At 39.2% G+C, this 144179-nt stretch overlaps 2 protein-coding genes across 6 annotated transcripts in view; one reads left to right on the forward strand and one right to left on the reverse strand.

The window, feature by feature from the left end:
* Nucleotides 1-16474: 16474 nt before the first annotated feature.
* On the forward strand, nt 16475-75734 carry LOC130905239 (phosphatidylinositol 3-kinase regulatory subunit alpha). Of its 3 annotated transcripts, XM_057818418.1 has the most exons (15): nt 16475-16687; nt 19013-19586; nt 45067-45159; nt 45233-45307; nt 47768-47899; nt 48517-48718; nt 49351-49433; nt 61437-61638; nt 61701-61881; nt 64718-64843; nt 64926-65068; nt 66675-66851; nt 67053-67127; nt 67196-67366; nt 69892-75734. In XM_057818418.1, the coding sequence occupies exons 2-15, from the start codon at nt 19241-19243 to the stop codon at nt 70079-70081; spliced, it is 2196 nt and encodes a 731-aa protein (XP_057674401.1). In that variant the 5' UTR covers nt 16475-16687; nt 19013-19240; the 3' UTR covers nt 70082-75734. The 3 variants fall into 3 exon arrangements, with proteins under 3 accessions (XP_057674401.1, XP_057674402.1, XP_057674403.1); XM_057818419.1 differs by lacking the exons at nt 16475-16687; nt 19013-19586; nt 45067-45159; ... (2 more) ...; nt 48517-48718; nt 49351-49433 and adding an exon at nt 49514-52094; XM_057818420.1 differs by lacking the exons at nt 16475-16687; nt 19013-19586; nt 45067-45159; ... (2 more) ...; nt 48517-48718; nt 49351-49433 and adding an exon at nt 53064-56338.
* Nucleotides 75735-80207: 4473 nt separating this feature from the next.
* The window catches only part of LOC130905738 (tenascin-like), a 93835-nt gene continuing 29863 nt past the window's right edge, over nt 80208-144179 (reverse strand). Inside the window, exons 3-23 of one of the 3 annotated variants that reach the window (XM_057819375.1) lie at nt 133853-135506; nt 130731-130994; nt 128112-128227; nt 123598-123751; nt 121300-121569; nt 115127-115312; nt 112379-112468; nt 112049-112312; nt 108519-108794; nt 94619-94891; nt 93746-93868; nt 89186-89329; nt 89001-89120; nt 88797-88934; nt 88580-88710; nt 85215-85347; nt 84925-85076; nt 84646-84742; nt 84411-84572; nt 81210-81373; nt 80208-80694 (exon numbers count right to left, since the gene is read on the reverse strand). In XM_057819375.1, the coding sequence (XP_057675358.1) occupies nt 80584-80694; nt 81210-81373; nt 84411-84572; nt 84646-84742; nt 84925-85076; nt 85215-85347; nt 88580-88710; nt 88797-88934; nt 89001-89120; nt 89186-89329; nt 93746-93868; nt 94619-94891; nt 108519-108794; nt 112049-112312; nt 112379-112468; nt 115127-115312; nt 121300-121569; nt 123598-123751; nt 128112-128227; nt 130731-130994; nt 133853-135470 (4986 nt within the window). In that variant the 5' untranslated portion in view covers nt 135471-135506 and the 3' untranslated portion in view covers nt 80208-80583. The remainder of the gene's footprint in view (nt 80695-81209; nt 81374-84410; nt 84573-84645; nt 84743-84924; nt 85077-85214; nt 85348-88579; nt 88711-88796; nt 88935-89000; nt 89121-89185; nt 89330-93745; nt 93869-94618; nt 94892-108518; nt 108795-112048; nt 112313-112378; nt 112469-115126; nt 115313-121299; nt 121570-123597; nt 123752-128111; nt 128228-130730; nt 130995-133852; nt 135507-144179) is intronic. The other 2 variants (XM_057819373.1, XM_057819374.1) reach the window with 2 other exon arrangements.

Raw genomic sequence — 144179 nt, forward strand, 5'->3', positions numbered from 1 at the left:
TCTTAGCTGCCTCTTACATTCCTAACCATAAAAAGGGAAAAATTCTGCAGCTCCATCGCATACTTCAATCTCTACCTCAAAGTTCCTCAAGGCAAAGAAGATCAAGATCCTCCAGGACTGGCCAGCTCAGTCACCAGACATGAACATCATTGAGCATGTCGGGGGTAGGATGGAAGAGGAAGCATGGAAGACGAAACCCAAGAATGTTGATGAACTCTGGGATGCATGAAGACTGTTTTCTTTGATGTTCCTGATGACTTCATCAATAAATTGATTAATTTTGGATCTCACAGCACCACTACTTAATTCGCTTATGTTATGCAACATATTTTTGTATTTGAAGTACATTTTTTGTTCAATTTTCACACTACTTTCCCTAGGCGACAAAACTTTTGTCTTGCCAAAATTGGACCTTTCTGTCTTTATTAAATGATAAATCGTTTTTTCAGTGAAACAAATACACTCACTGGCCACTTTATTAGGTACACCATGCTAGTAACGGGTTGGACCCCCTTTTGCCTTCACAACTGCCTCAATTCTTTGTGGCATAGATTCAACAAGGTGCTGGAAGCATTCCTCAGAGAGTTTGGTCCATATTGACATGTTGGCGTCACACAGTTGGTGCAGATTTGTCGGCTGCACATCCATGATGCGAATCTCCCGTTCCACCACATCCCAAAGATGCTCTATTGGATTGAGATCTGATGACTGTGGAGGCCATTTGAGTACAGTGAACTCATTGTCATGTTCAAGAAACCAGTCTGAGATGATTCCAGCTTTATGACATGGCGCATTATCCTGCTGAAAGTAGCCATCAGAAGTTGGGTACATTGTGGTCATAAAGGGATGGACATGGTCAGCAACAATACTCAGGTAGGCTGTGGCGTTCCAACGATGCTCAATTGGTACCAAGGGGCCCAAAGAGTGCCAAGAAAATATTCCCCACACCATTACACCACCACCACCAGCCTGAACCGTTGATGCAAGGCAGGATGGATCCATGCTTTCATGTTGTTGACACCAAATTCTGACCCTACCATCCGAATGTCGCAGCAGAAATCGAGACTCATCAGACCAGGCAACGTTTTTCCAATCTTCTATTGTCCAATTTCGATGAGCTTGTGCAAATTGTAGCCTCAGTTTCCTGTTCTTAGCTGAAAGGAGTGGCACCCGGCGTGGTCTACTGCTACTGTAGCCCATCTGCCTCAAAGTTCGACGTACTGTGCGTTCAGAGATGCTCTTCTGCCTACCTTGGTTGTAACAGGTGGTTATTTGAGTCACTGTTGCCTTTCTATCAGCTCGAACCAGTCTGGCCATTCTCCTCTGACCTCTGGCATCAACAAGGCATTTCCGCCCACAGAACTGCCGCTCACTGGATATTTTTTCTTTTTCGGACCATTCTCTGTCAACTCTAGAGATGGTTGTGCGTGAAAATCCCAGTAGATCAGCAGTTTCTGAAATACTCAGACCAGCCCTACTGGCACCAACAACCATGCCACGTTCAAAGTCACCCAAATCACCTTTCTTCCCCATACTGATGCTACGTTTGAACTGCAGGAGATTGTCTTGAACCATTTCTACATGCCTAAATGCACTGAGTTGCCGCCATGTGATTGGCTGATTAGAAATTGTTTACGAGCAGTTGGACAGGTGTACCTAATAAAGTGGCGGGTGAGTGTATTTTTCTTGTACATTCAACATCATATGGGAGGGTCTTAGCTTTCATATGAGCCATTTCTGAGACTAATTGAATAGTTAAAAGTCAGGTTTTTAGCAATTATTTCTACAAAATGGATAAGACACAAGACTTTTGTCAGGGACTGTACTTATTGCCATTTTATCGGGGGGGTCCTAGCTGCACTTGTGCCTAGAGCACCTAGTCTCTCTGCTCTGCGTCATGAGGGGTCCTGTCATGTAACAAGAAATGGGGGCCCCTTTAAAGCATTCGTTCAGCTTCAATCAAGGTGGACGTCTCTCGCTTGCCATTCAGCCGTTCACTCGATTCAAGCTCCTCAAAGCTGACAAACGAGAGGCCCCTTCGCCATCAACAGCCCCTTTCGCACTTCCTCGTGCTGGTCACTGTACATTGTTTTGTTGTGGGGGGGCTTCAAAGGGAAGACGGAGGCCGGCCGGGGGGCACCGGGACGAGGCCCAATCACGTGAAGTAGGTCACGCCGAGTAAGAGCGCACCTCCTTCATTTGACCCATTTCCCTCCTTTTGTCTGCAATGCCAGCAACACAACCGATTCCATCATCAGTACTTCCAATCGTTGTTTTCGTCGATGAACGTTTTTTTTCATGAGCAAAAAAATTGTCCTGGAAGACTAAAGCACAATGAGATGAATACCAATTTTCGTCTAACAGGACGGAAATTTCGACACGGTTTCTGTCGCGTGTTCACAATGCGTTACATTTTCATATTGTATGTGTAGCGTGTCAGCCTGCATCATAGCCAAGAGTGTAGGTTTGCATAGGGTCTTTTACGCACACTCATACAACCCCGACAGATTCATGTCGACAACATGCCGCCTCTTCGCCCTCCTTCAAAGAGGAGGGATATTAGAAGTTTTTTTTTCGGCCAGCAGCAGCCACTGTCAGTAATGTAAAAAGATGGCAATGTAGGTGGAGGAAACACCACTAATTTTGCTGCTGAATGGCCGACCAGCATCAGTGTTAGCATAACATTAAACTATGTGAAATTGCTGACCTGCAAACAGTGTTGGGAGCAGGGGTCGCGTTAACCGAATATTTTCCATCGTTGACCGTTTTTTTAAAACGGTGACGGAAAAAACTGAAGTCCATCCGTCATTTTGACAGGTTGCAATTCACACCCCAGACCACAGGGTGGCGAGTGAGCATATTAATTAGCTATTGTCTCTCTTGATGCATAACGTCGTTGGCCTTACTCGGAAAAATGTCAAGGCAACTGAGTGTTTGCCTGGCACGGCCAGACTGTTCTCCCTGTATTTTTCAAACACTGAGAGAAAAGTCTGGGACACAGCCTCTCGAGTAGGTACAAAATCAGTCGACAAATCAGATTTGTTTATTTGCGTGACGTGTTCTTCACGAGCAACGTCACTCTTGCGCGCCGAAAGTCGTCTCTACATCAACACGGATGGCGACGGGAGAGCCGAGAATATGTTCCAATCCACGGTAAATTCAGTTTTAAATGAGCTAAAACACATCGACACGAGTCATTGACAACAGTCTGTCTCGTGCTAGCCATGTTGAATAAACTCAGTTCTCCTTGTATGTTTACTTCCGCGCGCAAGTCCCTCGTCCTGCCCCGTCCCTTTGCTAACGGCACGTCTGCCCGTCGCTGATTGGCGCACTCCGCTGTCTGTTTGCCTCTTGTTAAGCTTGTTCGGACGGAATATTAAGTAAAAATGAATGAAAACAAAATACTATTGAATATGTCATTATTATCATTTTAAAAATGTAATTGACGGGTAAAAATAGATTATGACCGGATTTTTATGACACTGTCAGTCAAAATGACAGACAACGAAAAAGTCTAGCGCAACCTCTGGTTGGGAGTAACGGCGTTACGTAACGGCGTTATTTTTTCAGTAACGGGGTAATCTAACTAATTACTTTTTCCGCCGTTACAACGCCGTCACCGTTCCTGACGGTCAAAAGCGGTGCGTTACTTACTCTGAATAAATTGAAGAAACAACCAGCCGTGTCGAGGCAACTCTCTGCTCTGTTGATTTGTCATCCAAGACTTGGGGTGCGTTCAGGTTCGAGAATAGCGCACGTACTTCTGACTCCAAGCTGTTTGTCCCTGCTCATTCAATTAGACAATGCTTTCCAAAGTTTGGTAACGTTTCTGTGTTTGCTACACCTCATGCTAGCCTCGTTCCCATCTCCCACTGTCAGCCAGCAATAATTCTGCTTCCATCTTGAGGACAGCAGACGCTTTGAAGGTGACGTGAATTGTCGGGAAACGAACTACCTGAATGCAGCCCCTCGAGAGATGCGATGGAAGTGATTGTGATTGGCTGAGGGTTAGAGTCATGTGTCGTGGAAAGCCAATCAGAGCCGGTGATTTCATAAGCAAACCGGAACAGCGCGTGCGGCAAACACACAAGCAAAACAGATGCACAGGGTCGGGATGGCAGAGCATTCAGAAGAAAAATTGTCCTTTAAGAGGTGGAGATATAGACACTATTTCAATTTTGTCGAAATTAAAGGAAATAACCTGCATGTAATGTGTAATTTATGTCCCGGGGCAAAGCTTTTGTCGACATCTGCGGTAAGCAATTCAAATCTGCTGAAGCACCTAACAAGTTAACTACCTGTCTTTTCTTCTCTATTTCACTGACTCGAATACTGCTCAGAAAATTTCAAATTCTTTGACATACAACAAGTTCTTTTTAAAGTCACGGAATTAGTTACTTTCCCTGGTAACTAGTTACTTTTACTATAGAGTAATTCAGTTACCTACTCAGTTACTTTTTGGAAGTAGTGAGTAATGTAACTAATTACTTTTTTTTAAAGTAACGTGCCCAACACTGCCTGCAAAACTGCTGCGGTCAGGCTAGCCGTCCCTCATTTGGATCATTGTTTGCATTACAGTAATGCAACGCGGTGGCTTCAGAGTGCCAGTCCCTGTATTTTTTTTTTTTTAAAAAGGGAGGAGCTATCCAAGAATGGGTCCACTTCAGGGGAACACTGACATGAACATGAACTGACGTGAAAAAAAAAATCTGTGAAATGAAATCGCACATCAGAATTTCATGTGAGTACTAAGGCAAGGCAAATTTATATATATATTGTCGCACAATTCAACACAAGTCAATTCAAAGTGCTTTACATCACATGAAGATCATAAAAATCACATTAAATCAGTGGAACGTAAAAACAAAGACAATCGAAACAGGAAATAAAATTATACTTAAAAATCGCATTTAATCACGAATAGAATAAGAAAAAAAAATTTAAGAATACTACTACTACTAATAATAATTGAAATCAGCAATGGAGATAAAGCACAAGAGGAATAGAAAGCAAATAGATTGAAATATATAGATAGTTATGGATATGCTGTGCTAAACAAGAACGTTTTTAGCCCTGATTTAAAGGAGCTAACAGTTTGAGCATACTTCAGACCTTCAGGTAACCTGTTCCAGAGGTGAGGAGCATAATAACTAAATGCTACCTCACCCTGCTTGGTTCTTATTCTTGGAACATACAGGAGACCGGTTCCAGATGACCTTAGGGGTCTAGGTATTTCATAGGAATCTAACAAATCAAGCATGTATTTTGGTCCAAGGCCATTAAGTGTTTTGTAGACAAGCAGTAGTATTTTATAGTCTATCCTTTGACTCACTGGAAGCCACTGTAACCAGTGGCGGATTTGGCAATGCTGGGACCTAAGGCGAACATATCCAGGGGCCCTCTTCATGGGTCAGGGGTTAAAAAGGTGAGAAGGGTGTGGAGGAAATATGTTCCGGTACACTAGGGCTGTCCTAAACGACAAATTTTCTCCTGATTAATCAGCCAACTAGTTTTTAGTCGATTAGTCGTCTAATCTAATAATTTTCTTTCTTTCTTTCTTTATTTTTTTTACTAATTTAGCAATGAAATTTTTGTTGACGCTTATTAATTCACAAAACCATTTTGGAACACTTAAATTCTTTATTAAATGTAAATAACAATAATTAATCACAAATAAACAATGAGGTTAATTGCTGATAGCATTTCCTAGTGCAAAAGAATGGAAAGTCAACGGATTCAGAACACTGACTTTGCCTTTCCAACATTGTTCAAAACAATTCTTAAAAAAAAATTCTAGCATTATTATTATAGTATACTACTATATATAATAGTAGTATAATTATTCATTGCCAATCATATTTGTCATAAAGAGTGTCATTTGAAAGCTATTCTTAGTGTAGAATCTCTATTCTGTAGTATTTACTCAACATATTATAATATTAATTCTGAAGTATGTGGGATTAACTCCAGAAATTGTTATTTATATGACGAACATGACGTGCTTTTATTTTGAAATGTTCACCGGAAGTACGTTCGCTAAACCGCCTACTGAAAGCTTTACACTCTGTAAAAAAACATTCGTCGTCATTGCTTGTGGTGTCACTAATAGATTTAATTTATTTATTTTTGTTAGCAAATGCTGTTAACCAGCTGTTGAGTGTTATTGTATGACTGTTTGGAACTGTACTGCATTGTTTTGCCACAGGGTGTGCTGTCGTGTATTTTATGTTCGGTGTGAAGAAGAAGAAAGTTAGGCCTGTTCTCAACTTCTCCCTCACTGCACTTAGGGCTCTCATGGAGACTACGTTTGCTCAAATTGCGAGTTTAGTGGCGTGAAAAACGCAGGCTAAGTGAAGCTGACGAACAGCTAAGCGATGCTAAACGGAGCTAAGTAAAGCTAAATGGCGCTAAATGAAGCTAACTCAGTCCGTCGTCGTGGAACAGTCCATTGTAGTGCGTGTGTGTGGCTGAGTGATAATATAAATGCAGCATTCAAATGGCTTTCTTTTTTGTTTTGTTAGGTATGCTGACATAATTATACATGACGAATAGTTGGGGGTGCTGCTGGCTCCGATGGCCCAAGCCCTTGCTCGTTGGGGCAAGGGCAGCTGGTTGGGGGCCCCCCACTGGTTGGAGGCCTAAGGCAATCGCCTACTTCACCTGAATAGTAGATCCGCCTACGACTGTAACGATTTCAAAACCGGTGTAATGTCGTCCAGTTTCCTTCTATTTGTGAGGACTCTGGCTGCAGCATTCTGTACTAGCTGCAGCTTCCTGTTTTTTTAATTTTTTTTTATCAAGACCTGTAAATATACCGTTGCAATAGTCCAATCAGCTGAAAATGAATGCATGCATAAGTTTTTCCATGTCTTGTTGAGTCAGAAGCCCCATAATTCTGGCTATATTTTTTAGGTGGTAATAAGCAGATTTGGTGACGAACTTTAGATAGCTATCAAATTTTAGGTCTGAGTCAATGATTACGCCAAGATTTCTGACTTGATTTGTAGCTGTAAGTGACATTGTGCTAAGGTGCCTGCTTATCTTTGACCTTTCCTTTTTTGGCCCGAAAATGATCACTTCTGTCTTCTCCACATTTAACTGGAGAAAGTTCTGGCACATCCATTCATTGATTTGATGAATGCATTTACTCAAACCCGAAATGCCCCAAATCAACAGGAAGTGACACCAACCCCCATTCCCCCATATCAACGGCAAGGGACCCAATATGTCCAGGAAGTGAACCCGAAATGCCTCCAAATCAACAGGAAGTGACTGCAAAATCCCCCCATATCAACAGGAAATTTGCCAAAAACATACCCATTCATTTCTAATGGGCAAAATTTCCCATTCATTTTCAATGGCCCGATTTGCCATTCACTTTAAAAGCAAAAAATCCTCCCTTCACTCCTATTTATTTTCAACCCATGTCACCCAATATCAACAGGAAGTGACCCCGAAATGCCCCCGAATGAACAGGAAGTGACCCAATATGTCTAGGAAGTGAACCCAAAATGCTCCAAAATCCTCAGGAAGTGACCCGATATCTACAGGAAGCCCAAGATGCCTCAAAATTAACAGGAAGGGGCCTGGCACACCAACCATCATGGCAATTTTTCCAGAAATAGCATTTTCTAGTTGAAAAAAAAAGGTGCTGATTTCCTGCTGAGTGTGTGTTCTCATCACTAAATTGGCATTGTCCTTGCTACAATAGGTGCTTGTCAATTTTCAAAAAGAACACTGCTTCCTTTTAAGGAATATTTCATATTTTGAGTTGTCTTTTTTAGCGAGCAAAGCGAAACGCGTCCGCCTCGTTAGGTGGCCTCCGCTTGAGCCGCATTAGCATAGAAAAAGGACGGAGGCGCCCCACGGCACCTGGAGTGAACCTCGCGACGGACGAAGCGCCGTCGCCATGAATTATTCACGCCGCCTCTTCAAACTGCCACATTCCACTTCATGATAGGACAAAGAGCAGAGGAGAAATGCTGGTAAACACCTTTATGAGCGATGAAACAAAAACATTACTGCAGTACTTCTCAAATACTGGGGCGGGCCCCCCCAGGGGGGCGCAGAGCGATGCTGGGGGTGGCGCGTATGACCTTGGGGAACATACTTTTTTGCCGTACAAGAATAAAGTGTCATTGCGCATCCACTCAGTGGGTGGCAGTGCCGCTTTTCATTTTCAGTGTGTGCGCAGTATTTTTGAACCAAACAAGAGCACACAGCAAAGAGCACCAGTGATATGAAAAGCTAATACAAGGAAATACGATGAAGCGTATGCAGCATTTGGCTTTGACTTTTAGTACAGTGGGAGATGAGGAAAGACCAGTCTGTTTACTTTGTCTAAAAATGTTTGCAGCGGACAGCTGGAATTTTTTTTTCTTTTTTTTTTTTTTCTATGAAAACGTGCCAAATATTGCCACCAATCCTCCCGCTTAGTCAGTGTTACCTAAGTAAACCAGCAAGCACTGTTAGCATTACATAAGGTGGCATACCTAGTTGCTCAGTGCAAAATAACCCAACACCATAGCAAAGGAGCTCATACTGCTTGCAGCAAAAATAAAAACTGTCCCTCCGTCCAATGACAATGTCCTTTTTGTTCTATTAATTTTTCGTTTTTCGGTCTAATTGTTTGGCATATTATCCTGATGAGTTAATGTTGCTAATCAATTTGAATTTATTATTATTTATTGATTTTGATAAATTTTAATTTTTAGTATCAAACGGTCAAACTATGTAACTTGACTGTATTTTTACCTTATGGATGTGTTTTTATTGAAAGTTGATCTTTATTACTTTTTTCTTTTAGTATTAAAAAGAACACAATGTTATGCAGAGTTGTACTTATAATAATAAGAACTTTATATTAGGGCTGTCAAACGATTAAAATTTTTAATCGAGTTAATTACAGCTTAAAAATTAATTAATCGTAATTAATCGCAATTAATCGCAATTCAAACCATCTATAAAATATGCCTTATTTTTCTGTAAATTATATATATATTCTGTAAAATAATTTGTTGGAATGGAAAGATAAGACACAAGATGGATATATACATTCAACATACGGTACATAAGGACTGTAGTGGGCATTTCACTCTACTGTCATTTAAATCTGTCTATGCTGTCCTCACTCCGAAGCGTCTACTTTTTCCAAAGCTAGACAGCTAGTGAACGACGCCTTAATAATCAGACTTCTTCCTTTTTCATCTGATTTATTAATAAAATGGCCTCAAACCACTGTCCTCTTTAGACCGTAGTGAAACTACAAAAAAAAGTACACAAGCATTGCATTAGCAACAACGTAAGCTTAGCACGCTATACAGGTTCGCTAAACATAAACAAAAAGCGTCTCTTACAAAAAATATAACATTTCGCTTACTAACATATTATGTACATTCTTTACAACAACCATACTTACGGACAAATCTTGTCCAAGGATCATATAAGCACAACATTACAACGTAGGCGTCAGCCCGAGACGTCGTGCAGCCATACTGAACTGGCAAGAAAGCAATAAACCATGTCGCAAAGCGACCACAAGAGTTCGCTGTTAGACAGCACAAAAAACCTTGCTGTAAAACTTAACCAAAAGGCAGAATACTGTCTGAGCGGGACATGTGCGTTAATTGCGTCAAATATTTTAACGTGATTAATTTTAAAAATTAATTACCGCGCGTTAACGGGATAATTTTGACAGCCATACTTTATATACAAATGATACAACAGTATATTTATAGTGGCGGCAGAGAGTTGGGGGGCGTGGAACGTTTACGTCTTCACGTGGGGGGCATAACAGAAAATAAATGAGAAGCACTGCATTACTGTATTATTAATGAAATTAAAATGAATAAAAACAGAAATACACACTAGTGGTGTCCTACTAGTATTTAACTCATTGCATGACATTGATGGTAATAGACATCCAATTTATTCAAACCAGGAAGACTGGCTGTGAATGCTCATTTTTCAGTGCCATTGACTGAAATGGATTTTTTTGATTTTTTAAAAATTTTTATACGGATTACATTTGGGGTTCGGAGTCTAATCCACATGACAGTTTTTTTTTCAATAAATTGGTACCTTTTTAGGTTTATATGGTTTATTTATTTTTGGTTTTATCATTTGAGTTGAGATTAGTTTGGGTTTGAGTTGAGATTCGTTTAATTTTGGTTGGGATTAATTTGAGTTCGGGTTTGAGTTGAGATTAGATTAAATTGAGATTAGTTTGAGTTGAGATTAGATTGAATTGAGGTTAGGTTAGTTGGAATTTTAATTGACATTAATTTGAGTTTGGATTTGGATTTGAGATGAGATTAGATTCAGTTGAGATTAGTTTGGGTTTGAGTTGAGATTAGTTTTATTTGAGATTAGATTGAATTTAGTTGAGGTTAGTTTTAGTTTTAACTGAGATTTGAGTTTGGGTTTGATCTGGGATTGGATTGAGTTAATATTAGTTTGAATTGAGATTAATTTGAGTTCAGGTTTGAGTTAAAATTAGATAGGGTTGAGATTAGTTTGAGTGGGTTTGATCTGAGATTAGATTGAGTTGAGATTAGTTTGAGTTGAGATTCGTTTGACTCTGGGTTGAGATTATCTTGAGTTTGGGTTTGAGTTGAGATTAGATTGAGTTGAGGTTAGTTGGAGTTTAAATTGAGACAAATTTGAGTTTGGGTTTGAGTTGAGATTAGATTGAGTTGAGATTCGTTTTAATTGAGATTAGATTGAATTTAGTTGAGGTTAGTTGAAGTTTAAACTGAGATTAGTTTGAGTTTGATCTGGGATTAGATTGAGTTAATATTAGTTTGAATGAGATTAATTTGAGTTTGGGTTTGAGTTGAGATTAGATTGAGTTGAGGTTAGTTGGAGTTTAAATTGAGATAAATTTGAGTTTGGATTTAAATTGAGATTAGATTGAGTTGAGATTTGTTTTAATTGAGATTAGATTGAATTTAGTTGAGGTTAGTTGAAGTTTAAACTGAGATTAATTTGAGTTTGGGTCTGATCTGGGATTAGATTGAGTTAATATTAGTATGAATTAAGATTAATTTGAGTTTGGGGTTTGAGTTAAGATTAGATAGGGTTGAGATTAGTTTGAATTGAGATTAGTTTGAGTTAAAATTAGATAGGGTTTAGATTAGTTTGAGTGGGTTTGATCTGAGATTAGATTGAGTTGAGATTAGTTTGAGTTGAGATTCGTTTGACTCTGGGTTGAGATTATCTTGAGTTTGGGTTTGAGTTGAGATTAGATTGAGTTGAGGTTAGTTGGCGTTTAAATTGAGATGAAATTGAGTTTGGGTTTGAGTTGAGATTAGATTGAGTTGAGATTCGTTTTAATTGAGATTAGATTGAATTTAGTTGAGGTTAGTTGAAGTTTAAACTGAGATTAGTTTGAGTTTGATCTGGGATTAGATTGAGTTAATATTAGTTTGAATGAGATTAATTTGAGTTTGGGTTTGAGTTAAGATTAGATAGGGTTGAGATTGAGTTTGGGTTTGAGTTGAGATTAGATTGAATTGAGTTGAGGTTAGTTGGAGTTTAAATTGAGATTAATTTGAGTTTGAGTTTATATTAGTTTGAATTGAGATTGGATTGAATTTAGTTGAGGTTATCTTGAGTTTGGGTTTAAATTGAGTTTAGATTGAGTTGAGATTAGTTTGAGTAGAGATTAGAGTACATTTGAGTTGAGATACATTTGAATTTGGGTTTGAGTTAGGACTAGATTGAGTTGAGATGAGATTGAATTGAGTTGAGATTAGTTGGAGTTTGGGTTTGAGTTGAGATTATATTAGTTCATATTAGATCAAATTGAGTTGAGATTAGTTTGTGTTTGAGTTGAGATTAGATTAAATTGAGTTGAGATTAATTTGAGTTTGAGTTGAGATTAGTTTGAGTTTGGGTTTAGGCGTCCAGTCCATTCTCCAGTCCTAACCTAGTCAAAATGAATTGGACACCTAGTGCTGTCAATGACAGACAAAGGGTATAATAAGTGCTGTATTTCACTGGTTGGACACCTGTTTTAGTAAATTAACAAAGCGATCAATTGAGAAGGTTCAAAGGTGATTTGAAAGCATGGCGTGCACAGTCGGTACGTCTCCGACAATTTGATGCTTATTTTCGTTGCGAAGGAAGAAAAGCCGGGCATGAATCATGCATGGAGATGCACACTCAGAAAGTCGGTCAGACTGTCGGGTTGGCGCCCAAATGGAGAATCGTTGCTCGTGAATCATTGAGTGGGGAAGCGTGCGAACAAGGCACAAATGCAAAAAAAAACCTTCCACCTACCGCACGCATAAGGACACTTTGGAAACAACCACTTTTTGTGGGTTTATGAGTTTATCCCTAGCAGACGTTCAATCCATTTGAAGTGGGAGGATGGATGCTCCCACCTCAAATGGATTGGACGTCTATGGCCGTCAGTGGCAGACAATGGGTTAAGACGCTCAGAAAGAAAAACTTTTGAGAAAAGATTTTGAGTTTAACAATGTCTTTAAACCAGTGGTTCTTAACCTGGGTTCAATCGAACCCCAGGGTGGGTGAGTCTCAGGAGTTCAACAAAGGTTAAGACGCACAGGGCCCAATTTTCATACGCTGACTAAAGCTAAAATGTCATTTAAGACTGTTTTGGATTGGTTTGCCCTCAATTTAGAGGCTTTATTCCATTTGTTTCAACTGCTAGTCCTCTATTAGATGCGAGGAGAAACCGGTTTGCTCAACAGATTCACTGGCGGCGTGAACTGCATTCGCATACCATTTTAAGCCATGAAAATAGTATGTGATGCAAGGATGCGACAATCGAATAAAGACATGAAAACAAAAACAGGAACAGTATGAAATGAATTGTGTTTCAGTGGGGGGTGTCAAAAAAAAATTTTTTTTTCTTCCGATGTTCATAGTTGATAATGTTGTGCGAGCAACAATTAAGGTTATGTTGTGTGACCTAAGCTAACATAAGCTCATATGGTGCTCACACAACATATATGTGTAATTAATAATTAACATATGAGGTTATGTCGCTCACACAACATAATTAACTGTGTACATTTTTAACAAAAACAATTTTTTTTTTTTTTTTAATGGCTTGAGCTACCCAAAATAGCATTGCAATTGACGTAATGGATGACATCACCATCTGCGTGATTATAATACACACTCAGCAGGAAAACCGTACACTATTTTCAATTCAACTCACCTGGACGTGACGAACTTTATGTAAATAGTTTTCCAAGAGTTTAAAACTACACTCACCACGCTAAATGCTAACGCGAACGCTATGCTAACGCTACAGGTTACATTTAGTGTGTGATGAAAGATCACTCAGCACAGACCTATGTTGTGCTTTCACGGTAGCACTGTTTGGTCCTTTTTAAAAAGACCAGAGTTTCTTTTCAGATAGTACACTTCATTTTGTAAATGTGAACGCGCATCCGAAATCTAGTTCGGACTAAACAAACAAACTTTAGTTCCCTCAAAAATCGTGGGTCTCGGACCGCTTTAAGCGCACCCTGCTTCGCTTGTCAATGCAAGCAGAGCAGGGTGCGCTTATGCTACATTACTATGGAGGACCATAAGTGCAAAAATTGATAAATACAGAATGAAATAAATTAGTAAATGTGTCATTAAAATTCCTCTATTTCAATATTTATTTTATTTCATTAATTATTTATTTAAATGTTTATTTGTGTATTTAAATATGTATTTCTAGTTTATTTATTTCAATATTTATGTATTTATCTCAAATTTTATTGAGTTATTTCAATATTTCTTTCTTTATTCCAATATATATTTCTTTATTTAAACATTTTATTTATTTATTTCAATATTTATTCGTTTATTCAAAGCAACACTTCTTAACTTTTCAGTTTTGGTCGATTTTAGGGACGCCGGTGGACAAAAGCGGTATTTTTTTGCATTAAGGAAGAGTGCGTTTCCCATGAGGACCAGCACACACCCGCACAGTGTTGTAAAATCATCAGTCGCTCAATCAATCAATCAATCAAAAATCAATATCCCGGTCTCCTGCAGATGGATTTAACAACATTTCTTTTTCCAGCGGCTGTGTGAAGGATGAATAGTATTAAGGTATGGATCCAGTTTGGGCTAAACAATAGCAATGATGGTTAGCCACCATGTAGCTTAGTATGGCTAACCCCCCTATCCCCACCCGAACTCGACAGAGTTGACGAGGCATCACGCCAGCGAGTGAAAGCTGGGCCAATGTTTATTCTTGAGTATCTTGGTAGTGTTGGAGGCAGTCTTTCAGGTCCTCCGCGTGTTCGTTTTCAATACAGGTGAGACGGCTAGACGAGATTGCTAAATAAAAGACTGGAGGCAAGAGATCATTACTGCGCAGTTTTAATTTCAGATATTTTTGGGTGCATTCAGTGACAGAACAAAAGCTGTGTAGAGAAATGCACACTGAATAGAGAGCTCGGCGTTGCTTATATGCTGTACGGATAAGGAGGTGTGTCTGTTTGGTGATTAACTCATCTTGCAAAATAGGTCAGGAGCCTTCCTGGTTGGCAGTTAAAGTCCATGATTATCTGAGGCAAAACTAACTGTCAGCGGTTTTCTGTGAAAAACATCTCCATTTATGGATATGATTGCATTAGGAGAGATGCATACTGACTTCAGTAGCCTCCCTTTTTTCCGTCCTCGCACAAAACTTTTTTGTCCCTTTTGTTGCTCTGCCATCTTTGCAGAATTTGTGCGAAAGCGTTCGCATAGACTTCCATCTTTATAATGAATGGGGAAAGGCGGAAGTGACGTATGCCGTAAAGCAGTCAGCACATTTGTAGTTTTTTTTTTTGTCTGGCAGGGTTCCCGCCACCCTCCTCAAAGTTAATTAGTGCCAGTGAAAGCGATACAGACCCCCTCAAGATATAAAAGAGTTGTCATTCAACTAGTTGTCAGTCGACAAATCATCTCAAATGTTATGAAAATATTTTATAAAGGTTGAGAAGTTACCTGTTTTTGCTTTAATTATTATGTAAACAAAATGTTCTTAATCCCAAGGGATTATTCTGTATACACTGAGAATTAAATTCACTGGCAGTTCTAATATAGTAAAAATATATTAAATAGGGTTAAGGTTAGGTAAAAATATTACATAGAAGAGATTCCAAATACTTTATTTGTTGTTATTTTTATTTTGTCAAGCAATCGTAATCGATATTGGAAAATTGGGTTTGAGAGATACTAATTGGGGTTTTTGTTTTAGGTCAAATCAAACAGCCCTAAAGTAAACCACCAAAATATTTGCTAATTAATTTGATAACCGACAATTTGTAGATTGGTTGATTAATCGTGGCAGCCCTGTTCATGTTTAACTTGTTTTTTTATTATAACTTTGAATAGAAAAGTCTTTTTGTAAATATTGTGCTGTGTCGCACTCCCAGGCTATGCTTTGGCCTTGCCATGTGGGCCCCGCCTTGTGCAAAGCTGCTTATACGACCTCCTTTAGCAGCACACTGAGCTTTCTTTTTGATAGGACTCGGGGATTTCTGCCATAATTAGGCCACCCGCATGAAACCGCACGACTATCACCCTTGTCCTCTCAAAAGAACTGTTTTGAACACGACTACTTCACTGTACTACCTAGTGTCTTTGTACTTGATTTTGCCACTTAAGCAGAATATACACGTTGTGATTACGCAACAAATTTTTACGTTACGTTACGATGAATATGTGAAGACGATGAAATGGCACGCAAGTGAGAAACACGTCGTAAAGCTTTTGCAGGACTTTGACTTGGTTACGTAACTTCCACGAGCTGCTCGGGTTGCAGGCACCATAGATATCATACAATATAGAAGTAGATGCGGAAAGTCGGAGTTGGTTGTGTTACTCACCGACGGCCATCTTAATGCAGGAAAATTCTCTGCAGGCTTGTTGCAGTGAACATAATGTGACTGGTTTTCGCCACCGAAATACGCACAAATCTTGTTTTTAACGAACCGGATTAACGTAGCTATGATTCTGGCTGATGTATTATATCATTAATTTTAAATTATGCAGACATTTATGAAAAACCAAACTGTTGAAAATTGGGGAATGTGTAGCTATTTCAAATTATACGCTCTATTGACAAAAAGGTTATTAGTATGTTATATCATTATTTTCAAATTATGCAGACGTTTATGAAAAAGCAAGCTGTTGAAAATTGAGCAATATGTAGCAATTTCAAAGTATACGCTCTGTTGAAGATAAGCTTATGTATAGCAAAGGGCACTGACACAAAATGGCCGAGAAGTGTAATCGGCTGTATCGATTTCCTCGTTGCGCATTATGCATCTACCGCTTTATATATGTTATATCTATGGCACGCACTCAGGACTATATCGTGAGGCTCAGGACTGGGAGAACAAAAGGGCGGGGCCGCGACGTCCATTGGTCGAGAGCGTGATCGACGAAACAATTCAACCAATAGTAAGCCTCTTTTCTGTCTCGCCCCTACTCCCGTACCCTCCTTGTCAGTTTGGCCGCACAGGGCGACGTTAGTCCCGGACTCCGAAGCGAGCAGCACCGTTACGTGGAGTGCATTTGCTGATCCTATTACTCGCGAAAGCAGTACATTGGAGGGTTAGAGACGGTTGAAGTACTTCTTGGAGAAGGACTCAAAGAGGAAACGAGTGGGAGAAAGAAAAAAAAAAAGGACTTGGAACGAGGAGGATTCATGCGGGCTCGTTAGGTACGTGGTAGACGCTACTGCGCATGCGCTTATTGCTTCACGTATTTAAAGTCAAACATAACTGTGCATTCAGTAATTCGCATTTAAAAAGTGTAGAGACTTTGAATTTGAATTCTCTCCTTAGTTTAATACTTTTAAAAGACATTTTAGTAAGTCCATTCGTCATTCTATACAAGTGAACGACCCCATCAACACACCCTAACTCACTGGCTAACATATTCATCGGCCACCTCCCTATTTATTTTCACTTGTAACTCCAAAAATTACGACGGAAAACGTCCAAAAGTGTCTCATCATGACTTTGACGACCGACGTTATCATATTGGGCTCTTGTTAGTTGCATAACGTGGACGGCGCTGTCACGCGCACGCCTCATTGGCTGCCATTGACGGCGCTAGACGTCCAATCTATTTGAAGTGGGAAGGTGGCAGCGACTGAGCGTTCATTTTGCCCGTCTATAAGCGTTAAACTCATTGGTGGAAGGGTGCATCTTGACCAGAGGAAGAACAAATTTGCTTTTTTTTAACTCATTGGCTGCCATTGACAGCGATAGACGTCCAATTCATTTGAACTGGGAGTAAACTAATATACATTCACAGCAGCAAATAAGCGGTATAATATCGTATCACCATGAAATTGTTGATTTTAAGCTGTATTGCCATACAGTTATTTTAACTTGAATCAAACAAAAACATGCATTGTATCTATCAATTTCCTGAAAATTGGACATGATTTCAAATTAACTATGGAAAAAAATGCACCATCATCAATTATTTCTGATTCAGGCTCCTGTTTTGATTTGAAAAATGTCCAAAAACTAAAATGTTGGCCTATTTCCAAAATATAAGCAGACATTTACAAATGTCCTATTTTGATTCAACGCAAAAAAAAAATGGCACTTAGAAATCTAGCAATATTTACTGCTAGGGTGCTGAAATTATGAGGATTTAGAGACCGTTTCAAACTGAAACAATAAATTCATTGATAAATATATTAAGTTGGTTCCCCTAACACAGTGGTTCTTAACCTTGCTAAAGGTATTGAACCCCACAAATTTCACATTTGCATTCATCGAACCCTTCGGAATTGAATAATAAAGCCATTTTCCCCCCCAAATTGAAAACCAATAAAGCTAAGCAAGCAAGCTAAGTGAATTCCTATTCAAATTTCTTCAGATTTACTACCCAAAAATTGCCCTTTGCTTTTAATTTTTACGTTGGAAAATGAAATTAAACTCCTTTCATCATATTTTCATGGCGTCAAATAGAATTTAATTATTTTTTATTATTACTACTTGTGAAGTCCATGGTGCCTGTGGGTGTAATACACTTCCTCATATGGAGAGTCAACATTCAACTGAGCAAACCAGTTTCGACTCGCATTAGATAGAGGGCTAGCAGTTGAAAGAACAAAATTTAATCTTAAACGACACCTCGCCTTTAATCAGCGTATGAAAATATGGCTGTTTGGAAAGGGCTGCAGCTATCGATTATTTTTAGTAAACGATTCATCTATCAACTAATTAGTTCGAATAATCGAGTAATCGGATTAGGAACCTTTAATGCGTCATGTAAAACAAAGGCTTGCTCAAGATTGCATTTTCAAAAGAGCATTAGATGGAAATATGAAATAAAATTCCCGAGTGTTTTTTTAAACTATGCAGAATTGCACTTTTAGAAAAAAAAATACATTAAAATACCTGAGCTTAGCCTGAAATGGCATTAAAAAAAAAACAAATAAAAGAGGATCTAGGTACAACGAAAGAAAAATTGGCTAACTTGTGTTGCAAAAGTCCGCTAGCCTAAATGCTATTAAATTGTAATTAATTTTGCAATGCTCTTAACATATTGTTCAAACACATATTCCCACAAAAAATGTCTAAATATACCTATAAAACAAATTACGAACGAAAAAAAAAAAACATTAGCTCAAACCAAAATACCTTATGTTGGTCTTAACAGGGAGCAGCAGGATTCAGCCATGTTAAATGAGCTATGTCGAATTCCCTGTTGCCGATAGAGGGCATTATATCCAAGCAAATCAATAAAACGAAATGCAAACACTTTCAAAACAAATCATTACAGCGCTACTGTAATTAAACGAATCCCTGAAGCAGCAAAATTTGATTTGAAGCTTTGTTCTTATCGAATTACTCGAGTTAATCAATTAATCGTTCCAGCACTAATCCGTACTTTAGTCCGAAAGACGAAAATGGAAATGACTGCCAAAAACAACACTGAACTCAGTTTAGGAACCACTGCCCTAACATAATGTTTATTGCTTCTTCTGCTGCATCTCTATTAAACTCATCGTGTCATTCCGCAGCTCTGCATAGCTTCCCTGCAGCATCCCCGCAAGGCCTTCACCTTCCCCGATGGGTGCGCACTGCCAGGAGGCGACACACAGCCACAAATCACCCGACCGAGACGACAAGTGCGAAAGAATGAAGACCAGCTAGACGTGTCCAATCTCCACCCAAAGTAATTGCAGTTTGAGGGGGGGTTTATTTTATTTTATTTTATTTTTGGAAAGACGTGGCAACTTTTGGACAACATGAGCACGGAAGGCTTCCAGTACCGAGCGCTGTACGACTACAAGAAGGAGCGCGAGGAGGACATTGACCTTCACGTTGGGGATATGCTGCTGGTGAGCAAAGGGGCGCTGGCGGGGATGGCGGCCCTGGGTTACACGGACGGCCTGGAACAGAGGCCCGACGAGATGGGCTGGCTGCCCGGCTTTAACGAAACCACACAGGAGAAGGGCGACTTCCCCGGCACGTACGTGGAGTACGTCGGCAAAAAACGCATCTCGCCGCCTACACCTAAACCGCGCCCGCTGCGCCCGCTGCCGGTCACCCCGGCGACATCCAGGGCTGAGGCCGGTTCCGACTCGGAGCAAGGTGAGTCAATGCTGAAAAATTTGAAATTCTCTTGAGTTATAAGTAAAGTTGCACCGATACCAGTATCGGCAGAGGGTGCCGATCCGGCCCGAATTGGTGGTATCGGTATCGACGAGTACCAACATTTAGGGTGCCGATACCATCAACTGGCGTCACTTGAGCGCAAATGAACTGTCCTCCCCACGTGAACTAATTTCCCAAATCCCGATGCATGATATCTGTATGTTTTTGACTCGAAATTACCACACGAAAATATTTTCGTCTTCAATATTCAGGATGTTCACTACAACGCATATCCGCGATGTTGCGCTGCTTTTCTAACATGGCATTCACAAACGATTAGCATGCGTAAGCTAACGCCCGCTGTTGGAGCGCCGATGGGATCAGAAAGGTTAAGACCGTGAGAGACTAAGCAAACTCATGGTTTCATGATGAACAATGAGTGGCAAATTAAGAGCGCCGTACTTCAAACTCGTCTTGTTTATGAAAGTCGATTCTCATATGCTGGTGTTATGCAGTAATGAGCAGAAGTGACTTCTGTGGCCACAAAACACTCAAGCGGTGCAGCGCGAACACTAGATATCATCAGATAGCAACCTAGATGTCCTATGTTAGATCCCATGCTAACTCTCGCGCGCACACACTAGATATCATCAAAGAGCAACCTAGATCTGCTACATTAGATCCCATGCCGTTAGCTGCGTGAGCCCAGAGCGATGCCATATTGTCCATTGATGAATTACAAACCGCCATGACTGAATGGAAGTAAAGCAGGCCAAATCAATCCATACCAGTGACTATAGATAATGCTGCAAATACTGTTAATTCAGCACATGTTACAGATGGACTCGGACCACAAATAGGATGTTTTGCTTATATGGTAAATATAGCTGCTAAGAGAGCTGCAGCAATCAACAGTGTGCCCCACTTTACAAACAGTTAAGATTGTTCTCAGCACTTATATACAAAATTTCTTCAGATCAGTAAGAAGTGGGCACATAAATATTATGCACTAAAATGCTTGTTTAAATGATGGCACTGTTATTTTTGCTTGTTAGCAAAAAAAAAAAAAAAAACAGTTGTATTTTCTGTTTCAGAGCATTAAGTGTATTGAATTGTATCGAAAATCGTACCGAACCGTGACTTAACTGTATCGTTGCATCCCTTATACATATACATTTATATATATATATATATATATATATATATATATATATATGTATATATATATATATATATATATATATATTTTTTGCAAACAGTGGTATCGGAATGGTATCGGTATCGGCCGATACTGCACAGCCAGGTATCTGTATCGGTATCGGGCCCAAAAAATGGTATCGGCGCAACACTAGTTACAAGTGCGATATGGAGTTTGTCACTTTTTTTACTCGCGACCAAAAGGTGGGTAGAGTGGCCAAAAATTGAACTCAAGCAAGAGTAGCATTATTTCAAAATACCGTATTGGCCCGAATATAAGACGGTGTTTTTTGCATTGAAATAAGACTGAAAAAGAGGGGGTAGTCTTATATTCGCGGTCTACACATTATACCCATTCACGATGCTAGATGGCGCCAGATATCATTGAAGCGATGTTCTGTCATGACAGATCTCAGCTACTCTCCCCATTCACGACGCTAGATGGCGCCAGATAGGGGTGTCACAAAATATCGAAATGGTGATACATCATGATACTTTGTATCCCAAAAGGTTATCGATATGCTCCTGTCAAGAATCGAGATATCGTTTTAAAAAGGTGTCAATTAAAAAAAAAAAAAAAAAGCCCAATCCATTTAGACTGGGAACGTTCGTTCATTCAAAACCAGAGCATTCACAGTCATTCGGTCCGATTTTCGGGGCATTTACAGGTCACTTGCTTTTCATTTTAGGGCATTTACAGGTCATTTCTTGTTGAGTTTGAGTCACTGCCTATTCATTTGGGTGATTCCTAGGTCACTTCCTGTTCTGTAATGCAAAATAAACAGCAAGTGACCCATAAAATACACCAAAATCAAGAAGTAACTGAAAATCAACAGGTAAATGACCTTAAATGGCCCAAAATTACTCATTGCCTGGCACTGGCTGCCACTGACGGCCATAGATGTTCAATCCGTTTGAAGTGGGAGGGATGGCAGCGAATGAACGAATGTTCAGTTTAAATGGATTGGACGTCTACTAGTGATAAACTCATTCCAATTCGCAGCAGAAGCTTGTCTTTCTGTTTATTAGTTTTTTTGTAGAATATCCTAGAATGATTTCCTAACCAATGTATCGAAAATCGTTGATCATCGTCAGATCATCGTTATCGTGAGCTTTGTATCGCAAATCGTATCGTATCGTGAGGTACCAAGGTTCCCACTCGTAGTGCCAGATATCACTGAAGCAATGTTCTGTCATGAAAGATCTCAGCTACTCTCATTGTTTTATTGCAATGTTTTTCCTTATTCAGATTTGTTTCAAGCCTACAGTTACAGTTAGACTTCACTTTGATGGTTAATGCAGTTATTGCAATTTTTGTTGTTTTCTTACATTAGATTGGTTTATTTACATTTCAAAAACCAGAAGCCATTCATTTACGAATGTGATTGCACTTTAGTTTACATATTTAAATGTTGAGATATTAAGATTTGAATGAGGAAAAATAACATGCTTTTTCTTTCAAATATATTGATATAATCATTTGTTTCAGATGTTCTGTAATTATTGTCTGTATAAAAATTAATTTGGTGTTCAAAAAGTCTTTTTTCAAACTTAAAAAAGAGGTGGTCGTCTTATAATTAGGGCCGTCTTATATTGGGGCCAATATAATCAAATAAAAAGTCATCCAAAAAAATGTACTCAAGTACAAGTGATGAAAATACTCCAGTAATGAGTAACATTGCGAGTAACTGCTTACAATGTTTGATTGTTTTTAAAACAATGTTTTTTTTTTGTTTTTTTTTTGTTTTTTTCTCAGCACAAAGTTGTATACAGGTAGTCCCCGTGTTAACACGGACCCGACTTACGTGATTTCAACTTTACGACACCTGCGTCTCGTTTTTTTTTTTTTTTTTTTAAATGTTAACTATTGTTTCGTGATGCATGCTTTTATTTTGGCGCAGGAAGTGTAGAGCAGGTTGTACTTAGGCACGCGAGAACATTTACACACCCGCCCACCCCACACACGGCAGTCATGGCACACACACACATGAAGCAGCCGAGTGAAGAGGTGACAGCCTGCGCGCACATTTGTTGCTTGTGAAGCATCCAGAGGCGACGGCTGTATATAATCCCTTTTGTACTGTTTATTGTGCGTTTTCAATCGTGGTCGAATACTTGGGGCGAATTTACGTGATGGTTTTTGATGATGTGCCAATGCTAACTGATACATGCTAATCGTTTGTTATTGCTGAATCAGCAGCTGCTTGTAAACACAAATTTGAATCGCTGTTGTTGAACACATGAGACTGATTTAATTTCATTTTTAGTTAAATTCTGCAAGAGCAGATGTCATGAGCAGCTGAATAAAGTCACAAACCACACGGATGTGTGACATCGTCATTTCGGAGCTTAGCTCACTGTCTAGGTGGGACTTAGCTCCAACGTCTTGGCAACTGGCGAGGACCGTATAGTGGCGTATAATACATGTTTTTAGATAGTTTTTTATTTTTATTTTGAGGTATTTAAAAGATTAATTCAGACTTACGCAGAAAACCGGGTTACAGAGCCAGCGTAGGAACCAGGTTCGTAAACCAGGGACTACCTGTATATGAACTTTTATTACTATACTGTATTATAACCTATTACATACCCACATTAAGCCAAAGAAATACAAAAAAAAAAAAAATATCGGTGAGAGGAAAAAAAAATCAACAGAACTGAAGCATCACTTGTCCAAAAGGCATGAGTGCCCTCTAGTGGAGAAAATAGTTCCTAGTTTGAATAGTGAATAGTTCCTTCATAGTTCCTATTATGAAATTAAAAGGACAATATCTCTGGTTTTCAGTGGTTATTCGGTGCCAAATAAAAACTGGGAGAGAGGTTAAAATCCGCCGTTTCGAGTTGAATTTTTTACGGTGCTTTAAAGACGGCACGTGATTGAAAAGGCTGGCATGATCATAAAACGGCAAACTTGAGTCTGATTGGTATAACGGAGTCATGTGCTTATTTCGCTGGCAAAAAAAAAGAGAAAAATCATATATGTTGAATAAAGCGGAAAAATGTCACGACCAGTGTAGTGGAGTAAGAGTAGCGTTTTTTTCTTTACAAATCTACTCAAGTAAAGGTAAAAAGTATGGCTTAGTAAAACTACTCTTAGAAGTACGGTACATTTTTCTCAAAAAGTTTCTAAAGTAGGGCTGTCCCAAACGACTAATTTTCTCCCGATTAGTCAGCCGACTGTTTTTACAATTAGTCGACTAATCTAATAATTTTAAAAAAAAACAAAATTTTTTTGGTTTTGTTTACTAATTTAGCAATGACATTTTTGTTGACGCTTATCAATTCACAAAAAACATATTGGAACACTTAAATTATTTATTAAAGTACAAATAAACACGTAAATAACAATAATAAATCACAAATAAACAATGAGTTCAAATGCTGATAGAATTAACTAGTGTAGCATCCCGATTGAAAAGGTGGTCTCTTAAACTGATGGTTTACAACTTTTATTCCATCCTTGATGTAATCACACCGTAAGAGCTACGGTGCACACAAATAAAACAACACAATTAGAAATTAACAAAAACTTTTCACCTTTTTCCTTTTAAACCTTATTTATATATCAATGAATTGCCTTTACCTTAATTTATTACCTTATCATTGACAATCTCTCCCTTGAGTGCAATCACAAAAACTTTTCACCTTTTTCCTTTTAAACCTTATTTATATATCAATGAATTGCCTTTACCTTAATTTATTACCTTATCATTGACAATCTCTCCCTTGAGTGCAATCACTGTATATACTGTATATATTTATGACCTTTTAACCTTATATAATTTTCTATACCATAAAATAAACCATAACATGAAATAAACCTTTCAGTTAGCATTAAGGACAATACTAATAGCACTTATAGGCCCATTGTCGATGAAACATTATTATTCAGTAAGGCGACAGCACCCTCTGGTGTACAAAAAATGAAAGAAAAAAAAATTACAAACTGGGTGACGGCGCATGAGGTGTTTATTCACGGCCGACGTGCAGCCAAGCTTGACATTGAAGAGACAGGACAGAAGAGTGTACCCTCCGTTGTTTCTTTGAAGTAAGTCAATGTTTTGGACACTCTGGTGCGCTTTTTTTGGCTTTGTGCCGCTTTCCCCACTTTCATACAGAGCATCCGACATTCTGAACTTTCCACGCATATATTTTTTTTAACCCTTCATTAACCGTCGACGGGATGTTGTGCTCGTCGACGGATTTACGTCATCGATGACGTCGACTAGTCGGGACAGCTCTATACTAAAGTAAATGTATTGGAATAAATGTAACGCGTGACTACCCGCCTCTGCACGAACAGAAAGCAACGAGCGTTCAGCCCATCAAATCGGCACCAGAAACGTTAAAACAGCAAACGTGATTATTTACTGTTTGTAGTACAGTAAGTCTTAAGTGGGTGAGAAAAGTGTTTTTGCCAAGCGAAGACTCCTTGAAAAAGGGCTTTTTGGGGCAGTCTCAGTTCAAATCCCAACGCTCTGTGTACTCATCGGTAGAGGGAGCCTGCATGGAGTGGTAAAGTATTTTAAATTAACACTAAAAATTACCTATAGACCCTACCCACGTGACGTCACAACTCCGCTCTCCTGACTGGTGCCGCCCACTTGTCCATCAACACATCGTGTTGACCTGTTACGGCTACGTACATTCCTCCTATTTACGGCGTGTTTTTCTGCTCGTTAACATTAATAATCAAAATGGTGAAGGCGTGTGTGGCGGTCGGTTGCAATAACAGAGAAGATAGACGGAGAGACTTGAAGTTCTACCGGATTCCGAGAGACACGGAGAGGAGAGAGCGAGATGGGCTGCTGCAATTCGACGAGAAAACTGGGCTCCAAACGATTACCACAGATTATGTAGTAGTCATTTTATATCTGGTAAGATGCATTTAATATATATTTAGAGGGTTTTGGGCTGACAACCACAATTAAGATCATTGCTAGGCTAATCGCCGACAACATACACGTATGTATGTCGTGAGAGTGCTATCGCTAAACCATATAAACATTAAAAGCCCTAGCTCCATTGACAAATGACATGAAATACATTAGACTTGACAGTGGATGTTAGCAACAAAAGATGTTGAATTGAAAATTTCGTAACTCACCTTCCGAGCACAAGATTCCTGCCGAATTTTCGTGTACGAGGACCTGTTTCACCCAACCAGCAAAGTAGCATTTATAAGCCTCCAAGCTCTTAAAGTTTTTCAAACTTTCGTGAGAATAGGCTGATTTTGTGTGGACAAGATAGTTGTAAATATCAGGGTCAGGCAGAGACGGCGAAGGCAGCCGGTCAAAAATCATCGATTTAGGCATCAAATATGGATCTGGCGACTGTATAGAACGAAGCTTTTCCACATAAGGCCTTTTATGCAACACATCCAGTGAGTTTACGGCATCAGAAAGCACCGGGTCTTCCATGAAATGAATTTTAAATTCCTCGATCAATTGAAACCAATGCTAATACAGAGACAAAATGACGGACAAGTGGGCGGAACCATACAGCGAGCACGTGGTTTTGTGACGTCGGTGGGTAGGGTCTATAGTACCTTGAAATGCTGATGCTAATATAAACTAAAACAGCATGCTGATTCCAAAATTGCCGTTTTTTTTTCCCTATCGTGTCAGGTTTGTTTCTCCACAGCTGACCAACCTTATAAACATACTATAATTGCGGACATACGCGCGTACTTCTTTAATGGAAATCGGGATTTTATAGTTAAAATAGACATGATGAATAAAAAATCTGATCAGTGTTGGATTCCGCACTCAATGCTAACTCATCAAAAATGGTGTTCCCCGCGGTTGCTGCTATTGTGAAAGGAAGTTCCGTAGTTGAGTAACATTTTTGTCCACCAATTTGATCATTTCATTCCACAGTAAACTATGCTGCACTTTTAACACTAATAAGCCCAACTAGAAGCATCCTTTTCCATACATTTGAAAAAAAAAAAAATCTAGGCTTTGTGGCCCGTTAACCTAAATTAGTTTGACACCCCTGCTGTACTGTATATTGTCACATCGCCAGCACTGTGTCCCAGGCGGGTCGGCGTTTAATACCCCCACCGCGCATGAGTTATGTTGCAAGCCAACGTAGCCGGAGAAGAAAAATCTCTGTGTCTATTGCTGTGAGGGGCTATTCTGCTAGATGGCTAATGTGTGTGCGGAGGCTAAGCACTGAAAGGGAGTTTGGGCCCCGGGTGAGGGTCTTGCGATGATCCTTTTTTTTTGTGTGTGTGAAGGGTGTTTGTGATTTATTGCGCCCCCCTGTTTCTACTGTTTGGACAACTCCTCCAGTTGGGGTGCTGGTGGGGTAGTGGCGGAGGCTGCATGGGAAAAAGGGGCCATGAGGGCTTACAGGAGTGTAGCAGATGTGAAGGGGCCAGGGGAAACTATTCAGCTTCATTTTTCAGCTCCGAAGAACATGAAAGTCTGATTCCTTTTTCGTTTTGTCAAAGAAGGAGGCCCAATCGTATCTCCTCAGCCAACATTGATGCATACTTCCTTTAAGCTTGTAATTGTCGAAAAAAACTGCAGTTGGCATTCATTGGCTTGTGTTGGTTGAAACGTGTGTTTAAATCGAATAGATACACACTATTATACACACTATTTAAAGCATTGCCATAACGTGCACAACATCAAACAGATTGAGAATAAAGTGAATAAATGACTAGCAGCAAATAGTGATGTAGTGGTAGTATCATTGCGTATATGACAATTTGCTAGTGTTCCAATATCCAATATTATCAGGTAGCCGATATATGCTTTTTTAAATGAAATCAGACAACATCGGTATCAGTTTTTCATTATCGGGTTTGGGCTAATATGTATATTGCCTTCAAAGTGAATGTAGAAGCCTTCTGTATTTGTACAAGGGCTGCTCACCGTTTAGCACTGCGGTTATGCTAATTGTCCATAAGATGTCTTCAAACTAAGATGCTTAGGATTTGTTATGTGAGCAGACTATTTGCATTCATGGTACAAAAATTAACTGAACAATAAATAATTGAAAAATAATGTATTATAAAATTATTACATATAACTACTGCGTTTCCGGAAAGAAATAGTCACTAAGAAAACTAGAAAAGTAATAAAATACAAAAATCTGTGGAAAAGCCCAGCAAAATACTCAAAAAAAATACTTGTCATTGCATTTGCATGTCCGATTGCCTGCTTGTATTTGTAATGCATTGATCACCCCCTAGTGGCTCTTTGGGGTAACTACTGTAAATGTGATTTCATTGTGAATGATTCCTTTTATATAATGAAGGACATTTTGGCTCATTTCAATTTATATTTTTCGTGTGGGACATTTATTTTCTATAATTTTAATTGAAGTTGGTCTCTAAATTTTCACAGATTTTTTATTTTATTCGGAAAACCTTGAAGTTGTTACATTTATCATTATTAAAGCATCGCGTGGGGCATCACAATACAATTAACAGTAACGTGTTAAGTGCACGACTGCATATATCGATCGGTTTTAAAGTGGTATCGGATTTTCGGAGTTGGTCAATATGGGTTTTTGGTCAAAAAGTCAGTATCGGACAAATTTACAATTTATTTACTCATTCAAGGAGGAAGATTGCTGACCTGATATAATAGTGCAAATATGCTATCATGTAATTGTGCAAATATTGCATATACAGTACCCTGATTGTGCTGTACCCAGATTCAGACAAATGTTTGAGAATTTATATATTAGTGAGATGCATGTGACAATGTTGTGGCATTAGCAGTGCAATGACAGTGACATTTTAGTGCAAACAGTGCAAAGAAATGGTCTCTCAATGTTTAAACTTTATTAGGAAAAAACCAAGTACATACTGTAAACTAAGGCTCGTACAATAATGGATTATCACATTAATCAACATCTCTTTTGATAGTCGATTAATTGTTTAGAGATTTTTTTTTTCGCTAGATCCTTTTTGTAGCGTCTTGGCAGCAAATACTTTGATTTGTGTCGTCGTCAACGAGAGTAGACTCGAATAATTACTGATTATTTTTGTGAAGTTAACTAATCAGTTCGTGAATAAATGGGCTGTTATATAACGCTGTGGTGAAAATTTTATGTGGAAATGTGCTTTGGAAAAGATGATTAATAATAAATAAAGTTGTAGAATGTTATATAAAAATATGTACTGAAAAATGTTGGACTATGATTAACGGTATCATTGTTTTCCAAAGTAAAATACAGATACGTGCATATATCTCACTTCAATTTATTACTAAAATAGTCTGCTTTCACAGAACACTACGGGAATCAGAAAATCTTCAGGTTTTTCTTTTCCTTTTTTGTTTTTCTAAATTTAATTAAATATTGTTTTAAAAAAATATTAAATCCAAAAATTTGAGTAAAAAAAAAAGGAACGAATTTTGAAATCTTTTTTCATCATAAAAATTGTTTTTTCTTATAATTTTGTATTTCATCACTAAAAAAAATATACCGGTATATATTTTTATTAATAAAAGGGCTAAAAAATGGAGGATTCGCACAATATGTAGATCAACATTTAAGAGGGTCAACAATGTAGCTAAACCATCAATTGACTGTCAGAATAGTTGATTAATCACGGCAGCCATATTGTGGCTCAAAAGCTGACATACGTTTAAAAAAAGTGTTGACTTGCCCTTAGAATCTTTTCAAGTTTACCCGAAGGCGAAATTCTGGATGTCCAATTCCCATGATTGCATTTCTCCTTTGTATCAGCCCGCGGAATGCTGTCGGAGTGTCATTTATCTCTACGAAACACGTCAAAGCACGTTTGAGATAAAGCGCTGCGGGCTGAGTTTCAATGAGGGAGACTATGGATGCAAAAAAAAAATAGGAGTTGAGGTTTCGCCAACTAGTGAGAGGGAGTCCAAATCAAGACCGTGGCGGACATCCGCCGCTCGGCACCGAACGCTCTGGCGTTTCTGGGTTGAGTCTGAAAGCTTCTAACTAGCGGGAGAAGGATTTAGCCCAGATTACTAAATCCACTGGATTGGCCGTGTTGAGAGTTTGCGTAATGTGGTGCTCCTTGTGATGTGGCCAACCTCCGGAATGTTCTTTGGCGGCGAAGCGCACGCTTGGAGAGACTGATGCATTGTTGCTGTAATTTAGCTGGAACCATAAACAATGGCGCGCTAACTGAAAATGTTTCAGTGGCATTGACAGCGATAGATGACCAACCCATTGACCAGTTGAAACTGATTGGACGTCTGTTTCTGACAATGACAGCAAATGTTTATGAAATAACATTAAAGCTGTTAGAACAGTAGGAAGGTTTTTAGTGTTTACTTAGTTTGAGTCTTTTAAGTGGTAAAATGCTTAAGTTATTACATGGTCAATGAAAATCAGCTAAATTTAGAGCTATTCTGGTTCATCTATCACCGTCAATGCTAGCTTAATTTTATTTATCATTTAATTAGCATATCAGCCCAAAGCATGGGTGGAATTAGCAAAGCCGCTATGTGTTTTAAGTTGTGAAATGCTAAACTTTTTGTGTGTTCAATGAAAATCAGATAATTTTAAAGCCACTCTATCTAGTCTATCCAGTGGTAGCAACGGTTATTTATTTATTTTATTTGCATGTTAGCCCAAAGCATCAAATGTAAATGTGCCGGAGCCAGCAAAGCTGCTCAGTGTTTTAAGTGGTAAAATGCTAAAGTTATTGTGCGGTCAATGAAAACAAGCTAATTTTAGAACCACTCTGATTCATTGATCACCGCCAGTGATGGCCAATTTTATTCATTTGTATCGATGTAAATATGCTGGAGTCCGCATAGCTGCTCAGTGTTTTAAGTTGTAAAATGCTAAAGTTAATGTGCGGTCAATGAAAACAAGTTAATTTTAGAACCACTCTGATTAGTCTATCACCGTCAGTGATGGCTAATTTTATTCATTTGTTTATTTGCATCCATGTAAATATGCCGGAGTTAGCATAACTGCTAAGTGTTTTAAAGTGTAAAATGCTAAAGTTATTGTGCCGTCAATGAAAACGAGCTAATTTTCGAACCGCTCTGGTTCGTCTATCACTGTCAGTGATGGCTAATTTTATTTATTTGTTTATTTGCATTAATGTAAATATGCCGGCGTTAGCATAGCTGCTAAGTGTTTTAAGTGGTAAAATGCTAAAGTTATTGTGCGGAATAATGAAAACAAACCAATTGTAGAACCACTCTGGTTCCTCTATCACAGTCAGTTATGGCTAATTTTTTAAATTTGTTTATTTGCATCAATGTATATATGCCGGAGTTAGCATAGCTGCTAATTGTTTTAAGTGGTAAAATGCTAGTTATTGTGCGGTCAATGAAAACAAGCTAATTTTAGAGCTACTCTGATTTGTTTATCACAGTCAGTGATGGTTAATTTTATTTATTTGTTTATTTGCATCAATGTAAATATGCTGGAGTTAGCATAACAGCCAAGTGTTTTAAGTGGTAAAATGCTAAAGTTATTGTGCTATCACTGAAAACAAGCTAATTTTAGAGCCACTCTGGTTCGTCTATCATTGTCAGTGGTAGCTAATATTATTTTTTTATTTGTTTGTTTGATTAGCATGTCGCCCAAAGCATCAATGTAAATATGCCAGGGTTGGCAAAGCTGCTAAGTGTTTGAAGTCATATAATGCTAAAGGTATTGTGTGGTCATTGAAAACAAGCTAATTTTAGAGCTACTCTGGTTCGTCAATGGTAGCTAATGACTTAATAGGTGCTTTTAGGGTAAAACAAGGACACTGCAAAGTACAAGAAAGCTTGTGGTCAAGTAACTTTGTTCAGAATTCCAACTATCCACCATGACGACTGATCAACAGCTAATCCATTATCAAAAATTATTTGACAACTATTTTGATAATTAATCCTTTAGATATTTACCTAAAAATTGTCTTAATCAGCAACTTAACTAGTGCTGGATCGATAACATTTTTAGCTCCCGATTCCGCCAGTAGACTTCGTAGTATCTGCCGATGCCGTTACTGTACCGATACCACTTTTTTTAAAGACTGTATTACTGCATAACTGCTATCATGGCATGGCTCTGCTGGTGCTTGGGTGTGACTGATTTTATGGGCTTCAGCACCCATGAGCATTGTGTAATTATTGACATCAACAATGGCGGGCTACTAGTTTATTTTTTGATTGAAAAATTTTACAAATTGTATCAAAATGAAAACATTAAGGGTTTTGAGGGGTTTTAATGTAAAAATTTCTACAACTTGTACTAACATTTATCTTTTAAGAACTACAAGTCTTTCTATCCATGGATCGCTTTAACAGAGTGTTAATAATGTTAATGCCATCTTGTTGATTTATTGTTATAATAAACAAATACAGTACTTAACACCATTTACCATTTATGTACCGTATGTTGAATGTATATATCCGTCTTGTGTCTTATCTTTCCATTCCAACAATAATTTACAGAAAAATATGGCATATTTTATAGATGGTTTGAATTGCGATTAATTACGATTAATTAATTTTTAAGCTGTAATTAATTCGATTAAACATTTTAATTGTTTGACAGCCCTAATTTTGTTTAAATGTCATATTATTCAACAAAACTTATTGTTACAATGGTAGCAAGAAGACATTAGTGTTTTTCCCCAAAACAAACCCTGCATGCTGTCCTCCAGAAAATACACTCAAGTTACTCATCTGAGAGTTACTGATTCATTTTCTAACTGCGCTTTGGACGCAACCTGATATTCTTGAGCGTAAAAGCAAACCAGGGTAGACAAACAGTACTCAAACTGTTCCCCCCGTGTACAGACTCGCGGCCAAAGTACGTCGAACGGTCGCCGAAGAGCCTCGGAAACAAAAATGTCCGAGTGGGCCGCGCCTCATTAGCGACTGGACGAGCAAAGCTTCTTTGACGGCGTCTGCGGGCGGGATTAGAGCGCCGCGCAGACGGCGAGAGGTGCGAACGTAGCCTGAGCGGCTTTTTTAGAGTGCGGGACACGTGCATAAGGGTGGGGGTACTTACATAACTACTCTGGCAGCATCCATCATTGGCTGTCAGGTTAGCTGGAGTGCCATAGTTTTTATCTACAGAGGGCTGGCGGTGATTAATTATGTTTCACTTGTGACTGATAGCTTCCAGCCCCTCCCATTTCAAATGGATCGGACGTCTGTGTCAATGACAGCCAGTAAGTTAAAGACAGACCTTCATGTAAAAAACGGTCGCGCAATGTTTTTAACCCTTTCATGGATGAGAGCAACTATACAGTCCCTGACAAAAATCTCGTCGCCTATCCATTTTGTAGAAACAATTGCTAATAACCTGACTTTTAATTATTCAATTGGTTTCAGAAATGGCTCATATGAAAGCTAAGACCCTCCCAAATGACGTTGAATGTACAAAAATATATTGTTTCACTGAAAAAAGATGAAGACATAAAGGTCAAATTTTGGCAAGACAAAAGTTTTGTCGCTTACAGAAAGTAGTGTGAAAATTGAACAAAAAATGTACTTCAAGTACAAAAATATGTTACATAACATAAGCGAATTAAGTAGTGGTGCTGTGAGATCCAAATTTAATATTTTGTATGACTTCCATTGGCTACGGCAAGGATTCATACAATTTATTGATGAAGTCATCAGGAACACAAAAGAAAGCACACTTGCATGCCTCCCAGAGTTCATCAACGTTCTTTGGTGTCGTCTTCCATGCTTCCTCTTTCATCCTACCCCAGACATGCTCAATGATTTTCATGTCTGGTGACTGGGCTGGCCAGTCCTGTAGGATCTTGATCTTCTTTGCAGAATTTGTCCCTTTTTATGGTTAGGAATGTAAGGGGCAGCTAAGATTTGTTGAAGTACACTTTCATTTTACAAAAGGAATAAATTTATTTAAAACCAAATAAAAATAGTCACACGGTATAAAAATAAATAAATGAGGATCTAAGTAAAATGAGAACAATTGGCTAACTTGCATAGCAAAAGGCGCTAGCTTAAATGCTATAAAATGCTAACTTTTTCAAAGCTATTAACAAATCGTTCAAACACATATTTCCACGGAGGAAAAAATAAGGTAAATATTAGAGATGTCCTGATCGATCGGGTCCAATCACGTCATTTTCAAATTATCGGAATCGGCAAAAAAATGTCGGACATACCTTTTTTAAATATATATATATTAATTAGATCGTTTTCTAATTGTATTTAACGTTACAGAAAAAAAAAAAAAACATGATCGGAACAACCCTAGTAAATATACCTCTAAACTAAATTACAAATGCATTAACAAACATATTAGCTCAAACAAAAACTTATGCTGGTCTTAACAGAGAGCAGCTGGTTTCAGCCATGTTAGATGAGTTATGTCATATTCACTGTTGCCACTAGAGGGAAGTGTGTACACACAAATCAATAAAACTAAATGCAACACTTTCAAAACAAACCATTACAATGCAGTCTAAAATTTGATTCGAAGCTTTTTTCTAATCGAATTACTCAATTTAATTGTTTAATGGTTGCAGCACCAATTTAACTCATAGGTTTCCATTGATAACAAAACGTCAATAAATAAACTGGGAGGAGTGGCAGTGAATGCTCATCTTTCAATATAATTGACGGTGCTAGATGTCCAATCCATTTTGACTGAAATGTGTCGAGACATTAGCCAAAGTTAGCTAGCGACAGTTACTTGATTAAAAGCTAATTCCAAAGTGACACCAGGTGGAAGGAAAATATATCCAACCCAGTCATTTCTTTCTCAAAACCTGCTGGATAAAAGTAGGTTCAACTGTTATTCATAAAGATTGAGAAGGTTGTATTATGTGTACTTTTTTTGTGGAATAGCTAGCACATCTGGTAACGTTCAAAAGTCAGGCAACTCCCGAAAAGCCTCGCGGAGCCCATAAGCGGCACCGTGCCTGACTCCGTCAGCTCAACGTGGCTTTTATGCGTGGCTTCAAATGGGTTAAATCGAGTCAAGGCCCTGGAGAAGACATGAAAATGGTTTGTTTGTTCAAGCCGGCGCATGACACGCCGTTTGCGAGAGCTGGAGGGTATCGGTAGGTGGGGGGACTTTTCTCCACGTTTTGTTTGCGAACACTTTGAATAAAATGAACCGCAGTGCACATTTTGGAAGCACTCCAGCCACTTTGACAGAAATGTGAAATACTGAAGCCACTCTTTAAATGTTTGTGCGTGACCTGAGGAGACCCGGAAGGTAGAGAAGCCCACCTTGTTTTTGAAATGTATAAATAAATACAAATTTTAAGTTGACAGGAATTTGGAATTTATGTTTGTGCCAGTTCTGCGTGACCTGAGCAGACCTGGGTGGTAGAGACCAACATGCTTTTGAAATGAATTAATAAATACAGTGTACCCTACGGGAACCTCACTTTACGAGTTTTTCACGATACGAGCATTGAATCTAATTATGCGAGCAAATTTTCACCATAAAAGCGAAATCCATAAAGGCCTCTCTCTGGCTTAACGTTTCCGAGTGCCTCAGCATCCTTCCAAGTGGCATGACAGCTCTCTACAGTGATACCTAAAGATATGAAATTAGTTTTTTCCCGAGTAGCTTTTATATCATGATTTTTTTCATATAATGAATGGTGTTTTACATGCTAATCGTTGCAAGCTCTACTAAAACACATTCAAATTGCTGTCATGTCCTCTAATTGCCTATCTTTTAGTGCTTCAACGGTTAATCGATTAACTCAAATTAACTATGGCGGAAAACACAGACAAGACTGAAAAAGCAGTTTCTGCTCTTGCACTGCTCTTTAAAAGAAACTGCTGTATTTTAAGCTAAAACAACTGTTGTGTTTGATAGAACAATATGTCTATATGCTGCCATAGTAGATTCATGGCACATTAAGCCCCCGAACTATTTTCAATTAATCAATTTTTTCACTGAAAACACCTGTTTACAGACATCGCGCAACCGCTTTTGTTTCAACCCAGCCATAAAACGAAGGTAATTAATTATAATTATTATTCAAAATGTCTGTTGTTTTTAGCTTAGAATCATTCATTGATGTCTCATATTTCGTTTAAAAAGAAAAACGACTTTAAAAGTTAATTCACTCACATATTTTAAACTTTTAAACAAATTATGTCACAATGAAAAAAATGGCGTCTATAAAAAGTCACGGATGTCTACCTCATAACTATAGCTTAATTGTTTTTTTTTTTTTTTTTTTTTTGCTGTCGCATTTTCTCCGACATGTTAGATGATAAATAATTGATCCAAACAAACAAACAAAGTTGAAAAAAAAACATTTAAAAGGGTTAATATATGAAAAAGAACATCTCGACCACTCCTTGATGTCTGCGATTTCTGCATCGAGACCCTTGTTATAATACCATGTTTCACCCATAAAATCCCCAAAAAATCCAGCTGTGGCCATTCACAGCTGTGTCTTGACACTCAGTGATACATGCTACATGGAGTTTTTAGATCGAAACAAAGTAAGTACGCGATAATATCTCGTTAAAGTCATGGCGTCTGTAATTCTGTTCTCGCGTGCTCTCACCTCCAAGTAGGGTTTTGCTGTTTAAAAAAACATTAATAAAAAAAAAAAATGCCCTCCTCAAAATTTCTCTTCCCCCAGAAAATTGAGATTTTAAGCTTTCCAATGATGTATCACACATGCATATCGGACAATTTTGAAAGTTGGCTAAATTGGGGGTCTCAGAGCGGAACTTCAAGTCACCTGAGTGTTTTCCGCCATATATCGAGTAATTCTATTAGAAAAAAGCTTCGAATCAAATTTTGCTGCTTCGAGTATTCGTTTAATTAGAGTGGAGTTGGAATGGTTTGTTTCGTAAGTGTTTGCATTTAGTTTTATTAATATACGTGGCTACACGGCCCTCTAGTGGCAACAGTGAATATGACATAACTCATTTAACATAGCTGAATCCAGCTGCTCCTGTTAAGACCAACATATGGTAAGTTTTTGTTTGAGCTAATGTTTTTTTATGCATTCGTAATTCAGTTCATAGCTATCTTTAGCAGTTTTTTGTGGGAATATGTGTTTGAACGATTTGTTGAGAGCATTGTTTTAAAAAAAAAAAAAAAAAAAAAAAGGGGATTTTATAGCATTTAAGCTAGCAGACTTTTGCTATGCAAGTTAGCCAATTGTTCTCTTGTTGCACTTAGATCCTCATTTATTTATTTTTTTATATACCATTTAAGGCTTAGCTCAGGTATTTTAATTTCTTGAAAAAATGAGTGTGCAATTCTGCATAGTTTGAAGAAACACTTTTAAAACAATCTTATTTGGTATTTCCATTTAATGCTCCTTTGAAAGTGCAATCATAGCAAGCCTTTGTTTTATTCCCTTTCATCTCCTAAAATTTATTCTGCATCTGATTACTCAATTTTTCGAACTAACTAGTTGATTAATAAACTACTAAAATAATCATTAGCTGCAGCCCTACTGTCTTTTTTCAGTGGTGGATGTTGGTCTTCCAATGAGGTGAAGCTCAATGTGTGTCTGCCTGTGAGTGCTTTGTGACAATAGATGGGCTGCTCGGTATGGAAAGACACTAGAGTACCAGAAGTCAAGTTTCCAAACACAAGCAGCTACACTAGAAAAAAAACACCAGAAATAAAAGAACAATTTTTGTCTAGTCATTTTTAACAAACCAAGTGTGGCTAGGACGAAAATGAAAGTCTCCGGTTCAACTCGGAACAATGAAATGATACTTTAAAAAACCCTTTCGCGGACGTTAATACAACAAAAACACTGATTCGTTAATTTCGCTGTCAACCAAAAAGGGATTCAGCCTCAGGCAAATCATCCAATCATCATGCAGGAGAGCTTCCGGGCCAGCTGAGCCCAACCCACTGAACGTAGTCCCCCAGAGACGTACGGCGTCCGATTGGCGGAATAAACCCATTCTTTAGTCAATGACTCATCTCGTTTCGCTGAAGTGAAACAATGCACTCTCAACTCTGGAGAAGCTCAGCTTCCACTCTGTTTGAAGGACTGTGAAGCTCCGAGACTGAATGAAAAGCAAGCTGCATCGTTACCCGTGAGAAGCTAATTCTGAGCAAAGATTGAATGTGTTGTGGCGCATATTTGGTCAATGATATTTGGGGGGAATCTGAGTTTCCCTTCCAGTCTTAGAGCAATCCCCTCTGCTTTATTTGTAATTATTTACAATTATATAATTACGCGCCTTAGTGGCGTTTAAGCGTATTTTTTAAAGGCTCATTCTACAGATGTTATCACATGACTTCTCGAGCTCTAAGCAAGGAGTGCTCTAAGATGAGCTAACTTCGGTACCCGTTGCTTGCTAGCTGTCTCTCGTTATTTGTGTCTTGAAAGTTATTCTTCTTTTGTTTCATAAACATGGGCATTGTGTGGCAAGTTGTGGTGTGTATATTTTGTTTGTTTGCATTTGTAGTCAAGCGTAGTTACATTATTGCATAGCTGGGAGCGAGAATGATCTGGTACAGTAAGTATTATCTTTTGTATGATGAATAATTTGTCGTAATGTGTCGCGAAAAAACATCAAAAAACTTTTCATGTGATTAATTGCGGACCGTGTACCGAAACTTTCATATCTCAAGATAACGCTGTAGTTCGCGTTTGTCTCCCCAAGTGGCTCGACGGCCCGCTAAGAGCATCTCATGTCAACTTATGCCGCTCATCTTTTGTTGCCTAATTTTCTATTGAAGTGCAGCCAAATCCTTTGTGCTTACAAGTGAACATTAACCATGTCTCCCAGAAAAATGGCGACCAAAGACCGTGCCGAGAAAAATAAAAGAATCTTCGGAATTGAAACAAAGCAAAAAATTGGGTGTTTTCGTCATCTTTGCAAAGATTATAAGCGTTCAGGTTCTACTATGTGGTAAATGCTTGTTTTGTACTTTTAAGTCCTTTTCCAGATTATTTAGCCTTAAAAATGCCTTGAATGATTATTTAGGGGTAACACGGGAAATTTTGCACGCATTACCTGGAATTCTGTTATTTCCTATGGCAGAAATAAATGATACGAGCACGTTCATGGTACACATTGTGCTCGTATCATCCACTTTACCATGCATACTGGTTAAATTATTTTTCCATTTAATTTTTAAAAATAGATACTAAAAATAACAAGGAGAAATCCTGAGTATTATGTCAGTTAATGGAAACTGTAAATTATGTAAAGTCAAATGTCTTATTATTTGCAATTGAAATTTTTTTTTCAATATTCCCTGATTTTTCTAATATAAACAGAATATAAATTACTTTTGCATGTGAACTAATTATTCCACTATAAAAATAATCGTTTGTTGCAAGCCCTAATTTGAAAGTATTAGCACTATTTGCATCGTAGAGTCGTCCGGCAACAGTTCTCTATTTGGCCGATGCTCTCTTGGCATGTCACCATGGTGCGGAATGCTTTTAGGGGCGTTCCATACCAATGTTCGGCTCGCCTTCCTCTCGGGTGTTCCACAAAATCCGCACTTCTCTGGCCGCCACGTGAGCTTTGCCGTCCATATGTTGTCACCGCCTCACCTCCCCAGACGAGAAGAAACATTATAACTTGAAAATTGCGGTCATTTGAGCGTCTCCTCTATATTTATCCCAAGCATGCGCTAAATTTAGCATCCGGCCCAGTCTTGCCCACACAGTCTGAAGTTCGCCCGGTTCAGACGTGCCGTCTCGCGCCGGCCTGCGCTTTGTCCGCGCGTGTTTAGACGCATTTCTTCGAAGGCTTGAATTATCCACAGACGTGTTGACATGGCCATCTGTCCGTCAAAAGCCACTTTTTCACCAGTGTCGTTGACGTATGATTTCTATACAGAAGTGAGTGGCCGTCGAAGTCAACCTGTGGTCAGCGGCATCTCTTTAAACCTGATGGGGTCTAAGTCAGTGGTGTCTGAACTCTTTTCTCTTTTCTGATTTTTCAGTAATTTAGTTGTACTTTACTGGGGTTCATAAGTATTTGTACCCCTGAGAAAATCAGTGCTAATATTTAGTGCTAAAGCCTTTGTTTTCAATTACAAAGGTCAGACGCTTTCTGTAGTTCTTCACCAGGTTTTCACATATAGAAACAGGAATTTTGGCCCATTCCTCCACACAAATCTTCTTGCATTTTCTATCTTCCCATGGCCTTCTCCAGCTTTGTGGAGCGCCACAATTTTTTTCTCTGGTGTCTTTTGAAAGCTCTCTGGTCTTGCCCATGGTAGAATTTGGATTATGACTGACTGAGGGGTGCATAGGTGACAATATTGAGCTCAAATGGGTGGTGGGTGGGTGGTTACTCATGCGATAAAGGTGGATATTTTTTAGTTTTTAAAAGTAGACTGACAACTCTTTGAGGGTCATAATTATTGCTGATTCCCAGGTGTACAAATACTTATGAAACCCAATAAATTACAAATAAATTATTTTAAAAAATCATACAATGTGATTTCTAGATTTTTTTTAGTTGATGTCTTTATGAGTGGAAATGCATCTATGATTGAAATTTCAGACCTCTACCTATTTTCTAAGTGGGTGAACTTGCAAAATCACAAGGAGTTGCTCATAAGGTTAAACATTGTTCACATCCTTAAGTTTGATCACATATCCGTTCATCGGCTTAGTCACGAGTTTGTCTCTTTATCGAACTGGCAAGTTAAAGTTTAATGTCCCGCGAGCCAGACCTGCTTCCAATATGGCTGCGTTGTTGTCAGATCTCACATGATCCCCCATTCTGTGACGTAAACGCTCGAGCAGCGCACGTACTTCAGAGTCGGTTGTTTATATGTGAATTGTCTCGCCCTATGTTTGTATACGTGTATTTGTTGTTAATAAAGTTTGTTTAAAAAAACAACAAAAAAGCCGGTGTTTTCACACAAAACCGGAACAGCGCGTGCGGCAAACACACACACGCAAAACAGATGCAGAGGGATATGATGGCAGAGCATTCAGAGGAAAATTTGTCCTTTACGAGGTGGAGATATAAACACTATTTCAAGTTGGTCGAAATTAAAGGAAAGAATGTGCATGTAAAGTGTAATTTATGTCCCGGGGCAAAGCTTTTGTCGACATCTGTGGGAAGCAATTCAAATCTGTTTATTTTTGTTGCACTTCAAGTCTAGGATAAATCTGTTGCTGGTGAGGTGCAATAAATATTACAAGGTTCTATAACACAACTACCTGTCTGTTCTTCTCTATTCAACTGACTCGAATACTGCTCAGATAATTTCAAATTCTTTGACATACAACAACTTCTTTTTAAATAGTTACTTTCCCTGGTAACTAGTTACTTTTACTATAGAGTAATTCAGTTACCTACTCAGTTACTTTTTGGAAGAAGTAGTGAGTAACTATAATTAATAACTTTTTTAAAGTAACGTGCCCAAAACTGTCATAATCATGAAAAAATTGTCAATGAAATATTTACGTAATCGGCATCGTTGACAAGAACAACACTGTTGTCCATCTGCAGTACCAAGAAGAAACCCCATCTCGGTACCGCGTGTCACGCCAGGGACACTGTGGCCACCTGCGACGTTAATGATTCACACAAGGCTCTGAAATGTTATCTGCAGTAAGGCGAGCTCAGATATTGCAGTCATTTTTATGGCAGGAATGGGGAAAGATTGGAACTCTAAATAGAACTCCGGCTCGCGAATGACTTTCTCAGAAAAAGTTGCCATCCGTGTTGGATATCTGGTCAAATAGGTGTGCGATGGCAGCTCCTGCGCTCTATTTAGAGAAACATTTGGCATTCCGTCTCAAGGTTCACGGCTTCTGAGAATAATCCTTCGCTCCTTCACCCCATTAATATCTTCCAGATGAGCGCTGCTCTCGCGTGTTTGAATGCGGTCACGAGACGTTTTCTTCACACGCAACATGGCGGCCAAAGAGGAAGTGGCTTGGGATGAAGCGTTTCATTATTGGTCCGATGGAACGCATGCGACGCTGTTAGAAAAGAGTTTGTTTAATTGCCTGATTTTTTTTTTAAATGGGGGGGGAGGGGGGGTTCATTTTGAAAGCAAAATATGCTTACAAGAAAGACTTCCATTCATAGTTTTTTAAAAGCCAAGACAGTCGAGCCTTTCAGCACATTTTCATGTCCACACCTGCTACTAAAGATCTAAAGGGAAAGTATTAAAAAAAAAAAAAAAAAAAACATGGACCTGGCTTACCTCACATCACAGCGTATGTATTTGCCCAGCGCCTCACGCTCTTGTAAATACTTTTTTTTTAAATGCCTTTACTGGACCGCCACCGTTCATTTTTCAACTTCCTGCTAGCTTCTAAGCAGAGTGCAGCATTTCCTTTGAGTTACGTTTAACCGCACGTTAAATTGTGCTCAATTTTCCTCCCCCTCGTTGTGATTTTTAGCCAAAGTGCAGCTTTATTAACATCCATGACCAGTAAGGGTACTTCATGATACAATTGGCTCGCGATTATGATTATCTCACGATATAGCGATATAATAATTATCGATACACGGGTCAGGAAATCATTCTACAAAATGTTACTATACAAGTAATAAAGAGAAAAACGAGCTCTTTTCATCCTTGTGCTGTAAATTGAATCAAGTTGAGATGTCTAATTCAGTTGACGTTGGAAGGTGTTCATCCAACCTACTTCAAACGGATTGGTCTATGGCGATCAATGGCAACCAATGAGTTTCATTTTCGGCCTTTTCAGGTCATCTGCTGTTGATTTTCAGTCACTTCCTGTTGATTTTGGGGAATTTACGGAGCATATCCTGTTGATTTTGGGTTACAGAACAGGAAGTGACCCGGGAATTTTCCCAAATGAATAGGAAGTGACTGAAAATCAACAGGGCGTAACCTGTAAATGCCCTAAAATGACCAGGAAGTTACCTCTAAATGCCCACAAAATGCTGGCTGTGAATGCTCTGGTTTCAGTGCCATTGACGGCGCTAGACGTCCAATCCAGTCAAAATGAATTTGATGACTTGCGCTGTCAATGGCAGCCAGTGAGTCTAATTTTGGGGAATTTCAGGTCATTTGCTGTTGATTTTCAGTCACTTCCTGTTGATTTCGGGGCATTTCTGGGTCACCACCTGTTGATTTTGTGGTATTTACGGGTCACTTCCTGTTCATTTTGGGTTGCGGAACAGGAAGTGACCCGGGAATTTCCCCAAATTAATAGGAAGTGACTCAAAATCAACAGGACGTAACCCGTAAATACCCTAAAATGCAGGAAATGACCTGTAAATGCTCACCAGAGAATGCTCTGGTTTCAGTGCCATTAATGGCCCTAGATGTCCAATCCAGTCAAAATGAATTTGATGACTAGTGTCGTCAATGGCAGCCTGAACTAACGTAGACACTATTGTAATTGAAGATTTTGGTAGCAACCTGTCGGTTCCTTTCTTTTTTTTAAACAGTGACACCTAATCAAAATGATACAGTGTATCACAAAAGTGAATACACCCCTCGCATTTTTGCAGATATTTAAGTATATCTTTTCATGGGAAAACACTGACAAAATGAGACTTATATAATAGAGTTATTTTCCCCTCAAAATAACTCAAAATATAGCCATTAATATCTAATCCCCTGGCAACAAAAGTGATTACACCCCTTTGAAAAAACGTACATCCCTAAAATTCCAAATTGAGTACTGCTTGTCATTTTCCCTCCAAAATGTCATGTGACTCGTTACAGGAGTGCTGTCAGCATTGCTGCAGAGATTGAAGAGGTGGGGGGGGGGGGGGGGCATTCCTACCACCATGCTTGACTGTAGGCATGACACTCTTATCTTTGTACTCCTCACCTGGTCGCCACCACACATGCTTGAGACCATCAGAACCAAAGAAATGAATATTCGTCTCATTAGACCATAGGACATGGTTCCAGTAATCCATGTGCTTTGTTGAATGTCTTCAGCAAACTGTTTGCGGGCTTTCTTGTGTACCGTCTTCAGAAGAGGCTTCCTCCTGGGGTGACAGCCATGCACACCAATTTGATGTAAAATATGGCATATGGTCTGAGCGCTAACAGGCTGACCCCCCCCCACCTTTTCAATCTCTGCAGCAATGCTGACAGCACTCCTGTAACGAGTCACATGACATTTTGGAGGGAAAATGACAAGCAGTACTCAATTTGGACATTTAGGGATGTATATAGTTCCCATGCGGTGTACTCACTTTTGTTGCCTGGGGTTTAGATATTAATGGCTATATTTTGAGTTATTTTGAGGGGAAAATAAATTATCTCTATTCTATAAGCTGCACACAGACTACTTGTGTCAAAGTGTCATTTTCTCAGTGTTGTCCCATGAAAAGATATACTTAAATATCTGCAGAAATGCGAGGGGTTTACTCACTTTTGTGATACACTGTACATCAGTCCATCACAGATTTTTTTTCAATAAAAAAAAAAAAACAACAGTATTTTATAGAGCAGTCCCAATCTGATCACGTACTCTCTCACTCTCCCTCCTGCTGCTTTTCTTGGTCAGGCAGTGCACTGGTATTGCTTGTTAAAGTTATCGATGATTGACAGGCGTTGAGGTTTGATCTTGGCAGAGAAGCTTGGAAGCCGAAACTTCAAGGCGCCGCATGTGTCAATCATCGTTTAGCTTGTTAAACATTTGCTGTGGCAACTCATTGTGCTTAAGTGAGCGGATTTGAGTGCACTCACTCAATGAAGCATTTAATGAAGACTTTTTTATGTCATTCTTATTTGAAAATAATTCTGTGGGTCAGTAACATGTTTAAAACTTATCATAATTATTAAATTTAAAGTGCTTAAAAACATTTATTAAAATATATATAAAAGTTATTTGTTTTTTTGTTTTGTTTTTTAGTAAAAAAGTGAAAAAACATGTCTTTATATGTATCTCTTTGCAGTTGTTTCCAATGAACAACCAATGTACATTGAACACATTTTAAAAAAAATAATTTTTAAAAAAATGTAAATAAGTTCCGCCTCTACGGACTTTCATTTAACGCGGGGGGTGGGGGGCGCTTTCCCCAATTAACCGTGAAAAAACGAGGGATCACTGTATATCGGTTCTTGGGAGCATATCGATAACCATTTGGGCCACACAGTATCGCAATATACTGTCACACCTGTAGTTAATAGCCACAAAAAAAATTATGTTCACTACTATTGACCTTAAACTCAGACCCACAAAAAAATCTATTGGAGGAGTCGCAAAATACTTTCTATTGGCGGTAATTATTTTTTTACCTAAAACATGAACAGGAAGTGACCTAAAATCAAGAGTGACAGGGAAATGTTCCAAAATCCACAAGAAGTGACCCGAGTTTATTGACAATCGCGAAAGCATTGCCACGGTGTTTTCCAGAAATTGAATTTTCCAGTACTTAATCAAAACTTCCCCTTTTTTGATTGCTTACAGGCTTATGGCTGCTGGACTTGACGGAGCAGTTTTCCCTTCCCGAGACAGCCCCGCCCCACCTGACCCGTCTTCTCGACGCCATCGAGAGGAAAGGTGAGTTTGATTTGAATCTGAGCGCTACGCTTATAGATAGTAGACGCCTCATTTTTTTGTTTTTTTTTTGAAGGTCTGGAGAATCCCACATTGTACAGGACTTTTACTGCAGAAGGCGGTCATGAAGTCAGGCAGTATTTTGAGTTAGGTAAGATTGATCAATAGTTGGTATGATCACAATTAAATTCGATTTACTTAATTGAATATTTTAGAATCGATAATGATGTTGCATTATGAATTGCAAACTACATATTGCTGGACCAAAGTGTTGTTATGGGCAGTCCTTTCAATTTTTGTCTTTTGGAAGAAAATACTTTTTACACACACATTTTAGTCGTTTCAAAATGTGTTTGTCTAGTTTTCGGAAACTCGGACTACTTTTGTCTAGCTGTAGTTGATGATTACTCAATATACATCTGTAAAATTCAAATGTTTTAGTTACAAAATAAATAAAGGTTTCCAACAATTTCGAATGAACAAGCACATATTAAGCCGTCTACAAAGGCAACACCAACTTCATGATGATAATCTACACTCATCAGGAAAACAGTGCATTATTTTCAAATAATTATTCCCACATGGACGCCACGAATTGTAAGTAAAAACAGTTGTCCAAGAGTTTTAAGACGATGCTCGCCAAGCTAAATGCTAATGCTAACACGAATGCTACGCTACAAATTACATTTGGTGTGTGATGATGACTCAGCATAGACCTTTAAAGGCTAAAGCAACATTGCATATTTTCTCTTGCCAAGATTAGAAAACAAATCTTACCATGTGTTTCTAAACAAGCGAGCCTGGAGAGGAAACCAGTCAGGACAGCTCTACAGTGTTGTTAGTAACGGCGTTAGAATATAACGTCGTTTTTTTCAGTAGTGGGTAATCTAATTAATTACTTTTCTCATCTTGGCAACGCCATTACCGTTACTGAGGATGGAAAGGCGTGCGTTAATATGCCTTGCTATATTGGTTTGATTATGCGCTAAAAATCTTAGGGAGACGGACTCACCGAGAAGACAGAGCAGAGTGGGGAGGAGGCAAAAAATTTGTAACGCCGAGCAAACGCGATGCTAGGTGGCTCCAATAATACCTGACTGTAGCCGATAGCCTACAAACTACGCCCACATGATATGGTAGATACGGTAGACATGGTAGATATCACATATATATATATATATATATATATATATAACTAGATGCGAAATTGAAATGACAGACACGGGGGCGTTAGCAACATGTACAGTATAGGAACTAGATGCGTTAGTAAACAGCCGCCATCTTAAAGCAGTAGACTTCGTAGGAAGGCTCTGTTGTAGAGAACATTCCTAGCGAACCTAAGTAATTTTTTATCTAAAATACTCCTAAATTGGCAAAATCTTGACTTGAATCTGTCTTTAAATGATGAAACCGTTTTAAAACTTCCACATGTCAAAAGTAGACAGAAGGGAACTAATGCAGTAATGGGAGCAATTTTAACAATTTTTAACGTTTGATTCAGGGTAAAGGGTAAATTAGGGTAAAGAATTGGGCTAGGGCCAATTGTCCCAAAAACCTTTTACACTTCACATAGTGTGACCTAAGTTTTTTTTTTTTTTTTTTTTTTTAAGGAAAACACCAAGTAACTAATTACTCTTACATTCAGGTAACTGAGTTACTAACGCAATTACTTTTTGGGAGAAGTAATTTCTAACTATAATTAATTACATTTTTTATAATAAGATTAACAACACTGCAGCTCTAATACCGACCTTTTGCAGTCATCTCGTTATGTTTCAGTACCCAAGACAAGTTATCGTCTTGTCTTCGTTATGAAAAAATGGTTCATCGACAAAATATATTTGTTATTGTCATCAACAATGCTGAATCTGGATCATTAATTAACTAATTGGCTGCCGTTGATGTTAATACCAGCCCAATCCATTTTAATGGAAGCCAATTGGTCTGTAAAATGTCAGAAAACAGGTCAACATTTTGATTATCACCACTACAAGGGTTTAAGAATGTGTTTTGGTGAAAGCAGTGTTGTTTTCGTCGACGATGATTATCCCGAAAATGGTCAACGAAAACTTTTTTTCATGACGATGACGAGACAAAAACAAGGTAAAAACATGTTTTGGGAGACTAAAACATAACGAGCCTAATGCCAGTTTTCGTCTGACGAGACGAAAATGCGCCAGAGTGTCCGTCACATGTTCACAATATGTGATATTTTATTTAGCCTGTATCGTCTGGTTGTGTCACTCGTGACGTGCTGCACCCCCGCCCTCTACACTCTCAAGGCTTGCACACACGGCAAGATTTGTTTTCTTGTCTTGGCCAGAGAGAATATGCAATATTGCTTTAGCCTTTAAAGGTCTGTGCTGAGTAATAATCACACACTAAATGTAATTCGTAGCATTCTCATTCGCATTAGCATTAGGCTAAGATTTTAACCTCCTTAACACGTTTCCAACATAATAGTTCTGGACTCGGTAGATCCTCCAAGTTAGGTGACTCAGACTCGCATGCAAAAATATGTGATCAGGACAACCCTTATCTTCAGGTTTTAGGTCTTTTATACGTTTTTTTTGCCAGTATCGACTGTTTTTTAAATACGGCTTATTTTCAGATCCCTCATCCGTGGATCTGGACAAGATGGAGCTTCCCACCCTGTGTGATGGCGTGCGCCGGTACCTTCAGGATCTCCCACAGCCCATCGTCCCGCCCACTGTGTACGCACAGCTGGTGCACACCGTCAAGGGTGAGATTCTGTATCAGTTTCTCCGGGAAGAAGTAGTGACGTTGCGTCCCGCTGTACTGAACACAGAGTTCTCTGAGAGCAAACCGCTCTGGGAAGCTTTGATTTCCAGACATGTTGTAAAACGGTTTTATCTTCGCTCCACTTTGAATAAACACCCTCGCTCTGTTCAGAATCGTTCACTATCAACTGGGTCGTTTAATTTATTATCCGTTTCCCCTTTTGGGAGCATTTTAATTAATGTTCTGGCTACAAGAGTAGCAAAAACTAGCAGATCCCTTTTGGATTTAGGTAAGGAAGAGTCATAATGCGGTGCACAGTTTTGCACATATAGAGGATTTGTGCATTGAAGTGTAATTCTGATGACAGTCTATCTTGTGGTTTTGTTTCTGTGTTACTTCACTGACTGTCACATGTCCCGAAACAGGATATGTGAGGTTAATGGCGACTAAAACAAGCTTCTCGCAAAACCAATTGACTGCTAGCGTACCTTGCACTCACTGTCACCCGTGGATGCGGTTTTGAAAGCTGACTTGCGCTCATTCCTCAAGTTGTATTGCTATTTTCTCAGGACTTGTATTTACTCATTTTTTACCCCCACTCCCTTTTACTTTGCGTAGAAGTGTCCAATCCCGACGAATGCGCCCAGCAGCTACACCGCATCGCCAGCAACCCAGGCCTTCCTCCGCAATACTGGCTGACCCTCCAGTGCGTACTGCGCCATTTGGCCCGCGTGTGCCAGAGTGCCGCGAAGAACCTGTTGAGTGCTCGTACACTGGGCGAGATTTTCAGCCCAGTGTTCTTCAGACAGCAGAGCACAAGGTTGGAGGAACTTTTGGACACCACATAACAGCAGTGTTGTCACAGATTACTTAAAAAAGTATTTTATTTACTTTACTGATTACTTTGTTATCAAAGTAACTAAGTTACTTTAATTTATTGGTTACTTTTTACCAAATTTTCTCCCTTTGCTGCTTCAACATAAGAATGACAACAGAAAAATGTCAACGCATGTAATTGACTTTCCGATAATTTACAGTGGAAGATCAGAATTTTTCACATAAGGCTTAATCTTCGAGTTGGCGGGGGTTTAACCACCATTGACTCGTGCTAGCTTAACCACTCTGGAGCCCTGAAACTAACAAATAACTGACAAACTGCATGGAATTTGTTGAAATCAATCACTAATCGGCTCATGATTAAATCACAGAATTAAAATTGTCCGAATTTTAGTCACCCAACATGTAATACTGTTATGATTTTTTTTTTGCTGTCATTTTGTGTTTATTTCAAAATAAAACGATTACAAATACAGGATTTCCAGTTTGAAAACAATGAACATTATATTTTATTTAATCCAGTATTCTGTGCATCAAGGATACTTGAAATGCAGGCTAAATTAGAACAACAGTAGTCACTGACGTCAATTTATTATTTTTGAATTTTTTTTTTAGTTGTGAGCCCAGCCTTGATGCCCACGTCAGGATTATCGAGGTTCTGCTGGCCAGCGAATGGACTGAAAGTCAGACAGCTCCAGGTGCGTTTTCCACTTTTTCTGCTTGTCATGTAAGGCTGAACTTGAAAACATGGCCATGCTAATGATTTTGAGTTGAACTGGGCATATGCTGTAAAAGGGAGCTTTACAGATGCCACATTTTCTTGCCAAAAAACATCTGGATTGGACAAAAGTCTCTACTTAGCAAAAATATGTTGCACTTCCAGTGGTTCAAAAAACCCTTTTACACCATGAACTGATTTTAAGATGACATATTTTGACAAGCCTCTTTAAAGGCAAAGTTTTATCTTGAAATAACTACATTACTAAGAAAAAGCAGTCATTGACTGCCATCGGCGGTGATGGACGTCCAATCATGTGGCTTTTTCATCCTTCTACTGTGAATTTGGGTTAATCGCAAGTAGATGTCCAATTGGGGCTTTTTTAGGCCATTTTTAAGTGATTTTGGGTCACTTCATATTGATTTTGGGGCATTTATGGCTGGTTTCCTGTTGATTTGGGGGTATTTACAAGTCACTTCCTGTTGATTTAGGGTTACTCAACAGGAAGTGAACCAGGAATGTCCCAATAGTAATAGGAAGTGACACAAAATCAACAAAAAGTGACCTGTAAATGCCCCCAAACCCGGGAAGATTGACTAAATGCTCTGTGGTATTGTGGTGAAATCAGGAAAAAAAAAAAAAAAACTGCACAAAAAACACCAACTAAACCCGTAGGAAAAAAACCCACAAAAAATCATATATTATTATTATTTTAAAAAATGCAAAAGATGGGCTGGAAAAAACTGAAAACTGACAAAAAAAAACAAAACAACCAAAAAAAAAAATACCCCCCCCCCCAAAAAAAAAGGCAAAACTGCACAAAAAACACCAACTAAACCCGTAGAAAAAACCACAAAAAATCATATATTATTATTATATAAAAAAATGCAAAAGATGGGGAAAACAACTGAAAACTGACAAAAAAAAAACAACCAAAAAAAAACTCACTCAAAAAATGGCAAAACAGCAAAAATCAGCAAGAAACAGGACCTCCAAGAACGCATTTATGGGTCATTTTCTGTTGATTTTTCTGTAGTTAAAAAAAGGCAGAACTGCACAAAAACATGACAAACTCTTGGGAAAAAAACACACCCAAAATCTATTTAAAAAAAAAAAAAGAAAAGAAAAAAATATATATATTTTTTTTATAAGTATATAATATATATATATTGTTTGGGTTTTTTTACATGAAAAACGGCATCAAAAAGTCAAAAACAGCAAATGAACCAAAAACAACCACAAAAAAAAAACTCACTCAAAAATTGGCAATGCTGCGAATAACTGCAAAAAAACAACCCACAAGACGCAGGAATGGCAAGAATGAATTGGATATCTATCGCTGTCATTGTCATGCAATGCGCTTATATCAAAACCATCTCATTCATTGCCAACAGCCATATTTATTAAATAAGAAAGGGAAAGTTCAGATTTTTTTACATTAAGCTAAATTTTCGAGTTAATTGGTCAGTGGAGTGTGTTTCAACAGATTCCTAGCAGTTTGTTAGTTATCTGTTAGTTGCAGAGCTCTGGTGTCGCTAAGCTAGCACGAGCTTGCTAGCATGCCAATAAAAAAAGCGATGGTAACAGATATATAACTGTTCAAACGAAACCATGTCGTGGTCAAAGAGTAAACAGTGCGTCAGGGTGATTGATTTAGGGGATAGGGAGTTCCTTTAGTTCCCACTAAAAGAAAAGACTATTTGATGTCACTCCGCCCTGCTTACCTAGACATCCTGTTCCCTGCAGAGCTGCTGGATTACAAATGTTGCTATTCGTACTACAATAATTGACATGCAATGCTAATTTTTAATTTACTAGCCAACACTATTGATTGCAGGGATCATCTGTGATTCTCATGTGTACATGTTTTTTTGTTGGCATGCTAAAAAGCACCATTGACTCGCGCTAGCCTAGCCACTCCGGAGTCCTGCAACTAACAAACTTCACGGAATTTGTTGAAACAACTACACCGACTAATTAAACCTCCGCTAACTCGAAAATTAAGCCTAATGTCAAAAATTCTGAACTTCCACTTTAAATTAGATAAAAGTAGACACACGAAACGCAACGGCAGTTACAGTATCTCAGGTGCTCCATGAGCCTTTGACACACACGCACGCGCACATAATTGTACATATTTAAGTGAAAGGCCTATGTGTGTGCATGTCTCCTCCCGGCGAGGCCTGCTCTATTTTAGGCGAGCGACAAAAGGTCCACTTAGATTTGGTTGGCCGGAAAGCGGAGCTGCCACAGAGCACCTCTTGTTCAGCCCTCGCCGCCTCCTGCTGCACCCGTCCCCACCCCCCTCAAAGTGTCCAGCTCAGCAAATATTTGAAAGTTTGCAAGTTAATCATAAGCTGCCTCCTCTTCTCCAAACATAGAGAGGGCGGGGAAAGAAAGACCAAGAGAGAGAGAGAGAGCACAGCTCGGCTCACACGCAGCGCAACAACTGAGGCTAATCATTAGCGTGGAAACGTAAGGTACGCTGCAACGGATTAGCTGGATTCTACCAGGGCGGCAGCACATGAAAATTGACATTATGGTACTGGAGCTCAGGAACTGAATTGGATTTAATGCGATTTTTTTGGTCATTGGAAAGGCAAGACACCAAGGAATTAGAGAAACATGCACAACTTGCAACGTAAGTCGTCTTTATTTTTGTTGGGAAATTTTTGGAGAGCGTACAATAGCTTAGGCCGGCAAGTGCGTCTTTTGGAAAAATCCCTCGCTCAGATGAATGTTCAGTTAGAGTGATCGATGACAGGCCCTTCTGATCATAATTTACGATACATCAAAAAGGTAATCCAGGTAGTACCCAGGTTACGAACGAGTTCCGTTCCTACGCTGGCGACGTAACCCAAATTTCCGTGTAAGTCAGAATTAACCCTTTGAAAATTCAAATAATTGTCCAAAAAGTCCAAAAGTGTTGTATTTTGTTTAATGGTGGAGGATACACTGCCCTCTGGTGGCAGTATTGGGTCTGGCTGGACTTTAGTTCAATAATGCTTCTACACAGGAGCACTCAGACGTCTCGCATGGATAAACAATAGCGGCGCTCTGATTTGGCCCACATAAGGCTGTAAGTTGCTTCAGCTAATATATGTTTGTGTATGCATTTGTAATTCCTATAATTTTTGGACTAAGCTGTGACTTTTTTTCTTCATTTTGAATCCTGCGGCTTGTAATCCAATTCGGTTTATTTGTTAATTTATTTGGGTTAATAGGCAACAAATGCCTCCGACCATGCATTGCAGCGCTACATATGTAAATAACAGTCATAATTCATGTTCTGTGCTAAGTATTTATTCAGTTACTGTTCCAGTTGTTTCATTAATTGCTTGTTATGGTATTTGGTAAAATTTTATTTGACATTGGTGTCGTAAGACTTTCATAAGACGGTCATATTTATGACATGACACTATCATGGGCATTACTGAATGCATATGATGGATGTCATTAAGTGTAATCCGGCAAATTATGTTACTAACTCCATTTATGTCCAGTTTGGATCTTTTACATCCATTCAAAAGTGAGATAATTTGTCGGATAGGATTGTCTAATGACAGTCTTATGGCGCCACTGTCAAATAAAGTGTTACCAAATTCCATAATTAACAATTAATGAAACAACTGGAACAGCATCTGAATAAATACTTAGCACAAAACATGAATTATGACTGTTATTTACGTATGTAGTGCTGCAATGCATGCTAGGAGGCATGTGTTGCCTATTAACCCAAATAAATAAACAATTAAGCCACATCCAGATTGGATTGTCTAATGGCAGTCTTATGGCGCCACTGCTAAATAAAGTGTAACCAAATACCATAATTACCAATTAATGAAACAACTGGAACAGTAACTGAATAAATAATTAGCACAGGACATGAAATTTGATTTTTACATCTGTAGCGCTGCAATGCATGCTAGGAGGCATGTTGGACAACAACAATGTTGAAGGCAGGTGCCAGAAGAGGTTGACTGTCTTCCCCAAGGGAGCAGTGATGGCCAAATGAAGCCTCTTGAGGAAATAAAGCTTTGCAGCCAATTGGTTCAACGCTTCATGGTGGTTTTTGGTCTGATGACTGTCGTATGATGCCGCTGTCAAATAAAGCGTTACCGGTTAATATCTTTTGGTGTAAATATCTCATAATACAGTGAGGACAGCTGAGGCCTATTGTCCATTGGGGCTTATCTATGAACAAATGCCGTTTTCATGTGACATTTGGTGGATGGTAGTATCGGGTAGAGAAAATGGATTGAGGGATAAGAGAACATAAGTTCATTGCGGAATAAGAGAGCCAATACCAGGGGCGCTGGATGTCACTCACAGCAGGGGGTGCTAAGGAGTTCTTTTAGTTTTTCCCATCCCAAAACAGCCATTTTGGTCCACATTTGTCATGCTCGCGCGTTTTCTCCATACAAGGCGTGCCCAATGGCAATTTCGCTGTTTTTGTAAGGGAAAAAATTGCTAATTCGTTTTTGTGCCATGTTAACGCCTCCTCTGTCAACAGTTTACTTTTCCGTTCCAATAGCGCCTTATTCAACGTGACCCGGTAACAAGCAAGGTGTCAAATGGTGGTATTAACAAAAAAAAAAAACTCTTGCAATACTTATATGTAATCCTCAAAGTTAAATATGCTATTGTTTCAATGTTTTATTAATTTATTTTCAACAACAAAAAAAGAACGTACCGAAACACGTTTTTTCCCCCTCTTCAACACCAGGGGGTGCCGCAGAACCCTCTGCAACCCACTAAGTGCCGGCCAACAAACGCCTTCAAAGAGAATGTAGAAGCCTTATGCCTTTGTACAAGGGCTGGTCACAGCGTAGCACAGCCGTTATGCTTATTGACCATTAGATGTCTCCAAACCCAGATGCTTGGGATTTGTTATATGAGTAGACCATTTCCTTTCATGGTGCACAAATTAAATAAACAATAAATGATCGAAAAATAATGAATTATAAACTCATTACATACCTCATTCACTGTGCAGAAGCTGTGTGCCTTTGTTGTTATTTTGAGCTAGAACCACTGTTTGAGTCATATGTGATATGGCAGTGGCTTATTGGCACTTGCACTTGATCCAAAAAAATGATGTTTACATTATTTTGATTTCAACAATAGATATAGTGGTGCAATATAGGCACTTTTTTCATAACTACAATTGAAGTCGTTCTTATTTTTCACAGAGTGTTTATTGGAAAACCTTGAAGTTGTACATTTATCATTATCAAATTATTTAGTGGGGCATCACAATACAATAAGCCATAATATGTAAAGTCCACGACCGTATATATCGGTATCGGTTTGATATCAGTATCGGATTTTGGGAGTTGGTTAGTTGGGAATTAAAAAGTCATTATCGGACAACTCTACTTACACTTTGTGTGTGTGTGAAACGATCTGCAGTTGGGCATGGGCATTAAATTTGTTTGAAGTGGTGATATGGCAGTGCTTTATTGGCATTTTGCACTTGCACTTGAGCCAAAAAACTGATGTTTGCACTACCATATTGGCCCGAATATAAGATGGTGTTTTTTGCATCGTAATAAGACTGAAAAAGTGGGGGTCGTCTCATATTCGCGGTCTAGACATAATACCCATTCACGACGCTAGATTGCGCCAGATATCATTGAAGTGATGTTCTGTCATGACAGATCTCACCTAGTCTCAAGTTTAACCATTTTGCATTGTTTTATTGCAGTTTTTCCTTATTCAGATTTGTTTCAAGACTACAGTTATAGTCAGACTTCACTTTGATGGTTAATGCAGTTATTGCAATTTTGTTGTTTTATCACAATGGATTGATTTATTTACATTTGAAAAACCAGAAGCCACTCATTTATGAATGTGATTGCACTTTAGTTTACATATTATTTACATATTAATAATTAATTTGCATATCTCTCAAATATATTGTTATAATCATTTTTTTCAGATGTAATAATTTTCTGTATAAAAATTAATTTGGTGTTCAAAAAGTCTTTTTTCAAACTTGAGTCTTGAAAAAGAGGGGGTCGTCTTATAATCAGGGCCAATACAGTATTTTGATTTCAACAATAAATATAGTGGTGCAATATAGACACTGTTTCCGTAACTTTAGTTGAAGTTGTTGGCTTATTTTTCACAGAATATTTATTTGGAAAATCTTGAAGTTGTTACATTTATCATTATTAAAGCATCCAGTGGGGTATCACAGTACAATTAGCAACAACACGCTAAGTGCATATATAACAGTATCGGTTTGATATCGGTATCAGATTTTTGGAGTTGGACAATATCAGAATATCGGTTAAAAAGTTATTATCGGACAACCCTAGTTACCATTTTAACGCTCCTGTCTGCCTCACCCGGGCAACCGTTTTCAGGCGCTAATTTAAGCACGACCCGACGACATTCCTCTTCGGCCATTCCACCTTTCCAAGAAGCGGCGTCTATTTTAGCAGCGCTCAGGAAATAGAGGCGGTTATCCGTGTCACGCCGCGGGATTACCGGCGTATTTCGGAGCCCTGCGCGGGCGGGGGGGAGAGGGATTTGAGCGTGTGGTGTGGACGTGCTTTGCTGCAGCACGGTTAGCTTTGCTTTGTGTGTAGCGCAGAGCAGAGGGGAGGGGTTGAGTGAGCTGCAGGGACAAGAGAGAGAGAGCGAGGAAGAGCGTGAGGCAGGCTGAGGACGAGGGATGTCAGACGCACGCGAGGTCGCTTCACCGCACAACGCCCGGAACATTTTAGGAGTCATTTAATGATCCTCTTCGGTGCTTTTTGGTCAGCAATCAAAGCGAGGGAAAACACAGGGAGGGGCTTTTTGGGATTACTTCATCGCCGCCGGGAAATGAAAGATGCCAGAGCGCCCGGTGACACAGCTCCTGCCTGATTGGCTACGGTGAGTGATGTAACGCGTTACCGAGCAGGATCCCTTTAATGGATTCCCTTTTTTTTTTCAACTCCTTCCGAGGGGAATTTACATGGTCACGTATGTGACAAGACTCAACTTTCAAGGGGATGTGCGGGGGATCTGCCACATGGATTTGACAGCTCAAAAAAATGTCTCGAGTTGTGTGTGGCTGACTGACGGCCAGGTCTATTGAGTTGTACCCGAACTGGAAACTACGCTCGAAAGTAGGGGTGTGACAAAATATCGAAATGGTGCTATATCGATGACACTTTATATCCCAAAAGGTTATCTATCGATGTGCCCTCGCCAAGAATCAACTTACGTTTTAAAAAAAGGTGTCAGTGTTTACAAAAATAGGAACCAACAAGTTGCTACCAAAATCTTCCACTAGAATAGCGACTCTGTTAACTCAATAGTTGCCATTGAGGGCGCTAGACGCCCAATCCATTTAGACTGGGAGGGACGAATCGAGACCAGTGCATTCGCAGCCAGTCGTTCCAATTTTCGGAGCATTTACAGGTCACTTCCTGTTGAGTTCAAATCACTGCCTATTCATTTGGAGGAGATTACTGGGTCACTTCTTGTCAATTTTGGGTTACAGAACAGGAAGTGATTCAGAAACGCTCAAAAATGAACAGCAAATGACCTGAAATCCTCAATCTTGTTATTTAAGGACGACAGAAATTTTATATGAATTTCATGATAATGAGAAACATGAAGTGGATGCACACGATTTACTTTCGCGGGCCACACAAAATGTCAAAATGACAACAGAAGACATAAAATCCATTTGATATGGGATGGTTAGCATTCAATGATCATGTTTCAGTGCCAATGATGACGATCTATCACCGTTAATAGCAGCCAATGAGTTAATTTATGAACTAACATTAAAGCTGTCAGGACAGTGAGTAGGTTGTTGATGTGTTTCTTTAGCTTAGTTTGAGACTGGAGTGTTTTAAGTGGTAAAAATGCTAAAGTTAATTAGAACTAATTAATTAGAACCACTCATCATAATTTTTTGATTAGCATATCAGTCCAAAGCATCCATGTAAATATGCCGGAGTTAACATAGCATCTAAGTGATTTAAGTGGTAAAAGGCTAAAGTTATTGTGCGGTCAATGACAACTAGCTAATTTTAGAGCCACTCTGGTTCATTTATCACCGTCAGTGGTAGCTAATTTTATTTGTTTGTTTGATTAGCATGTCAGCCTAAAGCATCCGTGTATATATGCCAGAGTTGGCATAGCTGCTAACTGGTTTAAGAGGTAAAAAGCTGAAGTTATTGTGCGGTCAATTGTAACTAGCTAATTTTAGAGCCACTCTGGTTCGTCTATCACTGTTAGTGGTAGCTAATTTTGTTTATTTGTTTCTAAAATTAGCATGTCAGCCCAGTGCATCTGTGTACATATGCCAAAGTTAGCATAGCTGCTAAGCGTTTTAAGTGGTAAAATACTAAAGTTATTGCGCGGTCAATGAAAGCTAGCTGGTTTTAGAGCTACTCTGGTGCTGTCAACATCAATGGTAGCTAATTTTATTTATTTGTTTATCAGACCAATTCATCTGTGTCCAAATGCAGGAGTTAGTATAGCTGCTAAGTGTTTTAAGTGGCAAAACGCTAGTTATTGTGCGGTCACTGAAAACCAGCTAATTTTAGAGGTACTGTGCTTCGTCTATCACCGTCAATGGTAGCTAATTTTATTTATTTGTTTATTTGATTAGCATGTTAGCCCAAAGCATCAATGTAAATATGCCGGAGATAGCATATCTGCTAAGTGTTTGAAGTGGTAAAATGCTAAAGTTCTTTTACGGTCAATGAAAACTAGCTAATTTTAGAGCTACTCTGCTTTGTCAATGGTAGCTAATGACTTAATAGGCACTTTTAAGGTAAAGCAAGGACACCGTGCAAAGTACAAGAAAGCTTGTGGTCAAGTAGCTTTGTACAGAATTGCAACTATCCACTATATCGTGCGCGGGGGCAGATCTAGAAAAATATTTTGGTGAGAGGTGAGAGGGTGGCAGGAACGTTTTGAGGGTGGAAATTTTTTTCTTGATGGTTATCTTTGGTCAAAGATAAGACATTCTGCAACAATTCAATTCAAAGGCCTTCGATTGATGGATATCAAACAAAGACATTTAACACAATCAGTTCCAATTTAGCAAAAGCAATAAAAAATACAAATCAGTTTTGAGGTTTGTGACAATTTTGTTGATTAAATTTATATTTTTTTGTTTTACAAAACGGCATACCCAAAACATAGTCATTTTGCATTTTAATTGAATTACGTTCAATTGTGCTTAATAAATCGATATATTAATCCATACAGATTTGTTGTTACACTCCTAGTGTCAACATATGGCAAATGTTATATATACATTTTTATATTATTCTTGTTATAAGGATCCTCACAGACTTCACTACTTAATTGATGGCAGTAAATGTCAAATTTAAGTTTTCATTGGTGCAAACTGGGGTGGCAAGCCTATCTTTTAAGGTGGCAGTTGTCCCTCCATCCTACCCTGTTGGATTTGCCAATGTTGGGATATGTGCTTAAAATTAGGTGGCTATGTAAAGGATGTGAAATAAAATTTTTTGCAGTCCAATATAGTATCATATAATATATATAATATAATAATATATAATATATCTGTGGTAGAAAATACGCATTTATCGGTTTGTTCTGTGTACAAGTACTGCGGTGACTGTACAAATTCATTCAGTCGCATCAGTCCTGGGTTTGATAGGTTGTAGAAAATGCAAAGAATAGGTTTTAATGGTAGTATGTTATAAGTGCAGAAGCAGGAAGCCCCCCCTCTTCCCTTGCTCACCGCCAAGGCGAGTTAAAAATAGAGCGGTACCTTTAGTGCCGCCCGTGAAACTGTCAGCGCGGAGGGGCACGGTCACAGATTTAAGATTATTTCCGCTGTTCGCAATGTTCCGACGGGTCGCACGCCATCTCACCAGCTGTTGCCTGCAATCCGCACGCACACCACCACTCCAAAAATGAGGCTGGGCTAACGTAACGTTCTGCTGGTTATGTGGATTCATTGGCAGCTTTTCTCAATGGAATTCCGTTTCCTTGAATCGACATGTTTGGAGCGTCTCGACGTTGGAGAGGGGAGAGGGCGGGCCCTTAGGATCAATGGAAGAGGGGGATCAATGGCATTTGAGTGAATGTATGACTCATTTCTAGTGCTCATTAAAACAGCTTCTTTGAGTGCATGTTGCATGTTTGGCTGCCACAAACAATTATTTGGATAGTTGAATAATCACTATTTTTGCAAATCGTTGTGTTGTCATATTACTCTCATTGATCTCAAAGCTTTAAACCTCGTTCTTCTTTGTATAATGAGAATAAAGGCTTTCTATTCTGTTCATTGTTTTCCAGCGTAAAAACGGAGAATTGCAAATATCTCGTTTTGATTGGTTATAACTATAATCAGTAGCTTCCATAAATTACTACAGAAATCTAAATATTTTCAGGTTTTTTCCTTTTTTTGATTTAAAAAAGAAATCACATTAAAAAAGAATATTTTACAATATTTTTTTCAATTTTTATTTACCATATTGGCCCAAATATAAGACGGCCCTGATTATCAGACAACCCCCTTTTTCAAGACTCAAGTTTGAAAAAAGACTTTTTGAGCACCAAATTAATTTTTATACAGAAAATAATTACAGTACATCTGAAACATGATTATAACAATATATTTGAGAGAAAAAGCATGTTATTTTGCCTCATTCAAATCTTAATAGCTGAACATTTAATTATGTAAACGAAAATGCAATCACATTTGTAAATGAATGGCTTCTGGTTTTTGAAATGTAAATAAACCAATCTATTGTGATAAAACAACAAAATTGCAGTTACTGCATTAACCATCAAAGTGAAATCTAACTGTAACTGTAGTCTTGAAACAAATCTGAATAAGGATAAACATTGCAATAAAATAATACAAACTGGTTAAACTTGAGAGTACCTGAGATCTGTCATGAAAGAACAACGCTTCAATGATATCTGGCGCCATCTAGCGTCGTGAATGGGTATAATGTCTAGACCGCGAATATGAGACGCCCCCCACTTTTTCAGTCTTATTTCAATGCAAAAAACACCGTCTTATATTCGGGCCAATACGGTAATAAAGATTACCGTATTTTCTTCACTATAAGGTGCATTGGTGTACTAGGCGCACCTTCAATGTATGACCTATTTTACAACAGTTTTCAGATATAGGGTACACTACGTTATAAGGCGCAGTAGTAGTAGTTGTAGACGTTGGAGTTGAATTATGCATCCACTAGATGAGGCTGTGCTACAGGGAATGTCATGCCATGATTAACCAACATTGATCCATATATAAGGCGCATCAGATTCAAGGGCGTAGGCTTGGTCTCAACATTGGTAGGGACGATATAACAGCATTACCAGCATGTACACTTTTTGCTCGGGATGGGAAATTAATAAGACGAAACAGATTGGGTGAACGGGTGTCAGAGCTACATTTCTCAAGAATATCAACCTAATTAATTGATATGCTGAATCAGGGGTGCTCATTACGTCGATTACAATCAACCAGTCGATCGGTACGCTAGTGTGGGTCGCTTGCGGCATCCAAAAATATACATATATATTTTTTATGTATATAGTAAATTACGATTATGTTGTGTGTATGTTGTGTTGTTTGAGCAACATATGAGGTTATGCTGCACCCGTCTTTCTCTCTAAGCAGTTTCTTGCTCACGTTTTTCTGGTTCTGTAGTTTCCAGCAGAGTTTACATTTCTCACAGTTTAATTAACGTCAACAGTAGGAAATACAAACAGAAGGACACTTCTCTCTAAGCAGCATTGACGGTGATAGACGTCCATTCCATTTTGTCGTCACAGTTCAGATGCATTGAAAGTCTGTCGCCTTCAATGGCAGCAAATAAGTTGATAAAAAAAATTAACTACTACATCCAATCAATTTTGACTGGAAGGGGCGAAAGAACAAACGTCAAAATGGATTGGACATCTAGCCTCAACATGCCACTGAAAAATTAGCATTCACAGCCAAAAATGACACAAAACAAAATTTTTCTTTCAGCTCTACCTCCGAAGCCGCCCAAACCCGCCCCCGTCACTAACAACGTTCAGAACAACAGCATGGCGCTGCAGGACGCCGAATGGTACTGGGGAGACATCTCCCGCGAGGAGGTCAACGAGAAGTTGCGGGACACGGCGGACGGTACTTTTCTGGTGCGCGACGCCTCCACCAAGATGCACGGCGACTATACGCTAACACTGAGGTAATCCCCGACTCCTTTCGCCGCGGTTCGATGCGATTTAACTCGGAATTTGTCGTAAACAGGAAAGGCGGCAACAATAAGCTCATCAAGATATTCCACCGCGACGGCAAGTACGGCTTCTCAGACCCGCTCACTTTCAGCTCCGTGGTGGAGCTCATCAACCACTACCGCAACGAGTCGTTGGCGCAGTACAACCCGAAGTTGGATGTCAAGCTGCTCTACCCGGTCTCCAAGCACCAGCAGGTACGTTGACTCACCTGTCTATGGTAACCAGTATTGTTTTTGGCAGCCATTTTAATTTTCATCTTAGTCTTTTAGACGAAAACACTTATCAGTCTAGTCATATTTTAGTCATTTCTAAATGTCTTTGTCTAGTTTTCGTCGACGAAAAGGTAGAAAATTTCATTTAGTTTTACTCAATGAATACATTTTTGGCTGTACAATGCAAACGTTCTAGTCCAAAGACACATAAATAAACTAGGGGTGTCAAATGATTAACATTTTTAATCGAGTTAATTACAGTTTAAAAATAATTAATCGTAATTAATCGCAGTTAATCGCAATTCAAACCATCTATAAAATATGCCATATTTTTCTGTAAATTATTGTTGGAATCGAAGGATAAGACACAAGATGGATATATACATTCAACATACAGTACATAAGTACTGTATCTGTTTATTATAACAATAAATTAACAAGATGGCATTAACATTATTAACATTCTGTTAAAGCGATCCATGGATAGAAAGACTTGTAGTTCTTAAAAGATAAATGTTAGTACAAGTTATAGAAATTTTATATTAAAACCCCTCTTAATTTTTCGTTTTAATAAAATTTGTAAAATTTTCAATCAAAGAATAAACTAGTCGCCCATCATTGTTGATGTCAATAATTACGTACACAATGCTCATGGGTGCTGAAGCCTATAAAATCAGTCGCACCCAAGCGCCAGCAGAGGGCGACAAAACTCCGAAAAACACAATTAACAACATGACATTTCACTGTGCTGTCATTTTAATCTGAGCGGGGCATGTGCGTGAATTCGTCAAATATTTTAACGTGATTAATTAGAAAAATTAATTACCGCCCGTTAATGCGATAATTTTGACAGCCCTAAAATAAATCAATTAACATTGACAGACAAGCACATATTGTAGCGTCTATAAGGACAAGGCCAATTTTATGATGCTAATACACACTTAGCAGGAAAAGAGTACATTGTTTTCAATAAATTATACCCACCTGGAAACAACGAACTGTATGAAAAAAAAAAAAAAAAAAGTTTAAGAGGACGCTCGCCACACTAAAGTTTATGCTTGTGCTAATGTGAATGCTATGCTAATGTGGCGGGTAAAAATTAGTGTGTAATGATCACTCTTGACAGACCCTCAAAAGCTAAAGCAACATTGCATATTTTCTGATGCCTAGATAAGAAAACAAATCTTACCATGTGTTTCAAAACAAGCAAGCCCGGAGCACAGCCTAGCTTGAAGCACATCCTAAACTTTGGTTTTGAGTGGCTCTGATTTTTCTTCATATTTGTTTTTTTAACGTGCCCGTTCAGACTGCCTTTTTCCATTGAGTTTTATCCGAGTGTTACACATGCTCACTAACTCTCTCAGTCTGACACGTGCTGAGCAAACTGACCTATAGGGACGCAACGTCCTTATAGGGTGTCATATTTTGATTTCCAAAAAGAAGACACAAATAACAGACAGAAATAATCACTGTTTAGTCTTGTATCCAAAGTTTACATGGGATATACAGTAAATAACACATGCATGCACTGTACATGACGCATTTTTTTTTTTTTTTTTTTTTTTTTTTTTTTTTACTTTTTATGGTCTAGCCCGCCTCCTCCCTAAAAGCGCAATTCAAGCTAGGTGCTAAAGCTAATGCACAGCTCAGTCGCTGGCGCCGTCCTCCCTGCCTCTCTTGCTCTTTGCTCACATAATTGGTGAATGAATTGTGGTTTGGAAGACTTGAGAGACCGCCGCCGCATTTTGAAAAATGTGGCCCAAATCGGATTTTAACCACAGACGAAAATAACCAAGATCAGATTTGAAATGGTCTTCTATGTGACTTGTCCCATTCAGACTGTCAAGTTAGTGCCTCACTCGAGTCGGAAAAACACACCAAAAAAACTGAATTTGTGCATAAAGACCTGCGGTATAAACCTAGCTAAAGTCACATTTTCGTGAAAATTTCACGCATCGTGAACATGAAAGATCCTATGTCGCATTTTCATCTCGTTGTCGTGTCGTCAGACGAAAACTGGCATTCGTCTTATGTTTTAGTCTCTCAAGACATGTTTTTAGCTTATCATCATGAAAAAATGGTTCGGCAACAATTCCAATTCATCGTTGATGAAAATAACAATGACTAAAAATAAGTGACCCATGGTTTTTCAATTTTTCACAATTTTTCGTGATTATTTTCTGAATTCACTGAGGTATTTTTCAGGGGTTGTTGTTTTTGTTTTTTTCCCCCAGTTTGGCTTTTTCGTGTTTCAGTCCATCAGCATCAACAACATCATTGTTGTTGTTTTCACAGAATGCTTTCTTGCCTTTTAGCGCAGGTTTTCATGTTTTTAAAAAAACTTTTTAGATTTTACGTGTTTCTTTTTTCAGAGGTTTTTTTTTTTTTTTTTTTTTTTGCAGTTTGTGGCACTTTTGACATTTTATTCCACTGAGCATTAACAGTCAGTCTTCTCAGTTTTGGGGGCATTTACACGTTACTTCATGTTGATTTTGAGTCACTTCCTTTTCATTTTGGGACATTTCCGGGTTAATGCCTGTTCAGTGACAAAAAATGAACATGAAAAGATCCGTAAAACCTGCAAGTGACCCAGAAATGGGCCAAAATTATCAGGAAGTGCCTGAAAATCAACATGAAATGCCCCAAACATTAACTCATAGGCTGCCATTGATATCCAATCCGTTTGTCGTCGGAGGCCACCCCCCCCAGTTCAAACTGATTAGACGTCTACTTGTGATAAACTCGTTTAAAGTCTCAGCAGAAAGGTGAAAAAAAAGCCACGTCATTGACAGTTAACAATGCTCTGTTCTGCTCTCAGGATCAAGTGGTGAAAGAGGACAACATCGAAGCCGTGGGCAGGAAACTCTGCGAGTACCACCAACAGTACCAGGAGAAAAACAAGGAGTACGACCGTCTGTATGAGGAGTACACCAGAACTTCTCAGGTAAGCGGCGAGCAGTGAACCAGGTGTACCAAAACCAATTTGACGTCTGTTCACTAAACACTTGCGTCTCCACGCGTTTCAGGAAATCCAAATGAAGAGGACCGCCATCGAGGCGTTCAACGAAACCATCAAAATCTTCGAGGAGCAGTGTCAAACGCAAGAGCGGTACAGCAAGGAGTACATCGAGAAGTTCAGGAGGGAAGGCAACGATAAGGAGATCCAGAGGTAAACCAAAATTGTTAGCAGTAGGGTTGCTATAGTATAGATGCTGAAATGTATCTGGATATGATATTTGATTGCAAAAGTATTTCAGTTATTTTTTTTTTTTTTGCATCATCAGAGGTCGCCTGAAATTTGTTGTCATGGGGTAAAATTGATTTGGCATTCGATAGCAATGGAGGGTATTTATGCGTTTTCTTTTAACTCGTTAGCTGCCATTGAACAAAAATGATTTGGACGTCTAGCGCCTTCAACGGTACTGAAAGATGAGCATGCACAAGCTAGTCCTCCCAGTTTAAATGAATTCAATTGGCAGGCAATCTGTTAAGTTTGAGTAACTTTCTGGTTAATTTTCAGGTATTTACGGGTCATCTAATGTTGATTTTGGGGCATTTCCTGGGTAACTGTTGATTTAGGATCATTTGCTGTTGAATTTAGGGTATTTACTGGTCAATTCCTATTTATTGGTTACTTCTTTAGATTTTCAGGATTTTCTGGGTCATTTCCTTGTTCGTTACGGGTGATTTCCTGTTGATTTTTAGGGTATTTGTAGGTCAACTCCTGTACATTGATCACTTCCTATTCATTTTGGGGCATTTTCTGTTGATTTTGAGCCACTTTCTGTGGGTTTTGGGTTATTTACAGGTCAATTTCTTTTCATTGGTTCTCCTGTTGATTTTCAGGCATTTCCAGGTCACTTCCTTGTTTGTCTCGTGTCATTTCCCGTTGATTTTAAGTATTTACAGGTCGATTCTTGTCCATTGATCACTTTCTATTGACTTGGGGACATATCCGGGTCACTTCCTGTTGATTTCGGGTCATTTTCTGTTGATTTTGAGTCACTTTCCTCGTGATTTTGGGGCATTCTTGGGTCACTTCCTGTAAGTTTTGGGTCATTTCCTGTTAGTTTCAAGTATTTGCAGGTCAATTCCTGTCCATTGATATCTTACTATTGATTTTGGGACGTTTCTGAGTCACTTCCTGTTGATTTATGGTCATTTTCTGGTGATTTTGAGTCATTCTCTGGTGATTTGGAGGCATCCCTGGGTCAATTCCTGAAAGTTTTGGACAATTTCATTTTGATTTTAGGGTATTTACAGGTCAATTCCTATTCATCGGACACTTCCTTTTGTTTTCAGGAATTTCCGGGTCACTTTCTGTTTTCCTCGGGTTATTTTCTGTTGGTTTTAGGGTATTTACAGGTCACTCTCTGTTCATTCGTCACTTCCTGTTGATTTTGGAGCATTTCTGGGTCATTTTCTGTTGATTTTGATTCACTTTTTGGTGATTTTAGGGCACTCCTGGTTCACTTCCTTTACATTTTGGGTCATTTTCTGTTAATTGTGGCGCAATGAGAATTTTTTCCTAAGAATTATTTATAAATATTGACCACCAAGTAGAAACAAGGTTAACATTTAATTTTATTATTTTTTTGTTTATGTTTTTGTAGTGTTGACAATGATATCAAGGACTTTTTGTCGTATTGATATTGAGTTGAAAATGGTGACAACAGTTGTTAGCATACAGTCAGGATCATGTCGGAGACCACGTTTTGAAAGTTTCATCCTTGAGAGGCGCAAGCGGAGCTAAATGGGTCGACCTCTTCTTTCAGGATCATGGGCAATTACGAGAAGCTCAAGTCGAGGATTAGCGAGATCGTGGACAGCAAGAGCCGCCTGGAGGAGGACCTGAAGAAGCAGGCGGCCGACTACCGTGAGATCGACAAGCGGATGAACAGCATCAAGCCAGATCTCATCCAGCTGCGCAAGACCAGAGACCAGTACCTCATGTAAGCGCTTACTGAGTTCATTCTTCAAATGGTGCAATATTTCTATTTACATAATATTTTGATAATTTTTTGCGGGCAGTAGTTTGGACACCCCTGACATTTGCACTTTTGAATAACTTGCATTTTACTCGAGAAATCAATGTGGATACAATTTGTATTAATTTATAATGTAAGCTCAACATGTCCGCTGTGGTCTCGTAGGTGGTTGACCCAAAAGGGCGTCCGGCAGAAGAAGCTCAACGAGTGGCTAGGAATCAAGAACGACAACACCGAAGAGTGAGCGTCACCTCCCAGCCGAATAATCCTGTCTTTTTCCAACCGTGCTAACGCGTTTATTCCGGCAGTCAATACTCTATGGTGGACGACGACGAAGACCTGCCCCATCACGACGAGCGCTCCTGGAAGCTTGGCAACATCAACCGGTTGCAGGCCGAGGCCCTCCTCCAGGGCAAGCGAGACGGAACATTCCTAGTGCGGGAGAGCAGCAAGGCCGGATGCTACGCCTGCAGCGTCGTGTACGTAGCCATTTTCAAATACAGTGGTACCTAAAAATATGAAATTAATACGTTACGAAATGGCTTTCGTATCATGATTTTTTTTCATATAATGAATCGCGTTTGTAAAGTAGCCTTAATTCGTTCCAAAGTCTACTGAAGCACTTCATGAAATTTGCTGTCATGTGTTCTGATTGTCTTTCTTTATTTGTAATGCTTTTTCGCCTCCTAGTGGTGCCGTAGTGACTACACTGCAAAAACACACCTTTAAAACTAGTTAAATTCCCTTGTTTTCAGTGTAAATCTACTAGAAATAAGAGACATTATCTACCAGTAACTTTTACTCTGATTTCTTAAAATAAGAAAACTAGCTAGCTGAAAATAAGCTTAACAGAAAAAAAAGAGAAGAAAAAGTTAGTACTGTATATTTAATCTTTAAAAAAGCTTGTTTGTCAGAAATTTTCTACTTAAAGAATAGATCTTGTTCAAAACATTATTTGAAAGCAATTTTTTCTTGATTTAGGTGAAAAATGACTAACTTTTAGATGTTTGCTCTTAATAAGAACAAATAATGATCCCTCGCTATTTTGCGCTTCAAACTTCGCGCCTTCAGTCCATCGTGGATTTTTTTCAATTAAAAATAAATTAATAAATACAGCATTTTATTTTAAAATGTTAAGCTATGTGCATGTAGACATGTAAAAATAATTGTTTTATATGTATGTATCTCATTTAAAAATCATGATTATTGCATTTGCAGTGCTTAAAACCATTTATACATCTAAGGGTTTTTTTTTTTTTTAATTTGCAGTGTAGTTTGTTTGACTAATTCTACACTGCAAATTTATAACATTTCAAAGCTTTTTTAAGATTAAATATACTAATTTATTGCTTAAAATAAGATCAGATTTCATGAAATCTAATTGAGTAAAAGTACTTAAAGCGCTGGCAGATAATTTCACCTATTTCTCATAGATTTAATCTGAAAAATTTAACTCGTTTTAAGAAGATTTTTGCAGCGTACAGACGTTATCACATGACTATTTAAACTCATGGCAAACACACTGCAAATTTCAAACGTCTTCATCAGATTATTTTTAAATCTAGTCAAATCATTTTCTCCATTTTGTTTTGAGTGTTAAAGACTTGTTAACAGATTAACGCGTCAGGTTATTCCACTTTATGTAAATATTACTATTTGTTCTTATTAAGCCCATACATCTAAAAGTTGGTCATTTTTCACCTAAATCAAGAAAGATTTGCTTTCAAATAATATTTTGAACAATATATATTCTGGAACAACAAACGAGGTTTTTTAAACATTAAAAAATACTAACGTTTTGCTTAAAATAAACCTGTTAAGCCTATTTTCAGCTAGCTATTATTCTTATTTCAAGAAATCCGAGTAAAATTTACTTGAAACACTGGCAGATAATTTCACCTATTTCTAGTAGATTTACACTGAAAACAATGGAATTCAACTTGTTTTAATTACCGTAATTTTCACACTATAAGGCGCACCTGACTATAAGCCGCCACCCACCAAATGTGACACGAAAACGGCATTTGTTCATAGATACACCGCACTGGACTATAAGCCGCAACTGTACTCACTGTATTATGGGATATTTACACCAAAAGATATTAACCAGTAATGCTTTATTTGGCAGCAGGATCATAAGACCAAATGAACCACCATGAAGCTTTAAGTCAATTAACTGCAAAGCTTTGTTGCTTCAAGAAGCTTCATTTGGCCATCACTGCTCCCTTAGAGAACACAGGCAACCTCTGCTGCCACCTGCTGTAAACACTGTTGTCATCCAATTTGCCTCCAAGCATGCATTGTAACGCTACAGATGTAAGGAATATTCAAAATTTATGTTCTGTGCTAATTATTTCTTCAGTTACTGTTCCAGTTGTTTCATTAATTGCTAGTTATGGTATCTGCTAACACTTTATTTGACAGAGGCACCATAAGACTGTCATTAGACAATCATAAATATGATATAACACTGTTATGAACATTAATAAATGCTTATAACAGATGTCATTTAGTGTTATCCGGCAAACTATCTCTCTTTTGAATGGATATAAAAGATCCAAACTGGCGTTAGTAACGTAATTTGCCAGATGACACTACATGACATCTGTCATAAGCATTTAGTAATGCCCATGATAGTGTCATGTCATAAATATGTCTTATGACGTCGCTGTCAAATAAAGTGTTAACAAATACCATAACAAGTAATGAAGGAAACAACTGGAACAGTAACAGAGGAAATAATGAGCACGGAACATGAATTTTGATTGTTATTTACATCTGTAGTGCTGTAATGCATGCTAGGAGGCATATGTTGCCTATGAACCCAAATAAATCAACAAATAAGCCGCACTCGACTATAAGCCGCAGGAGTCAAAATGAAGGAAAAAAGTAGCGGCCTTTAGTCCGAAAATTACGATAGGTGTGTTTTTGCAGTCTTGCGATACTCTTTTAAGTTTCATTTGGGCTGGTTTTATGATTCAACTGTCCATCTCTCCCCATGCAGCGTGGACGGCGAGGTGAAGCACTGCGTCATCAACAAGACGCCGTCGGGCTTCGGTTTTGCCGAGCCGTACAACCTTTACGGCTCCCTGAAGGAACTGGTCCTCCACTACCAGCACACCTCCCTGGTGCAGCACAACGACTCTCTGAATGTGACGCTCGCGTACCCCGTCTACGCTCAGCAGAGACGGTGAGGCGACTCGGCGGGTCCCAGGTGCTAGAAAGGAGGGGAACCACCTAAAGACCGAATGTACTTTTGATCCTCTCTCAAGCGTTTGCGCCCCCCGCTGGCCAGTCGGACCCCTTGCCCGAGGTCACTTTTTCCTAAAACTCTCAAAAGAGCGGTGACGCAAACCTAACCTTTTTTTTTTTTGTGTGTGTGTGTGTTTGCGTATGTGTGTGAGTGACTGCGTGAGGGCTGCCAGTTATTGGGATAGTCGACGTAATCGTTGATTATTGTTGCGACGAGTTAACTAATTGGATCGTATGTAAATTCATGTTTTTTTTTTTCTTGCCGTCATTGTTTTTCAAAGCAAAATCCTATACAGGTAGTCCCCGAGTGATCAATATGTAAATTTTGTAGATAAAATTACACTAATTTGCCTGACAAAAGTCCGCTAGCTTAAATGCTACAAATGCTAACGTAGTTACAATTCTTATAGCAAATCGCTCACATGTAACTCCACAAACTGTAGCTGTAAACTTAATTACAAATGCATACACAAACATATATTAGCTGAAACAACTTACAGCCTCATGTGGGCCAAATCAGAGCGCAGCTATCTTTTATCCATGTCAGACGTGTTAGCTGCTCAGTCATACAAGGCGACAGTCCAGCCGGACCCAACACTGCCACCAGAGGGCAGTGCATCCTCTATTATTAAACAAAATACAATACTTTTGGACTTCTTGGGGTCGTTAAAGGGTTCAGTTCGACTTATGCGGAAATTCAGTTTACATCGCCAGCGTAGGAACGGGACTCGTTCGTAACCTGGGGACTACCTGAATAGTAAATACAACATTTTATTTTTTTAAGTTTAATTTTCATATTTTAAAATTGAATGGAATTAAGAATCTCTTTTTTGCAGATATTTGGAAATATACTGTAAAAAATAAGTTGTTTTTTTTTAACTTTTTTTTTTTTTTCATTCATTCTTGCCATTCTTACAAACTAAATTAAAATTAAAATACTGATTAATTTTGTTTTCTTTAACTTGACTAAAAGAGAAGAAATTGTTTCTTTTGTCTTATTTTACATATATCAAAAATTATCTAAGTACAAATTAGACTGAATATTTTCCCCCCCCATTTTTGTTTTTTTTTTTATAAAACAAAAGCAAATATTTGCAAATATACTGCAAAAATCTGCATTTTTACAGATTTTTCCCCCCTTTTTTTTAGCTTATCTCTACTAATATTTTTCAAGTAAAATTCAAATGGATTTTTCTCCTTTTGCTTTTTTATAATTGAAATAGTCATATAATAAACCCAATTCACACCCAGTTCCTAAGAAAATATCAAATACTTTTGAGTTCATCACAGGTAGACGTCCCTGCCAACCCTCCTACTTCAAACAAATTGGACATCTACCACTATCAATGACCTCAAATTACTTCAAAAGCCTAAAAAAAACATCATTTATACAATTTTCAACCCCACATTGTCTCAAAATGATGAACCAATTATCAAATAATAGTTCTCTACTAATTGGATTCAATGTGGCAGCCCTAGACGTGTGAAAGGAAAGTGAGGAAAAATTGTCCACGAGACCAAAACGAGTGTTATGTGTGTGTGCGTGTGTGTATACTCACTGGTATGAACTGTCAAATAAGCAGACGTGGATCAGCTGATCAATGTAGCATAATGGCACTTTTTAAAGCCTTTTTTTTTTTTTTTTTGGTTCCTTTTGGACGAGTCCTATGGACTTTTCGCAGGAGGCAGCGGAACAATGAACCAAGTGCACCAAAGCGGACAAAAAAGAAAACCAACTAAAAAAAAAACAAATGAAAACAAAACCAACAAAAAAAAAAAGTTCCATTTGAGTTGATTTTTGTTTAATTTTCTGATATGCTATGCAATTCAGGGTTTCCCACAGAAAACTTGCAAAGCCTGGTGGCACACAAAGCCCTACAGTGTTTCTTAGATCTAGTCAAATCATTATCAAAATTTGAGCGTTAAAGACTAGTTAACAGATTAATACGTCAGATTATTGCACTTATTTCAAGTAAATATTGCTGTTTGTTCTTATTAAGTCCATGCATCTAAAAGTTGGTCATTTTTCACTCAAATCAAGAAAAATGCGCTTTCAAATAATGTTTTGAAGAATATCTTATCTATCGTCTATCGTTTATTTTCAATGGGAATTTTTTTCCCCCCAAATCAACAGAATATGATCAAATATCAATAGGACGTGTCCCCCAAACTTCCCCATTTCCATTTACGCTTATGAAGAGTGCCGCCATTGACGGCCATGGACGTCCAAATTTCCCATTTATTTCTAATGGCATTTTATCATGTTTTTTCATTTTATTGATGACAATGTACTTCGATTCCGTTGACATCTATGTAAGTTGATACCATTGACGTCCATGGATGTCCAAATTTTTTCCCATTCATTTTCAATGGCAAAAAAACAGTGTCCCCAAATCAACAGGAAATGACTAGATATCAATAGGACGTGTACCCCAAATGTCCCCGATTGCATTGACGCTTATGGAGGGTGCTGCCATTCACGAACATGGACGTCCAATTTTCCCAATCAGTTTTAATGGCTTTTACTTTTTTTAATGCCATTGACAAGCATTATTGTCCATTCTATTGATAGACCTGAGTGGGGCGAAGATCTGTATCTCCACAGAGGAAAGACCCAGGTGTAATTTCTCCCGAAATTGCAGTTTCTAGTTGACTTACACTGAAAACAAGGGAATTTAACTTTTTAACCCCTTCAGACCTGAGCATGCTGCTGAAGGACATGATGCGTTCACGTCTCTAAACCAATAAATCCGTGTTGTTTTTGGCAGCCATTTTAACGGATCTGCGTCATATTTTAGTCATTTCAAAATGTGTTTTCGTCTAGTTTTAGTCGACGTTAACGCTGTAAAATCTGAAAGTTTCCCTCCATAAAAAAGTAAGAAAATTAAGAAAAGTTATATCCGCCTGGATGCCACAAACTGTATGTAAAAAAAATTTTTTTTTTAAAAAGTCTGAGAGTTTAGGAGGAAGCTCGTTGTTAACAATAGCCTAATGCTAACTTGAACGTGAATGCTGTGCTAATGCTACAAGTTACATTTAGCACTCAGCAAATACCTTTATAGGCTAAAACAACACTGCATTCTGAAGCTAATGCTAACGCAGATGCACGCTAACGCTAGGAGTTACATTTAGCGTCTGATTATCACTCAGCACAGACCCTTAAAGACTAAAGCAACATATTCTCTCTTGCCACGATAAGAAAACAAATCTTATCGTGTTTCCAAACAAGCAATATGGAGCGCAGCCTAGCTTGAGATACATCCTAAACTCCAGTGAGGAGGCAACACATCTCACATGAGTGACACGACCCAAACACTGCCACGATGCAAGCTGACGTACTCCACGTACAATATGAAAACGTCACGCATTGTGAAGCTATGACAGAAACGTTTTCGTCTCAATGAAAACTAGCATTTGTCTCGTGACGTTTTAGTCTCCCAAGCCACGTTTTTAGCCCGTCATAATGATGAAAAAATTGTTCGTCGACGAAATATTTTCGTTATCAACATTGTTGACGAAAACAACACAGCTGGAAGTAAAAAAATTTGCATCAGGACATGGTGCTGTGCTAGCTAGCTAGCACGCACATGTTGCTCACATAGCATCAAGAGAATAGCACGCTAGCAGAAATCTACAACTCATTCTGGGTGTGATGTCATCATCAGTTTGTAGATTAAGTCACTCACCGTAGTATTTCAGAGCACCTTTAAATGTAGAGTCTTACAAAAATAGCAGACAGATTTGTTCACATATCAACCTTTAGATGTCGCCATTGTGCTTTCAAACATTTGACCAAATACTGTTCCAAAATCTAGCTTTTATACAAAAACCAGGCGAAGGAAAAACTCTGACAGCCCGCCGGGCTTCTAAAGCACTGTGGGAAACCCTGCAATTTGTTTGTTCTCACTCTGTTGCAAACCGCGATATAAGCTTGTGTAAATATCCACAAGGGTATTTTTACCTACAAATGCCGCCGACCTACCGTCAACGTATGATTTTGTTGTTGTTGTTGTTGTTGTTTTTTTAAAAATAATAATAATAGTCAGACTTTACTATGAAAGACTGTAACGACGGTAAAAGATATTTTATTATTCCTGCGTTGCTTCAAACCGCTCCCCCCACCCCGTTCTCAGGCGGAACCTTCAGAATGGTCCAGGCTGCTTCGCCAACACCGCAGTATAGATTTATTTTCATAGAAATATATACGCATAGAAATATATATACGTTCCCCCAACGTGAGAGACTGTTTTAAGATTAACATCCATGATTCACTGAAATATTTTTCTGTATCAGAAAATGAAATGTGTACACCAGGTGCTTTCGTTCATTTCATCCATCCGCCCGATTTCACGCCGATATTATTAACCCCTTCGGGGACATCTGTTCGAAAGTTAGCGTTAGCTTAACTTGTTCACTGCCAGCCCCAGATTGCGGAGTATGTGCTGTGGTAGTTATTTAAAAAAAAAATTTTTTTAAGAAGGGAAATTGATATTGAACTCGCTTGATTGCTTTCTTGCCCATGCCAGTTAAAGTCTAACTAAGCTATGTTTGATCAGATAATTAAAGGCGGGCCACACTTATTTGAATTTATCTTCTCCCCCCCCCCCCAATTTATTAAAATTGGTTGTTTTTTTAAAATTAATTTTTAAAAAAATTTTATTTCATAAATTAAAGAATATACTTTAATTTTATGATGTATGTATATTTTATTATCTGAATTATTATTATTTTTTAATTAATATTATTATTATAATTAAGCAAAATTAATCAAAAATTAATTTTATTTTTTCTAATTGCAATTTATACAAGATTTTTTTTCTGAAATGGATCCTTCAATACATTTTCACTAAGATTATATTTTTTAATTGCCCATTGCAAAATGTTATTTTAAAATTTGAGTTAAAAAAAATAATAATAATTTTCTTTTTGAAGTTTTTCCCCCCAAATTGATCTTTTGATTAATTTATTTGAAATTATATTTTTTAATTGCCCATTGAAAAATTTTATTTTAAAATTTGATTTTTTTTTTTAATTTTTAAAAATTTTCTTTAGGAAGTTTTTCCCCCAAAATTGATCTTTTGATTAATTTATTTGAAATGATTAAATAAAAAAATTAAAAAACATTGTACAGCCCATCAAATGCATGTCAAACGGGGACCGCAAAATGTTGTCCCGTGGACTACAATTGGCCCTTGAGCCGAAGGTTTGAGAACCCTCTGTAATATGAATGCAAAAAAATCTGCGACTGGCAGTGAATGAGTTAACATTGACGGCGATGGACATCCAATCCGTTGATCTTCACGACACGGGACACGCAAATTTCACAAAACGAATTTAGGCTCCTAAGTGTGCCATGTGACTTTTTTGTTTTGACTTTTTCATCGAGCTGCTGATGTATGATGATTTTTGAAATATCGTTTCCTCAGTATCAAGCACCGTTTTTTTGTTGTTGTTGTCGTTGTTTTGTTTTTTTGACTTTGTACGACGACGGGAAATTTCCCGCTCGCTTTCGGTTAATTGGTTTAACAGTGTTGCTTTCAAAAATCTGTTCTGGCTTCCACTGAAAAAAATAAATAAAAGCCTTTGTTTTTAAAAGCTTGCTGTCCTGATGAATTCACTAATCTGCTCGTATTTAAAAAATGGTGTTTATTGTTGTATTACTATCTCATTCTGATGAATTCTAAAGAATTGCTTTCATCATCCTCTGCTTTCATCAAGGACTACGGAAATCAGATTTTTTTCGAAACATAAAATTTGAAAAAGAAATATTTTAATATTTTGTCCTTAATACTTTGTCCTTTCATTTTACCTACTGATGGCGCAACATCAGAAGCAATGTGGCGTTCATCTCAAGGATACTTTGACAAGGTCTCCATGGCAGGGAATTGAACCCATAACCTGGAAGATGAATTTCTGAACACTTCCATATTTTTTAAATTAAAATAATACTTTTGAAATTAAATTAATTCACATCTCTTTTAGGCAAGCATCATAATTTTTTTTATTACTGATTATGCATTAAAACGTATGAGCGCAACTAAAATAAAATTAAGAAAGGTATATATATGCATTAAAATGTATGAGCGCAACTAAAGTAAAATAATTAAGAAAGGTGTATATATATATATATATATATATATATATATATATATATATATATATATATATATATATATATATATATATATATACACCCACATACTGTATACACACACATTCATATACACATATAGACATACGCACGTACCTAGATATGAATATATACACATACATACACACCTACTGTACACACACACAGATATACAGTGGGGCAAATAAGTATTTAGTCAACCAACAATAGTGCAAGTTCTCCTACTTGAAAAGATTAGAGAGGGCTGTAATTGTCAACATGGGTAAACCTCAACCATGACAGACAGAATGTGGGAAAAAAAATCACATTGTTTGATTTTTAAAGAATCTATTTGCAAATCATGGTGGAAAATAAGTATTTGGTCACCTACAAACAAGCAAAATTTCTGGCTGTCAAATAGGTCTAACTTCGTCTCACGAAGTCTAACGAGGCTCCACTCGTTACCTGTATTAAAGGGGATGTTTCGGCAAAGGGGGTGTGAGACATCAATAGAACCGTTATGCGCCAAGATAACAAATATTGATAAAGTTAACAAAAAAATCAATCACATTAATGAGCAATTATCGAAAATAGATCGAAAATGACGAACACTACCGAAAGTGTTCCGGAAACAGCCGAATGGGGCGGCGACGTCACGACAAGTGATTGAAAGTCGAGGCGGAGCTAGGTGCCATTGTTTTTTAACGACGAGAGAGTAGCGTTGGGGTTTGTTTGACCAAAACATCACAACAATGGTTCAAAACTGCTGTGCTATGTGGTGTACAAATAGTTGTTTATCGGAATATAGTATCCATGAGTTCCTGAACGCGAAAAAAAAAGCTGGACTACACAGAAAATGGGTAAAGTTCGTCCGTGCAAAGAGGGCTAATTTTCTAGACACAGCCTCCGGCACGCTTTTCTGTGGTGCGCATTTTCCAACTGAAAGCTTCTCGAACTATGGACAAGAGAAATCGGGTTTTGCTAAAAGATTGCTGCTCAAAGGAGATGCGGTGCCGACCATAGATGCACAGCCACCTAAATGTCCCGAGATATCAAGAGAGAGACGATGACTGCTAAAGGAGGCTAAAGCTACGCAAAGAAGGGAGCAGCCAAGCTTGAAATGGCCAGAGTGAGTACTCTTTTATAATTAATAAAAAAAAATGTCACGCCTTTGGATACAGGACTCGACACATGTATAAATGATCGTTCGTAAAATATATAGAACAAATCCTCTGATCCCGTTCATATTTGTGTCTGTTGGCAGAGCGAAAAGCTATGATAGCGCAATAAATTATAATTATTCTATGCATTCCTTTATTTTGCAGTCACGGTGTATCAGCTTCACAAAAAGAAATGCTAAACAAATCATTGGTGTTTCCCACACGATCTGCTGCCGATGTTTCATCAGTGTCATTGCTCCCCTCAATGACCGTTTCATTACGCTGCATTGGCGTTCGTTTGGGCTCAAATTGGTCACCTATAACACCGATTAAAGCTTTGCAACTCTCCTCGTCACCATTAGATGAACATTCGTTACGTCCTTCTACGTCGGATTCGTCGCTGAAACTAGAAACGTAATTGTCTGCCATCATCGCCGCCATTCAGTATTAAAGCACTGAGCCTTTTTCTTGTTGAAGAAACAGCCCTCACTGCCAACTCTGAATTCTCTTTTATTGACAACGAGCGGTGTTTCTTCATGAGGGAACCTGGAATATGTGCAGGACGAACACAATGCATCAGCATAAACAGCTCAAAACACCCCTAATTCTCCCCACACTAGAAGGAATTATATTGATGCAGACAGGCGCTGCCCCCCTAGTGGCCGGTGGCACTCTCTTCACTTGACGTGACGTCACGCACACAATCTGCCAGATCTCGGGCGCCGGTCGTTTTAGCTTGACAATCATTTTCTTGTGTGTAATTACACGAAGTGGCATGATATGAATACAAAAGGCATGCGTTTATGGATAAATGATGGAATATCAAAATTTTCCCAGGGCGCTACATCCCCTTTAATGGCACCTGTTTTAACTCATTATCGATATAAAAGACACCTGTCCACAATCTCGGTCAGTCACACCCCAAAGTCCACTATGGCCAAGACCAAAGAGCTGTCGAAGGACACCAGAGACAAAATTGTAGACCTGCACCAGGCTGGGAAGACTGAATGTGCAATAGGTTAAAGGCTTGGTGTAAAGAAATCAACTGTGGGAGCAATTATTAGGAATTGGAATACACACAAGACCACTGATAATCTCCCTCGATCTGGGGCTCCATGCAAGATCTCATCCCGTGGCGTCACAATGATGTCAAGAACGGTGAGCAAAAATCCCAGAACCACACGGGGGGACCTAGTGAATGACCTACAGAGACCTGGGACCACAGTAACAAAGACTACTATCAGTAACACAATAGCCCGCCAGGGACTCAAATGCTGCACTGCCAGACATGTCCCCCTGCTGAAGACAGTACACGTCCAGGCCCGTCTGCAGTTCGCTAGAGAGCATTTGGATGATCCAGAAGAGGACTGGTAGAATGTGTTATGGTCAGATGAAACCAAAATAGAACTTTTTGGTAGAAACACAGGTTCTCTTGTTTGGAGGAAAAAGAATACTGAATTGCACCATACCCACTGTGAAGCATGGGGGTGGAAACATCATGCTTTGGGGCTGTTTTTCTGCAAAGGGACCAGTACGACTGAACTGTGTAAAGGAAAGAATGAATGGGGCCATGTATAGAGAGATTTTGAGTGAAAATCTCCTACCATCAGCAAGGGCATTGAAGATGGGATGTGGCTGGGTCTTTGAGCATGACAATGATCCCAAACACACACCCAGGGCAACAAAGGAGTGGCTTCGTAAGAAACATTTTTAGGTCCTGGAGTGGCCTAGCAAGTCTCCAGATCTCAACCCCATAGAATATCTGTGGAGGGAGTTGAAAGTCTGTGTTGCCCAGCGACAGCCCCAAAACATCACTGATCTAGATGAGATCTGCATGGAGGAATGGGCCAAAATACCAGCAACAGTGTGTGAAAAGCTTGTGAAGAGTTACAGAAAACGTTTGGCCTCCATTATTGCCAACAAAGGGTACATAACAAAGTAGTGAGATGAACTTTTGGTATTGACCAAATACTTATTTCCCACCATGATTTGCAAATAAATTCTTCACAAATCAAACAATGTGATTTTCTGGGGGTTCCACATTGTCTCACATGGTTGAGGTTTACCCATGTTGACAATTATGTATATACCATGTTTTTTTTATAGAGTGCCATTTGGACATAACAGAGTGGACACTAACAGTGGGGATATTTTGTGTTAAAATTAGCCCTTAGCCTAGCGATGCTTGCAAAACAGCTAACATGACTTTGTTATAGCTTAACAGAGTAATGATCACCCAGACTAAACATACTTAACATAAATTACAAAATCAGATTCTTAAAGGAGGTTAAAAATCGAATCGAAGGGACACTAACACAACGGAGTTCTGTTAAATTAATTACATTTAAAAACATATTATCAAATATTGTCATTTTATTGTCCTGAATAAACAAATAAACTATTATCTTGGATTTTTTTCTACAATAATTGTATGCGATGTAATGACAACATTCAACAGTATGTTGCGCTACTTGACACATTTACGTCATCGACTAGACGTAACTCTTCAACAGATCACTTTCTTTGGTGCACTGCCATTGACGGCGACAGACGTCCAACCTATTTGAAGCCCCAATCCAAATCGAGCTTTTCAAAAACACTGATTTCCCTGATGTTATTATATAAAGGTTATAAATGTGTTATTTTGTGCTTCTAGAGCAAATGGTGGAATGGTGTAAAATTTTACCTGTCATGCAGGCCACTTTCTTAAGAAAAAACATGCCTATGTAGTTTTAATTTTAGAAACCTGACCCTGCAGTTGAAACTTGTCAAAGCAAGAACCTGACATAAATTGTCAACAAACTGTAAAGTAGTAGTAAACATGATCAAATCTGTTTATTTCTCATACTTCAGTGTGTAAACCAACAACATTTTGCTAACAACCGAATAACGTTTCCATTTAAAAAGTAGCTGATGAATAGAAGCCATACTACAAACAATGGTGAACGCCAACTCATTTGAAATTTTACAGTTGCTACTACATGGAAAAACCTCAAGATTACTGACAACTGTTGCGCGATGACTAAATTATAAAGTCCATATTTATAACCAAATTTTTTAACGGGCCATTGATGATCTTGTTGAAGTATGTGCTCTTGACAAAATAAACGGTAAGGAGGATTGGGTCCGAGTGTCTTTTCTGGCAAGGATGTGGAATCTGGAGGAGTTGAACTTTTCACGATCTTTTCTTCCTGCTCTCCGGTTTCCCGAAGTCGACCGGTCGGAGTTTCATTTCGGCGAACTCGATGGAGGTCTCGTGGCCCTTCCAGTGGAACCAGTTGACGCCCTGCGGGGCGCATCGGTGGGATGTACAAATACTTGGTTAATGTACTAAAGCTTTTAAAAGCACACGTAAAAAAGCTTAACCCCTAAGACCTGGTGTTTACATACAGGGACATCACGTCATACACATCACGTCAAAGACAGTGGTTGTGGCCTCCAATAACATTCTAAAATGTTTTAATGTAACTCTTTGGCTTCCATTGATGGAGAATTACATAGCTTTAACATATCAACAACCTTCCTACTGTTTTAATGGCTTTAAAGTTAGTTCATATATTAACTCATTGGGCTTTCATTGAAGGAAATAGACATCCAATCCATTTGGACTTGGGGGCTGACAGCGATCATGCCAACCCTCCCAGTCCTGATGGATTGGGCGTCTAACGCTGTCAACGACACGGAAACATGGTCATTCAATGCCAGTCTCTCCCAGTCAAAATGGCCGTCAATGGCAGCCAATGAATGCCCAATACAGGCTTAACTGGATCCACACCATTAACGGCGATAGTATTCCTTTACCTTACTGTGACTTTTGTCTCCGTATTTTCCCATCAAGTTGACTCGATGGCAGTTTTTATACCAGAAGGCGCCCTTGTAGGACAAAGCGCAGTTGGTCACGGCGATGTCGTTGTCATTGTCGAAAGTGGAGAAGGGACGGCCCTGGTGGTACGTCATGGAGTCGCCTGGCACAAGCGTATTGAAATACACACACAAAGCAAGTTGTTTGCAAAAAATACCAAAAATTAACTCAGTTAAGCTTGCAGATATTTTTTTTTGCTAGATTTAGATCTTTTGTTAGTTCAATTGTAACCAGAAGCTTTCACAGCTCGCTAACATTTGGTTGGTTTACCTTCGGCAGCTTAAAACATGTCATTGTTTAATAAAGGAACCAACAAGTAACGCAAAATTTCCCACTAACCTAAAATTTTGCACTCGTGTCTACTGTATGTTAACTCATCAGCTGCCACTGTCGACGTGAGACGTCCGATTCCTTTTGACCGTTCTTTCGCAACTCAGTCAAAAAAAAATAGGACGTCTAACGCCGTCAATGGCAATCAAACGTGAGGGTTCAAAGCCGGTCTTCTCAGTTGAATTGGATGTCTGTTGTTGTCAATAAGTTAAGAAAGACACTCATTTGTTTATCAATGTTGCAATAGTATAGTATAGTAAAATGTAAAGCAGAGTATAGTATAGTAAAGCACAGTACAGTACAGTAGAAAGTATAGCATAGTATAGTATAACACAGTATAGTATAGTACAGTAAAGTAAATAATATATTGTAGTATAGTAAAGTACAGTACAGTACAGAAATGTATAGTAAAGTGAAGTATATTATAGTCAAGTAAAAAGTATTGTATAGTATATTAAAGTACTGTAAAATAAATAGTATAGTGTATTATAGTACTGTAATTTTCGGACTGTAAAATGCTAATTTTTTCCCCTCATTTTCAATCCTGCGGCTTATAGTCCAGTGCGGCTTATTTGTTGATTTATTTGGGTTAAAAGATAACACTTTATTTGACATAAGACCGTCATAATTATGACATGACACTATCATAGGCATTAATCAATACTAATGTCATTAAGTGTCTTCCGGCAAGTTATGTCACTAACTCCATTTATGTCCAGCTTGGATCTTTTACATCTATTCAAAAGTCAGATAATTTGCTGGATAACACTATATGACATTTGTTATAAGCATTCATTAATTCTCATGACAATGTCATGTCATAATTATGATTGTGTAATGACAGTTTTATGACGCCACTGTCAACTGTTAACAAATACCATATCTTGCAATTACTGAAACAACTGGAACACTACCTGAAGAAATAATTAGAACGGAACATGAATTTTGATTGTTATTTACATCTGTAGCGCCGCAATGCATGCTAGGAGGCATGTTGGATGACAACTGTGTTGACAACAGGTGGCAACAGAAGTTATCTGTCTCCCCCAAGGGAGCACTGTTGGCCAAATGAAGCTTCATTTGGTCTTATGACAGTCGTGATGCCGCTGTAAAATAAAGTGTTACCGGTTAATATCTTTTGATGTATGTATCCAATAATACAGTGAGGAAAGCTGCGGCTTATAGTCCAGTGTGGCTTATCTATGAACAAATGCCGTTTTCGTGTCAAATTTGGTGGGTGGCGGCTTATAGTCAAATGGGCCTTATAGTGTGAAAATTATGGCATATTTATGGACAGTACAGTAAAGTATAGAAAAGTGCAGTGCAGTATACTATAGTAAAAGGTATAGTATAGTAGAGTAAATAGTGTAGTATATTATAGTACAGTGAAATACAGTAAATTACTGTAAAGTGCAGTGCAGTCAAGTATATTAAAGTAAATAGTATAGTATAGTACAGTGAAGTGCAGTAAATAGTATAGTATATTGTAGAATAGTAAAATACAGTAGAGAAAAGTTTAGTAAACTGCATTAAAGTATATTATAGTAAAGTAAAATAGTATAGTGAATAGTATAGTAAATAGTATATTATAGTCAAGTACAGTACAGTAAAGTAAATAAAGTGCAGTGCAGTAAAGTATATTATAGTAGATTAAAAAGTATAGTAAATAGTAAAGTGGAGTCAAGTAAAATAAATAGTAAAGTACAGTACAGTAAAGAAAAGTAAAGTACTATAAAGTGCACTGCAGTATAGTATACTACAGTAAAAGGTATAGTTTATAATAAACTTCAAATCTAACAAATAGTATAGTATATTGTAGTATAGTAAAAGTACATTACAGAAAAGTAACAGTACAGCAAATAGTATAGTTAGTTTAGTAAATTACAGTATAGAAAACTAAAGTATTTTAAAGTGCAGTGCAGTAAAGTATTGTATGCTATAGTAAAAAGTATAGTATTAGCATAGCATAGTATAGTATAGTATAATGCAGCACAATTAATAGTATTGTATATTATAATATGGTATCGTAAAGTACAGTACAATACAGAAAAGTAAAGTGCAGTGCCGTATAGTATAGTAAAAAGTATAGTACATTCAAAAACTATAGTATTGTAAAATACAGTACATAAAAGTAAAGTATAGTAACTAAAAAGTATAGTATAGTAAAGTACAGTGCATTGCAGTACAGTACAGTGTAAAGCAAAGTATAGTCTAGTGTGGTACTGTATCGTAAAGTTAAGTGGTACCTCCAGATACGAAAGCATCGGTACACGGCAGTTAGCTACTCTTTTAGGACTCCATGTTTGCTATGTGCTCGAGTAGTCATGTGACGTCCGTATAATGGGCATAACAAACTAGTTACACTTAATCGTCACGAGGGGGCGACTTGCATTACAAATAAAGACAGGCAATCAGAGGACATGACAGCAAATTTTTAGACAATCTTGGAACCAATGAGGCGATTTACATGTAAAACTCGATTCATTCAACGAAAAATATCCCGATTCAAAAGCCACTCCAGAACAAATAAATTTCGTATCTTGAGGTACCACTCAATCTTGTTTTTCTCTTTAATAGTTGTATCGTAGCATATCAAAGATTGATTTCCTGACCCGTGTCTCGATAGTTGTTGTATTGCCATAGTGCGAGCCTCGTATCACAAATCGTATTAAAATTTTTGGTTCGATCACTGAAGTCCAGTTTACTTAAAACATTTGAGTTTGAGGTGTTAATTTGATTTTTTTGGAGTGAAAGGTTCAAGTGAAATAGGCTGAAATTTCAAGTACTTCCATCAAATTGATTTTAGCTACCTGCCGTCCCGCTGTAAGCGCCGATGTGAATCTTATAGCGTGTTCTGGGCTCTGCGATAAAGAACTTGTCGTACTGAGCGTAGGCCGACTCTCCGGCGTCTCTCAGATCTACGCGGAGCACGTACTGGCCAGCAGTCGTGATCTTGTGAAGGTTTCCGAGACCTGTGACCGACAATCTAACGTCAACGAGGAAAGTCGCTAAACACTCAGGAAGTCAGCGATAGAAGAAACGCACCCAGCCAGAACTCATCATTCACGTTACCGAAACCAGCGGTGTAGTTCTTCCAGTTCCTGAAGAACTCTAACCTTCCGTTCTGCCGTCTCATGAAGACCTGAGGAGGACACACCAACGGTCTGTTATGAAATGCATTAAAACTTGTCGGTGTCCAATCCATTTTGACTGGAAAGGGTAGAAGAGATCATTACCTATACAGGGTTGGAAAAAGAAAAACCTGAGGAACTTACGAAAAACATATTACTTAGTTACGTCCAAGTGATTCCAGCACATGCTCACCATCCATCCTCCGCCATCTGTTTCCATGTCACAGTAGACCTGGATGACTTGACTTTCTACTCCGGCCACGTAGATAGTATAGATGCCAGATATGTTCTCCCCGTTCAAGAAGATCTGAGCGCAATCTTTGGGGTACTTGTGCAAGTGACCCTCTGAAAACAAAATAATAATCAGCACGGACTTCATAAGAGCTTTAGAGGGGAACAATTCAAGAGCCGTCTGAAGCTGTTTTCCCACATAATGCAACTCTGACAGGATTTGGCGAAAACCTGGTAGAAGTTTGTCCTTGCCTGTACTGAAGACAGTGGTTACGAGTTGACTTTTCTCTGTTCCCGAGATAGCTTGCAGTTGGACTGTGTACTCTGTGGATCTCGCCAGCTGGACCATGTTGTACGAAGAGGCGGTCGGACTCAGCATGACCTCCTGCAAAACCACGCACGATCAATTTTGAACACTCTCTGGAACAGTGGTCACTACATTGGAAATATTCAAAATGTTACCATTAGCTTAGCTCATTCACTTCTAGATCAGGTCACAAAGTATGTGTTGTGGTAGTTAGTAAAAGAGCGGAATTTATATTGGAAAATAAAACACCTATTGACAGTAGTGCTGGAACGATTAATCGATTCACTCGAGTAATTCAATTAGAATCAAATTTTGCCTCTTTGAATATTCGTTTAATTACAGTGGCGTTGTGATGGTTTGTTTTAAAAGTGTTTGCATTTAGTTTTTTATTCGGTGGATACACTGCCCTCTAGTGGCAACAGTGACTATGCCATAACTTGTCTAACATAACTGAATCCAACTGTTCCCTGTTTAGAACAACAATAGATACATTTTTGTTTGGGCTAATATGTTTTTAATGCATTTGTAATTTAGTTTAAAGGTGTATTTAGCCGTTTTTTGTGGGAATACGTGAATGATTTGTTAAGAGCGTTGTGAAAAAAAGTTAGCATTTTATAGCATTTAAGATAGCTGACTTTTGCTATGCAAGTTAGCCAATTGTTCTTTTGTTGTATTTTTTATAGGGCTGTCAAAATTATTGCGTTAACGGGCGGTAATTAATTTTTTAAATTAATCACGTTAAAATATCTGACGCAATTAACGCACATGCCAAGCTCAAAAAGATTAAAATGACAGTGTCATGTCCATTGTGTTTTTTGGTGTTTTTTCGCCCTCTGCTGGCGATTGGGTGAGACTAATTTTAGGGTTTTCAGCACCATCCACGAGCATTAGAGGTGTGCGAAATTTCCGATTCTTAGATTATTCGCGATTCGGCTGTGGAAGATTCGAGAACGATTCACAAACATCCAAATTCCGATTATTGAAATATGTCAAGTAAAGTGGAAGTAAAACACACTCAGCGTGCCGCGCGGTCTTCGGGACGCAGTGAGGAACGGAGCGAGAGTAGCTAAACATCATGCTTGTCATTACCAGGCCCCTCAGGTAATGCCAATGCTCAACTCACGGCTCTAGCTCAACTCATGCCGCGAGATAAAAAAAAACAACAACATACCTGACTGCTGCCGAAAGCTGCCACAAAGTACGTCCACATAATGGTACGGTAGATATCATATTTATATAGGACTAGATGCAAAATAGACTTGGTGGCGTTAGCAGCACATGCACAGAAAGCTAGATGCGGGCGTTGGTAAACGGCCACCATCTTAAAGCAGTACACTTCCCTGCAAGGCTGTTGTAGCGAACCTTCCAAGCAAACTTTTTATCTAAAATACTTCTAAATCGGTAAAATATTGACTTGAATCTATCTTTAAAATAGTTTTACAACTTTCACATGTCGAAAGTAGACAAAAGGGAAATTATGGAATAACGGGAGCAATTTTAACAACTTTAACGGTTGATTCACAACATTAAATTAATTGAATGTAGTTTAAAGCTATTGATACAGAATGGGGATTTGAGTATATTATTTGTTTTTAACTGTTATCTTGATACTGAAATAGTCGTTTATTTAAGCCAGCGAGGCTTTTTTTTTGTTTTTTTTTTACAGTTTTTGTAACTAATGTACAAAACATTAAAAGCAGCTAATAGCGGGGGGGTCAATAATCGATTTATAATCGAATCGTAGCCTCTGAATCGTAATCGTAATCGAATCGTTCGGTGCCCAAAGATTCCCACCTCTAATGAGGATTGTGTAATTATTGACATCAACAATGGCGAGCTACTAGTTTATTTTTTGTTTGAAAATTTTACAAATTTTATTAAAACGAAAACATTAAGAGGGGTTTTAATATAAAATTTCTATAACTTGTACTAACATTTCTCTTTTAAGAACTACAAGTCTTTCTATCCATGGATCGCTTTAACAGAATGTTAATAATGTTAATGCCATCTTGTTGATTTATCATTATAATAAACAAATACAGTACTTATGTACAGTATGCTGAATGTATACATCCGTCTTGTGTCTTATCTTTCCATTCCAACAATAATTTACAGAAAAATATGGCATATTTTATAGATGGTTTGACTTGCGATTAATTACGATTAATTTTTAAGCTGTGATTAACTCGATTAAAAATTTTAATCGTTTGACAGCCCTGATTTTTTATATCTTTTTTGGTTTGTTTGTTTTTTTAATACCGATTGAAGGTAAACTCAGGTATTTTCTTAATTCAAGAATAGATATCATCCAAACCATTATTTGAAAGCAATTTTTTCTTGATTCAGGTGAAAAATGAAATGGAATAATCCGACGCATTAATTTGTTAATTAGTCTTTAACTTTTAAAACAAGATGGACGAAATGATTCGACTAGATTCAAGACAAATAATCCGACTACTCCTTTTGTAACAAAACAAAAACAACACATCAACAAGTTTAAGTGGATGCTCGCTACACTAACGCTAATGCTAACATGAATGCGATGCTAAAGCTACGAGTTACATTTAGTGTCTGTCGATCACTCAGCAAAAACCTTTAAAGGCTAAAGCAACATTGCATATTCTCTCTTGCCGAGGTAAGAAAACAAATGTGTTTCAAAACAAGCAAACTTGGAGTAATGCCTATCTTAAAAGACTGGTGAGGGCGGGCGCATCATGTCACATGAGTGACACGACCAAACACTGCTATGATGTGTGCTAACTACACATTAGATAAGAAAATGTCACAAGTTGTGAACCAATGACGGAAACTGGCCATTGTCAGACGATAACAGGCATTGGTCTCGTGATGTTTTAGTCTCCTAAGACAAGTTATTAGCTCGTTATCGTCACGTCATCGTCATGAAAATATTGTTCAGTGACATAATATAGCCTATTTGTTATCGTCATCGTTGACAAAAACAACACTGCGGTGCAGACTGACTAACTACACGTACAGTAAGAAAACTATGGAACACGGAAACTATGCTGTGTTTCGTCCCATTATCGTCTCGTCAGATGAAAACTATCATTTGTCTCGTTATGTTTTCGTCACCCAAGACACGTTTTTAGCTCATTATCATCCAATCGTCATGAAAAAATTGTTGTTCGATTAAATATTTTCGTTATCATCGTGGACAAATCAACAATGATGAGTAGCCAATGAGATTTTTAGCCAGCAGGCCGGGAAATGAGTTGTTGCTATGCAAAATGGTCATTTACCGATCACGTCAATGAACACAAGAAAAGCAACAAAAAAAAAAAAATCATACCCGGGTCGAGCCATCCGGCGCAGAGAAAGTCAAGGAATAACCACTGACAGCAACCTGAGGGTGTCTCCACGTTAGGGTGGCGCCGTCCGTTTGAATGTTAACAGCAACCAGATCTCGAGGGGGGTCCACTTCTGCCAACCCAGCGTAAATCTCAGCTATCAAAGTTTCGAAATAAAAAGTACATTAGACTTCTAATCTAATTCAAAATCAGGCCTACTGGTGGTGAATTCTGTCAGGACGGAGGCGCTCATCTGCTCCCCTTTGGTGGCGAAAAGTTCAACGTTGTAGCGAGTTCCGGGAAGCAACGAGGCCATCTTCAACTCTGTTCCAGAAACACGCTCCACGATAGGCGACGCTGTGAAACACATCACGCCGTCCCATCACAGCACAGTAAGGAAGTAAGTCAAGTATTAGAACAAACCTGACTCAGAACTATACGATATCATGTAATCGTCCACCGCGGCTACGGACGGTTGCCACTGCAACGAAGCGGAGCTGTCCGTGATGTTGAACGCGGCTAAACCCTGAGGTCGGTCCAAACCTACGAGGGACGATAGAACGGTCTCAGCTGAGGACTGAGGTGTTGCCTTGGGTTTGAGTACTCACCCGTTGTTACAACATCACCACTAGGGTCGCTCTCCTCCAGACCCTTGATGGCCCGAACCGTTACTTGGTACATCTTGCCGGGACTCATGTTGGACAACAGAGCTTGCAATACGTCACCGTCCACAGTTACGCTCATCGGACTTCCTGTTGACGAGGAAGGATTGCCTTTGTGCAAGGAGTCTCAAGTATGTCACAAGTACAGTGGGGCAAATAAGTATTTAGTCAACCACTAATTGTGCAAGTTCTCCCACTTGAAAATATTAGAGATGCCTGTAATTGTCAACATGGGTGAACCTCAACCATGAGAGACAGAATGTGGGAAAAAAAACAGAAAATGACATTGTTTGATTTTTAAATAATTTATTTGCAAATCATGGTGGAAAATAAGTATTTGGTCTATACCAAAAGTTCATCTCAATACTTTGTTATGTACCCTTTGTTGGCAATAACGGAGGCCAAACTTTTCTATAACTCTTCACAAGCTTTTCACACACTGTTGCTGGTATTTTGGCCCATTCCTCGATGCAGATCTCCTCTAGAGCAGTGATGTTTTGGGGCTGTCGTTGGGCAACACGGACCTTCAACTCTCTCCACAGATTTTCTATGGGGTTGAGATCTGGAGACTGGCTAGGCCACTCCGGGACCTTGAAATGCTTCTTACGAAGCCACTCCTTTGTTGCCCTGGCTATGTGTTTGGGATCATTGTCATGCTGAAAGACCCAGCCACGTCTCATCTTCAATGCCCTTGCTGATGGAAGGAGATTTTCACTCAAAATCTCTCGATACATGGCCCCATTCATTCTTTCCTTTACACAGATCATTTATCCTGGTCCCTTTGCAGAAAAACAGCCCCAAAGCATGATGTTTCCACACCCATGCTTCACAGTGGGTATGGTGTCCTTCGGATGCAATTCAGTATTCATTCTCCTCCAAACACGAGAACCTGTGTTTCAACCAAAAAGTTTTATTTTGGTTTTATCTGACCATAACACATTCTCCCAGTCCTCTTCTGGATCATCCAAATGTTCTCTAGCGGACCGCAGACGGGCCAGGAAGTGTACTTTCTTCAGCAGGGGGACACGTCTGTCAGTGCAGGATTTGAGTCCCTGGCGGCGCATTGTGTTACTGATAGTAGCCTTTGTTACTGTGGTCCCAGCTCTCTGTAGATCATTCACTAGGTCCCCCTGTGTGGTCCTGGGATTTTTGCTCACCGTTCTTGACATCATTTTGACACCATGGGGTGAGATCTTGCATGGAGCCCCAGATCGAGGGAGATTATCAGTGGTCTTGTATGTCTTCCATTTTCTAATAATTGCCCTCACGGTTGATTTCTTTACACCAAGCGTTTTACCTATTACAGATTCAGTCTTCCCAGCCTGGTGCAGGTCTACAATTTTGTCTCTCGTTTCCTTCGACAGCTCTTTGGTCTTGGCCATAATGGAGTTTGGAGTTTGACTGACTGAGATTGTGGACAGGTTTCTTTTATAACGATAATGAGTTAAAACAGGTGCCATTAATACAGGTAACGAGTGAAGCCTCTTTAGACCTCGTTAGAAGAAGTTAGACCTCTTTGACAGCCAGAAATCTTGCTTGTTTGTAGGTGACCAGATACTTATTTTCCACTCTAATTTGGAAATAAATTCTTTAAAAATCAAACAATGTGATTTTCAGTTTTTTTTCCCACATTCTGTCTCTCATGGTTGAGGTTTACCCATGTTGAAAATTACAGGCCTCTCTAATCTTTGCAAGTAGGACACAGGTGTCAAACCCATTCCAGAAAGGGCCAAGTGGGTGCAGGTTTTCTTTCCAACCAATGAAGAGGACACCTTTTCACCAATTAGATCTTTTACATGTGTAATCAGTTAAACTTTGTCAGGCGCTGCTTGTTTCAGCAGGAAGTTAATTGGTTAAACTCTCTGCGCGGTATCGGTTGGAACAAAATCCAGCACCCACTTGGCCCTTTCTGGAATCGGTTTGACACCTGTGAAGTAGGAGAACTTGCACAATTGGTGGTTGACTAAATACTTCCTTGCCCCACTGCAAGTCCCAAATCATTTTATGTAGGGCAAGTCAAGTCACTTTTATGTTAGCCAATCTAACCTATACATGCATTAATATCCCTTTCAAAACTTCATAACAGAACTCTTAATGTAGTCCCAAATCATCCAAAGCAAGGGTCTCCAAATCGGTCTTCCAGGGTCGCTGTGAGTCCTGGTTTTTGTTCCTTCCAATCAAGCACAGACCGTTCAACCAATAAGTTTCTCCTAGAACAAGCAGCATATGACTGCAATCGAGTGATTACATTTGTAAGACACCAGATTGGTAAAAAGGCTTTGTCTTGTTTCATTGGAATGAAATCCTACACCCTCTATGTGGATTAGTTTGGAGACTCCTGATCCAAAGAGTATACAGTCGTAATTCAAGATACGAATTTGATTCATTCTGGAGTGGCTTTCGTATAATACTTTTTTGTACAATGAATGTCGTAATAAATCGCCTAATTTGTTCCAACACCAAAACACCACTTTAAAGGTGGATTCACACCTGCCCTGTTTGGTCCGGACCAAACCAAAAAAGTTTGCGGTGCGCACCTTTTGTGAAACAAGCGACCACCAGCGAAGTACTGTGCGGACCAAATAGCCGGTCCGAGACCTCGCCAAAGAGGTGGTCTCAGTTCGCTTCCGAGCAGACCGTAATTCTGTTCGCTATTAGTGTGAAAGTGACCGCACCATGGTCCAGACTATACTGACCTTTCTTGAAAAATTAGCACATTGTGATAAATTTCATTATTTACTGATAAACATAAGACTTTTTCATATATTTTAGATTCATTAGTCACTGAAGTAATTCAAGCCTTTTATTGTTTTAACATAGATGATTTTGGCAAAAAAGTCAAGAAAAACCAAAACTCAATAAATCTCAAAAAATTAGCATATTATGAAAAGGTACTCTAAAGAAGCTACTAACCTAATCATTTGAATCAATGAATTAACTCAAACCCCTGCGAAAGATTCCTGAGGCTTTTAAAAACTCCCAGCCTGGTTCATTACTCAAAACCGCAATCATGGGCAAGACTGCCGACCTGACTGCTGTCCAGAAGGCCATCAATGACACCCTAAAGCAAGAGGGTAAGCAACAGAAAGAAATTTCTGAGTGAATAGGCTGTTCCCAGAGTGCTGTATCAAGGCAACTAAGTGGGAAGTCTGTGGGAAGGAAAATGTGGGGCAGGAAATGCTGCACAACTAGAAGAGGTGACCGCACCCTGAGAAAAATAGTGGAGAAGGGCCGATTCCAGACCTCGGGGGACCTGCAGAAACAGTGGACTGAGTCTGGAGTATAAACGTCCAAAGCATGTGCTGGAAATGGGCTACAGGTGCCGTATTCACCAGTTCAAGCCACTTTTGAACCTGAAACGGTGACAGAAGCACCTGACCTGGGCTACAGAGAAGCAGCACTGGACTGGTGCTCAGTGGTCCAAAGTAATTTTTTTCAGATGAAAGCAAATTTTGCATGTTATTCGGAAATCAAGGTGCCAGAGTTTGGAGGACGACTGGGGAGAAGGAAACGCCAAAATGCCTGAAGTCCAGTGTCAAGTACCCACAGTCAGTGATGGTCTGGGGTGCCATGTCAGCTGCTGGTGTTGGTCTACTGCGTTTTATCAAAGGGCAGGGTCAGTGCAGCTAGCTATCAGGAGATTTTGGAGCACTTCATGCTTCCATCTGCTGAAAAGCTTTATGGAGATTTCATTTTTCAGCTCAACCTGGCACCTGCTCACAGTGCCAAAACCACTGGTAAATGGCTTACTCACCATGGCATTACTGTGCTCAATTGGCCTGCCAACTCTCCTGACCTGAACCCCATAGAGAATCTGTGGGATCTTGTGAAGACGAAGTGGAGAGACACCAGACCCAACACTGCGGATGAGTTTAAGGCCGCTATTGAAGCCTCCTGGGCCTCCATAACAACTCAGCAGTGTCAAAGGCTGATTGCCTCCATGCCACGCCGCATTGAAGCAGTCATTTCTGCAAAAGGATTCCCGACCAAGTATTGAGTGCATAGCTAATATAATTAATTGAAGGTTGACTTTTTTTGTATTAAAAAACACTTGTTTTGTATTGATCGGATGAAATAAGCAAAATTTTTGAGATCGGGATTTTTGGTTTAGACTTTTTGCCAAAATCATCAATATTAAAACAAAAGGCTTGAACTACTTCAATTGTGTGTAATGAATCTAAAATATATGAAAGTCTAATGTTTATCAGTACATTACAGAAAATAATGAACTTTATCACAATATGCTTTTCTAGAAGGAATAGTAGCTGAAATCACATAGCTTTTTGCACGTAAAAGGCTTCCGTAGCCAGGAAATGTTGTTTGGTTAGCATCGCAGTCTTACATTATTGGCAAGCGGGAATGATCTACTTCTACAGTACTTATTATCTTTCGTATGATGATTCATCGGTCGTATCTCGAGGTACCACTCTTCTTGAGTTCAAATCTAATCAGTCCTTATCCCTCCCTTAGAACCTCTGGTCACCAAGATTACAATATAAACCTTACCGCCCTCAAATGGCATGTAGGTGATATGATAGTTGTCTACTGCAGACTGAGGCGTGGACCAGTGGACCACTGCGGATGAATCAGTGATGTCGGAGAAGCGAAGGCCCTTTGGAGTTGTCAGGCCTGGTAGAGGGACAGAAGAAAAAACGGTTAGAAAATATCCAAGGACAGAATTGGTTGCGCACCGAGAATGCTCAACCAGATTGAGAAGTATGATTTTTATCTGACAGGATCCATAGGTTAGTATAAAAACTTCATTGCAGGAGATCCCAGTCGGTTAATCTAGTCCTGAAAGGTTAGTAGAGAATCAGAGATTCCAGTTCTGAGACAGTGGTTCCATTTCTAAGAGACCTCACATGTTAGTATAGAATTGATGGACACCCTTCAGATGAGTTCCAGTTGGGAGTATAGAACCGCCATATCCAGTTAAGAGAGTCCCAAGCAAAATTGTTAAAGAGATTAGTATAGAATGAGAGGATCCAGTTTGGAGAGGTTGTACACCAGTGGATCCACTTCTGAGAAGGATCACGAGGTTAGTATGGAAGATGGGATTCAATCTTATGGCAGTTGAGAGGTTATTGTAATAGGACCGATTTCTTAAAGGTTCACAGAGTTAAAGTGATAAGTTAGAATTAAAAAGGTCCAGTTCTGACAGCTTCCAAAGAGTAACCGGTGAGTCCTTTTTTGAAAGTTTGAAGAGGTTAGTTAACTCCAAGTACAAGAGGTTCTGATGATTACTTTCCAAAGGTTAACTCTACATGCAGTCACTCACGTACAGCGGGGTGTTTCAGAGGTTAGTGTACAACCAGTGGATCCAGTTGTAAACGGTTCAAGTATCCAAAGGTTAATATGGAACCAGTGTAGCTCAAGTACCTGTTTGAGCAACCCCAAAGATTGGCTGGGAGCGGTGGTCCAAAGAAATGCCGTAAAGCTCAATTTCATACTCAGTGCCCGCCACCAGTCCGGTGATTAGCCTGGTTCGCTCGTCGCCGTGGACGCTGTGTTCCTGAGGACGGGATAATCTTTTGCTGTCCCGTAGTTTGATCACAAATCTGTCAAACAGATCTTCGTCCGCCGTCCACGACACACGGAAACTGTCGGCCGTGATGTCGGAGACAAAGAGATGCTCCACCTCAGGTTCTGCCTCTGAGCCAGAAAGGAAAGACGGACGGTTCATTCATCTGTTCGGGACAAAGGCTGCTTCGATATCAGAGTGGAGGCCTCCGAGCGGGATGCGAGAGCAAATCAGTCCGAGCAAAACGAAAAAGAACTGAAGATTCAAAAGGCTTTCTCAGAAGTCAGTCAAGCCAGTTTCAGGCAAGAGCCAATCTCTTGGGAGGAACCGGGTCACCATGCCTCCTCCACCCAGCCACGCATCCATTGCATTCAAAGGCAAAGAAACAAGACTCGAGGTTAGGTCGTCAGGCACGTCATGCTGAAGTGTTTTCCTTCATCTGATAGTTTTCTTTCTAGGCTGCCTAGTTTAATAACTTTAATAGATTTTTATGAAAAATACAGCTCATATCCAGCCTAACGTTTACCTTTTTCGCATCCATGGCTATCCACTTGAAACCCAAGACAACTACAACATTCATATCCTTTTTTTAAATACTGTACGGAATCATACAATTTGTGTCTAAAACTAAGCTGGTTTTACACTCAATAAATCAACAGATTTTTGTGTTTATTTCCTAACAGACTACATCATGCATCCATTTTTGGACAAGGGAGGGATAAAATGCATTAGTCATAATTTCCAAAACATGTTTCATTCCTCCACTCCAATGGAGCAAGCAAATGACGCAATTTTGATTTTAAGATATCGAAGTTCCCTTTTGCTAAGAGTAAAAAGGCAGTAAGTACTGTTAGTTGGTACTAGAAATATGTAAAAATGTTGTTTCCGAGGTAGTATTATAATCTAGAGTTGTTCGATATTATCGGGTGGCTGATCATATCGGCTGATAAAACCATTCAAAATAAAATCGGAAAGTATCGGTTTTGCACCAATAAGTGTGTTGGCTTAAATGTTAATGTACAAACCTAAAGCCTGGGCTGGTCACAATTTAGCAAAGCAGTTATACCCAGAATGACCTCTAGATGTCTCTAAATTGAGATGCTTGGGATTTGTTTAACTGATGGATCAGTCATGGTGCACAAATAAAATTAACAATGAATGAAAAATGATGAATTACAAACTCATTATATATAACTACTGTGTTAACTGAAAGAAATAGTCACTAAGAAAAGTAATAAATATTTTATACTAGGGCTGTCAAAATTATCGCGTTAACAGGCGGTAATTGTTTTTTTTAATTAATCACGTTAAAATATTTGACGCAATTAACGCACATGCCCCGCTCAAACAGATTAAAATGACAGTACAGTGTAATGCCCGCTTGTTACTTGTTTTTTGGTGTTTGGCTCCCTCTGCTGGCGCTTGGGTCCAACTGATTTTATGGGTTAGTACCATGAGTGAGCATGGTGTAATTACTGACATCAACAATGGCGAGCTACTAGTTTATTTTTTGATTGAAAATTTTGCAAATTTTAATAAAACGAAAACATTAAGAGAGGTTTTAATATAAAATTTCTATAACTTTAAGAACTGCAAGTCTTTCTATCCATGGATCACTTTAAGAGAATGTTAATAATGTTAATGCCATCTTGTTGATTTATTGTTATAATAAACAAATAGTACAGTACTTATGTACCGTATGTTGAATGTATATATCCGTCTTGTCTTATCTTTTCATTCCAACAATAATTTACTGAAAAGTATGGCATATTTTATAGATGGTTTGAATTGCGATTTATTACAATTAATTTTTAAGCTGTAATTAACTCGATAAAACATTTCAATTCAATTCAATTCAATTCAATTTTATTTGTATAGCCCTCAATCACAACAGAAGTCTCAAAGGGCTTTACAGAGGCAATATGATACACAATTAGAAATGAAGCAACAAAGATGAATAGATGCAGTTCAAGTCCTGGGTATTAATTTTAATCGTTTGACAGCCCTATTTTATACATAATTTATCATTTAAAATCTATCTAAAAGCTCAGTAAAATGCATCTTGGGAATAGTCACTCATTGGCATTGTCTGGACTATGGTCGTATGATTGCCTGCCTATATTTTTAATGATTTGTTTCCGCTTTGGGGTGTAATGTAAATATGATTTATTTGTGAAATGTGACTTTTATTTATAAGGGATATTTTTTGGAGTACTTTTTCGATAACTTCAATTGTTCTCATATTTTTCACAGAATGTGTATTCGGATAACCTTGAAGTTGTTACATTTATCATTATTAAAGCATCCAGTGGGGCATCACAATACAATTAGCCATAATATGTTAAGGCGACTACTGCTTATATCGGTATCAGTTTGATGTCGGATTTTTGGAGTTGGACCAAATCGAGTTATCAGTTAAAAGTCATTATCGGACAATTCTGTTAGCAATTGGTCTACCAGTCTTTATGTGCGTGGGTATAACAGACGTGACAAAATGGCTGCCCTAGTAAGCATTGTTATTTTTTCTGTTTGACGATTATTTTCTGCACGATCAGAGGTCTAAGAAATTTGTACCGTACAGGTAGTCTCCTGGTTACGACGGACCTGACTTACGCGGTTTCGACTTTATGATGCCTGAGTCTCGTCGTTTTGGTTTTGGTTTGTTGCTTGTGAAGCATCCTGAGGCGACGACTGTATATAGCCCCTCATGTACTGTTTATTGCGAGTTTTCAATTGTGGTTGAATACTTGGGATGAGTTTAAATGATTGTTTTTAATGATGCGCAGACACTAACTGTAAATGCTAATCGTTTGTTATTGCTGTATCAGCAGCTACTTGTAAACGTAAATTTGAATTGCTGTTATTGAAGATGAGACTAATTTAATTTAATTTAATTTTAGTTTAATTCTGCAAGTATTGACGTCATTAGCCGCTGAATAAAGTCAGCAAACCACACGGATGTCTGACATCGTCATTTGGGAGCTTAGTTCTCTGTCTAGCTAGGACTTAGCTTTAACGTCTTGGCGAGGACAGTACAATGATGCATAATACATGTTTTTGGATTTATTTTTTTTTTTAATTTAGAGGGTGTTTTGAGGTATTTAAAGGGATCATTCTAACTTACGTGGAAATCCGGGTTACATCACCAGCGCAGGAACGGAACTCGTTCGTAGACCGGGAACTGCCTGTATATGTTAAGTCCACAACCTCATATATCGGTATCGGTTTGATATCGTTTTTCTGGAGCGTGGGAATATCTGTTACACCATGTAAAACATATTTTGTTCTAAGAGGTTTCCTAAATTGTTCGTTTAGTTTGTACCCAAGTAACACAAAATGATTACAAGCCAGGAACAAAATTGTATTTTTTTTTTTCTGTAATATGGTGTTATCGGTTGAAAAGTAATTATCGGACAATTCTAATCCACACCTTTTACCCCTGAATTGTCAAACAAGCTGAAATGGTTAGTAAAATCAAGCATATTCAGAAGGAGTGCCAGTAGACACGTCGCATCAACCCTTGTATGCAGATACCTAACGTAGAAGCACAAGTGTCCCTTTCAAACCATCGGAAGGAAAACACACTGTCAAATATGAACGCAAACCAACAAGCTGGCTCACATTTTATTTGGGGAAGTAGGAAGAAACGGATGGGAGCGCCACAAAACCCGCCCCCGTAGCCGCACAGTAAGAACACGTCAAAGACACTTGAAAAGAGATGTTAAGAGGGAGAGGATTCGGGACACCATTCACTGTCGTAAATCAATTCAGGCGGCAACACTGTGCTGAAACCTTAGCAGCAAAACATGGCAGAGCTGAGTCACTGGCATCTTTCGTGACTCAAACACATAAATCAGTATAGGCGTTGCCATGTCCAGAGGTTGAAACTTCAGGGCGATGGATGGCGTGCACGGTGCAGTGGTACCTTGACTTACAAGTTTATTCTGTGACAGGAATTCTGCCATTCATCCGCTGAAAAAGTGCATTTGTTGCTCTGATTCTCTTGATAAGGCATCCCAGTTCGTTGTCGCTGGTAGGGGTGTGACAATATATCGCGATACTTTGTAGCTCAAAAAGGTTAATCGATATGCTCCCGCCAGGAATCGATATATCGCTTTAAAAAGGTGTCACTGTTTAAAAAAATCTTCCATTAGAATAGTGTCTACGTTAGCTCACTGGCTACGCTAGACATCCAATTCATTTTGACTGGATTGGACGTCTAGCAACGTCAATGGCACTGAAACCAGGGCATTCAAAGCCAGTCTTTTATGGGCATTTATAGGTCAATTGTTGTTTATTTTAGGGCATTTACAGGTTACTTCCTGTTTATTTTGAGTCACTTCAACAGCAGAACTTGTGAGACCACCTCTAAGGGGCCTGCTTTGCGGGCGTAAAGTAGGCGTAGTTGGGCGAGGGGAGGATCAAACAAAAAGGTCAGAGGATGCACAGAGCTGTAATATAGTGTTACAATGATAAAATATCTCTGCCAGCCGCTTTGCCGGTTGTATGGGGTGGGGCCCGTAAGAAAATTTCCACTCGCACCCCCCCTCACTCACACACACACACTGGAAAGCCTTCTAAAAGGGCCTGCGAAAGTGTAGAAGGAATAATTGTCCGCTAACCCCCCGCCCTCGTTCGACGGTCCACTCAGGGGGTCCCGTTTATGCTCATTGCACCCGGGCCCTGTTCACATTCGTTCCGCCACTGGTCACTTCCTACCCCAATAGCAGGTGACTGTGTGCCGGATCCGGCCTCAGCTCACCAGTCCCGCATAACAATCACACCTGCATAACGTCAGTGCGCCAGATGCAGCCCGGATCAGCACTATGACAATTTTGCCTTAATTGTCGCCTTGATTACACAGATGGGTAAGCCTGGGACCAGGTGCCGCTGATCATCGTCAGCAATTTATTTAAACCGGTCCTTGGCCTCACATCATCGCCAGATCAACAACTCACCTACAGGTATGTGACTTTCAGCTAACAAAGAATCTTATGATTCTGATACTGAGCTTATTTTTGTGTACCCCCCGTAAATGCCCCAAAAGGAATAGGATGTGATCGATAATCAACAGGAAATGACATTCTTGAGTCACTACTTTTCAGTAACTCAAAATCAACAGGAAGTGACCTGTAAATGCCCTAAAAGGAAGTGATGGAAAATCAACAGGAAATGATGTGAAATGCCCCAAAATGAACTCATTGAATGAATATTCGCTGCTACCCTCCCAATTCAAATTGATTGGACGTCTAATAGTACTAAACTCATTCCAATTCACAGCAGAAGGATGAAATAGCTTGGTATTGTGTCAATTAGACGTTTTGTAGAATATCCTAGAATAATTTCCCAATAATTGTTGTATCACTATATTGTGAGATCATCGTTATCGTGAGCCTTGTATCGCAAATTGTATTGTATTGTGCGGTACTCAGAGGTTCCCACCCCAAGTTGCTGGGCACCCGTAGGTCAAGGTACCACTGCAATCAAATAAAGGGTTCCCTTTACAGGGTGCGGCGCCCCTGCTGTCGGTACCTGTGACAGCCACGGCGGTGAGGGGCCGAGAGAGGAGCCCTGCCTTTGAAACGCCCGTCAGCCTGACCTCATAGCCTATACCGGTGATGAGACCCCAGATGTCCAGGTGGCTCTGGTTTCCTGGCACCGTAAACTCCCGAGTCTCCAGAAGCCAGCCCGAGTCGGTCACCGCGACATTAAAGTGGCTGAAAGGGCCGGCGGAGGGCGCCGATTCCTCACGCACATGCCGCTGCTTCACCCCCCACGACACACGGAAGCCGAAGGGAGTGACGTTGGAAATGGTCAGGTTTTCCACTTTGGGCAAAGGTGCTGGAGGAAGGGTGGAGTTGGTTTTGGGGATGTTAGCTTCATTTCGAAAAGGTGATGCAGACAGTAATCCCTGCTCAATAGCGTTGTTCCGATTCCATTTTTTGGCCCGATTCCGAGACACAACTGATCCCGATTATGTACCGAGATATCTTAAAATCCCGTGAGGAAAAAACGCCTAACTTTTAAGTGATGTGTGTTATCAAGCGTAATGACATTTTTAGGTAAGAAATTACCTAAAAGATTTTTTTTTTTTTTTGAGTGAAAGCAGCGAATTAGTTTTTTTCTTTCTAGCCACATCTGAGATGCAATTGTTGACTGTTTTCAACAAACAACTAAAAAAATGTTTTATCCTAATACTCGATTAATCGATGGAATTTTCAGTAGAATACTTGATTACTAAAATATTCGATAGCTGCAGCCCTAATCTCAATATCTATAAAATGATAGCAGCACAAACGAAAATTTTTACAGCACAAACGAGCTCAAACGTAGCAAAAAAGACAAAAGATAGGGACAAGGTAAGATTGTTTGGCCTTTTTGATATTGTTAATAGTTTATGTTTTAATATATGTCTACATCCCCATCATAGCTGATCATTACCACCATAATGTGGAATATTACTGTAAATAAAATATTAGGGAGCTTAAAGCAGTAATGTGAAGTAATTTCATAACATGCCAAATAGGGTCACAATTAAAGTAATTAAACATTGTCCAACAAATAAAGCATGAAAAAATAATTTATATGTTGTATATTTGACAATATAATCGCGTTTCCGAAGTTCGAGCTTGAAAGGGGACGAACCCGGAAGTGATACGTCACATCGAGAAGTAGCGATGGCAGCGCTCCATATGGCCGCCATACAAAGCCCTTCAAACAATGATTCAAACAGCGATATAAGCGATAGATCGAGCGCAAGGGGGGGAGATCCAAGTTTTTGAAGAGTTGGAGGAAGAAGAGGAGCTTGGAATTTTATGTTGGACCTAACATGTATTAGCCAGACGCTAATCAGGATGCAAACAATGTGCCTAGACTACCTAACATGGAATGGATACAAGACCCATCAAGACTACAAGATTGGTATGATATAGGCTGTTATTATTTTCATGATTTGAAGATGCAGGTATTTGCACATAATTTTATGTTTTGGTCTATCTGATGACATTGTTTAAAAAAATAACAATCAGACTTCATGTTCATTTTGGCAGATCCGGCAGCTCTCGTGCATATAAAATAATAATATAAAAACGTTAGGGGGAAAGAAGGAGATGAGTCGTTGATGGCTTTCTCCACTTTATTGTGGCAACAATAAGAAAACAAAATAATAGCGGACTGCCGCCACATTCGACCGCGAAGTTTTGCTTCTCGCTGATCTCCTCCTCGCCTCCTACTACTCCAGTGTTAAACGGATCGTGCATAGTGTCTTGTTATGAGCTTTTTGTTTACAAATGTATCGAACACACGACGTGCTGACAACTTTGTTCCTTAATTAACACATGGAGCGAACAGTACAACACGGCTCGGGGCACTCGGGAGGAAGAGGCGTCTAATGGCGTGAGGAAATGTAGTTTTTTCACACAAGCGAACAGATTACAAAGCACCACTTCAGTGTTGTCCCGAGACTACATTTCCCATGATTCACTGCGTGACCTGCGCGCTTGCTGATTCGCTGCTAGACATTAAAAGCAACTTGTCACCTGTCAGCGGCTCTTGTACGTAAAACACAAACTAGAAGGCTATCAAGCGATCACCGTGAAAGAAACGCCGAACCGTACAAATATAATGCAATGCTTGAAGCATGAAGGTGGAAATACATAATACAAATACAAATAAATGTGCACAAACTCACCGGCGGTGTGTGTCTCTTACTGCAACGTGACCGTGAATTACCGCGACGCCGACCCGATTATGTGCACATCCACACCCCTTTCCCGATTGACAGTGGATTAACCCTTTCGGACAAGATCGTAGATGACGCACAATTTAAACACGCTTAACCTAGCGAACGCAACAACAACTATGATCGGGGATTGCTACGAGTTAACTTTCGGCTAACGTCGCTAGCTTATACTGTTCATTCCACAACAGTTGGCAGCTCTACTTTGACAAAGTCATCAGTCATCTATCCAAAAATCACACTTACTTTTTGGCAAATCCTTGATCATAAGCAGACCGGTTAAGGAAGCAGAAGTGTTTGCAGCAGACAACACTACTCGATGATGGCATGAAATAATTCGCTTCGTGCGAAAGAAAGATGTCCATTTACGTGCCCTGCTATCCTTTGGCCGCTCATACAACTTTTCGTTTGAGTGAGAACAAAACCTCGCCACACACCGCCGTGGCATCTCACCGAGAAGCAATGCAACAGACAATACTGTTCTATGGAGGACTTCCCTCGCACTTCCCGGTGTGACGTAATTTCTGAAGATTTCCGAAGATTGCCGAAGAAAAGCATTTTCGTTGTCAAGGGCGTTGCTATGGGTTAAACAAAGAATCTGGAAGGGTTGCGTTAAAAAAAAACGAAAATATGCTTATAACTGTTTAGCCATTGATATTATTCAAAAACATGGTTGGCCAACCTTACTTCACATTACTGCTTTAAACTGTTGACATGAAAAAAATATATACGTATATATATATATATATATATATATATACCGAGTTATCTTAGCGTTCTGCTATTGTAAGCTAGCTTTGGCCTTCATTACCTTAATGCATAGCTTTCATCTGGGATCACCATATGGCATCGCCGCGGGATTTGTTAGTACTATCCCATACCGATGTGAGAATTTTAGAGCCGTATCGGGGTAGCCTGGAACTCACCACTGTTCCAGCGGATCAAATTCCCAGGGCGGAGCAAGCCACAGCAAACAGACAGCGAAGTCGACCAATCGGCGACGGGCGGATAAAGCGACAAGAAACTCTAGCGTGAGGACGTAAACATACGGGGAGAGCTGAGAACAGAGAAGTTTATTCAACATGGCTAGTGCGAGACAGACTGTTGGTTTTCGCAACTTAATGTGTTTTTGGTCATTTAAAACGGAATTTTCCGCAGATAGGAACATATTCTCAGCTCTCCCGTTCGCCATCGGTGTTGTTGTGGAGATGACTTCCGACGCGCAAGAGTGATGTTGCTTGTTAAGAACACGTCACGCAAATAAACAGATTGCACGGACAATTTCGTTCAGGCTCGAGACGCCAATAAGGAGCTGGGTCCGAGACTCTATAGCTGGAACAGCGGTGAGTCTGGAGTTCCAGGCTAGTATCGGTGCCTTTCAGAAAATAGTATCGGTATCAGTACAGTACAAATTATTTTGGGGGAATTTGCACAGGATCACTCGCGAGTCGCCAGTCATAATCTAGTCTAATTCGCGAATCTTTCCAGATCCGTCTGATTACCGATTCTGGCTTTATGAAATGAGCAAATTGTTGAGTTGCTAGGGTACCTGTAACGGCGTGGGCTAGCGTGGAAGGAGTGCGGCGGCCGTGAGAAAAGCCATAAACTTCTACGTTATAGCCCGTGGCGTCCATTAGGTCAGAGACGGTAATGTTCAAGGCGTCGCCGGGCAGACTGAACTCCCGCGGCTCAGACTGTTGCTCGGCATCACTGACTCGCACGACAAAGCCATCAAAGTGGCCGGACGTGACACTCCAGCTCACGCTGAGGTTATGTGGACTGGTAGATTGAATGGTTATGTTACCCAACAGGGGGGTGTCCTCTAAACACAAAGAAGAGCATGCTGATTGAGCGGCGTCTGGTCTGCAGTGGCGCTGGGACTTGGAGAGGCCTACCTGTTGTAGCGACGGCAAAAAGTGGCTGTGTGTTGCGGCCGCCGGCGCTGGCGTACAGCTTTATGTCGTAGCGTGTACGGGCTTTAAGGCCGGCCATGACAGTGGAGCGCGCGTTGCCTGGCAGGGCCTGACCCATCGCCTGCGAGGGCAAAGCAGACTCTCTGACTTCTACGACAAAGTTATCAAACACCTTGGCACCCGCCCGCCACGTCAGAGACACTCTGTCTGAGGTAACGTTAGCAACAACTAGCCGGGACAAATCTGGCTCTTCAGCTACAAGGGGGAGAAAGAGATATATATGTTTAAGAAACTAAAACAACATCCACGTCAGTTTGGAGTCACAAATTAACAAGACCACGGCGATGTCGACCCTGCGAAGTCGTTGAAAAATCGCAGAGGAATATTCCAGGGCTAAGACAGATTTTTCAAGGGTCTGTCAATTGCATTTGAAAATGGATACTACTACTAATAATACTTCATTTTATTTTATGCTTCATAAAATTCATGCTAATATGCCTTACTTACGCTTTACTTTTGATGAAAAGATTTAAAGTTAGCTAAACCTATATTGAGAAAACAGAACTTAACATTTAATTAATTGGACTTCGGAATTTTTAGTGTTTTCCTTTTTTACCAACACTAGTGAACTATGATTTAAGCAATATACTATGAGGCTAAAAATACATGAAGTTACTCTAAGAAGGGTTTGAAAATAACCTTTCCCAGTGAACGCGCAATGCGTAGACAGCTGAGCTAAAGAGTTTGGCTAACACAGAAAATAATATTTCATGTTAGCACCAGTGTTGTTTTCGTCGATAACGAAAATATTTTGTCGACGAACAATTTTTTCATGACGGAGACGAGCTAAAAACGTCGTTTGGGACACTTGATCATAATGAGACGAATGCCAGCTTTTGTCTGATGAGACGACTACTAGACGAAAATGCTACATCATTTCTGTCATATGCAGGGCTCACATAGTCTCTTTAACGCTTTGCAAACAATGACAGTGAAAATTTTGAAATTATTTAATTTGAGATGTACAGTTAAATTTAACAGACTAATGTGATGTGAAACAATACAAACTACATTTTAATACATTTTGAAACTTTTTTTTCCCGGAAAATTGCCATTTACGGGCGAACGGAAAATTTTTCAGGGCCGTTTGAAAAATGCCCATCGTCACGAGAAAATTCCGGTCGTCTTGATATTTGAACAGTGCCAAACTGTGTAATGGTTCGGGCTGTGTGGCTTGCCGAAAAAATGCGGAGGATAAGATAAAATATGATAAATAATAAGTACAATAAAGTTGCAGAACAACACTATCTGGTCTTTTTCAAAGACCCAGATAACAAACAATTTCCATCTATTGTCCCATGTAGGCTACAATACAATACAACTGAGAGTGCTATGCCTGCCTACTAAGCAACAAAACAGTATAACTAAACATCCTGTGCCTGACCCTCCACATCCATGGGGTTACCAAGCCCTCAAACAGTGATGCACTTAGATTTTTTGACAGCAAAGTCATTTATAACATCAGTGAAATCCAGTTTTTGAGCAAGCTCACGCTCAATGGAGAGCATGGCTAGGTTGTTAAGCCTGCCCTGTGATATGGTGGAGCATAGGTAGTTTTTTATCATTTTCATTTGACTGAAAGCTCGCTCTCCTCCAGCTACACTCACTTGCCAAGAGAAAAAAATGCGCATTTCTTGTCTGTTTCGGTGATGGATTCGTATTAGCGTTTGCTATAATACACAGTAGGTTGCAAACCCAAGATATATCCAGCCGCCGGACCTGAGTCTTTTCAGCCTCGCGTAACTGCTCCCCACAGACCAACATATATCCCTGATCTCCCATCACCTTCTCTCTCCTCGGTTCAACGCGAGCAGCATGTCTTGTCATACCGCAGCTCAATAAGCTACAAACGGCCGGTTACAGACTCGAATCGGGCTTTGGACACGGTGAACGCGAATGTTAACGATCAGTGTTAGCGGCTGTTGTTCACTTACCGACATCACTGTCCACAGCCAACTCTAGCCCTAATTCTCTGGCTTCTTGTTCCCCTTTGAAAAACTTCATCATTTTTTCTCGTTCACCTCTATGGTATTATCATCTTTTTTCCTTTTCCTTTTCTTTTCTTTTCTGCGCACAGGATTTATGCCGACTCGCCCTTGTTTAGAGTTTATAGCAATGACAGATTTTATTTCCCGCTTCAGGGCACGTACGTAGTGGAGCCTTGAGTGCGCCAGACCAGGGTCAAACCATTCTCTGCTAAGACAGAGGGCATTGGGGGATGTTGTGCAAAAAAAGGAAAACATTTATTTTTGAAATATTTGATATGTTAAATTTTTGTAAGTATATATCGAGTAGAACATAATATTTCATCAGACAATGATTTAAATAAAGAAATATGTGAACGTCAAGTAAAATAAATTAAGGGTCTTTCATGGGCCCCTATGGTCCTGAGGCCCGGGACAACATACCCAGTTGCTCCCCCCTGTTGACGGGCTTGGTCATATGTACGCAATGTGTGACATTTTCATATTGTATGTGGAGTATGTCAGCTTGCATCGTGTCACGAATGTGAAAAGTGCTGGGTCGCTCCCTCATCACCGGAGTTTAGGATGTCTTAAACTAGGCTGCGTTCCATCTTGCTTGTTTGGAAACACGGTAAGATTTGTTTTCTTACTTTGGAAAGAGGGAATATGCAATGTTGCTTTAGCCTTTAAAGGTCTCTGCTGAGTGATCATCAGATGCTAAATTTAATTCTAGTGTTAGCGTAGCATTCACATTAGCATTAGCTTAGAATGGCATTGGCGAGTGGCATTGACATTGGCCAATCTAAAGCAGAGCCACTTGTTTTTTCTGGTCAGTCTAGAGGATTTTAAACAGCCGGACAACTTTTTTTACATACAGTTCGTGGCTTATAGGTAGGTTTAATTTAAAATAATCTGCTTTTCCTGCTAAGTGTGTATTTTCATCACAAAGTTGGCGCTATCCTTGTAGACGCTAAAATATGTGCTTATCTGTCTATGTTCATTCGAAATTGCTGGAAACCTTTATTTATTTTGGACTAAAACTTTTTTAAAAGTTAAAAATTTGAATTTTAGCGACAAAAATATTTTGAGTAACTTTCAATGAAAACTAGACGAAATTTGTATATGATTTCGTTAAGACTAGACGAAGACAAAAACATTTTGAAATGACTAAAATACGACTAAAGTATTTCCGCCCAAAAGACTAAGACGAAATTTAAAAGGGCTGCCAAAAACAACACTGGTTAGTACGTTAGTTAGCATCACTTATCGGAAGCTTTATTGTTTTTACAGTTTAACGAATGAGCGTCAAGTGACTGGCTAGTTCGAAGACAAATCAAATCCTTCGCAGGGACGACAACATGAAATCTTTCACTAGCGATCATTCCAAAAAACAGAACACTCAAAATACCTGTGGTCGCAACAACACTGACGGCACTCGTTCGGGTTCCCTTGTACGTCCCGTAGAGGTAGGCTACATAGTCAGAGTTGGGCCTCAGCCCCGACACCTGGTGTGCCGTCATGAGGCTGGACAAATTATATTCCCTTGGCTCCATCAGCCAATCAGAATCAATTATCTCCAAGACAAAACCATCCAAGAGGCCCTCGGTGTGGTTCCAGACTACCGAGAAGCTCTCGAACGTCACATTGGACACAGAAAGTTGGCCGAGCAAAGGCTGACGCGCTGAAGGAAGAGACCGCCGTTAGACATTTTGGTCTTAAATTACTAATACCCGCAGCGGACGCTATTTTTTTCATGCTAACATTAAGAGATCACGTGCACTGTTAGCAAAAACTGGTCGAGCCGTCATATTTCAAAGAGGTATTTGCGGCTAGTTTTTAAGATGTACAAAACAAAGCACAAACAAGAAAAAAAAGCATAATACAGCATATTCATACCAAAAAAATGGCAGAAATCAACAACAATGAAAGCATGCACAGAATTCTAGCCATGCACTGATGTCCATTCCAAGACTTATGAATGCTTACGACATCATTGGCTAATGTTAATTCACGCTGTTTGTTGCCAAGTAGTTACGGGAACAAAAGGTAGCGAGTCAAGGCCCTCCCGGACGTATGCCGGTACCTGTGGAGGCTTCGGCGTACACGGGCTCCAGGAAGGCGCCCCGGTAGAGGGGATAAAGGCCAACCATGTAGCTTGTGTTGGCATCCAGGCCCCAGAGGCCCAGGCTAAGCGCTCCGCCTGACACACTCAGGTTCTGGCTCTGCGCCATATTGTCCAGGTTTGTTACCTCCACCACAAAGCTTTCAAAGTCGCCGACCGAGGGGCTCCAGGAAGCCACAAAGCCGTTCCACGTTATGTCGGAGAAGGTGAGGTTGGCCACGGAGGGCCTCGCCACTTCTGCTGAGTCAAACAAAACCAACGCGGAAGGTGGCTGAGAGCTAGCGAAACCACAGAAGATAAGATATGGGGATACAGCAAACAAATGTTCATGTACATGTATCTTGAAGATGACCAAATGACCCTCCGATTAGCCACAGACTGTCAGGTAAAATTAGGTAGCTTTTTCAAAAGATCAAAAAATCTTCGGCTTGGGAAATCTTGCGTATAAATTTAACACATTGACTGTTATTGATGGCGCTTTATGTCCAATCCATTTTGGAGAGGCCTGGAAAAGATCCCAGTCAAGATTAATTGGATATCTAGTGCGATCACCAGCACTGGAAATAAGCAATCATAGCCAGTCCTCCCAGTTTAAATGAATTTAATAGCTATGCTTGTCAAAAAAACAAACAAACAAAAAAACATGATGATATAATAATAATAATATAAAAATAATGACTAATAATAAAAACAAGTTCAAAAGGAACTAACTGCCAGACTACCTTTACTGGCTAGAACCTACGGGCAACAATAAGTGTGCCATTAAATCATCTAATTTATCAGCCCGAAACCAAACATTACAAATAGGTTAGGGTTAATATATAATCAGGGGTGCACATAATTTTTTTGCCCAGGTTCTCAGAGGAGGACCTGGAGATGTGACTTGGTCCTCATTGAGCTTGAGAGCCAACCCACCTGATGCGATAAATTTATGACAAGCTTTACTTAGAGCCAATTAACTTTAATTAATTATATTAACAATTAATGCTTGATTAACATCAACTGGCACAACAAAATTGCCATTACTTTGAAGTGAAATGTAAAGAAATAAAAAGCACCATTTCAAAATAAAGGGCATTATGCGGCTACCACATTAACTCCAAGCCTTTTTAAAAGTGGGATGTCCTCCTCATAAGACCTCATTGAACGTGCAAGTTTAGCTTTGTAAAATGCGAGCAAAAACACGTTTGTCAGTGCATGTCGCTGTTCATTACCTTTATTCCGCCCTATTACGCCACTTGTCCATAGGGCAAGTGTGGTCCTGTCTGACATCGATAATTTGCTTAATTGCCACATGCTCTCTGTTTTTTTCGTGCTTTTCAAAGTTTGGATGGCTGAAATTCTTTGACCCTACATAAAATGCGCTGCTCTTATCGGCGACATTGGGATTCTCACGGCACATTTGTACCGCATTTCCGTACGAGCATCATTTGCTTCTAGCCATGGTACCTCCTGTAGCCACTATTCAGCAAAAGTCCTTTTTTTCGGTAGCTCCGGTGACGTCTCTGTCGTCTGTCTGTCTTTTGACGGGGGTGGGGGAACACGGAAGTAATTACTCAGTGTGGCCTGCCTCTTCGACATTTTGAGAAGTTATTTTCTCGTGTCCGCCGCAAATACAGTGGTCAGCCATCGGTACGCAAAAGCGTATGGAAGCCGTTGAGGGCCAGCGCATTTGTCTACGTCCAGTACGCATGCGCGCATGCGGACCACTTATGTGCACCCCTGTATATAATATAAAAAACACATTTTTAGGTCTATTTATAATTCTGACCTGGCGTCCATATACTTGGACATCCCATTTTGGTTCATGTATGCCACACATTGCGGCGTCCCAGTGCCACAGTGTTCAGCACCATGGATGACGGCATGCCTGGGAGGTGACCACCCCACCTGCAGGCAATTGCAATCAAGGCACTCTCCCCATTACATAAAAGGGGAGTCGCGGGAACTACCCCTAAAAAGGACTTAAGTGGCATTCCACGGCGTGGCCGTGATCCCCCAGGAAGGAAGTTTTGGTTTGTTTTTCGATTTCTTTATTTGTTACTTATTTATTTTATTTCGATAAAAGCGGACCACGACCGCCCAGCGTGGCACAACCTCCGCCTGCCTGTCCTCCTTCTAACCCTGGTATTTTACAACATATAGTCTGAATGTCCCATAATTTGATGTCCACCTATGTGGATGCCATGTCTTTATCAGGCTGATTTTAAATATTTTAAAAGTCAAATTTAAAATTGCTGGAAGCATCAAGTGAATTGCGACAAGTCGGTTGATGAGTGTTTGGGAAAAAAGCTAAATGCTAATCTGGACTAGTCGAAAGTTTTATCAACTCCTAAACAGCAGGCAGGCAGGATAAAGAAGAAAATAGTCTGACATCAAGCTTTTGTGGCAGCAGAAAGAAGTACATTTGGTAGACTGTCAAATTTGCTTCTAGAAATCCTGTCCCAGGAGTGATCATCCAAGAAGAGCTCAATGAACTCCATACAACGTTTGCCGATTACCAAGACCTGGATGACTGAGAATCTACACATACAAGGTTACACAATGATTTCAACCCCCACTTTCTTCCGACAGCGCCGCGCTGAAAGAACCTGGAGGGAAGCGACAAGTTAAACAGGTACTACGAAATGGCGAGCATGTCAAAAATGAAACAAATCAGTTTTTTTTTTTTGTGTGTTTTCTTTTACAATTTCATGGTTATTTCCCCCCAAAACAATGCTTAAAGGAACCTTTCAGCAATTCTGGTAGTGACATGTCTAGCTTTCTAGTGCTGTGCTGTTGACAGAATGACGCTCACACAGCAACGAGAGAATAGCGCACCTAGTATGCTAGCAAAAATCTGCAGCTCAATTCTGCACTAAAAAGGTGCTGTGAAATGGTGAGCATGTAAAAAAAAAAAAAAAATCTGGATTTCGTTTTACCATATGATTTCCACTCAAAACAATGCATCAGAGAATGTCACGCTGACTAGTGCTACGCTAGCTAGCTAGCACATGTTGACAGAATAACAGAACGCTTACACAGCGACAAGAGAATGGCGCGCCTATGGATATAGCATGCTAGTAAAAATCATCTTCTGTTTGTAGATTTTTTAGTGGGCGGGGCCAAGTCACCTGAGAAAGGAAAACTAATAAGGATTTAATTGCATTATTAAGCCTTTTCTGTCATTGTTTTGGATGGATTTTTGTCCAAAACATGGTCTGCTATCATTAGGCTTGCCACCTGTCCTTTGAAATAAGGAATCGTTCCGAATTGGGAATTAAAAGTTGTATTCTGTATTGAACCAATACGGAATATATGTAAATATATTCCTATGCATTTTAGGAGTTTTGGGGATGTCCCTTCTTTTTCGTCGGCTTTGGGCGCGAGGGGGGCGTCCCTTATTTCCATTTCTGAAAGGTGGCAACCCTAGCTATCATATTAAAGTTACTTGCTAGAGTATTTCATCGACTCTTTAAGGTGGTGTCCCCGCCCTCAGTAGATCAACCTACCTGTGGATGCAGCCAGAGTGACTGGCGCGCTCATCTTGTGGCCTCGCTCGGCCGTCAGGGTGACAGAGTAACTTGTCGCCGGCGTCAAATCGGGTAAGACGAATGTAGTCTCAGAGGCAGGAATCTCAGTCTCCTCGACTTGCCCGTCTCTTGAGACGTACACCAAACGGTAACGCGATACCCTGGCGTGCGGTTTCTCCCAGCGGATGCCGATAGACGTCGCCGTGGATTCTGTTTGCTCCAGACCTCGAGGAGGATCCAGGTCTGAAGGGAAATGATCAATGATGAATCCTGTTTATCTTTCTTAGGATTACGAGGCGCCGTGCTGACCTGTTGCTGCGTTTATGATGGCTGGTAGGCTTTCCCGCTCATTCTTCACGCTGGTCACTCCAATCCCATACTCTGTTCCTGGCCTCAGACCTGATCAACCACCACAACGATGAGTTCAGAAACGTCTAACTCTACTAAATATAGCCTTACATTAACTTAGGGCAGTACTTCTCAAATGGTGGGGCGCGCCCCCCCCCCAGTGACCTCGGGGAACATGCTTTTTTTTTTTTTTTTTTGCCGTACTAGAATAAATTGTACTTGCACATCCACTCCGTGGGTGGCAGTGGCGCTCTCATTTTCAAAGTGCATGCAGTATTTTTGAAATAAGCAGGAGCACACGGAAGAGACTCATGCATAGCTGGACTCACACAGCGACCCACTGTCTTCTCCGTTTCTCACATGTCCGGCCGAGAAGTGCCGTTTTCGGCTTGGGATCGTCACGACCACCGCCCTCACCTACGGTTCTCCCTCGGCCACCGAGAATGTGCTTTTTTCGGGCCGTTTGCCTTTTGGCTTTGACTTTTAATATAGTGGGAAATGAGCAAAGACCACTGTTTACTGAGTGTAAAAATGATTATAGCGGAGAGTCTGAATCCAAATCAGTTAAGACGCCACTTAAAGAGATTAGACCTCAATCTCTTTGATAAGCCGCTTGATTGTTTTTCAGCGAAAACGTGCCGAATATTGCCAATTATCACAATCGTCCCGCTTTGTCAGTGTTATATTAGTAAACCAGTGAGCACTGTGGTGAATCAGCGAAAATAAAACTTTCCTTCTGTCCAAAGACACTTTTTTCCCCCTTCTATTCAGTTTTCTTTTTTTCGGTCAAATTTTTTGGCATGTTGTCCTGAAGAGTAAATGTTTCTAATCAATTTGAATTTGTTATCATTTACTGATTTTATTACATTTTATTTTTCAGTATCAAATGGTCAAAAATGTACCTTGAGTGTATTTTTACAGTTTGGATGTGACTTTTTTTTTTTTTTTTTTTTTTTTTTTTACTTCAGGCAAATTGATGCGCATTAAGTCTTTTCTGTTACAAGCAAAACAATGTTAATAAAGTTATACTTTATTATAAGTTGATCTATGTTACTTTTTTTCTTTAATAGAAAAAAAAGGACACAATGTTAGGCTGAGGCGTACTTATAATAGTAAAATTATAGACAAATGATACTATTTACAGTGGCGGCAGAGAGTTGGGGGGGGGGCGCGAAACATTTACGTCTTCCTTGGGGGGGCGTAACAGAAAATAATTGAGAAGCACTGACTTAGGGTGACCAAACGTCCTCTTTTGCCCGGACAAGTCCTCTTATTACGTGCCCTCCGGAGTGTCCGGCCAGGTTTCATAAATTCATGAAAATGTCCGGTTTTTATTTTTTACAGGACCAATTTGAAGAGAATCCCGCCGGCTGCTAGAGGGCAGCGCCTGCCTGCGTTGACGTGGCTCCTACTAGTAGGGGCGGGAGAAGGAGCAGATCTTCTTTTTTGTTGGCAGTTTACCCTTTGTTTCATGGGGAATTACCACCATCTACTCACGGTTGATGGTTTGGCGAGAGATGGACAACAGTAAGGAGTACAATAAGGAGTTTAAGCGTGGCTCCATAAACCTTTCTGTAAGTTTATCTCCTGTTAATGTCGATCACGTCTTCTATTGTATATAGGGTTATATGTGTACACAGAGATGCACTATATTGTATGAGTCTTGCAATTGTTCTGCGTTAGTTTATTTGGTTGAATGCTAGTATTATATTCTAAATAGTTGTGTTTCTTATGAGTTTTTTTTTTTTTTACGATAAATACGTTTATAATGGCAACTGTTGACTTTTGTTGGAGATATGTATTGGTGTAATCTGTAAAATCCCGTTTGGTGTCGCATCTTTGCGCTGCCGATGATTGTAAACTTTTATAGCAAAGTCTGATTTTGCCTCGGCTCCCGTACACGCTAATAGGGTAGCAATCAGTGAGCTCAGCCGCGCTAGGCATTATGGGCAATGTAGTTTTGAACTGCTGCGTTTGCAAACATGCTTGTCATTTTAGTTCGATTATTGTTTGCGTACAATCTAGAACATTGAATGAGAATAAAAATTGATTGGGAATAACAATTTGTCAACGACAATTGTTGTGATAGTAACTCAAAAAAATTTTGAGGTGGTACACGGCCTACTGTGCGTGTATTGACTGGACTACATTTCTATGGTCTGGATTATGTATATATATATATATAAAATAAACAAAATGATAAAAATATATATATATATATATATATATATATTTTTTTTTATCATTTCGTTTATTTTATTTATTTATTTATTTTTTATTGTTTGAATATTTTTTAGGAAGAATAAAGCCTGTTGAGCAACAAGTTGAGTAAAAAAAAAAGTGGGTGATATAGGCATCTTTGGGTGATCTTCGAGTAAAATTCAAGGCCGGGCCAAGTGTCCTCTTTTTTGGAAATCAAAATATGGTCACTCTACATTAACTGAAACCGCCAGAGCAGCCATAACCACAATGTTGACAATGAATTAACACTTTAAAGGGAAACTGACTATTTTTGGTACTTAAAAAAATACTTTATAGGGCAGAAGTGTCAAAATCATTTTAGTTTGGTTGGGTTAAAACAAGTTTGAACCTCATACGAAAAAATAGGTTGAATGAGTATTTCTCCAACTTTAGGGAGAATACAGCTTCATTTATACTGGGGTAGAAATGGTATCCTATTTAAAAAAATGACCTGGGTAAAGTTATTACCTGCGATTGTGGCTGTTGTAGTTTCTCCGAGTCCTGGTGGGAAAACTTCCTCACCATGGGCTGCGCCAGATAGAGGGCTGTATTTCACACGATAGCTGTCCACTTGGGCTTGACTGTTGCGCCACTTCAGAGTGATGCTGTTTTCTGTCTGCAGTGTGGCCAGCAGCTCCCTGGGGGCGTCCAGTGCTTCACGCGATACAATCATCGTCATTTTAGTGACTTTCATGTTGGAGTCACATAGTCACATATGTCTTACATGCAAGTTCAAAGTGCTAGCCCCCGCCCAAAATAAATATATATGGCGGAAAACACAGACAAGGCTGAAAAAGCAGCTTCTGCTCTTGCACCGCTCTTTAAATAAATTGCTTTATTTTAAGCCAAGATAACCGTTGTGTTTGATAAAACAGTATGTCTATATGCTGCTATAGCATCTTCATGGCGCATTATGCCCCGGACTACAGTGGTACCTCTACATACGAAGTTAATCCGTTCAAGGACCTTGTTTGTAAGTCGAAATGGTCGTATGTCGAGCAGGATTTTCCCATAGGAATACATTATAATTCCATTAATTCGTTCCACAGCCCAAAAACCTTCACTAAATCCTTAAAAAATACTGCTGGTGCTATTACAAATGGCAATTACACATAGCAAAACAAATAAATTATAAATCAAAATCGGAATAATAATAATAATAATTCCTGTATTAATGTAACGAATCGGGTTCTAATGTGGCGGACGTTTTTTGCTGACCCTGAACGCACCGCGGGGCTGACGTGTCAGAGACAGACCGGTGAGCTTGAGTTTCACTTTCACTTTGAATGTTTTCTTGAGAACACCGTCAATTGCGGCAGACAGAAGGTGTTTTTGTTTTGAATAAGTTGTGAAATAAATGATAAAAACGTGGCGAAGTTAGCGATTTCTCTGGAGATGTCACCACAATAAGAATTGTCAGCTTAACTTATAAAGACTGGCGAACGATGGTCGGAGGAGGACCGTGGAGATGTATTGTTGAGCCATTTCACGGATGCCCACCCTACGCTCATATTTTTCTGTCATTTCCATCTTCATTTAGAAGGTAGGCGTCAACTTTTTCCTTGTTTCACCACCTGTACCAACCTTTTCTGAAACCAGTGTTGATTTGTCACACAAGAAAATCCGCCGTGCATTCGTCTGCGGTGCTGCCATTGTCGTCGTATTTCGAGCATGTCGTCGGATGTAGAAACAAATGGCGAGTCAAATTTTACGTCGGATGTTGAAAAATTCGTGTGTCGAAGCGATCGTATGTAGAGGTACCACTGTATTTTTAATTTGTCCGTTTTACCCTGGAGACCCCCGTTTACATTGCGCAACCGCTTTTGTTTCAACCCAGCCATAAAAAGGTAATAATATTTATTATTTGAAATGTCTAACATTTTAAGCTTAGAATCATTAACTGATGTCTAATATTTAGTTTAAAAAAAAAGACAAAAATGATTCGCAAATTTTAAACTTTTACACAAATTATGTCACAATGAAAAAAATGGTGTCTGTAAATAAGTCACAGATATCTACTTCATAACTATCGCTTAACTGTATTTTTTTTGTTACTGTCGCATTTTCCCCAATATTTTAGATGATAAATAATCGATCCAAACAAAGAAAAAATGAAAAACGTTTAAAAGGGTAAATATATGAAAAAGAAAATCTCGACCACTCCTTGATGTCTGCGGTTTCTGCATCGCGACCCTTGTTGTATTACTAGTCAGTTAGCCTGCTGTGTCCCTAATTCTCGCGCTAGCGTTCGAATGCAATGTATGTCTTTCTGTGGCTTTCCGGTAACTCGCAGTGTGAGCGAGCATCATTAAAGACACATTGATTTTAATGAGATATTATCGTGTAATTACCTTGTTTCGATCCAAAAACTCAGTGCCGCATGTATCATCGCGTGTCAAGACACAGCTTTGAATGGCCACAGCCGGACTTTGTGGGGATTTTATGGGTGAAACACGGTAATATCACAAAGGTTGCAGTGCAGAAGTCACAGACAAAAAGGAGTGGTCGAGAATTTTTAAAATGTTTACACTTTAAAACATGTATTTTTTAAAAAATTTGTTTGGATCGATTATCATTCAAAATATCGGGGAAAATGCGACAGTAACACAAAAAATTCAATTAAGCAATAGTTATGAGGTAGATATCCATGACCCATTTACAGACACTATTTTTTTCATTGCAACATAGTTTCGTTTAAACGTTTAAAATATGCAAGAGAACCATTTTTTAAAGTCGTTTTTTTTTTTTTAACTAAATATTAGACATCAATTAATGATTCGAAGCTTAAAATGATAGACATTTCAAATAATAAATATTCTTTTTATGGCTGGGTTGAAACAAAAGCGATTGCGCATTGTAAACGGCGGTCTCCAGGGTAAAACGGTCAAATTAAAAATAGTTCGGAGGCTTAATGCGCCGTGAATCTGCTATGGCAGCATATAGACCCTACCCACCGACGTCACAAAATCACGTGATCGCTGTATTGTTCCGCCCCCTTGTCCGTCATTTTGTGTCTGTATTATCAATGGTCTCAATTGATCGAGCAATTTATAATGCATTTCATGGAAGACCCGGTGCTTTCGGATGCCGTAAACTCACTGGATGCGTTGCATAAAAGGCGTTATGTGGAAAAGCTTCAGTTTATCCATTCGCCAGATCCATATTTGATGCCTAAATCGATGTTTTTCGACCCGCTGTCTTCGCCGTATTTGCCTGACATCTGATAGCTACCCTGATATTTACAACTATCTTGTCCACACAAAATCAGCCTATTCTCACGAAAGTTTGAAAAACTAAGAGCTTGGAGGCTTATAAATACTTCGTTGCTGGTTGGGTGAAACAGGTCCTCGTCCACGAAAATTCGGCAGGAATCTATCTTGTGCTTGGAAAGGTGAGTTACGAAATTTTCAATTCCAAATCTTTTGTTCTTGCTAACATCTACTGTCAAGTCTAATGTATTTCATGTCATTTGTCAATGGAGCTAGGGCTTTTAATGTTTATATGGTTTAGCGATAGCACTCTCACTACATACATACGTGTATGTTGTCGGCGATTAGCCTAGCAATGATCTTAATTGTGGTGGTCAGCCCAAAACCCTCTAAATATATATTAAATGCATCTTACCAGATATAAAATGACTACTCCATAATCTGTAGTAATCGTTTGGAGCCCAGTTTTCTCATCGAATTGCAGCAGCCCATCTCGCTCTCTCCTCTCCGGGTCTCTCGGAATCCGGTAGAACTTCATGTCTCTCAGTCTATCTTCTCTGTTATTGCAACCGACCGCCACACACGCCTTCACCATTTTGATTATTAATGTTAACGAGCAGAAAAACACGCCGTAAATAGGAGGAATGTACGTAGCCGTAACAGGTTAACACGATGTGTTGACGGACAATTGGGCGGCACCAGTCAGGAGGGTGGAGTTGTGACGTCACGTGGGTAGGGTCTATAGACATATTGTTCTGTCAAACACAACAGTTCTTTTGGCTTAAAATACAGCAGTTTATTTTGAAGAGGGGTGCAAGAGCAGAAACTGCTTTTTCAGCCTTGTCTGTGTATTCCGCCATATACACATACTGTAGATATATACACATATATATTAAGCTGGAGAACAATAAACCGATACAACCGGGTATCCGGTTTTACAGGTGAGAGATACAGCTGTATCGATAGTAAAGTTACCATTCGACAGTAATTAGCCATTAAATATTCCATGAACCGATAGTAGAGATAGAATTCGGCTATCGCGAGCACAAGAATCGGCTTCTAATGTCTCGTTCAACGCATTTCTTAATGGTAGAGCTGGGAATCTTTGGGCACCTAACGATTCGATTACGATTACGATTCAGAGGCTTCGATTCGATTATAAAACGATTATTGATGCACCCCTCCTTTTTTATTTATTTATTTTTTTTAATAAAGTTTTGTACATTAGTTCCAAAATTGTTCAGAAATACTCTCAGGCTAAACCAAACTACTATTTCAGTATCAAGTTAACATATAGCAGTAAACAAATATACAAAAATAACATTAAATAAAAAAACTCCAGTCCCCATTCTGTATCAGCAGCTTTAAACTACATTCAATTAATTTAATGTTGTGAATCAACCGTTAAAGTTGTTAAAATTGCTCCCGTTATTCCATAATTTCCCTTTTGTCTACTTTTGACATGTGAAAGTTTTAAAACTATTTTAAAGATAGATTCAAGTCAATATTTTACCGATTTAGGAGTATTTTAGATAAAAAGTTAATTAGGTTTGCTTGGAAGGTTCGCTACAACAGCATTGCAGGGAAGTTTACTGCTTTAAGATGGCGGCCGTTTACTAATGCCCGCATCTTGCTTTTTGCAGATGTGCTGCTACCGCTACCGAGTCTATAATCCATCTAGTCCTATATAAATGATATCTACCGTAACATTATGTAGCTTAGCTGTACTTGTAGCAGCTTTTCGGCAGCAGTCAGGTATGTTGTTGTGTTTTTTTATCTCGTGGCATGAGTTGAGCTAGAGCCGTGAGTTGAGCGTTGGCATTACCCGAGGGGCCGGTTAATGAGAAGCATAATGTTTAGCTACTCCCGCTCCGTTCTGTCCCGAAGACCACGCGGCGCGCTGAGTGTGTTGTACTTCCCTAAGAATCGGAAATTTTGCACACCTCTACTTAATGGCATAATAATTTAGCTTTTACTTCACATGCTGCGCTTGTGTCATTCACCACACAGCGCACTTAGATTGAGACCGCACGCATGATATAATATGGACAAGCACAACTCACGGTTCAGGTTGCCTCAACTTCCCATGCATTTTGGCAGAACCGCTACTAGTCGCCGTCATTACCCGATCGTCACGGGCGTGTCATAACAACGCGAGAGCTAACAAAACCACTGTAACGCACGCTCCGTAGCGTTTTCTTCTCCCAAAACAAAACTAGTAGTGGCAACGAAGCAACATGCTAAAACAATTGACAGTTTGAGCACCGACACCAGCGACGTCCAGCAATTGATTTTCAACGCACCCAGGAAAACAAAAGTCGGACTTTGAAGTGAGGAAGGCAGACAGATTTTTAGGATTTTTTTCCCACGTGTTTCAATTGAATTTCTATTTGTGTCAAGCCATTTTTAAGTTCTAGTTAAGTTTTTAGTTAGTCTAAACTGTAAGTCCTGATAGGATTTTGAGTTTCTGCAGTGTTCAAAATAAATGTATGATACAGGCTGTATTGGAGCACATTAGGGACCAATGCTACTTGGTGTTTTATCCAGCAATGACTACTGAGCTAAAATTGATAGTTAGCATTATTGAGTTTTTATTTTACACCCTCATTACTCCACAACGCTATGTTATGTTAAAGCCTGTATGTATGACACGTTAGCCACGCATCGAAAGTGATCATAATTAATAGAAACCTAACCCTCCGCAGGGCTAACGTTACGTGAGCTAGTGACAGTAACGTTAATCTTATATATTAGCGCTTAGCGCTCTTTATTAGTGCTTAGCGCTCTGCTGCTTTAAGATGGCGGCTGTTTACTAACGCTGCCCAGACGCGGCCGAGTCTGTCATTTCGCATCTAGTTCAACATACATGTGATCTCTATGAGACTCATCAGACGCTATCGGCTACCAATGTAGCATCGTGCGGGCTAGTATTTAGCAACGTCGGTGTCGTTTGTAGCGGCTGTCGGCTGCAGTAAGTTTTTTTTTTTTTTTTTTTTTGCTTCTTACTCTACGCACGTGACATCAGCGCGCTGTCCCGCATTAAAAGTAGTCCGAGCAAAACGTGATGCTTAGAGCTGTCAAAATAAACGATTACTCGAGGTGAATAAAATTACTCGGATCAGTTTTTAAACTCGAGTTATTCGAGTTGCTCGAGTATTCGTTTCAGCTCTATTCCCAACCCTAATATATATAGGTTTAACTCATTGCCTGCTATTGACAATGATAAATGTCCAATTTTGGAAGTTGTTAATGCTCATGGTCTGTGCCATTGCCTTTTATGATAGTATTCAACTCTTTTGCTGCTGTTGACGGCGCGAGACGTCCAATCCATTTTGACTGTCAAAATGGACCCGTCAAAATGGCTTGGACGTCCACTGCCGTCCATGTCAGCCAATGAGTTCAAAAAGTGCTTTATAACAAAGTTAAGCCAACCTGTAGTAAAAGTAGCAACGGCCGGTTCGCTGCTGACGTCTCGGCTGCGCGCCACGAGCGACACTGTGTACTCGGTGTCAGGCCTCAGGCCCTCCAGGCTGTGCTGCTTGTCCGGTAGAAAGATCTCCACTTTGGCGCCTTCAGAGGAGACTTTGCTGGGCTTGTAAAACAGGGTCACCCGATCCATCTGCGCCACCGGCTCAGACCAGCTGACGAGCGCCGAGGAATCGCTCACGTCCAGCACTTGGAGCTGCCGTGGGGCATCGATGTCTGGAAGAGGAAATGTTACAACCATCACGATTTTGTCGAAAGATTAAAAAAAAAAAATAAATAAAAATCCATGACTGAAATTAGCCTGGTCAGATGTAAAATAAAAGGAGTTCAGCTCAAGCGAGACTTTTACGTCACTATCTCCTGGAAAGCTCAGCAGGATGAAATGTCAGGGGAAGCTATAAATTCATTCCAAGATGTATTTCTGCATGCTTCACGCCAACAAAAGGCCAGCCGGGCAGAACGAAAGCCAGCAGGCTACAGCAAAAACATTACTGTACTGCAAGTTGTATTTTGCTTCGGTTACTATTAATGAATGGAAGTACTGTAGTCTAGTAAAGAAATGTTCAGATATCTGTACTTTGCTTGAATACTTATTCCTCTGATGACTTTTGGCTTTCACGTCTTCTATTTGAAAGAAATTTAAATATACTTTCTCCTTTGTTGGAAGAGGCTCTTTATGGCTGGGGCAATTTTAACCCCTGGATTTACATTTATTAAATATATATGGCGGAAAACACTCAGGTGACTTGAAGTTCCGCTAACTTTAGCTAACTTTCAAAATTGTCTGATATGCATGTGTAATACATCATTGGAAAGCTTAAAATCTCAATTTTTGGGGGGAAGAAAAATTTTGAGCAGGAGGGCAGTTTGAAAAAAAAAAAAGTTTTTTTATACGGTAAAACCCCATCTGGAGGCGAGAGCACGCGAGAGCAGAATTACAGACGCCATGACTTTAACGAGATATTATCGCGCACTCGCCTTGTTTTGATCCAAAAATTCCATGTAGCATGTATCACTGAGTGTCAAGGCACAGCTGTGAATGGCCACAGCTGGATTTTGGGGGGATTTTATGGGTGAAACATGGTAAAATAACAAGGGTCCCGATAAGGAAATCGCAGACATCAAGGAGTGGTCGAGGTTTCTTTTTCATATATTTAACCTTTTAAACGTTTCTTTTTTTTTTTTTTTTTAATTTTCTGTTTGGATCGATTATTTGTCATCTAACATATCGGGGAAAATGCGACAGTAACAAAAACAATACAATTATGTGATAGTTATGAGCTAGATATCCGTGACTTTTTTACAGACGCCATTTTTTTCATTGTGACATAATTTGTTTAACAGTTTAAAATATGTGAGTGAATAATTTTTTAAGTTTTTTTTTTTTTTTTTTTTAAACGAAATACTAAACATCAATTAATGATTCTAAGCTAAAAATGACAGACCTTTTGAACAATAAATATAATTAATTACCTTTGTTTTATGCCTGGGTTGAAACAAAAGCGGTTGCGCGACGTCTGTAAACGGGGGTTTTCAGGGTAAAACGGACAAATTAAAAATAGTTCGGGGGCTTAATGCGCCATAAATTTGCTATGGCAGCATATAGACATATTGTTCTGTCAAACACAACAGTTGTTTTGGCTTAAAATACAGCAGTAGGAGTGCAAGAGCAGAAACTGCTTTTTCAGCCTTGTCTGTGTTTTCCGCCATATATAAAGCATGTGGGGAATACGTACCGGTAAGTACATACAAATTGTGTTATTGCAAAAATACTAGATATTAAAAGATAATTGAAGAATACAGCTAAAAAATATAAAATTCTCTAATGAAAAATGAATAATAATTACAGGAAAATTTTTAAAACATTAAAAAAATATATAAAAAAGATGATTATTATTTTCCCCAAAAATGTTTTATTTATTTTGTAACTTTTTAAATTGTAAATATGAATTTATTATTAATTTTTTATATATTTTTAACTTAAAAATATAAATAAAAAAACAAAATCTCCACTCAGATTAGTCTAATGTTGTTACTTCAGCAGACTGCAAGCAATACTGTTGCACCCTGCTGACTACTGGATGGGAAAAGAAGTGCAGCCACTGAATTGTTTATTTCCAACAAAACCACACATGTAAGGATCGATACTAGAATGCGCGTGACGTAATATTGCGATATACTGTATACAGTATACACCCTTACTGTAATCTACTGATATGTCCTTTTGGAATGAAATCAACTTACTAGTTGTAACCTGTTCAATTAATGGTGGTCCCCTCGTGTTGTTTTTTATCATCCTGATAGACACCTCGTATGCCTGCCCCGGCCCCAGGCCCTTCTGCAGGAAGTGGTTTTGAGACGAGGGAACTTTGTTCACCACCTTTCCGTTTTCTTCTTTCTTAAAGTAAACAAGCACAAGTCAGATGTAAGGATGGAGATCAAGAAAAAAAAACAATAGCTAACACTGTCACAAAGAACTACACTGCTGGCCAAAAGTGTTGGCCCACCAGCAATTCTGTCAGATAATGCACAATTTCTCCCAGAAAATGATTGCAATTACAAATGCTTTGGTAGTAATATCTTCATTTATTTTGCTTGCAATGAAAAAACACAAAAAAGAATGAAAAAATGTTTTAAATCATTATCATTTTACACAAACCTCCAAAAATGGGCCGGACAAAAGTATTGGCACCCTCAGCCAAATACTTGGTAGCACAACCTTTAGATGAAATCACTGCGAACAACCATTTCTGGTATCCATCAATGAGTTTCTTACAATGCTCTGCTGGAATTTTAGACCATTCTTCTTTGGCCAACTGCTCCAGGTCTCTGAGATATGAAGGGTGCCTTCTCCAAACTGCCATTTTCAGATCTCTCCACAGGTGTTCTATGGGATTTAGTCTGGACTCATGTTGGCCACTCCAGTGCTATCTCTCAAACTATTTTCTAGTGTTTTTAAAAGTGTGTTTTGGGCCATTGTCCTACTGGAAGACCCATGACCTCTGAGGGAGTCCAAGCTTTCTCACACTGGGCCCTATATTATGCTGCAAAATTTGGTGGTTGTCTTCAGACTTCATAATGCCATGCACACGGTCAAGCATTCCAGTGCCAGAGGCAGCAAAGCAACCCCAAAACATCAGGGAACCTCCGCCATGTTTGACTGTAGGACTAAAAAGCAGCCCTGGACTTTGACTCAGCCCAGCCCACAAGAATCGCTGTATGAAGGGAAACACAGACCCTCTAGGGGGGCCGTGGGCAATCATGCCCCCGGGAGAATTTTTTTTTTTTACATTTTATTGTAAAATGCATCAATTTCGTGCACTTTGAGAAAAAATGAAGAAAATGTGTCTAGACTGTGAATGTCTGACTTGGGGCGCTCAAAGTACTGCAAGGCTGAACTGGAGTTGGATTCATCTTCTACACTAACTCTATGATCAACCTGAATAAACAAATGAAAGAATTGATTTTTTAAAGCAAGTTTTATGTATCCAATTCATTATAATAACACCTATCCCCTGTGTCTATAAAATGACTTCATTGTTTATGCCATAATTAATCTTGCCACACAAACAATAAATTTCAATGAAAATACAATAAACATTTCAAGACAAATCCTGTATACATAACCTTCATTGGAAGGTATTAACCAGAAAACAAAACGATATATAAATGATTAAAAATATATATCATATTAATTTAACTACCTAAACTCTAAAGTAAAACCATTCATTTTATTAATATTTTGTTATATTTCTTCCGAATTAATATTGCTGCTGCGTGTGCATACGTTGTTTTACGGCTAAAATGTTTTTTTCTTAGGAAAGAGATAGTAGGACTAGCATACTGTAACTTAATAGCTGGCACTAGCCCTTTAATTGCCATTAATTTCATTTAAATTGTAGCTACCTGGTGGATAACAATTGCCAATATACCTCGCAAGTAACCCTCTTCATTCCATCTCAGCCCGGTGTCAACTAGAAAGTCCGCCAAAGCTCTTATCGCTCTATCCTGCCCTCCGTGGGCCACAGCAAGTCACAGCGCCTTGCGGCAATGGCCTAGGTCCACTTCTTCTTTGTTCTTCTCCTATCAAATTGGCGGTTAACAGCCAGGCGCATTGCTGCCACCTGTCGGATTGGATGCGAACTGTAGATAACCATAGAGGATAGGGGGGATAAAAACAGTGATGTATGAATGGCGGCTGCCGGTGTTGTGCCGAAAAATAGCCGCCCCGCGTGAAGTGTCCCCCCCTGACGGGAACGCTTAATTATAACGCCTTATTGAGCGTTAATTTTATTTATTTGTCCATTTATTTTATTATTGAGCGCCCACACGTCACTCGAACATCTTTTTCTTACCAATCGATGGACATGGAAACGATTTTCTTGTACCGTCAATATGTCTTATTTTACTCTGCTTGAATTAATAAATGTCATACCTGTGTGATTCTAATTGGGATATGGTTGTGAAAACTTGTAGACTAATACATTTCTGTTCAAAGATGGTTATGTGGCCCAGTCCACTATTTTTTTACTAAAATACAGTACTAGCATTTTGTGTAATTTATTTATTTAAAACTGATTTTACAGTCTTAAATCCATTACTGTAAAGCTTCCATGAAAAGATTTGATGTTTTCACCTCAATAAAGCGTTATAAATAAGCATTCCCGTCAGGGGGGACACTTCACGCGGGTCGGCTATTTTTCGGCACAACACCGGCCGTCCAGAGCACTGGCCGTTCTGTGATCCTCAAGACGCTACAGATTACCAGGCCGCCCCTGACTGGGGGGACCGTGTCCTTTTCTTTGAAGGCCTCGTTTTTTTTCCCTGTAAACTCTATGTTGATGCCTTTTCCCAAAAAGCTGTACTTTTGTCTAATCTGACCAGAGAACCCTCTTCCAAAACGCTTTTGGCTTTCTCAGGTAAGTTTTGGCAAACTCCAGCCTGGCTTTTTTATGCCTCTGGGTCAGAAATGGGGTCTTCCTTGGTATCCTACCATAGAGTCCCTTTTCATTCAGACGCCGACGGATAGTACAGGTTGACACTGTTGTACCCTCGGACTGCAGGACAGCTTGAACTTGTTTGGCTGTTAGTCGAGGTTCTTTATCCACCATTCGGACAATCTCTCGTTGAAATCTCTCATCAATTTTTGTTTTCCGTCCACATCTAGGGAGGTTAGCCACAGTGCCATGAGCTTTACACTTATTGATGACACTGCGCACGGTAGACAAAGGAACATTCAGGTCTTTGGAGATGGAATCTCCACGCTCAATTTGGTACACACGAGGACACAAGGCAGAGGTTGAGTCAACTTTAATCTATTTTAACTGGCTGCAAGTGTGATTTAGATATTGCCACGAATTGTTATGTGCCACAGGTAAGTAACAGGTGCTGTTAATTGCACAAGTTGGAGAAGCATCACATGATTTTTCAAAGGGTGCCAATCGATCTGCTGTCACCGCAACGCAGAAGCAGGGTTTTGACTGTCTGAGACGTCACTACACACTGGATGACGCCTTAGTTGTCACGGCTACCTGTTGGATGACTCAATAATGTCCCAGTCTGATCATCCCTTGCTAATCAGACACTTGCTAAAAATAGTGTGAATAGTCAGCCCTAAAAAACTGGATTTGAGAAGGAATCTGATTGGAATCAGATATGTCTGCACTCTGCAGTCTGAACGCAGCCTTAGTCTTAACAGCTCAGATGGGTTTTGACTGTCTGTGACATCAGTGGCCTTCATTCCAATGGCTATCCGTCAGATGGGTCAATAATGTGGCTAAGTATGATCAGAACAAAATATATCTTTTGGACACTTGCTATGGAATCAGATATGAATGGTGTCTGAATGCAGCTTAAGAGCAAGGGCGTAGGTTTGGTCTCAACATTGGTAGGGACGATATTACCGTAATGCACATAATGCAAACAATGATCCAAATAAGGGATGACTAGCTTGACTTTGTTGTTCCTTGTGGAGGCTGGCCTGACCACAGTAGTGACTGTTAGGAAGTTTAACGTTATGCTAACTGTTGCAGGTCGGACTTTCAGTAGCAAAATTAGTGGTGTTTCCCCCACTTCCACAACATTGACGACTTTTTACATTACCTACAGTGGCTGCAGCTGGCTGAAAAAAACTTGTAAAATCCCTCCTCTCCGAAGGGGGCGGCATGTTGTCGACATGAATCTGTCGGGGTTGTGTGAGTGGCAGGACGGGGGGCTTAAAGTCATCAGCTAACCAATGTCTGTTTGAGGGGGAAAAAAATGGACCGGAACATTCAGCAAGTGAAATGGGATAAATGTAAGTCTAAACATAATGAAAATAATTCACTTAATAATGGTAAGGTCTATTCTATCCTTACAACATATGGTAAGACAATCTAAATTACCTATATATTTGAACTCTTTATATAATGAAATAAGGTTGCGTAAAAGTTGCTAGGGACAATTTGAGCATCCTGAAAAGTTGCAAGTGTTATGTGCCTACCATCCCTATGCAAACTTACGCCCTTGCTAAAGAGTCTTTGTCTTAAGTCAGTCTTGACTCTTTAAAGTCTTGGTCTTCACTACGACGCTTCTCTGTGCAACAGTCGTCACTTTAGTTTCTGGCTCAGATTCTACAGAGCTTCATTTTCCATACATCAAAGCCATCACTGGGGACTAAATTAAATCCATGTTTTGCTGAGCAAAGACTTCCAGGAAAATGTCTTGGCTTAGCACCTCATGCTCGTGAAATCCCGGGAAGGCTTTCAAACGGGACCCACCATGTTACGGAAGTAGATCTCCCAGCCGTCGAAGGGAATGTTCAGCTTCTCCCACGCTACTTCAACGGAGGTGTCGTTCACAGACTTGAATCTTAAACCTTGTGGCTGTGGAAGGGCTGTCGGGATTCAAACCATAAGCGTCAGAGAAGCAGAAAGTGCCATTTCTAGAAATAGGCACATTACGTTTGAATGCTTAACTGTGGAATTTGTTAAAAGAGGTGAGACTTTGAATTGCTCAAAAAATGTGGAAGGTCAATGTATAGACTATAGAGTATTTCTGGGTTAAATGTTTCAATCTTTCAAAAATGCAGAAGAAAGGTCATACTTGGGATAGGAACGATAAGGTACGATTTGCGATACAAGGCTCACGATAACGATGATTTCACGTTATGGCGATGCAAGAATTATCGGGGTCAGAAAAGGATTTTACGATACTCTACTATAGAATTAATATGAGTTTATCACTCGTAGATGGTCCAATCCGTGTGAGGGCCACCCTCTTGGTTCATGAGGATTGGACGTCTATACCCGTCAAATGGCAGCGAATGAGTTCTTTTTGGGGGGCAGTCCAGGTCATTTTCTGTTGATTTTGGCTCACTTCCTATTGATTTGGGCCATATCAGGGTCACTTCCTATTAATTCATAAGTATCTACCTTTCATATTGAACCGCTTATATTTGCTGATGTTTTGTAGTTGATGTTTTCACTTATCTTCACGAAGCTACTGTACATGAGATTTCACTTGTACTTATACTGACTAGTATATACCTTGTAGGGCCTACTGTATAGACCTTCTTTTTCTTTAAATATAGTTTTCATATAGTTTATAACTTTATATATACAGTACTTAGTTTTCAGACTTCCGACTGTATGCTTGTACTGATGCAACACTTGAATTTCCCTTTTGGGGATCAATAAATATTTAGCTGAGTTTAGTTTAGCTCATTTTAGCTTATCTCAGATTTTTTTTTTTTTTAAGCTTTTCTTATCTTAGCATTGCTCATTTTAGCTTAGCTTATTTTAGCATATCTTAGCTTAGCATATTTTAGGTTTTTTTAGCTTATTTTAATTTATCTTAACTTAGTTTGGGTGATATTATTATTGGCTTTTCATAACTTAGCTTAGCACATTTAGCTTATCTTATTTTATCCTAGCTTTTCTTATCTTAGCATAGGTCATTTTAGCTTAGTTTATTTTAGCATATCTTAGCTTAGCATATTTGAGCTTTTATTAGCTTATTTTAGTTTAACTTAACTTAGTTTAGCTTAGCTTATTGTGGCTTTTCATATCTTAGCTTAGCTCATTTAACTTATCTTATTTTAGCATAGCTTATTTAGGCTTTTCATATCTTAGCTTGGCTCATTTATCTTAGTTTGGCTTATTTTTGCTGCTCTTAGCTTATTTTAATTTATCTTAACTTAGTTTGGCTGACATTATTATTGGCTTTTCATAACTTAGCTTAGCACATTTAGCTTATCTTATTTTATCCTAGCTTTTCTTATCTTAGCGTAGGTCATTTTAGCTTAGCTTATTTTAGCATATCTTAGCTTAACATATTTGAGCTTTTATTAGCTTATTTTAGTTTAACTTAACTTAGTTTAGCTTAGCTTATTGTGGCTTTTCATATCTTAGCTCATTTAACTTATGTTATTTTAGCTTAGCTTATTGTGGCTTTTCATATCTTAGCTTAGCTCATTTAGCTTATGTTATTTTAGCATAGCTTATTTAGGCTTTTCATATCTTAGCTTAGCTCATTTATCTTAGTTTGGCTTATTTTTGCTGCTCTTAGCTTAGAACAATTTAGCTTGGCTTGGCTTAATTTAGTTTATTTTGGCTTTTGTTATCTTAGCTTATATTAGCTCATTTAGTTTATCTTATTTTATCTTATCATAGATTAGATCGGTTTAGTTTAGCTTAGCTCATTTAGCTTATCTTATTTTAGCTTATTTTAGCTGAGCTCGGTTTAACTTAGCTTATTTTCCTATCTTAGCTTATTTATCTTATTTCAAATAAGTTCAAGTTTTCAATTTTTTGGGTTTTATTCCTATTTCCCATTTTAATTGTTTTTGATTTCACTATCTTGAAAGATTTTATGTGATGTTTATGTATCATTTAATTTGTGTTTTTGGATTCACATGTGACGTAAAGCACTTTGAATTACCTTCTGTTAATTTGTGCTATACAAATAAATTTGCCTTGCCTCAATTTGGTGCATATACGGGTCATTTCCATGTTGATTTTTGGGTTACTGAACAGCAAGTGACCTGTAAATCCCCCTCAAAACCAGGAAGACTGGTTGTAAATGTTTTGATTTCAGTTTATTGTTACGTTGGTTCATTGGCCCTCCCAGTCGAAATTGACTGGACCTCTAGCGCCGTCAATGGCAGCCAATGAGTTAACATACACACTATTGTAGTGGAAAACTTTGCTAGCAACCTGTTGCTTCTTTTATGTATTTTAAACAGTGACACCTTTTATAACAATATTCTATTTTTGGCATATCTGTAACCTTTTGGGATGCAAAGCATTGTGATGCATCACCATTTTTGATATATTGTCACACCCCTAATGTCTCCTAATTGAGTTTAAAATGGCTTTGAGCAGCTTGTAGATTGGTACCTGTCGCCACCTTGGCGCTAACTGGCACGCTTCTCTTGTCGTTCAGAACGGCGTACACATTGATATGGTACTCTACGCCAGGTTCCAGCTCTTTCAATGTGGCGGCTGTTCGGTCTCCGGGGACCCTGAAGTCCAAAAGGAGCCCACCGGGCCGAGCGGGCTCGTACGTGATAAGGTATTTGGTCACCAGCATGTCATTGATCCAGGATAAGTCCACAGTCTCCGTGGTGACCTCACCCACAGTGAGATCCGTTGGAGGAGACACTGAAAAAAAATGAAAGGTTTCGAAGCTAATGTGAGCTCCAGAGAAACATCTGGAAGTAGTGAGAGAATGAGACAGAGACGCCAAAATGTCCTCACATGAATATCTTATTGGGGGATTAGTGTGGAGGGAGTTTAGGAAGGCTTCAAACTAATGTTGGATTAGACATTATAATGCAGTGGCTCTCAAACTAGAGTCAAAGAGCAATAACTTGGGGGTCACTCAAATCATTTGCCATAAATTACATTTAAAAAGTGCATACCAACATATGGCGACCACTGTGACCATAAAACAAACCTCCTGACAAGCTACTCACCCCTACTTTAACCCTTTGTAGGGCAGATGACTGTTTTTGGTAATTAAAAAAAAAAAAACAATAAAGACAAATTTAAATAAGTAATGAGTCTTAAGATTTTAACAAAATGACATTTTAGGCCGCAATATTAAAATTTGATCTCAAACGCTTTCTTAATCGCTTAAGTCAATTAAAATAAAATAAAAAATCAGGAGACAAATGAAGCATTGTTTGAATTTTGGATATCTACTAATAATTTAGTTTTGGAGGTAAAAAATTTAAGTACAAGTGTGGCCTACATGACCCAAAATACATTGTCCACATATTTGGACGCCAGATATGAATTTTACAATTTAAAAAAATCTATAAATAAATATATATAATGTATGAAAAAAATCAATTATAAATAAATCAAATGTTCATTAAAAAAAAAAAAAACATTAGAATGAATAAAACAGAAACAGCTCTGCTATTACATGCTAAAGCACATTAAAAAAAAATCATAAGATTTATTCATTACCTGCCATTGACAGCGACATACGTCCACATCCGTTTTGACTGGGAAGGCTAGCAGCAATCATTCACTGCCAAACCTATCCAGTCAAAATAGATTGGACGTCTAGTGTCGTCAATGGCAGCCAGTGAGTTCAAAGAGTGTCTTATAAAGAGTTCAACTTCAAGTGAAAGTTTCTCAGGTGAGAGTTTATTCACAACTACAGCTGTCCGATAACGACTTTTTAACCGATAACCAATGTTGTCCAACTCCAAAAATCCGATACCAATATCAAACCGATACCAATAAATGCAGTTGTGGACTCGACATGTTATTGGTAATTGTATTGTTATGACCCACTGGATGCTTTAATAATGATAAATGTAACAAATTCAAGGTTTTCCAAACAATTATTCTGTGAAAAATAAGAACACCTTTAACTGATGTTATAGAAAAACTGCCAAAATAATGTCCTATATAAAATAAATAAATAAATAAAAGAATTGTGCCAAAATGGCCATAATTAAATAGGACTAACACAAATAAATCACGTTTTCACTAGTTACCCGGAAGAGCCACTAGGGGTGACAAAGCATTACAAATAAAGGCAGGTAATTATAGCATATGCCAATGCAATGATAATTCCCAAGATGCATTTTGGTGGACCTTTGCACAGATTCATAATTAAAATACTGTGTTTTATTACTTTTCTTAGAGACTATTTCTTTCTGGTGACACAGTAGTTATATGTGATGAGTTCATAATTCATAATTTTTCATTTTATTTGCGCACCATGAGTGATTAGGATCTTTCCGTCAGTAAATAAATCCCAAGCATCTAAATTTGGAAACTCTGAGGATAACTGCTATGCTAAGATGTGACCAGCCCGTGCATAAAGAATGAACGGATGCTTGTTCACTAAACTGCAACCTAGCATAAACTGGTGCATAACTGGTAGAGCTGGGATTCTTTGGGCACCTATTAACGATTATGATTCCGAGGCTCCGATTCGATTATAGAACGATTATTGATGCACCTCCCTCCTTTTATTTTAATTTAAATGTTTTGTACATTAGTTCCAAAATAGTTCAAAAATCCTCTCAGGCTAAACCAAACTACTACTTCAGTATCAAGTTAGCATATAACAGTAAACAAATATACAAAAATAACAGTAAATAAAATACTCCAGTCCCCATTCTGTATCAGCAGCTTTAAACTAAATTCAATTAATTTAATGTTGTGAATCAACTGTTACAGTTGTTAAAATTGCTCCCGTTATTCCGTAATTTCCCTTCTGTCTACTTTTGTCAAAGTTTTAAAACTATTTCATCATTTAAAGATAGATTCAAGACAAGATTCTGCTGATTTAGGAGTATTTTAGATAAAAAGTTAATTAGGTTCGCTACAACAGAGCCTTCTAGAGAAGTCACTGCTTTAGTACTGCTTTAAGATGGCGGCTGTTTACTAACGCCGGAAAGTATGTCATTTCGCATCTCGGTTCAATAATACATGTTCTAACACCGCCGCCGTCTGTCATTTTGCATCTAGTTCTACATATATATGATATCTACTGTAGCCGTATGTTCGTAGCAACTAGCAACTGGGCGTTGTTTGTAGCGGCTGTCGGCCGCAGTCAGGTATGATTGGTTTTTTTTTATCTAGCAGCATGAGTTGAACATGATATTTACTCTAGGTCCGTTCCTCATTGCGTTCCAAAGACCGTGCTGACTGTGTTTTGCTTCCGTTTTACCCGGTATAATCCAATAATCAGAATTTGGATGTTTGTGAATCATTCTCGAATCTTCCATGGCCGAATCGTGAATAATCTAAGAATCGGAAATTTCGCACGCCTCTAAAAACTGGTATCTATATTTTCCAATATTATCTTAAATGCTTTAATCCGTCTGTGTTATTGGACAACACAATCCACAACTCATTTTAAAATATAATATCAAACTTTAAATACCTTTAAATTGTATACCCTGTTGATTGTTTTTATGAAAGAGCTGAACAAGTTTGACTGTCCTGATTTAGAGTTATCAATTATGGACGATTTCAGAGAGTTAGCTTACCTTCAGAGCAGTCATCTCTGATGTACCCCTCATCGCAGATGCAGCGTCCCTCGACACAACGTCCTCTTTCGTGGCACCGGTTGAGGCAGCTCCGCTCAGCGCAGGTCTCGCCTTCGTACCCTGCTTCACACTGGCACTTTCCCTTGACGCAGCGCCCCCTGTCGTTGCACTTGTCCGGACAGGTGAGCCGGGAGCAGTCGCGCCCCGAGTAACCTTCCTGACAGACGCACGTCCCGTCGTCGCATCGGCCCCGAGCCAGGCAGTCGTTGGGGCAGGCCTTCTGACCGCAGTCCTCGCCGGTGAAACCTTCGTCGCACACGCACTGTCCGTCCAGGCAGCGCCCGCGGCCCCGGCAGCCTTCGGGGCAGCTCAACAGGGCGCAGTCAGCACCGGTGAAGCCGGCGTGGCACACGCAGCGGCCCTTGACGCACTCGCCTCGACCGTAGCAGTTGGACGGGCAGGTCTTGATGCTGCAATCCTCGCCGGCGAAGCCTTCCTGGCACACGCACTGACCGTTGACGCAACGCCCCCTTTGGAGGCAATCATTCGGGCAAGAAATTTCGCCACAGTCGTTTCCCCGGAAGCCGACATCGCACGCGCACCGTCCGTTGACGCACTGGCCTCTCCCGTGGCAGTTGTTCGGGCACGCCAACTGGCTGCAGTCGTCGCCTTGATACCCGGCGTCGCAGACGCACATCCCATTGAAGCAGGCGCCTCTGGCGTTGCAGTCGTTGAGGCAGGTGAGGCGGGAGCAGTCGTCACCGCCGTAACCTGCCGCGCACGCGCAACGCCCGTCGATACAGAGGCCGTTACCGTGGCAGTCGTCAGGACAGGCGAGCATCCCGCAGTCCTCCCCAGAGAAACCGGGCTCGCAGTGGCACGTTCCGTTGACGCAGAGCCCGCGACCGAAGCAATCTTTGAGACAGACCAGCTCAGAGCAATCGGAACCGGTCCAAGGCTCCTCGCAGATACATTTGCCGCTCTCGCAACGCCCGTGATCTCGGCAGTCTTCGGGACAGACCCGCCCGGAGCAGTCGCCCCCGAGGAAACCCTCAGGACAATCGAGCTGGGTGCAGTTCGCTCCTTTCCAACCTGGTTCACACGTGCAACCGCATGTCTCTTTGCTGTATTTTCCATGTACGCCGCACAGAGAGTCGGTCCTTGCGTCGTCCACCCGTGTGCCACAACACATACCCTCCCCTACACCGCAGCGACTCCTCAACGCCGATACTTCGCCTTCCAGCATTTCGATTCGGCTCAGCAGGTCTTGGATGCGCGCCTGGTCGACGTCACAACCGCACGCCCTGCGCGGGATATTGATCCGGTGCGTGAAGACGATCTGACTCTCCCCATCTGTAGAGAGGTGGCTTCCGGAATCAACAGCCGTTTCTGCGCTCTCCGCGGCGTCCACGTCTACAGAGCACAGGTGGCCGGCAGGGACGTTGATGTTATAGACATGATTAAACACCACGGGCTGCCGGTCGGCTCCGGTCGAGGTGACGTTTTGCTCCAGAGGAATCTGACGACGATGCCGGAGCGTCTTTTTCACCAGGCCGGGGGCGGCGAAGGCCAACAAGGCGCTCACGAGGAAGCAGCGCATGAAAACTCTTGTGGCCATGACACTTCACGTTGAAACTGTGTGATGTAGAGTTATCTGGAATGGAGAAAGACGGAATTTGCGGGAAGAAAATGCTCTTTCAATTTCAGCTAAATATACCATGAAACTAGAGATGTCCCAATCGATCGGCATCCGGGTACGATCACGTCATTTTCAAAGTATCGGAATCGGCAAAAAAATATCGGCCATGCCTTTTTTTAATATATATATTTTTTTTTAATTAAATTGTTTCTAATTGTATTTAACGTTACAGACATAATATGTTACACTCATCCAGTCTTTAGTTTAGGCTTAAGGTAGGGTTATCAAATTTATCCCGATAACGGCGGTAATAAATTTTTTAAAAAATGTATCACGCTAAAATATTTAACGCAGTTATTGCATGCACTGCACGACCCACTCACGCGTTGTCGCGCTCAATCTGTAATGGCGCTGTTTTACCTATATAGAGAGATAAAAGACAGCGTGAAATGAGTAGAGTGAATTTTGGCAGCCTTTGGAGCCTTTTTTCAATTGGCTAAAGCCTTACAATCCCTCTCCCTACGATTAGAAATATTATGGGAAGCAATGTGGGAAAGCAAGGTAGCAATTGATCTTTTTCTTAACACCTTATGTTATTTCCCAACGCAGAGAAGATACATCAATGGGTAGCACTACGCACAGTCATGGTTCCACTTCCCATCATGCATTTGGGCATGGCTACAGTATCATTTACTGAAAGCTCAACAAATACACTAGATGGGACTATTTAGTCACAATATACAAAGATCACTAGTCTTTCTATCCGTGGATCCCTCTCACAGAAAGAATGTTAATAATGTAAATGCCATCTTGAGGATTTATTGTCATAATAAACAAATACAGTACTTATGTACTGTATGTTGAATGTATATATTCGTCCGAGTTTTATTCATTTTTTTCTTAATGCATTGCCAAAATGTATATGATTGGGAAAAATTCTCTGGAATGATTGGAATTGAATCGGGAGCAAAAAAAAAAGCAATCGGATCGGGAAATATCGGGATCGGCAGATACTCAAACTAAATCGATCGGGATCGAATCGGGAACAAAAAAACAAGATCGGAACAACCCTACTTGAAACTAAATCACAAATTCATTAAAAAACATTAGCTCAAACAAAAACTTAGCTCATGTTGGTCTTAACAGGGAGCAGCTGGATTCAGCCATGTGAGATGAGTTATATCATATTCAATGTCGCCACGAGAGGGCAGTGTATCTGCCCAAATCAATAAAATTAAATGAGAAACACTTTCAAAACAAACAAACAAACAAAACACTTTCATTACAACACCACTTTAATTAATCAAATACTCGGAAGCACTAAAATTTAATTTGAATTTTTTTCTTATCGGATTACTCGAGTTAATCGATCAATCTTTGCGGCACTACAGTCCCTGACAAAAGTCTTGTCGCTTACCCATTTTCTAGAAACAATTGCTAACAACCTGACTTTTAATTATTCAATTGGTTTCAGAAATGGCTCATATGAAAGCTGAGACCCTCCCAAATGATGTTAAATGTACAAAAATATCACTGAAAAAAGATTTATCATTTAATGAAGACATAAAGGTCAAATTTTGGCTGGGCAAAAGTTTTGTCGACTACAGAAAGTAGTGTGAAAATTGAACAAAAAATGTACTTCAAATGCAAAAATATGTTACATAACTAGGGCTGTCAAAATAATCACGTTAACGGGCGGTAATTAATTTTTTAAATTAATCACGTGGGAATATTTGACGCAATTAACGCACATGCCCCGCTCAAACAGATTAAAATGACAGCACAGGGTCATGTGCACCTGTTACTTGTGTTTTTTTGGAGTTTTGTCGCCCTCTGCTGGCGCTTGGGTGCGACTGATTTTATGACCATGACAATTGTGTAATTATTGACATCAACAATGGCGACCTACTAGTTTATTTTTTGATTGAAAATTATACAAATTTTATTAAAACGAAAACATTAGGAGGGGTTTTAATATAAAATTTTCATAACTTGTACTAAGATTTATCTTTTAAGAAGTACAAGTCTTTCTATCCATGGATCGCTTTAACAGAATGTTAATAATGTTAATGCCATCTTGTTGATTTATTGTTATAATAAACAAATACAGTACTTATGTACCGTATCTTGAATGTATATATCCGTCTTGTGTCTTATCTTTCCATTCCAACAAAAATTTACAGAAAAATATGGCATTACGATTAATTACGATTAATTAATTTTTAAGCTGTGATTTTTAAACAGTGATTAACTCAATTAAAAATTTACTGAAATTTACCCAAGCGCCAGCAGAGGGCGAAAAAACACCGAAAAACACAAGTAACAAATGGACATGACACTGTCATTTTAATCTGTTTGAGCGGGGCATGTGCGTTAATTGCGTCAAATATTTTCACGTGGTTAATTTAAAACAAAATAATTACCGCCTGTTAACGCGATAATTTTGACAGTCCTATACATAACATAAGCGAATTAGGTAGTGGTGCTGTGAGATCTAAATTTAACATTTTGAATGATTTCCATGGGCTTGAAGGACTGCATCCATGCGGTTTGGCGAGGATTCATACAATTTATTGATGAAGTCATCAGGAACCTCAACGAAAGCAGTCTTGCATGCCTCCCAGAGTTGATCAACATTCTTGGGTTTCGTCTTCCATGCTTCCTCTTTCATCCTGTTCATGTCTGGTGACTGGGCTGGCCAGTCCTGGAGGATCTTGATCTTCTTTACCTTGAGGAACTTTGAGGTAGAAATTGAAGTATGTGATGGAGCACCATCCTGCTGCAGAATTTGTCCCTTTTTATGGTTAGGAATTAGGGTTGTTCCGATCATGTTTTTTTGCTCCCGATCCGATCCCGATCATTTTAGTTTGAGTATCTGCCGATCCCGATATTTCCCGATCCGATTGCTTTTTTTTTTTTTGCTCCCGATTCAATTCCAATCATTCCTGATAAATTTTCCCGATCATATACATTTTGGCAATGCATTAAGAAAAAAAATGAATAAAACTTGGACGAATATATACATTCAACATGCAGTACATAGGTACTGTATTTGTTTATTATGACAATAAATCCTCAAGATGGCATTTACATTATTAACATTCTTTCTGTGAGAGGGATCCACGGATAGAAAGACTTGTGACTTTGTATATTGTGACTAAATATTGCCATCTTGTGTATTTGTTGATTTTTCTGTAAATGATACTGTAGCCATGCCCAAATGCATGATGGGAAGTGGGACCATGACTGTGCATAGTGTTACCAATTGATATATCTTCTATGCGTTGGGAAATAACATAAGGTGTTAAGAAAAAGATCAATTGCTACCTTGCTTCCCCACATTGCTTCCCATGATATTTCTAATCGTAGGGAGAGGGACTGTAAGGCTTTAGCCAATTAAAAAAAGGCTCCAAAGGCTGCCAAAATTCACTCTACCCAAGTTACGCTGCCTTTTATCTCTCTATATGGGTAAAACGGCACAATTACAGATTGAGCGCGACAATGCTTATGTGGGTCATGCAACGCATGCATTAATTGCGTTAAATATTTTAACGTGATACATTTTCTTAAAAATTAATTACCGCCGTTATCGGGAGAAATTTGATAATCCTACCTTAAGCCTAAAGACTCTGGATGAGTGTAACATATTATGTCTGTAACGTTAAATACAATTAGAAAACGATTTAATTACAATATATATATATATATATATATATATATATATATATATATATATATATTAAAAAAAGGCATGGCCGATATTTTTTTGCCGATTCCGATACTTTGAAAATGACGTGATCGGACCCAATCGATCGGCATCATTTCTATTAGGAATGTAAGAGGCAGCTAAGATTTGTTGATATTTCAGACTATTTATGTTGCCTTCCACCCTGCAGATCTCTCGCACACCCCACACTGGATGTAACCCCAGACCCTGATTTTTCCACCACCAAACTTCACTGTTTCGTGGCAAAAGATGGATTTTTCAGATGAATCTTCCATTGAATTACACCACAGTCGCCGCAAATATTGCAGGAGACCTTACTGGAGCCCGCATGGATCCAAGATTCACTCAGAAAACAGTGATGTTTGGTGGTGGCAAAATCATGGTCTGGGGTTACATCCAGTACGGGGTGTGCAAGAGATCTGCAGGGTGCAAGGCGACATTAATAGTCTGAAATACCAACAAATCTTAGCTGCCTCTTACATTCCTAACCATAAAAAGGAACAAATTCTGCAGCTGGATGGTGCTCCATCGCATACTTCAATCTCTATCTCAAAGTTACTCAAGGCAAAGAAGATCAAGCTCCTCCAGGACTGGCCAGACCAGTCATCAGACACGAACATCATTGAGCATGTCCGGGGTGGGATGAAAGCGGAAGCATGGAAGACGAAACCCAAGAATGTTGATGAACTGTGGGAGGCATGCAAGACTGCTTTCTTTGATGTTCCTGATGACTTGTATGAATCCTTGCCGAACCGCATGGATACAGTCCTTCAAGCCCATGGAAGTCATCCAAAATATTAAATTTGGATCTCACAGCACCACTACTTAATTCGCTTATGTTATGTAACATATTTTTGTATTTGAAGTACATTTTTTGTTCAATTTTCACACTACTTTCTGTAGGCGCCAAAACTTTTGTCTTGCCAAAATTTGACCTTTATGTCTTCAATAATTCGTTTTTCAGTGAAGCAAATATATTTTTGTACATTCGACATAATTTGGGAGGGTTTTAGCTTTCATCTGAGCCATTTCTGAAAGCAATTGAAGAATTTAAAGTCAGGTCATTAGCAATTGTTTCTACAAAATGGATAAGTGACAAGACTTTTGTCAGGGACTGTAGACTTGAGTCCAATTGTCTGCCAGACTGAATAAAAACTATTAACTTAAAGCGAACTCAGGTGCAGGCAGCTGCCCGAAAAAATATTGGATTGGAGTTATGTGTAGGCTAAAATTACGAGTCCATGAGGCTAACAATGCATGAAAAACAGACACGGGGCGGCTCGACTTCAGTAAGCTAGAATCCAGAGATGGATGTCACTTCCCACACTCTGGCAGACGGATGGGAACTTTCCAGCCTGGAAACGGGAAAGCGGGAATGTTGGAGCCTTGTGTCTTTGGAGCCGAGCTACTTGTCCGATTGGTCTGCGATCAGATCCTTTTAGAAAGTGACAAAAGAGCGCCTTATATTGTGCCGAATTGCATCTGGAAGTCATCTGGATGCCATATAGGGAGGCAGAGCAGCACCTCGTTAACAGATTTGCCTGATTCCCGTGAAATATTGTTTCCAGTGGTAATAAATTCCTGTTCCTGTGCAGGTTCTGGAACATAACAATGCTGTTTAAGTGGCTGAAAAATCTGGACCATAAATGTGTTGTTTAAGTGGCTAAAAAAACACAAGAATATGCACGTGAGAGAGTATGTACCGGAAATGTAGTAATGGTAATGAAAGATATTTTTTGCATTTTCCCTGTTAGCTCATTGCCTGCAATTATGGCTCTCAATGGCACTTAAAGATTAGCATTCACAGCCAGTCCTCCATTTATTTTGTGATATTTCGTGTTATTTTAGGGCATTTCAGGGTCACTTCCTGTTGATTTTGAGTCACTCTCTGTTGGTTTTGGGGCACTTGCAGGTCACTTTCTGTTGATTTTGGGATTATTTTCAGATGATTTTGTGGAATTGCCAGGTCACTTCCCTTCCTGCAAATTTTGGGTCACTTCTTGTTTATATTGGGTTCCTCTCTGTCAGTTTGGGGGCACTTGGGGGGTCATATTTTGTTGATTTTGAGTTTTGGGGGCATTCCCGAGTCACTTCACTTCAGTTCCTGTACATTTTGGGATACTTCCTGTTTATTTTAGGTTACTCTCTATTGGTTTTGGAGCTCTTACAGGTCGCTTATTGTGGATTTGGGGTTAGTTTTAGGTGATTTTGGGACATTCCCGAGTCATTTGATTTCCTGCAGATTTTGGGTCACATTTAGTTGATTTTTGGGTTACTTTCAATTGATTTTGGGACATTCCTGAGCCACTTCACTTCAGTTCCTGTACATTTTGTGTTACTCTCTACTAGGTTTGGAGCTCTTACAGGTCACTTATTGTTGATTTGGGGTTAGTTTGAGGTGATTTTGGGGCATTCCTGAGTCATTTGACTTACTGCACATTTTGGGTCACATTTTGTTGATTTTGGGTTACTTTCAAATGATTTTGGGGCATTCCCTGTCTTATTGTCTTATTTTTATCTGATCGGTATCTGATTTTATCTGTGCTTCTGTCTGTTTTGCTTTTACTCTTTTATTCTTAGTCTTTTTATTTTTTACTTATCTATTTTTCGGCAATGTGCACTTTGAGATTTGTTTTTCAAATGTAAAGTGCGTTATAAATAAAATGTATTATTATTATTATTATTCCTGAGTCACTTTACGTCAGTTCCTGTACATTTTGGGTTATTTCCTGTTTATTTTAGGTTACTCTCTACTGGTTTTGGTGCTCTTACAGGTCACTTATTGTTGATTTGGGGTTACTTTCAGGTGATTTTGGGGCATTTCCGAGTAGTTTGACATCCTGCACATTTTGGGTCACTTCCTGTTTATATTGGGTTCCTCTCTGTCAGTTTTGGAGCACTTAAGGGTCATATTTTGTAGATTTTGAGTTACTTTCAAAGGATTTTGGGGCATTCCCGAGTCACTTCACTTCAGTTCTTGTACATTTTGGGTTACTCTCTACTGGGTTTGGAGCTCTTACAGGTCACTTATTGTTGATTTGGGGTTAGTTTGAGGTGATTTTGGGGCATTCCCGAGTCATTTGACTTACTGCACCTTTTGGGTCACATTTTGTTGATTTTGGGTTACTTTGAAATGATTTTGGGGCATTCCCTGTCTTATTGTCTTATTTTTATCTGATTGGTATCTGATTTTCTCTGTGCTTCTGTCTGTTTTGCTTTTACTCTTTTATTCTTAGTCTTTATTTTTTTATTTATCTATTTTTCGGCAATGTGCACCTTGAGATTTGTTTTTCAAATGTAAAGTGCGTTATAAATAAAATGTATTATTATTATTATTATTATTCCCGAGTCACTTCACTTCAGTTCCTGTACATTTTGGGTTACTTCCTGTTTATTTTAGGTTACTCTCTACTGGTTTTGGTGCGGTTACAGGTCACCTATTGTTGATTTGGGGTTACTTTCAGGTGATTTTGGGTCATTTCCGAGTAGTTTGACATCCTGCACATTTTGGGTCACTTCCCTGTTTATTTTGGGTCGCTCAGTTGGGGTTTTATTTTCTTCAAAAATAATGACCACCAATGGGGAAACACTGAAAGAGTTAACATATTGGGTATCGAGTATTTTTTGGACTATCTATACCAAGTTGAAATTTTTGGTATTGTGACAACAGTAGTTGTGAAGTAAAATGAGTTCTTAATCCAGTATTATACAGTGTATATTATAATACACACATACACATATAGATACATTATATATATATAGATACATTTTATATATATATATATATATATATTAGGGCTGTCAAAATTATCGCGTTAACGGTCGGTAATTAATATTTTTAATTAATCACGTTAAAAAATTTGACGCAATTAACGCACATGCCCCGCTCAGACAGATTTAAATGTCAGTAGAGTGAATTGCCAACTTGTTAATTGTGTTTTATGGAGTTTTGCCGCCCTCTGCTGGCGCTTGGGTGCGACTGATTTTATAGGCTTCAGCACCCATGAGCATTGTGTAATTATTGACATCAACAATGGCGGGCTACTAGTTTATTTTTTGATTGAAAATTTCACACATTTTATTCAAACGAAAACATTAAGAGGGGTTTTAATATAAAATTTCTATAACTTGTACTAACATTTATCTTTTAAGAACTACAAGTCTTTCGATCCATGGCTCGCTTTAACAGAATGTTAATAATGTTAATGCAATCTTGTTGATTTATTGTTATAATAAACAAATACAGTCCTTATGTACCGTATGTTGAATGTATATATCCATCTTGTGTCTTATCTTTCCATTCCAACAATTTATTTTACAGAATATATATATAATTTACAGAAAAATATGGCATAATTTATAGATGGTTTGAATTGCGATTAATTGCAATTAATCAATTTTTAAGCTGTAATTAACTCGATTAAAAATTTTAATCGTTTGACAGCCCTAATATATATATATATATATATATATATATATATATATATATATATATATACTGTACATCATACATACAGTATATACCCATACATATATACTCATACTATACATAGTAGAGATCAACCGATACATTGGCCAGCCGATATATCGGGCCGTATTTATGGACTTTTTCTCAAATATCAGCCATCAGCCGATTAACAAAAAAATATACCGATAAAAAAGGATTTTGATCAGGCATCTGTGTGGGCAACTGTGACCCATTATTATTGTTGTTTGTGTTATTGCTTTACAACTTTTATAGACAATATTTTACCGGAATACTCTTAATTTTAAAATCATATATAGGAAAGTCAACTACATGCAATGACACTTTTCGGTCTCGCTTTAAACTCTGCGTATGCGTAGCACTACCGTTAGCATTAGCTTTATCATGGGCAGCATCCTCTTAAATTCAGCATTCCTTACATCTCGTGAGGACATTCTGGTCAGTTTATTTTTTTTTTTTTTTAAATAACGTACTG

The sequence above is a fragment of the Corythoichthys intestinalis genome, chromosome 17 (genome assembly GCF_030265065.1).
Source record: "Corythoichthys intestinalis isolate RoL2023-P3 chromosome 17, ASM3026506v1, whole genome shotgun sequence".
NCBI lineage: Eukaryota > Metazoa > Chordata > Actinopteri > Syngnathiformes > Syngnathidae > Corythoichthys > Corythoichthys intestinalis.

Coding starts and splice junctions, on each gene's coding strand:
- LOC130905239 (XM_057818418.1), top strand. CDS start 19,241: ATGAGCACGGAAGGCTTCCAGTACCGAGCGCTGTACGACTACAAGAAG. Junction 48,719..49,350: donor TTCAGACAGCAGAGCACAAG/GTTGGAGGAACT, acceptor TTTTTTTTTTAG/TTGTGAGCCCAGCCTTGATG. Junction 49,434..61,436: donor TGAAAGTCAGACAGCTCCAG/GTGCGTTTTCCA, acceptor TTTTTCTTTCAG/CTCTACCTCCGAAGCCGCCC.